Source organism: Pan troglodytes, chromosome 1, assembly GCF_028858775.2.
Source record: "Pan troglodytes isolate AG18354 chromosome 1, NHGRI_mPanTro3-v2.0_pri, whole genome shotgun sequence".
Classification (NCBI taxonomy): domain Eukaryota; kingdom Metazoa; phylum Chordata; class Mammalia; order Primates; family Hominidae; genus Pan; species Pan troglodytes.
In genome coordinates, this window is record NC_072398.2 from 22,958,332 (window position 1) to 23,102,510 (window position 144,179).

The 144,179-nt window shown below is 42.2% G+C and overlaps 2 protein-coding genes, 2 non-coding genes and 1 pseudogene across 7 annotated transcripts; 3 read left to right on the forward strand and 2 right to left on the reverse strand.

Annotated features, from left to right (window-relative positions):
- The first annotated feature begins 11,450 nt into the window (after nucleotides 1-11,450).
- LOC100612240 (Y-box-binding protein 1-like) lies at nucleotides 11,451-19,434 on the forward strand (annotated as a pseudogene).
- Nucleotides 19,435-20,720: 1,286 nt separating this feature from the next.
- LOC112207426 (small nucleolar RNA U13) lies at nucleotides 20,721-20,824 on the forward strand. Its single transcript, XR_002941869.1, has one exon. It is a non-coding gene; the product is annotated as a small nucleolar RNA U13 (small nucleolar RNA).
- Nucleotides 20,825-26,899: 6,075 nt separating this feature from the next.
- LIN9 (lin-9 DREAM MuvB core complex component) lies at nucleotides 26,900-106,229 on the forward strand. Of its 4 annotated transcripts, none has more exons than XM_054674661.2 (15): nucleotides 26,900-27,236; nucleotides 35,679-35,711; nucleotides 39,077-39,171; nucleotides 40,946-41,050; nucleotides 49,113-49,246; nucleotides 50,452-50,577; nucleotides 58,953-59,110; nucleotides 68,770-68,903; nucleotides 70,527-70,646; nucleotides 71,221-71,322; nucleotides 85,896-85,976; nucleotides 98,283-98,408; nucleotides 103,864-104,043; nucleotides 104,194-104,291; nucleotides 104,778-106,229. In XM_054674661.2, the coding sequence occupies exons 1-15, from the start codon at nucleotides 26,999-27,001 to the stop codon at nucleotides 104,881-104,883; spliced, it is 1,836 nt and encodes a 611-aa protein (XP_054530636.2). In that variant the 5' UTR covers nucleotides 26,900-26,998; the 3' UTR covers nucleotides 104,884-106,229. The 4 variants fall into 4 exon arrangements, with proteins under 4 accessions (XP_054530636.2, XP_024207964.2, XP_024207966.2 ...); XM_024352196.3 differs by having other exon boundaries at nucleotides 26,957-27,753; XM_024352198.3 differs by lacking the exon at nucleotides 71,221-71,322 and having other exon boundaries at nucleotides 26,957-27,753.
- LOC112207524 (small nucleolar RNA U13) lies at nucleotides 32,498-32,599 on the reverse strand. Its single transcript, XR_002941962.2, has one exon. It is a non-coding gene; the product is annotated as a small nucleolar RNA U13 (small nucleolar RNA).
- A 3,738-nt stretch (nucleotides 106,230-109,967) lies between the features above and the next one.
- Nucleotides 109,968-113,724, reverse strand: MIXL1 (Mix paired-like homeobox). Its single transcript, XM_016939878.4, has 2 exons — nucleotides 113,297-113,724; nucleotides 109,968-111,861 (listed from the first exon to the last, which is right to left on the reverse strand). Exons 1-2 carry the CDS (start codon nucleotides 113,687-113,689, stop codon nucleotides 111,556-111,558), a joined length of 699 nt encoding a protein of 232 aa, XP_016795367.2. The 5' UTR covers nucleotides 113,690-113,724; the 3' UTR covers nucleotides 109,968-111,555.
- Between the last annotated feature and the right edge of the window lie 30,455 nt (nucleotides 113,725-144,179).

Here is a 144,179-nt window from a genome sequence, read left to right on the forward strand (position 1 = left end):
AAGTGTGAACTAGTGACTGGTGTGTGGTGGGTAGTCTGTAAATGTTAACTACTACTATTATCGTCTTCATCCGTCTGGACTGCTATAACAGAATACCGTGGACTTGGTAGCTGATAAACAACAGACCTTTATTTCTCACAGTTCTGGAGCTGGGAAGACCAAGATTAAGATGCAGCGGGTTCAGTATCTAGTGAGGGCCTGTCTCCTGGTTCATAGATGCCACCTTCTTGTTATGTCCTCAAACGGTGGAAGGGGATAGGGGTCTATCTCAATCTGAAGTCTGTCTTTTATTTTATTTATTTTTATTTTATTTTATTTTATTTTTTTGAGACAGGCTCTCGCTGTCACCCAGCCTGGAGTGCAGTGGCATGATCATGGCTCAACGCAGCCCCCACCTCCTGGGCTCAACTGATCTTCCCAGTTCAGCGTCCCAAGTAGCTGGGACTACAGGTACAAACACCATCCCTGGCTAATTTTTGTAGAGACAAAGTCTCACTTTGTTGCCCAGGCTGGTCTCAAACTTCTGGATGCGAGTGATCCTCTTGCCTCAGCCTCCTAAAGTGCTGGGATTACAGGTGGGAGCCATCACACCTGGCTAATCATTTTCCTGGCCCATCATTTTCCTATATCAATGAACAGAGGACCATTCTGCTTACCTCTAATTTGAAATGCAAGTGTATCTGCCTTGGGTACAGCGAATAATGGATATGGTCAGTATTTACCCAAGGATGAATGTGATTGCCCAAAAGCAAAATAGAGATCTGACGCATTTTAGAAAACGTAATCTCAAAGAAAACAAAGTAGCATTTACTCAAAATGTCTTTCTTGGCCTACTCAGTAATTATGTGTTTAGAAAAGATAAGTAGTAAAGAGTGACAGGAAGGAAGACCAACATCAACAGGGCATGTTAGTAGATGAAATGTTTAAAAATGTAATTATTGAGGGAGACTTCTGTTTCTAGCCCTGACAGAGTAACAAGTACCAAACATGCCCTCCTGCTATAAGGAAACTGGGCAAAGTATATGAAACAAATGTTCATACACGTACTATAAATGTGCATACATGTACTATAGGCAATTCAAGACTGTGAGAAGGAAAATAAATGGAATGAGTCCAAAAATGACCTAGGCTGTCTGCCTGGAGATACTTCCCAGACTGCTGTGGTGCAAGAAGAGGGAACCTAAACAGAATATAGTCGTTTCACCAAGTTGAAGGACAGAGATTGGTTTCAGGAGGCTAAGGTGGCTGGAATTTGCAAGGCAAAGTAACACAGAGAAAAGAGTCCAGAAAAGAGCCCAGGAAATCTGCATAACAGTGCCCTGGAGTCTTGTGCTAAATATTAAGCTGTATCTCTAACAGGAAACTCCACAAAGCCAAGCAAAAAATCACTATGGGGAAATGTAAGTTGGACAGTTCCCAGAGCCCACACACTACTGGGGTATGTTTGAGTTCCAACTCTGAGTGAAGAGACCTGATTAAACACTCAGGATATGTGGTAAAGATCCGTGAAGGGTTACACCTTAGGAGTAGAACTGAAATAGACCTAGAACAGCAGTTCTCAACCAGGGGTAAGTTTACTCCCCAGAGGATATTTTGCTATATCTGGAGACAATTTATATTGTCATGACTGGGAAGATGCTACCATTGTCTAGAAGGTAGAGGCCAGGTGTCTTAGTCCATTTGTGTGGCTATAACAAAACACTGGGTGGTTTATAAATAACAGAAATGTATTTCTCACAGTTCTGGAGGCTGGGAGGACCTAGATCAAGGCACTGGCAGATTTGGTGTCTGATGAGAGCCCGCTTCCTGGTTTAGAGAATGTGTCCTCGCTGCTTTCTCACATGGCGAAAGGGGACAAGGCAGCTCTCTGGGGCCTCTTTCATAAGGACACCAATCCCAAATGCCCCACCTCCTCTAATACTATTAGTGTTAGACTTCAACATATTAATTTGGGAGAGACACAAACATTCAGACCATAGCAGCAGGGATGCTGTTAAACATCCTACAGTGCACAGGAAAGGCCTCCACAACAAGGACATGTCAACAAGTGCCAAGCCTTTGTCAATCCAAATGTCAAAAGTTGCGACCTGAGTCTGTGAGTGTGAAGGAAAAAAAAAGGACAAATATCAAAAGTACCAATGTTGTGGCCAGGTGCAGTGGCTCACGCCTGTAATCCCAGCACTTTTGGAGGCCAAGGTGGGCGGATTGCTTGAGGTCAGGAGTTTGAGACCGGCCTGGCCAACAATGGTGAAACCCTGTCTCTACTAAAAATACAAAAATTAGCCAGGCATGGTGGCATGCGCCTGTAATCCCAGCTACTGGGGAGGCTGAGGCAGGAGAATAGAATCACTTGAACCTGGGAGGCAGAGGTTGCGGTGAGTTGAGATCATGCCACTGCACTCCAGCCTGGATGACAGAGCAAGACTCCATCTCAAAAAAAAAAAAGAAGAAAAGAAAGACATTTTCAGATAAATAAAAGCTGTGAGGTCATTTCCAGAGAATGGCATTATAAGAAATATTTTTTTGGCTGGGCACGGTGGCTCATGCATGTAATCCCAGCACTTTGGGCTTTTTGTTGTTGCCTTGTTTTTTCAATATTTTTTATATTAATAGAGATGGGGTTTCGCCATGTTGGCCAGGCTGGTCTTGAACTCCTGACCTCAAGTGATCTGCCCCCGTCGGCCTTCCAAAGTGCTGGGATTACAGGCATGAGCCACTGCACCCAGCCAATCCCAGCATTTTGGGAGGCAGTAGGGAGAGGATTGCCTCAGGCCAGGAGTTCAAGACAAGCCTGGGCAACTAGCGAGACACAATCTCTACCAAAAATAGAGAAAAATTAGCTGGTTATGATGGCACACACCTTTAGTCCCAGCTACTCAGGAGGCTAAAGATAGAGGGATTGCTTGAGCCCAGGAGTTTGGGGTTTCAGTGAGCCGTGATTGTGTCACTGCACTCCAGCATGGGTGACAGATAGAAAAATGAGATCTACACAAAGAAATAACGAGATGTGGCCTGGCGCAGTGGCTCATGCCTGTAATCCCAGCACTTTGGGAGGCCAAAGCGGGCGGATCACGAGATCAGGAGATCGAGACCATCCTGGCTAACACAGTGAAACCCCATCTCTACTATAAATACAAAAAATTAGCTGGGTGTGGTGGCGGGCGCCTGTAGTCCCAGCTACCCGGGAGGCTGAGGCAGGAGAATGGCATGAACCCAGGAGGCAGAGCTTGCAGTGAGCCGAGATTGTGCCACTGCACTCCAGCCTGGGCGACAGAGCAAGACTCCAACTCAAAAAAAAAAAAAAAGAAAAAGAAAGAAAGAGATGTAAATACATTGTAAATATAAAATACTTTTTTCATTTAAAAGAATTTCTCTAAAAAGATAATTGACCATTTAAAGCAAATATAAAAATATATTTTGGACTTTCTAATGGAAATGGAAATGAAATGTCTTAAAACAATAGCACAAAGGTTCCAAAGGGAAAATGGAGTTGCATTATTAAAAGGTTCTCACATGATATGTAAAGTAGCATAACAATATTTAAAGATATGTGATACACTCCTGAAACAGGAGCCCAAGCGTGCATGTGGACACAGGGTCGTGGGAGATGAATGCGGTGGTGTCGCAGGTGAACTCTCTGCCGCTTCTCAGCCTGATGGTGGCGCTCATATTTAGCTGCTTTCACCATCACCACTGCCTTCAAAGACGGAAGCATCCCGGTGTGGTGGCAATGACTCGCCGATCAAGCTGAAAAACGTAGATGACTTCAACGGACCGAGAGAAAGAAGTGATTTGGGATTCATTACATTTGATGTAACTGCTGATTAACTCAGCTCGTTTCCCAGTAGTGGCACCAGTCTTGTAGTTAATTGTGAGAATACATTTGATTGGAATGTTAAGCAGTTGTTTATTTATCAGCAGAATATTCAACAAAAGATAATCTACGATTAGAGACCTAATGGCAATATATTTGCAACAAAATTTGAGACCTGTGATTAAAATTATCATTATGAAGATATGTAATCAAAAGCTGTAAAGATTATTAATAATTTTTCTATTTTCTGAGATTATTTTAAAATCCATCTCAGTACAGCTTTTTTTTTCTCATATTTTTTTTCTGTTTTTAAGAGATAGTATCTCACTCTGTCACCCAGGCTGGGGCAATCACAGCTCACTGCAGCCGCAATCTCCTTGCCTCAGGCATGTTTTGTTTTTGTTTTTGTTTTTAAATACATGGCATGAGCTGTTTTAGTAGTCTTACTAAGCCATGTATCTGCAGTTAATTATATTGAAAATAATTTTCCTTTGTTTTGGCGTTGTATGGGATTCATCAACGTAAGTACTTGAACTAGTCTTTTTAACTGTAAATTACATGCCAGGTGCAGTGGCTAATGCCCGTAACACCAGCACTTTGGGAGACTGAGGTGGGAGGATCACTTGAGCCCAGAAGTTCAAGGCCAGCCTGGGCAACATAGTGAGACCTTGTCTCTACAAAAAAATTTAAAAAATTAGTCAGGTATGATGACATACAATTGTAGTCTCAGCTACTGGCGAGGCTGAGGTGGGAGAATTGATTGAGCCCAGGAGGTTGAGGCTGCAGTAAGTTGTGATGGTGCCATTGCACTCCAACCTGGGTGACAGAGCAAGACCCTGTCTCAAAAAAAAATTAAATTTAAAAAATTATAAATTATAATTGAGAATAAGTTTTATAATTAAAAGCTGTTTATTAGATTAAAAATCTATTAAAGTTATCAGTTATTATAATTGAAAGCAAATTAATCTAGTCTGATTGCAAGTGGGGTAGAGGTGGAGATACTTATATAGAATGTTGCTCAAACAGAAATCTTCTTAGGTTCTATTTTAATGTTGATGCTGAAGGTATAAAGTGATAGACTTAAAATATGAAAGTGAAATCCATAGAACTGAAATGTGCCTATATGTTATTTACCTTATGTTGGTCGTCAGTGTCGCCTGGAAATTATTTGCAGTTAAAGGCTCTAAACCAAGTTGGCCTTTAGGACGAGATTGTTCTGAGAGGTATTAATCTGAAGCTACTCTTGAAATATATGAAAACAAATTTTTTTTTGACAATGAAAATGGTTGCAAGAGGAAAGTCACTTTGACTCTATCTGGGAACCGTGTACCAGTTGCTGGAACGCTGCCTCGGGACAGGATGAGAACAGGTATCTATTCCATTTCCAGATACATGTGAAATAATAAAGAGAATATTAAATTATTCTAAGTTTGAAACGATGTATTTTTATTGATTATTATTATTATTTTTTTGTTGAGGCAGAATCTCGCTCTGTCACCCAGGCTGGATGCAGTGCCCTCTTGGCTCTCTGCAGCCTCTACTTCCCAGGTTCGAGCGGTTCTCCTGCCTCAGTCTCCCGAGTAGCTGGGATTACAGGCACAGGCCACCACACTGGCTAATTTTTTTTTTTTTTGAAACTGTGTCTTGCTGTGTCACCCAGGCTGGAGTGCAGTGGCGCAATCTCGACTCACTGCAACCTCCGCCTCCCAGGCTTAAGCGATTCTCGTGCCTCAGCCTCCTGAGTAGCTGGGACTACAGGCATGCACCACCACACCCAGCTAATTTTTGTATTTTTAGTAGAGATGGGGTTTCCCCATGTTGGGCAGGCTGGTCTCAAACTCCTGGATTCAAATGATGCACCACCTCGGCCTCCCAAAGTGCCAAGATTACAGGCATGAGCCACTGCACCTGGTGAAACAATATATTTTTATTCTTAACGAATTGTATCTCATTGACCTTTAAAAAAAAATGAGTCTGGGCACGGTGGCTAACGCCTGTAATCCCAGCACTTTGGGAGACTGAGGCAGGCGTATCACGAGGTCAAGAGATTGAGACCATCCTGACCAACATGGTGAAACCCATCTCTACTAAAAAATACAAAAATTAGCCGGGTGTGGTGGCACATGCCTGTAATCCCAGCTACTCGGGAGGCTGAGGCATGAGAATCAATTGAACCCGGGAGGCGGAGGTTGCAGTGAGCCAAGATCACATCACTGCACTCCAGCCTGGGCGACACAGGAAGACCCTTAAAAAAAAAAAGAGACAAAACTATATACTCTATAAAGAAATCTAATTTGAATATAAAGACAACAGATTAAGAATAAATGGACCAGGCAAGGTGGCTCACACCTGTAATCCCAGCACTTTGGGAGGCCGAGGCGGGCAGATCACCAGAAGTCAGGAGTTCGAGACCAGCCTGACCAACATGGAGAAACCCCATCTCTACTAAAAATACAAAATTAGCCGGACATGGTGGCACATGCCTGTTACCCCAGCTACTTAGGATGCTTAGGCAGGAGAATCACTTGAACCCAGGAGGTGGAGGTTGCGATGAGCCGAGATGGCGCCATTGCACTCCAGCCCGGGCAACAAGAGCAAAACTCCTTCTCAAAAAAAAAAAAAAAAAAAAAAAAAGAATAAATGGATGGAAGCCTGGGCAACATGGAGAAACCCCATCTCTACAAAACAAAACAAAACAAAAACAAAAAATTAGCCAAGCATGGCAGCACATGCCATAGTCCCAGCTACTCAGGAGGCTGAGGCAGGAGAATCACTTGAACCTGGGAGGCGGAGGTTGCATTGAGCCGAGATCGTGCCACTGCACTCCAGCCTGGGCAACAGAGTGAGAATCCGTCTCAAAAAAAAAAAAAAGGCAAAAACACATTTTTTTTTCAAGTGCAAATGTAACATTCACCAAGACAGTCCATGTCCTGGGCATGAAACAATCTTACAGTGAAAAAGACTGTCACAATATAGCGTTCTGTTTTGTTTTTGTTTTGGTTTTGGTTTTTGAGATGGAGTCTTGCTCTGTTGCCTAGGCTGGAATGCAGTGGCGCGATCTCAGCTCACTGCAACCTTAGCCTCCCGGCTCAAGTGATTCTCCTGCCTCAGACTCCCAAGTAGTTGGGACTACAGGTGTGCATCACAACGCCCAGCTAATTTCTTTGTATTTTTAGTAGAGAGGAAGTTTCACCATGTTGGTCAGGCTGGTCTCAAACTCCTGACCTCAAATCATCTGCCCGCCTCAGCCTTGCAAAGTGCTGGGATTATAGCTGTGAACCACTTCTCCTGGCCCACAATATAGAATATTTTATTTGACCACAAAAGAATCTAGAAATCAATATCATTACATACCTATCAGAAGGGCACACACATTTAAAAAAGTCAAAAATCTGACATTACCAACCGCTGAAGAGAATATAGAGCGGCCAGAATTGATAGGGATGTCAAATGGCACAGCCACCTTGGAAATCCATTTGGCAGGTTCTTATAAAGTTAAATATGTACCCACCATATGACCCAACCATTCCATTCCTAGGTATTTACCCAAGAGAATGAAATCCCATGAGCCCCAAAAGACTTGTACATGCATACTCATGGCAGCTTTATTAATAATAGTTTTATTAATAATAGCTGCCATGAATATTTGTGGATGGGTATTAAAACCAAATACACATCTAGCCGGGCAAGGTGGCTCATGCCTGTAATTCCAGCACTTTGGGAAGCTAAGGTGGGCGGATCACCTGAGGTTGGGGGTTCAAGACCAGCCTGGCCAACATGGTGAAACCCCGTCTCTACTAAAAATACAAAAATTAGCTGGGCATGGTGGTGGGCACCTGTAATGTCAGCTACTTGGGAGGCTGAGGCAGCAGAATCCCTTGAACCCTGGAGGCAGAGGTTGCAGTGAGCCAAGATCATGCCAATGCACTCCAGCCTGGGCGACAAGAATGAAACTCCATCTCAAAAAATATATATCCATCTATAGGCAAATAGATAAGCAAATTGGTTTGTCCATACAAGGGAATACTACTCAGCAATAAAAAGGAGCAAACTTCTGATAGACACAGTACACAACAACATGAATGGATCTTGAAAACTTTATTGATGAGCTAAAGAATCCAGATCCGAAAAAGTGTGTGTGTGTGTGTGTGTGTATAATACATGTATATAGTAGGATTTTTTAATATAAAGTCCTAGAACAGGAAAAAGTACTATATAGTGACAAAAAGCAGACCAGTGTTTGCCTAGTACTGGGAGGGGTAGGACTGACTACAAAGGAGTATGAGGAAAATTTTGTTGGTGATGGAGATGTTATATATCTTAATTATGATGATATATACATAGATGTCAAAATTCATCAAACCATACACTAAAAATAGGTACATTTTATTATATATAACCTTTATCTCAATAATAGTTGATTTTAAAAAGAAACAAATTGTCAAGATGTTATACACTAAAGATTTGTGCACTTTACTGAATTGTATGTTTCAATTTTTTTGTTTGTTTTTTTTTTGAGACGGAGTCTCTGTCTCCCAGGCTGGAGTGCAGTGGCACGATCTCGGCTCACTGCAAGCTCCGCCTTCCGGATTCACGCCATTCTCCTGCCTCAGCCTCCCCAGTAGCTGGGACTACAGGTGCCCGCCACTACGCCCGGCTAATTTTTTGTATTTTTCATAGAGACGGGGCTTCACCGTGTTAGCCAGGATGGTCTCGATCTCCTGACCTTGTGATCCACCCGCCTCGGCCTCCCAAAGTGCTGGGATTACAGTGTGAGCCAGCGCGCCGGGCCGGGGAGGAGGCTGGATACCTCTGTATGTGACCTTTGAGTCTGCAGAGACGAATCCTTTAGGGCACATCCCAGATGTCTCCATCCTGTGTGTCTGGGTCCCAGGCTTCCTCAACCAGGGCTCTGAGGTTGTGTAAACAACTTGTCTTGGCTAAGCATTTATTTTTTATTCTTATTTACTTATTTTTTTTTTGAGATGGAATCTCGCTCTGTTGCCCAGGTTGGAGTGCAGTGGTGTGATCTCAGCTCAGTGCAACTTCTGCCTCCCCAGTTTAAGTGATTCTCGTGCCTCAGCCTGCCCAGTAGCTAGGATTACAGGCACGCACCACCACGCCCAGCTAATTTTTGTATTTTTTATAGAGACTGGGTTTTACCATGTTGGCCAGGCTGGTCTCGAACTCCTGACCTCAAGTGATCTGCCTGCCTTGGCCTCCCAAAGTGCTGGGATTACAGGTGTGAGCCACCGTGCCCAGCCTTGGCTGACCATTTAAATGCCTCTGGAACTCAATGACTTTAACTATTAATGAGAGGGAGCAGGGACCCCCCCCTTTTTGAGCCTTCAGGCACCTCGAGCATGGAAATAAAGGAAAATGGTGAATTCCTTCAAGGGAAATTCCAGGCTCCTAGCTACTCCTGAGAAGTAAATAAGCAACTTGATAAGCAAGAAGGTAATGGTAGTTTAAAACAGTAGTTAGAATCACAGGATGTTTGGTTCCCCTACAGAAACTAAAGATAACATCTTAACATATGTCACTGGGTTATTTTTCAGGAACTCAAACCCCTATCAAATGGATCTGCTGGCACTTTAGACCTCAGAGAACAGGGAGCTGAGGACTGGACTTCTTTGTTCTCAATTTCTTCCTGAGGGGCCTGGAGGAGGTCATGCCCACAAGCCAGAGCTAACATTCTTTGCTGCTGACCCCAAATTTTTAAACAAAACTTCTCATCCTCAACCAATTGCAAATCAGAAAATCTTGAGTCTATCAGTGACCTGTAAGCCCCCACTTCAAGATATCCCACCCTTTTAGGCCAAAACAGTGTATAATCTCCATGTATTGATTTATGATTTTGCCTGTAACTTCTGCTTTCCTAAAATCTACCCCTGCCTTTAAAAATTCTTTCTTTCAGGCCAGGCACAGTGGCTCATGTCTGTAATCCCAGCACCTTGGGAGGCTGAGGCAGGAGGATTTCTTGAGGCCAAGTGTTCGAGATCAGCCTGGGCAAAATAGCAAGACCCCACCCCGCTACACACCTGCCCCGGATCTCTACAAAAAATTTTAAACTAGCCAGTTATAGTGGCACATGCCTATAGCCCTAGCTACTTGGGAAGCTGAGATGGGAGGATCGCTTGACCCTGGGAGTTTGAGGTTGCAGTGAGCTATGATTGCACCACCACACTCCAGTGTGGGTGACAGAGCGAGATCCTGTCTCAAAGAACAAAACAAAACGTCCTTACTTTCAACCCATCAGGGAGGTCAAGATTTAAGCAAGAGCTGCTTGATTCTCACTTGGCACCCTGCAAATAAACTCCCTCCTTTCTCCTGCTGCAAACCTCAGTGTGGTTGTTTTGGCCTTATTGCACCAGGTAAGCGGACCCCAATTCTGTTCAGTAACATTAAGACCTGAGTTTGCTTCTTAGCTGTGTTCACTCTTCGTAAAGGCAATGATGGCCTCTTTGTAAGCTACCAATGAGGGCTCTGGCTCTCCACTTAGCTGGTATGTGTTTAACTCTCGCTTTTCATTATTCCTATACAGGGCACTAATAACCAGCCAACTCCACTGTGTTTTTAAGCAGTGTCTTTCCCCTGTCTTTCAATGCCTGAATCATCTCACCAGCAAAGGTGTTCCCCTCCACTCGGATATTTTGGGCCACCTTGAATCAGGCATTATCCGTGCCCCACATTCCACTTGGGATGGGATACTCCTTGCCAGCCAGGTGAGAAATTAGTCAATCCTAAACTGTGTGCTTTTCCAGCCACTCTTGATACCCTGTTCCTGTTCAAGTTTTCTGAGAAACAGAGGCTAGGACACAATCAGATGTATAGATTTATTTATTTGGGGAAATGCTTTTGAGGGATAAAGCAGAGAGACAGCTAGGCCAATGGGAGGCTGTGTTCATCATGCTCTGATTACCTTCCATGTTTGCTTGCTGAAAGGACTCACAGGACTCCAACAGTTTCTATACTCATACAGACCAGTTTTGTTTTGTTTTGTTTTGTTTTTTGAGACAGTCTCACTCTGTCACCCGGGCTGGAGTGCAGTGGCAGATCTCGACTCACCCCAATCTCTACCTCTCGGGTTCAAGCAATTCTCCCACCTCAGCCTCTCGAGTAGCTGGGATTACAGGTGTGCACCACCATGCCCAGCTAATTTTTGTATTTTTAGTAGAGACAGGGTTTCACCATCTTGGCCAGGCTGGTCTTGAACTCCAGACTTCACATGATCCACCTTCCTCAGCCTCCCAAAGTGCTGGGATTACAGGCGTGAGCCACCCAGCCCAGCCCTCACATATCAGTTTTTAACAGGCAAAGGATACAGTATGGTAATAGCAGGCAACGTTATGCAAAGAAGGGGCTAGAGATCTCAGGCACAGGCTTCTTTGTTCTGTCTCTGCTGACTCCCACTGCCTGTGCTACACGTTCAGGTCTTGAACCGTCATGTGTGTACATACCAGGAAGTCCAAAGCTCGCTCATGGTGGGATCTCTTGGAGTGAACTGGTCACATAGGCATGTTTTAGCTCCATGACCAGCCTTAATATTGAAATCCTCCAGGCTCCATCAAAGAAACAATTATTAAACAGTGCTGATGGGCTGGTATGTCCTGTTCCCCAAACAATCCACAGACCGATGGTTACAGAACATCATTTGATATATTCCATAGTGTTGGCCAAGGGTCACCATCAGGCTCCAGGCAGCTCTACAGGTAAGCGTGCGGCCTATCCTGACCAGACCACACAGGAGCCCCCGCAGCCAAGAAAGCCCATTAGAGGAGGCATGGAATGGCCTGGTTTGAGCAGCTCTGCCATGCGCAGTTATTGGCTAGGAGCAGCTTGGGGAGAGCATGGTGTTGATATGAATACTGTGGCAGAGCTTAGCGACAGCAGTTGGAGGCTGGAGATCTCAGTGGCTGTGATGGTTAAGGTAAGGTGTCAACTGGATTGGATTAAGGAACACCTACAGAGACAGTAAAACATTCCTTCTGGGTGTGTCTGTCTGGGTTTCCAGAGCAGACTGGCGTGTGAGTCAGTGGACTAAGAGGGGAAGATCTTCCCTCAATGTGGCTGGGCACCAACCAATTGGCTGGGGGCCAAGATAGAACAAAAAAAGAAGAGAAAAGGATTTCCTCTCTCTCCTGGAGCTGGGACCTACTCTTCTCCTCCTGTCCTTGGATATCAGGACCCCAGGCTCTCCAGCCTTGAGACTCTAGGGCTTACATGAGCACCACCCACCCCACCAGGTTCTCAGGCTTTGGGGCTTGGGCTGAGAATTACACCATTGGCATCCCTGGTTCTAAGACTTTTTGACTTGGATTGAGCCACAATACCAGCATCCCAGGGTCTCCAGCTTGCAGATGGCCTGTCATGGGACTTCTCAGCTTCCAGAATCATGTGAGCCAATTCCCTAATAAATTCCTTCTCCTCTGTCTGTATATGTATCTATCTGTCTATCTAATCATCCCCTGTTGGTTCTCTCTCTAGAGAACCCTGACTAGCAGTGGTGCACCTCCATAGGTATCAAAACCCACTTCAGGAAAGGTTTCAAAAGCCCTCTACACTTGTGAGGCCCCTGTTTATCTCTTGAGTCTTAGCTTTTGCCACATCTAATTTTAGACTCTTCAACTATCCTCAACTACTTAAAGTTCCTGGGATAAAAGCTCTGTTCTTTCTTTCCCCTGGGCCTTTGCACATGACTTTCTGCCAATCACAGTACTTTCTTCTTCCACTTCCTCTCTCTAACTTCTACTCAGCCTTCAGGTCTCAGTTCAAAGACTGGGAAACATTTCCTACCTCACCCCCTATCAACCTCTGATTGAGTTCAGGACATGCTACCCACAAATACAGCACTTTGGTATTTGAGAAAACAGCAGAAGCAGGTAGGTCATTCTCATCTTCCTCTCAGCCTTCTCCCTTGAAGCAGGTCATGAGACCTCATTGGAGAGGTCCCTCCCTATACCTAGAGGAAAGGGACATCCTTATCTCTGAACACACAGAGACACAAAGACAAATCGGAACAAATAGGTCTTGCTAAGTGGTCCCCTCACACTTTATTAACATTAGAGCATACTTTTTATCCAATTATATTTTTCCAGGACCCTCCACTTCTCCATCAAACCTAGCATAAAATATACACAGATTTACCTGTTTCTTTGGGCCATTTCCTTTTTTTGTTTTTTTGAGACGGAGGTTTGCTCTGTTGTCTGGGCTGGAGTGCAGTGGCTTGCTCTTGAATCACTGCAAGCTCTGCCTCCCGGGTTCAAGTGATTCTCCTACCTCAGCCTCCCAAGTAGCTGGGATTACAGGCGCATGCCACCACAGCCGGCTAATTTTTGTAATTTTAGTAGAGACTGGGTTTCGCCATCTTGGCCAGGCTGGTCTCAAACTCCTGGCCTCAGGTGATCAGCCCACTTCAGTCTCCCTAGGCATTACAGGCGCGAGCCACTGCACCCGGCCATTTCCTTTTAAAGTCTCCCATGTCACATGAAACTTAAATAAATAAATGTGTATACTTTTCTTGTTAAACTACCTTTTGTTATAGGGGCTTCAGCCACAAACCCTGTGATGATCAAGGAAAAAATATTTCTTTTCCTCCCCTACATCCCGCACTCCACTATGCTCCTACAGTATCTTGACTTCAGCCCTAGGACAGCTACTGTCAAACTATTACAATTGCTTATGGAATGTATCTGTGTCTTCCCTTAGACTGAAAGCTCTGCAAGGCACTATGTCACATTGAATTTTGCAACCTTAGTTCCTGCCACATAGTAGGTGCTTAATTAATAAGTATTTGCTGGCCAATTACTGGATAATCGTACCCTATTAAATTGCCTAGAATACTAGGGGTTATGAAAAGACAGCAGAATTGATGACTATAAACCTTTTTCTTTTCTTTTCTTTTCTTTTTTTTTGAGACAGGGTCTTGCTCTGTTTCCCAGGCTGGACTGCAGTGGTGCAAATCATAGCTCACTGGAGCTTCAACCTCCCCAGCCCAACTGATACTCACACCTCAGCCTCCTGTGTAGCTGGACTACAGGGGCACACCACCTCACCCAGCTAATTTTTGTGGAGGCAGAGTTTGACTATGTTGCCCAGGCTATTAAACTCGTAATGTTTCCTTGGACACATACAGGTCCTGAAGGGGCAATCTTTCTGGGTTAGAATTCACAAATCTGCACTGTGTTGAGTCATCCAATCTTTCTGGTTTGGGCAGTTCTGATGACAAGGTATTCCTCCTTGGGTAGCCTGGGCTGGTGGGCTCCTCTAGCTTATATGTGCTAATTCATTTAAGAAATTCTGAACAGGCCAAGTGCCGGTAATCCCATCACTTTGGGAGACTGAGGGCGGATTGCTTGAGCTCAGGAGTTCTAGACCAGCCTGGGCAACATGGCAAAACCCTGTCTCTACAAAAAATAGTGTGCCCCTGTAGTAGCGTGCCTCTGCAGTCCCAGCTATTTGGCAGTCCGAGGTGGGAGGATGTGGCTTGAGCCTGGGAGGTTGAGGCTGCAGGAGCTGTGATTGCGCCACTGCAGTCCAGCCTGAGCAACAGAGTGAGACCCCGTCTCAAAAAATAAATAAATAAATAAATAAATAAAATTGCCTAGTAGAGTGCCTCTTTGACTTCACATCTTCATTAAGTGCCTAGGAATGGGTCTAGCACAAAAAGACTACCAAAGATTTTAAGACTGGGATAAAACCTAGTCTGAAAACAAGATTTTCCTTGTAACACATTTATTGAGTTATACTTCACAGACCACAATTCACCTATTTAAAATACACAATTCTATAGTTTTTAGTATATACTAGTTCACACTTAACCCTGGGGGATACATTCCAGGACCCCCATTGGATGCCTGAAACTGACGATAGTACTGAATCCTATATATACTGTTTTCTCTATACATACATACCTACGATAAAGTTTAATTTGTAAATTAGCAGAGTAAGAGATTAACAACAATAACTAATAATAAAATAGAACAGGCTGGGCACAGTGGCTTACGCATGTAACCCCAGCACTTTGGGAGGCCAGGGCAAGCAGACTGCTTGAGCCCAGGAGTTCAAGACCAGCCTGGGCAACATGGCAAAACCCCATCTCTATAAAATATACAAAAATTGCTGGGTGTGGTGATGCATGCCTGTGGTCCCAGCTACTATGGAGGCTGAGGTAGCAAAATCACCCGAGCCTGGGGAGGTCCAGGCTATGGTGAGCCGTCATTGCACCCCTGCACTCCAGCCTGGATGACAGACCTTGTCTCAAAAATAATAATAAAACAGAGCAATCACAGCAATATACTGTAACAAATGTATACTGTAATAAAAGTTACTGTATATTGTAACTGTGTCTCTAAATATCTTATACTGTACTCATCTCTTTTCGGACCTCAGTTGTTCATGGGTAAATGAAACCACGGCAAGAGAAACTCTGGAGAAGTGGGGACTACTGTATGCACAGAGTTGTGCAACCACCACGGTTGATTTCAGGACTTTTTTTTTGAGACGGAGTCTTGCTGTCACCCGGGCTGGAATGCAGTGGCACGATCTCAACTCACTGAGCCTCTGCCTCCCAGGTTCAAGTGATTCTCCAGCCTCAGCCTCCCGAGTATCTGAATTACCGCTGCCCACCACCACACCCAGTTAATTTTTGTATTTTTAAAACAGACAGGGTTTCACCGTATTGGTCAGGCCGGTCTTGAACTCCTCTCCCCAAGTGATCTACCCTCCTCAGCCTCCCAGAGTGCTGGGATCACAGGCGTGAGCCACCACACCCGGCCAATTACAAGACATTTTCATCACCCCAAAATGAAACCCTGTACAGTGGACTGAACATGGTGGCTCCAGCACTTTGGGAGACTGAGGCAGAAGGATCCCTTGAGGCCAGCGGGTCCGGAGTCAGTTCTTTCCGGTGGGTTCTTGGTCTCACTGACTTCAAGAATGAAGCTGCGGACGTTGGTGTTGAGTGTTAAAAAGTCACAAAAACGGTGTGTCCAGAGTTTGTTCCTTCAGATATATCCACAGTGTCTTCCTTCCGGTGGGTTCGTGGTCTTGCTGACTTCAAGAACGAACCCACAGACCTCTGTAGCGAGTGTTACAGCTCTTAAAAGTAGGGCAGACCCAAACAGTAAGCAACAGCAAGAATCATTCTGAAGAGCAAAATAACAAGGCAGAACACACGTTACCACTTCTGACTCGGGTGGCCAGCTTTTATTCCCTTATTTGGCCCCTCCCATGTCCTGTTGATTGGTCTATTTCACAGAGTGCTGATTGGTCCATTTTACAGAGTGCTGATTGGTCAATTTTTATGGAACGTTGATTGGTGCATTTACAATCCTCTAGCTAGACACAGAGTGCTGATTGGTGCATTTACAATCCTCTAGCTAGATAGAAAGGTTCTCCAAGTGCCCACCCCATCCGGAAGGCGTGCTGGCTTCACCTCTCGCCAGGAATTTAAGACCAGCGTAAGCAACATGATGAGATCCCTGTCTCTACAAAAAAAAAAATTTAGCCAGGCATGGTGGCACACACTAGTCCCAGCCACTCCAGAGGCTGAGGCAGGAGGATTTCTTGAGCTCCAAGAGTTCTAGGCTGCAGTGAGCTATGATAAGGCCACTATACTTCAGCTTGGGCAACAGCAAGCAAGACCTTGTCTCTAAAAAAGAAAGAGAGAAGAAGAGAGAAAGAAACCCTGTACTCATTAGTAGTCACTCCCCATCCCCCACCCCTGCCCCTATTCCCATCAGCCCTAAGCAATCACTAATCTGTCCTTTATCTCCATGGATTTACCTATTCTGCACATTTCACATGAGTGGAATCATACAATATGTGATCTTCTATGACTGGCTTCTTTCACTTAGCATATGATGTTTTCAAGGTTCATTCATGTTGTAACATTTACTGGTACTTCATTCCTTTTTATGGCTGAATAATATTTCATTGTATGGTATACCACTTTTTTCTTTTTGTTTAACTTTTATTTTAGGTTCGGGGTACATGTGCAGGTTGTTATATAGGTAAACTCATGTCATGGGGGTTTGTTGTACAGATTATTTCATCACCCAGTTACTAAGCCTAATAGCCAACAGTTATTTTTTCTGATCTGCTCCCTCCTCCCACTCTCCACCCTCAAGTGTCTGTTGTTTCCCTCTTTTACCACATTTTTCAATGCCTGCTTTTATTATAAAAGTAATACAAGGCCAGGCACGGTGGCTCACGCCTGTAATACCAGCACTTTGGGAGGCCAAGGTGAGCGGATCACCTGAGGTCAGGAGTTGGAGACCAGCCTGTCCAACATGGCGAAATCCTATGTCTACCAAAGATATAAAAATTAGCCAGTGTGGTGGCAGGTGCCTATAATCCCAGCTACTCGGGAGGCTGAAGTGAAATTGCTTGAACCTTGAATCTGGGAGGCAGAGGTTGCAGTGAGCCAAGATTGTGCCATTGCAATACAGCCTGGGTGACAAGAGAGAAACTCTGTCTCAAAAAAAAAAAAAAAAAAGATAATACAAAATATTTTGGACTTGCAATACTGGCAAAAGTAATAAAAAACATTTTACTGCTCATAATTTTATATAATTTACTACTTATAATTTCTCTATTATAAATACAGATTCAGAGAAAATTAAAAGCACCCATAACCCTATCACTCAGAGATAACCACCATAAACATTGGATATCTTTTGTTCTGAGCTTAATCTATGCAAATATATTTAGTAATTGGAATCATACTTGTAATGTTTGTGTAATATGAATTTTTTTCTTGTGGTAAAATGCACATAATATCATATTTACCATTTTAGCCATTTTAAAGCGTACAGTTCAGTGGCACTAAGTACACTAAGTACATTCACATTGTTGTGAAACCATCACCACCATCCACCTCCAGAACTTTTTTATCATCCAAAACTGAAACTCTGTACCCATTAAACAATAACTCCTCACTCCTCTCCCCTTCAACCCCTGGCAAGCACCATTCTGCTTTTTCTCTATGAATTCGAGAACTCCAGGTTCCTCACCTAAGTGGAATCCTACAGTATTTCTCCTTATGTGTTATTTCGCTGGCTTATTCGGCTAAGCATAAAGTCTTCAAGATTGATCTATGCTGTAGTACGAGCGGACTTCAAGAAGTTAGTGGAAAAATTGAATTAAATGATTTTTTTTAGGACTGGGTGCAGTGACTTACACCTGTAATCGCAGCACTTTGGGAGGCCAAGGTAGGAGGATCACTTGAGCTCAGGAGTTTGATTCCAGCCTGGCCAACATGGTGAAACCCCATGTCTACTAAAAATACAAAAATTAGCTGGGTGTGGTGGCACGTGCCTGTAATTCCAGCTACTCGGGAGGCTGAGGCAGGAGAATCGCTTGAACCTGGTAAGTGGAGGTTGCAGTGAACCAAAATTGTGCCATTGCTCTCCAACCTGGGCGTCACAGCAAGACTTTGTCTCAAAAAATAAAAAATTAGCTGGGTGTGGTGGTGCGTATCTGTATTCCCAGCTACTTGGGAGGCTGAAGTGGGAGGATTCCTTGAGCCAGGGAGGTTGAGGCTGCAGTAAGCTATGATTGTACCACTGCACTTCAGCTTAAGCAACAGAGTGAGACCCTGTCTCAAAAAATAAAAATAAAAAAATAAAGTTTGATCAGGAGCTGAGATACCCCAGAAAGCCCTGAAAGTAGCCACACCTCTACCACCAGCTTTGGCTGCCCAGGGAGTAGTGGCCTCGGCGGCCTCACATCCATGGTTCTGTGGGTAGGGACAAGAAGGTCATGGCGAAGATTTTTGGGAAAAGGAAAATGATTCAATGTAAGAAACAGATCTGCCATTAAAAAAGAACCCCAGGGAGTACCTTGGCTGTGTAGGAACTGGAGAGACTGTGGAGTCTGACGCTGAAGGAGAAAAGGGTGCGGAAGCAGCAGATGTCACAGCCCTGGTTGAATTCCACTGCAAGGCAGTAAACGTGGAGCAGGCCGTAACCATTATGGAAGCAATCCACGTCCTGGGGGTCCTCCACACAATTACCAGCAGAATTACCAGAATAGTGAGCGTGGGGAAAAGGAGGAAGGATAGGAGAGTGCTCCCAAAGGCCAGGCCCAACAAGACTGGCCCTTCCTCAGGAGAAGGTTCCTGGAGAAGGTTCCTGCCCTACTACCTGAAGAGACCCTATGGGCGTGGACCACAGTGTTCCAGCCCTCCAGCGCAGGGAGCGGAGATGGAGGATGCTGACAGCCAGGGTGCAGGAGCACCAGGTAGACCAGTGAGGCAAGATGTGTATGTGGCTATAGGCCATGATTCCGCTGGGGCCCTCTTAGCCAAAGACAGCCTAGAGAGGATGGTGATGAAGAGGATAAAAAGAAATCAAGGAGATGAGACCCCAGGTCAGCAGCAAGGTCGGTGCCCAGGTGGAGACCCAGAAAATATGGCAAAGAGACAAAAGCAGCTGAAAATTTGCCCATGGCCAAGGCTGAGCAGGGTAGGGCTGAGTAAATACCAGCTTACCATCTCTACCATCATCCCCTTTAGTCGTACAACAAGAAGAAATGAATGTGAAACTGCAGCAATAAGAAATGAACAAAAGATTGGCACTGAAGACATTGTTTGCTCTTTGCTGCTGACCAATTATTAGAACTATCTGCATTATCTGTGCAGCATGGGTTTTTAAAATCACTTTTTTCCTAAAGACAACTCTTTTTGGTGATAACAAATGTGGTTTTCTTAAAAAAAAAAAAAAGTCTGGCTTTTCTCAATATGCCTCTAAAGATTTTTAAATTGTTTCATATCTGTCAAGTTGAGACTTAAGAACTTCATTTTAAATTTGTAATAAAAGTTTACAACTTGGTGTTTTTTCAAAATAGTCAATGAACTGCAAGCACTTGTCAATAAAGATCTTAAATAATTGTCAAAAAAGTTAAAATAAAAAATATAAACTTTATTTCTCAACATAGACTTCACCAAGTTCGGGACACTTTCTTTTGTAAGCAATGATACCAGCCATTTAGTCCATCCCTAAAGAACTGAGGGTCCTGGGAATGTAACCATGTCAGTGCAGTCTCTTTTATGATACTAACTGAAGAAAAATAGGTGTAGTTTTATGGGTTTTTTTAAAGATTAGGAAATGAAGGCAGAAGGAGGCAAATCAGGACTGTAAGGTGGATGCCTAATGATTTCCTTTTGAAACTCTATTTATTTATTTATTTGTTTGTTTGTTTGTTTTTTGAGGCAGGGCCTCACTCTGTAGCCCAGACTGGAGTGGAGTGACACAATCACGGCTTACCACAACCTCTACCTCCTGGGCCCAAGCAATTCTCCCACCTCAGCCTTCCGAGCAGCTGGGACTACAGGCATGCACAACCACGCCTGGCTAATTTTTGTATTTTTTGTAGAGACAGGGTTTCACCATGTTGCCCAGGCTGGTCTCTAATTCCTGGGCTCAAGCAATTCACGTGCCTTGGCCTCCCAAAGTGCTGGATTACAGGCATGAGCCACCGTGTCCAGCCTGGTGAAACTCTTGCTTGCACCCATTTTGATGAGAGGAATGAACAGTAGCATTGGCGTGGCAGAGAAAGACTCCCTAGTGAAGATTTCTTAGGGATTTTCTGCTAAAGCTTTGACTAACTTTCTCAAAACACTCCTGTAATAAGCAGATGTTATCATTCTTTGGCCCTCCGGACAGTTAACAAGTAAAATACCTCAAGCATCCCAAAAAGCTATTGCCATGACCTTTGCTCTTGACTGGTCCACTTTTGCTGTGACTGGACCACTTCCACCTCTTGGTTGCCATTGTTTAGATTGTGCTTTGTCTTCAGGATCATACTGGTAAAGCCACGTCTCATCTCCTGTTATAATTCTTCAAGGAAGTGCTTCAGGATCCTGACCCCACTCGTTTAAAATTTCCATTGAAAGCTCTGCTCAATCCTTTTGTAGCTCCTGAGCACGATGATTGTGTGTTCATGCTCATGTGTGAGATGTCCCACCCTTGAACCTTGTTACAACATCGGCACATTACCTGTCTGACATGGAAGGAAAAAAAAATGCTGTACTCTCTGCTTTTGTCTGCAGCTGATCTGAATGCAACTGTTTTGGCATCCATCAAATGAAAAGTTTGCTCACCTTTAATTTTTCTATTAGAATTGTGTAAACTGAGCCAATTGAGATATCTATGGTGTTGGGTATTGTTTCTGCTGTTAATAATCAGTCTTCTTCAATTAGGGTACAAATAAGGTTAACTTTTTCCTTGAAAATTGAAGTGGATGCTCTGTTGCTTCAGGTTTCATCTTCAATATCGTCTTGTCCTCTCTTAAAATGAGTTATCTATTTGTAAACTGCTGAATTCTTTGGTGCATCATCCTCATAAACTTTTTGCAAAGCATTGTTAAAAGAAAAACTTCAGCCTAATTAAAGGAGTTTAATTGAGCAATGGACAATTCCCAAATTGGGCAGCCCCTAGAATTACAGCAGATTCAGAGAGACTCCAGGGGTGCCTCATGGTCAGAACAAATTTATAGGCAAAAAAAGTAAAGTGATGTACAGAAATCAGAAGTGAGGTACAGAAACAGCTGGATTGGTTACAGGTTGACATTTGCCTTATTTGAACACAGTTTGAACACTCAGCAGTCTAAGAGTGCTTGAAGTATGGCTGCTGGGATTGGCCAAGACTCAGTAATTTTTAGTTATAGGCACATACTCCTAAGTTAAGTTTTTAATCTTGTCTGCCTATTACACTAGGTTACAGTTAGTCCACAAGGACTCAAATACAGAAGTATGGACTTTCTTCTCAGGCTATATTTAGTTTGCTTTAAGAGCATCAATAATTTCATCATTCTTTCACCCAAGCTTCACCGTAAAGCTTCCATTTGTCCACCATCAAGCTTCACCATTGATTTTTGTTCTTGCTTCAATTTTAGCAGAATTTATGTTGCTCTGAAAGGTACTCTGTTCAAACTGATGTCTTATCCTTCTTAGTGTTTCAGACTAGATCCCATTCAGGCATGTTATAACAAGTAAGTACAAGTTTATTTTGGTGCAAAAAATTTTGAAATCCATGCATACCTTTTTTCTTTTTTCCGTTTTTTTGAGACGGAATCTCACTCTGTTGCCCAGGCTGGAGTGCAGTGGTGCGATCTCGGCTCACTGCAACCTCCACCACCCGGGTTCAAGCAATTTTCCTGCCTCAGCCTCCCGAATAGCTGGGATTACAGGTGCCCACCACCACGCCCGGCTAATTTTTGTATTTTCAATAGAGACAGGGTTTTGCCATTTTGGCCAGTCTGGTCTCGAACTCCCGACCTCAGGTGATCTGCTTGCCTTGGCCTCCCAAAGTGCTGGGGTTACAGACACGAGCCACCATGCATGACCAGTTTTTTCATAATATGCATTTTCCATGAACTTTCTTAAGACCCCTCATATATGACAGAATTTTCTTCCTTTTTTAGACTAAATAATTTTCTATTGTATTTATGTACCACATTTTCTTTTTCCATTCATCCATCAATAAATACTTAGGTTGCATCCAACTCTTGGCTATTGTGAAGTAATACTGCTAAGAACATGGGTGTACAAATATTTGTTTGAGTCCTTGCTTTTCATTATTTTGGGTATTTATATTCAGAGTAGAATTGCTGGATCATATAGCATAGTACTTTTATGTATAAATCTTTGAAGAACCACCATATTGTTTTCCATAGCAGCTGCACCATTTTACATTCCCAATAGCAGTACACAGTGTTCTGATTTCTTCACATCCTTGCCAACACTTGTTATTATCTGTCTTTTTTATCATAGCTATCCCAGTGGGTGTGAATTGGTATCTCATTGTGGTTTTGATTTGTAGCTCCCCAATGATAATGATCTTGAACAGCCTTTTGTGTGCTTATTGACTTATCTACTGTGGAGAAATGTCTATTCAGATCCTTCGCACATTTTTGAATTGGGTTGTCTTTTTATTACCAAGTTATAAGTGTTTAAATGTTTTGGATACAAGTGCTTTATCAGATATAAGATTTGCAAATATTTTCTCCCATTCTAAGGGTTGTCTTTTCACTTTCTTGATAGTGCCCTTTGAAACACACAAATTTTTAATTTTGATGAGGTCCAATTTATACTTTCTTTGGTTGATTGTGCTTTTGTGTCATAGCTGAGAAACTGTTGCTTAATCTAAGGTCATGAAGATTTACACCTATGTTTTCTTTTAGGAATTTTTATGGTTTAGCTTTTACATTTAGGTCTTTGGTTCATTATGAGTTTCACATTTGTATTGTATATGATTTTTTAAAAAGCTTTGTTATAGTTTTCATTAGAGTAGTGTAACATACTAAACTCCACTAAACTTGGATGTTATCCATAATATCTAGCACATGTAGAGAATTTTATCTTTTATTATCTCAATTTTATGGACATGCATCCTCACATTGTGATCTAGGTAGGGCAGTGTAGTTATATTCACTCCCCAAATGGGAAAGACGAAGGCAGAAAGGTTCAATGACTTGTCCGAGATCATGGTGCTCACAAGAGGTAAAGCAAGGCTTAGAACCCATGTCTTCTGCTCTCACTCCTCATGCCTGTTTCCACTGCTCTGAACATGTTCAGGGAGAGGATTCTGAAGGGAATTACCAGGATGGCCACTGGGCACATTTTTGAGAATATTTATGTTGTAAAAGAGGGATTCTCATCAAGGAAGGATACCAACAGTCACTGGAGATCTTGGTAGGCACTTAATTTACAATATGTAATTTAATCTTCATGATAACCCTTCAAGAAAGGGAGAAGAAAACTAAAAACTACTACTGAGAGTAATTTGTTCAAGAATACACACAAGGGAAGTAGGTGAACTGCAATTTGAACCTAGATCCTGGGGCCATCAGTACTCCTGGTGTACTTGGATGCTGGAAGAGGAAATGCTGAGTGTGGAGTCCTACCAGCAACATAACTTAAAAATATATATATTTATAGGCTGGAGAGCCTTTTTACCTCATTACGGCTGAGATACTCAAGCAAGGCAAACTGAATTGGCTTTGTTTTTTCATTACTAACTCAAATTCCCAACTTTATCAAAAGTATTTATAAAAACATTCACACACATACTATACACACACACACTTTTTTTTTTTTTTTTTTTTTGAGACGGAGTCTCACCCTGTCACCCAGGCTGGAGTGCAGTGGTGTGATCTCAGCTCACTGCAGTCTTCACCTCCTAGGTTCAAGCAATTCTCCTGCCTCAGCCTTCCAAGTAGCTTGAATTACAGGCGCAAGCCACCACGCCTGGCTAGTTTTGTATTTTTAGTAGAGACTGGGTTTCACCATGTTGGTCAGGCTGGTCTCAAACCCCTGATCTCAGGTGCTCAGGCGATCCACCTGCCTCAGCCTCCCAAAGTGCTGGGATTACAGGTGTGAGCCACTGCACCAGGCCCCCAACACACACGTTTTATCTTTAGTCATTGCAACTGTTTTCACAAAAATAATCCAACCCAATAATTGATAAATAGGCCACAGGACTAGAAATGGTCAAACCTGGTATTTCTAAAACGTGGCCATGTTTATTTTTCTTATGGTATTTTTAAAATTTTTTAGAATTTTTGTGGGTACATAGTAGGTGGATATATTTATGAGGTACATGAGATGTTTCTTATGGTGTATTTTTATTTAGGTTTTTCATGACTTAATGACCTTATCCATACCGTGGTTTGTTTTTTTTAAAAAGCAAACACCACACACAGTCATGTCATTTAAAATTGGAATAAGTGATTGCAGGAATTTAATACCCCTGTGTTGCATGTTGCTATGGTTTGAATGATGGTATTCCCTCCAAAATTCAGTTGTAACATAATCCCCAATGCAACAGTATTAAGTGGTGTGGCCTCTGGGAGGTGATTAAGTCATGAGGGTTCTGCTCTCGTGAATGGGGTTAGCACCCTTATGAAAGGGCTCAAGACTGAAGGAGGTGTTCTCTTGCCTTTCTGTCCCTTCTACCATGTGAGGACACAGCATGCATCCCCTCCAGAGGATGGAGCAACGAGCCACCATCTTGGAAACAGAGAGCTGCCCTCACCAGACACCAACGTTGGCACCTTGATCTTGGACTTCCCAGCGTTTGAAACTGTGAGAAATAAATTCTTGTTGTCGGCTGGGCACGGTGGCTCATGCCTGTAATCCCAGCACTTTGGGAGGCTGAGGCAGGTAGATCACTTGAGATCAGGAGTTCAAGACCAGCCTGGCCAACCTGGTGAAACCCTGTCTCTACTAAGAACACAAAAATTAGCCAGGAGTGGTGGCAGGCGCCTGTAATCCCAGCTACTCTGGAGGCAGAGGCAGGAGAATCGCTTGAACCCAGGAGGCAGAGGTTGCAGTGAGCCGAGATCACACCATTGTACTCCAGCGTGGGTGACAAGAGCTAAACTCCGTCTCAAAAAAAAAAAAAAAAAAAAAATTCTTGTTGTCTATAAATTACCCAGTCTCAGATGTTTTGTTATAGCAGCACAAATGGACAAAGGCATACGTGTAATCCTCCCATCACAGAGGGAGTCACTGAGGCACCAAAAAGTGGGCTAGATTCCTGATTCCAGCACTTGCTTGCCATTGTCTTTGGACAAATTACCAGGTTGTTGGGAGAATCAAGTAAGCCAATCATTGTAAAACCTGTCATAAATATTCAATAACGAAACTTATTGAAGAGTTAGGTGTGCCTTGGCTTCGATCACACAGCTAAGCGCTAGATCTGGGGCTAGGATACAGCTTCAGGCTTTGGATTTATGAGAAGAGTCAAAGTTTTTGTTTAAAATGCAGATTATCAGGCAAGGGCCTAAAAACATTGATTTAAACAGTAGTTGTGTTGTTGCGTGTACATGAAAACTGCCTCAGAATAAAACCAGGTTTGCCTTGGTCTAATGACACCTTGACTATCATGACATTCACAAAGCTTTTGCTTCTCCCACTCTGGTAACCTCTCATGTTTTTTAAATTTCTATTCTTCCATTCTTAAAGGGCTGACCTTTTCTTGATCTCATCTCCAAATTGATACTGAAGTGCAAGCTGCTGAAGCACCCCCCAGGTGCTGACAACAAGGACCAGTGTTTTAATCTTCTTAGGGAGCAGATCAGAGTGTGTTTAGAAGGCAAAGGAGAGGTTAAGCTAGCTCTGAAGGAAGGATTACTTTGTAAAATTGAACTTTCACCCTCCCTGCTCACTCCCTGCTCTCCCTCCTACCTTAGCATGGCAGCACCCAGTTACCCAAGGCACAAAGCTGGCATCAGCAATGAGACTTCCTTCTCCTCACACCCAGTGACTCACCCAATTCTTTATTTCCCACGTCTTGAAAGGTGGAGTGCATGCTGCCACCTCTCTCTAATACTGCCTATGCTGTGGTGATGGTGGTAATAGTAGCTAGCTGATGGGTGCTAGCAGCTAGTATAAGGTCCTTACATCTATCAAATCATTTAGCCCTCAGAATAACCCTGTTATTTGCATTTTACAGATAAGAAACTGAGGCACAGAGAATTGGGTTAAGAAACCAACGTGCCTGAGATTATACAACTAGCAGCCCATCTGGATTCTTCCCATCGAGGCCCTGGGGCTCCAGAGCCCACCCGCTGCACCTCTCTAGCTACCAGTGCAGGCATCTCTCTTCTGTCCTTTGCATGCCCCAAATAAGCTTCTTCCTGACTGGTTTCTAGGCTCTCATCTTGTCCCCCACCAATCCATTTCCCATATTTTTGTTCTAAAACACAAATAGAAACATGCCCCTCTTACACCCGACTTTTCCACTGCTCCAGTGGACTAAGCAAGTTCAACTCCTTAGCCTGGGCGGGCCTCTGTGTACCACTCTGTCATCTTAGTCTACTGCCTTTTAACTTTGTAGTTCCTGGAATTCACCCATGTTGTCTTTTGACTGCTTAACGGTCTCATTCCTCCAACCCCCATAAATTCCTGGAGAAAAGGATTGGAGCTCAATGACATTTGTTAAATGAATTTTTGAAAAGCAACAGTGTTTTATTACTGGAAAGTGTTACAGACAGATATTGTGAAATTTTTCCTTGGGCTTCTTTCAATTTCGTTCAATTCTCGTCCAGTATTCTCATAACATTTGGATCAGGTACTTTATCACCTTGTAGTGTCACTGTTCCTTTCTGTATCCTCTCGAAGCCTCCTGTTACTCGTTTTCTAATTCTCTTCCAGCCCACTGCACGATCTAGTGTCGAATGGATGAAACAGCTGAGCAGAACAGTTCTTTAGCTGTCGGCCTAAATGACCAACTTCATGACCTCTCAAGGTCTCGCTCCCCGGCTGCACGCAGCTCAGCTTCCAACATTCGGGAAAGGCGTGCCCGGATCGCGAGGGGCCGCTGGGACCGAGTCCCGGACGTCGCGACGCGCAGGGGGCTGCTGCGGCCGGCGGTCTCGGGACGGAGGCGCCCAAGCAACGTGGGTTTCGGGAACTGTGAATATTTCACTTTGCGTAGAGCCCCCTCGGGCAATGCGACCCAGAACCGAGGGCTTCTTTCCCCCCGCCGGGGCCTCCCTCCCGTTCTCCACTCGGAACAAACAGCCTGCAGTTCCCGCAGCTGCAGCGCGGGCCGCGGAACATGCGCCGGGAGCGGGGCCCGGGCGGGACTCCGGAGCTGGTACTGCTCCCCCCGCGCTCCGGCGCCGGGCCTCGCCGCGCGGCCTCCTTCCTCCCTTCCTCCCGCCCGGCTCGGCCGGAGGCGGCGGCGGAGGGGCGAGGCGCGGCCCCCCCTCGGCGGCACCTCCTCCCCGGGCAGGCGCGGGCGGAGCCGGGCCCGCCTCAGCCAGCCGCGGCGGGAGCAGCGCAGCGCGGCGCCGCGGGCATCGAGCTCCGCATTCGAACCTCCCTCGCAAAGACAGTCTCCGCCCCACAATGCACCGCGGCGGGCAGCCTTTGAAAAAGCGGCGCGGCTCGTTCAAGATGGCGGAGCTCGACCAGTTGCCTGACGAGAGTGAGTAGCACCTCAAAGCACCCCCCCTTTTCCCGCCTGCCGCTTGCCCAGCGGTTGCACCGGCCGGGACGGACGGCCGTGCCCTCCGCTGGGCAGGTGGGCTGACTGCCAGCCCCACTGTGGTCCCCTAGTCCTCCCACTCCGGTGTTGCCGCCGCGTCGCCGCCTTTGTTATGGTGTCTGTGTGTTGGTTTCTGGGGTTGTGTGAGCGCCAGGGCCGGAAACCGAGAGCCCGGGAGTCCAGCCTGTGCCAGGCGGAGGCGGTGGCTGCTCCCCTGGCGCCACTCCGGCCCCCAGCCGAGGTTGGGGGAAGAGCGGCCCCCAGGCGCGGGGGCTGTCCTCGCCGCCTGCACCACTCGCCCGGCGCCGAGAGACGCCCGCCGGGGTTATGTAACTCGCCTGTCCCGGGGCCGGGGGAGGGCTCGGGCTGGGCACGGGGTGGTCCACGGCCCCTTCTTCTTGCCCCAGCCTCTGATCTTGTCCTGTCACAGCTCCTGCCTCTACGGGCACTTGTGATCTTCACTGTCCTCCCCACCCCCCACCGGTGTGTCCACCCCTGGAAGTGTTTCCGTGTCAGAGGGTTGGCCCCTTCCCCTGGGACCACAGGTGGCTGTGGACCTTTCCTGAGATCATCCAGCCCGGATACTCAGTGTTCAGGTAGACCCCGTCCCGCAGACTTTATTCTATATGTGTCTTAAGAGCCATAAAGGTACCTTTATGCATGGATGTGACCAACACAGCGTAAGTGTGCAGTACCCTGCCTGACACCCACCCTAGGGCATTGCCTCCCCTAACCATGTTTACTCACCCTGACATCTAAGACATGTATGCTCACTTGTGTTGAGTAAGTAAAAGCACCAATTCCATAGTTTAAGGGCAATGGAACTTAATTTTGTAATTTACAATATTGCATAAATTATATGAAAAGACAAATATGTTAATTACAAAAAAAAAGTCCTGAATCCACATTCACTATTCAGTTTATACATATTTGTGAAAGGCTCAACTACTATTGAATCTATCTATGCACAAGGCAAATGGACTTAAAAATGAGGACTCAACATACTACCGATTCCATTTTCTTTGTGAGGTCATGTGTTCTTAGTAAGTTATAAAGTTAAAAATTCAAGTTGCCAAGCTGGTGAAAAGTCGTATTAAAAGTGTGTTTTAAATTTGATAGAGAGCAGCACTAAGTCCCCAAGGAACTTTGTCCATGATGGAACTGTTCTCTTTTGTGATGTCCAGTAGGGTAGCCAAGCTACTAGCCATATGTGGCCATGGAACATTTCAAATGTGGCTAGAGTGATGGAGGAACTGAATTTTGAATTTTATTTAATTTTAACTTGCATAGTCACATGTAGCTAGTAGTCACTGTATTGGGTAGGGCACAGCTATTGACCAGTCATGAGCTGTATTGTTTATTTGTAGAATACAATTGATTGTGATTTATTTTATTTATTTATTTATTTTGAGATGGAGTTTCACTCATTGCCCAGGCTGGGGTGCAATGGTACTATCTCGGCTCATTGCAACCTCTGCCTCCCAGGTTCAAGCGATTCTCCTACCTCAGCCTCCCGAGTAGCTGGGGTTACAGGCATGTGCCTCCACGCCTGCCTAATTTTTTTGTATTTTTAGTAGAGACGGGGTTTCTCCATGTTGGTCAGGCTGGTCTCGAACTCCCGACCTCCGGTGATCCACCCGCCTCGGCCTCCCAAAGTGCTGGGATTACAGGCGTGAGCCACTGCAGCTGGCCTTGATTGTGACTTAGAATGCTCCCAAATGAGTGTGGACCTACTAAGCACAGTGTATTTGTCATCCGAAAATGTTTTTCATCATCCTTGGTATCTTTATCATAAACATGTCTTATCACCTCTTGGATGTCACAATCACTGGAGCTAGTGTTTTGGTTACTGTAGTCATTCTGTTGTAATGAGAGGCGTTTTAAGTGGCTTTCTTACAACTGCCATTAGGAATATTTGCTTCATATCATCCAGCATTTATTGAGAATTTACTGTGGTTCTTTGTAGGGACTTGGGATTTATATTAGGGTTCAAATTCCAGCTCCACTTTCAAATTATATAACCTAATCATTTATATTACTTTGTGACATCTCTGGTGCATTGGTGTGTATTTGTGAAGCGTATGTCTTGTTTAGGCAGACTTCAGCTTTGTTGAAACCAGGGATTTTCTTTCTTTCTTTGTCATACAGTGCCACAAATCAAGTATACATAAATAATTTTTATGGAATTTAGTGCAAAGTAACAGGTATTATTACTGAAACTAGAGCAGGGTCTTGAAAAGGAAAAGCGATTTCAATTTGATACTGGAAATAGCGGTATGTTTTTTGGCCACATTTAGTCAAGGAGGTTAGCTAATATATTGTTCAGGAGTCGATATAACATTATCAATAATGTAAGCTACCATTTATTGAGTATTTACTATGAACCAGATGCCATGCAAAGGATATTACACGTATTTGCTCATTTAATCTTCATTTCAGTTGATGTAAGTGCTCACATTTTATATAAGGAAATTAAGGCTATCTTCAGCCCAGATCTTTCCTGAGCTCCCTTTCTTGATATCTCTTGCCTGTTTCACATTTCTTCTTAGATGCTTCAAAGGCCCCTCAAACTGCACAGGTTTAAAATCCACCTCAGTCCTACCCCAGGACAGATACTTCTAGTGATTCGAATGGTTCCGCTGTGCATTCAGCTGGCAGGGCAGAAACCTAGAGATTTTCTTTGGCACTTCCCTCTCTTTCTTTTCTTTTGTTTTTTTTTTTGAGACAGAGTCTTGCTGTGTCACCTAGGCTGGAGTGCAGTGTGCAATCTCAGCCCACTGCAGCCTCCGCCTCCTGGGTTCAAGCCATTCTCCTGCCTCGGCCTCCTGAGTAGCTGGGTTTACAGGCGCCCGCCACCACACCTGGCTAATTCTTGTATTTTTAGTAGAGGCTGGGTTTCACCATGTTGGCTAGGCTGGTCTCAAACTCCTGACCTCAGGTGATGCACCCGCCTCAACCTCCCAAAGTGCTGGGATTACAGGGGTGAGCCACCGCGCCCCCAGCCACTTTCCTCTCTTTCACTTCCCATATTTAAGCCTTTACTAAGTCTGTAAATTTTACCTTCTAAATATCTATCAATTCTACCCATTTCTTACCATCACCAGAGCCCAAACTGTTACCATTTCTTCTCTTTACCAATTACCTCAGCCTCTCATTAATTCAGCCCCCTTCCCACAAACACACAGCGAGAGGGATCCTTTCAAAATGAGTTTATGTCATCCTCCTGTTACAAACCCTTTAGTAGCTATAAGACCCTTTGTGGTCTGGCTGCTCCCTACCTCTCAGCTTTATGTTTTACCACTTGTCCCCTCATTCTATCCCTTGGGGTAAATTGGACCTTTTTCATTCCCTATACTCGCCAGTCTCCCCTTTTCTCCAGGGTCTTTGCACATGCTGTTCTCTCAACCTGGAATGCTACCCCCCACACCCCCCTTACTTTCAGTTAACTTCTAATTGTCTTTTAGATCCCATTTTATGCTTCTTCAGAGAGCCATTTCCCATCCTCCCTGACTAAATTATGTCTTCTTTAAATCTGTTTTTTGTTTTTTAAAGAGACAGGGTCTCCCTCTGTTGTGTAGACTGGAGTGCAGAGGCATGATCGTGGCTCACTGCAGCCTTGATCTTCTGGGCTAAGGAGATCCTCCGGCATCAGTCTCCCCAGTAGCTGGGACCACAGGCATGTACCACCATGCCCAACTAAGGTTTTTTTTTTTTTTTTTTTTTTTTTTCTATTTTTTGTAGAGACGAGGTCTCCCTATGTTGCTCAGGCTGGTCTCAAACTCCTGGCCTCAGGTGATCCTCCTGCCTTAGCCTTCCAAAGTGCTGGGATTACAGGCTTCAGCCACCATGCAGGGCCTATCTTTATTTTTTTTTAAAGATGGAGTCTTGCTCTGTCACCCAGGCTGGAGTGCAGCGGTGCAGTCTTTGCTCACTGCAACCTCCGCCTCTAGAGTTCAAGCAATTCTCCTGCCTCAGCCTCCTGAGTAGCTGTGATTACAGATGTGTGCCACCAAGCCTGGCTAATTTTTGTATTTTTAGTAGAACCTGGCTGGTCTCGAACTCCTGCCCTCAAGTCATTTAGCCCCCCCAAAGTGCTGGGATTACAGGTGTGAGCCACTGTGCCAGGCCAGGCCCATATTCTTTAAATCTTTTTGTATTACTATGTAACTTCCTAGTGGCAGCTATTACAGTTGCAGTTTTGTATTTGTTTATGTGATTGGTTAGTAGCCCCATCAGAGCAGGTACTGTCTTCTTAATTGCATTCCCAGTTCCATGCATAACACCTGGCTTACCTCTGTCCTTTCATACCATTCTTCCCTATGCAAGCACAGTCACCCCTCCTCCCTTCTTAGGACTTAACCTGTTTCTTCTGCCCAGACTCATTGCTTTGATTTCCTGCTCTCTCACAGCTAGTTTTTTAGATGTTACCTCCTCAGAGAAACCGTCTGTACTCAAAAGTAAGGTAGCTAGTACTTAGAGTAATTCCCCCGTCCCCACCAATATCACCCTGTTTATTTCCTTTATCATGAGCTATAATTATTATGTACGTGTTTTATATATATATGTCTCTTTCCACTAGAGTTTAAGCTTCCTGAGAGCAGAGGCTTTGTTTGTCTTGTTCTTTGGGGTAACCCTCGCCCCTAACAGTGCTTATGGTAGGCATTCAATACAATTTTTTTTTCCACATCAGATGGGTCATGTGCTGACTTTTCACAAAGTTTGAGAGAGACACATCTCACACATGAGTATGAAAACCCAATCATCATGCTTATGAACTAAGAAGGGTAGAATCTTTGGATTAATGAACACCTCGTTAGAGCAAGATTCTAATTTAATCAGATTCGCCTGACTGAAAAATCCATGTTCTTAACCTATTATTTTTTGATTGCTCAAAATAATACTAACAGCATTATATCAAAATTAACAGTGTAATATATGCATTGTTCTATGCACTTTTACATGTATTAACTCATTTAATCCTCATTTTACACATGAAGAAACAATAGCACAGAGAGGTAAAGTAACTTGCTTAAGGTAGCATGCAAGAAAGTGTCAGGACCAAGATTCAAACATAGCTAGTCTCAATCTAGAACCTGTTTTCTTAACCACTATGGTATCCTGCATCTAGAAAAAGGAAAAAAGGACCGGTTGCGGTGGCTCACGCCTGTAAAGCGGTTGCGGTGGCTCACGCCTGTAATCCCAGCACTTTGGGAGGCCGAGCCGGGTGGTCACCTGAGGTCAGGAGTTCGAGACCAGCCTGGCCAACATGGCGAAACCCTGTCTCTACTAAAAATACAAAAATTAGCTGCGTATGGTGGCATGCATCTGTAATCCTAGCTACCTGGAAGGCTGAGGTGGGGAGAATTTCTTGAACCCGGGAGGTGGAGGTTGCAGTGAGCTGAGATTGCGCCACCACACTCCAACCTGGGTGACAGAGTGAGACTCCATTTCAAAAAAAGAAAGAAAGAAAGAAAGAAAACGAAAAAGGAAAAAAAAGGTTAAAGGTGATTGGTCAGAATCCCCAAGATATGGTTCCTGCCTTCGTGGAGCAGGATATTCTTATGGCCTGTACCTCTTCCTTCAGATCTCTGCTTAAGCATCACCTTTCATAGAAGCTCATCATGAACACCTTATATACAAATAGTTTTCCTTCCCTCCATCCCCACCCTGCGTATTCTTCTTATTCTGCTTTATTTTTTTCCAGAGTGCTTATCATTAGTCGATAGCTGTTTTTGTTTGCCTCCCATCACTAGAATGTACATTCCATGAGAGCAGGGACTTTGACTATTTTGCTTGCTGTTGTATTCCCATTGCCTAGAGCAGGTACGGACTGGCATGCCATCAGTACTCTACATATTCAGTGAGTGAATGGTTACTACTTTTTCTCAAATGCACTGCATATCTTTTGGTACACAGATGTGTGTATTGTCTACTATTGCTGCTTTACAGTTGTGTTTCATTGTTTGAGACTTTTTAGCAAGATTTTATGTCATTCACCCCCATGACTTTACTGCCTTTTGTCACTAAGCTTCATTTGCCATGCAGAAGCTTTTATGGTGTCCTGTTAACTATTCTTCACATCTGGGCAAGAGAGTAGAGTGAAAGTAAGTGTCTTTAATGCTAATAGGTGTCTGTTTCACAAGTCTCTTACACAGACCTGTGGAGGAAAAAGTCAGTTGAGGTTTAGTGATCAGAGATGCATAGTGTTTAAGGATCTGAGATGAAGTGTTTCATAACTGCCATACTTTATCTGTTGCTTCTCATTTTAAGTCTGTTATCCATTTATATGAGATGTAAATCATAGCTGCTTTTGTTAAATAGCAAGGAGGATTAATCCGTCCTCTCTGATTTTTGTTCCTAGTTCATGTTCTTTTTTATTTAATCCCCTGAGATCATCCTTAATTATTATTTTTCAGATGACTTGGACTTTGCAATGTATACATCCAAGTCTGAGATTTTTAAATTTAGTGCTTTCTCACTCTCAAAAAGCTTCTTTCTCTATTTTTTTTTTTTTTTTTTTTTTTGACATGGAGTCTCACTCTGTCACCCAGGCTGGATGGAGTGCAGTGGTGCGATCTTTGCTCACTGCAAGCTCTGCCTTGCGGGCTCACGCCATTCTCCCACCTCAGCCTCCCGAGTAGCTGGGACTACAGGTGCTCGCCACCACACCCAGTTAATTTTTTGTGTTTTTAGTAGAGACGGGTTTTCACCGTGTTAGCCAAGATGGTCTTGATCTCCTGACCTTGTGATCTGCCCACCTCGGCCTCCCAAAGTGCTGGGATTACAGGCGTGAGCCACCGCGCCCGGCCTCTCTGTTGATTTTTCTACTTTCCCTACCCATAGATCCTATAATTCATTCACACCGGAACCTGTAGCCTGATGTTTCTCAGAGTGGGTTACCTGCAACAGAATCCCCTGTTGTTTATTAATAATATAGATTCAGTCTAGATTTTGCATGTATGAGGAGCTTCCTTGTTATTCTAATGTCTTTTTTATTTTTTTGAGGCAGAGTCTTACTCTGTCTGTCAGGCTGAAGTGCAGTGGCACGGTCACAGCTCACTGCCACCTCAACCTCCCAGGCTCCAGCAGGCCTCTCACATCAGCCCCCTGAGTAGCTGAGACTGGAGGCACGTGCCCCCATACCCAGTGAATTAAAAAAATTTTTTTAGAGACAGGATCTCCCTATGTTGCCCAGGCTGGTCTCAGACTCCTGGCCTCAAGCTATCCTTCCCACCTTGGCCTTCCAAAGCACTGGGATTACAGGTGTCAGCCATCATACCTGGCCTCTAGTGTACACTGGAGTTTGTTTTATCCAGTGGACCCCTCCAACTTTATTCTAGCCCCTCTTGGTCATTCTGTATTCCCTTTTCCAGCTTAGATCTTGAAGTATCACATATACCTGCATTCTAGACTTTCAAGGGACTTATTGCTTGCTCTGACAGTCCCTGAATCATTTCCATTGCCTGTTTTTTTCCACTCCATTACTACATCAGTCTTTGCCTCAATGGATGTCAGTTCCCTTTCTCTTTTCTTCCAGCACCACAGCACGCCTGGATGAGGATCCAAAATTACCTCTGTCCCCACTCTTCCTCTTTCTTCTGTTTCTTTACTTTCTTCTCCTGGAATGGTCTCCAGTTCTCACAACTTCAGCAAGACTCTCATATGTCTCTCTCCAGTTCTTTCTTTATCTGAGTTCTGGTTTATAGTTTGAATTGTCTGCCAGATATTTCGAATTGCACATTCCACCATCTCTTCAAACTCAACATTACTAAAACTAAATGGATCACTTTTACCCCCAAACCAAGGTCTTTTTCTCTCACTTTGGTTATGAAATAATTATTTATTTGTTTTATTTTTAATTGCAGGCTCTTCAGCAAAAGCCCTTGTCAGTTTAAAAGGTAAGAAGTATAGCATTTTTAGGTATACCATAGCTAAAAGTCTAATTCGTTAAATTAATCTGGATATAGTGTTTCCATTTTCCTTCTAAGTTATGATTCATTGTAGCTTTTCAGTATTGGTTTTCACTGATGACCTTAAATTAATATGCTTTTATAGGAGACTTGATCCTCAGTTGTTAGAAATTATTTTTTAAAATTTCTAAAATTATTGATTAAAAACCTTTCTAATTAAACATTCCATAAATATTTAGATTAAAAGCATTTGTTAAACGACTGTGCCGAGCTATATGTTAGCATAATTGTTTGTTTGTTTGTTTTTGAGACAGTCTCTCTCTTGCCCAGGCTGGAGTACAACGGTGCAATCTTGGCTCACTGCAACCTCTGCCTCCCAGGCTCAAGCGATTCTCCTGCCTCAGCCCCCTGAGTAGCTGGGATTACAGGCATGTGCCACCATGCCTGGCTAATTTTTGTAATTTCAGTAGAGATGAGATTTCACCATGTTGGCCAGGCTGGCCTCAAACTCCTGGCCTCAAGTGATCTACCCACCTTGGCCTCCCAAAGTGCTGGGATTACAGGCGTGAGCCACTGCGCCCAGCAGATTTTTTGTTTATTTATTTTTTGAGACAGGGTCTCGCTTTGTCACACAGGCTAGAGTGTGGTGACGTGATTACAGTTCACTATAGCCTCGACCTCCTGGGCTCAAGTGATCCTCTTGCCTCAGCCTCCCATGTAGCTGGGACCACAGGCACATGCTACCGTGCCCAGCTAATTTCTTTATTTTTTGTAGAGAGGAGGCCTCACTTTGTTGCCCAGGCTGGTCTCGAACTCCTGGGCTCAAGGGATCCTGCTGCCTCAGCTTTGCAAAGTGCTGAGATTACAGGCGTGAGCCACCACACCTGGCCCGTAATAGCTTATTTTTAAGAGTCTTGCTTTCACTGGGCACGGTGGCTCACGCCTGTAATCCCGGCACTTTGGGAGGCTGAGGCAAGCGGACCACTTGAGCTCAGGAGTTTGTGATCAGCCTGGCTAACAAGGTGAAACCCCATCTCTATTAAAAATACAAAATTATCCGGGAGTGGTGGCAGGTGCCTATAATCCCAGCTACTTGAGAGGCTGAGGCAGGAGAATTGTTTGAACCTGGGAGGCGGAGATTGCCGTAAGCCAAGATCGCGCCACCACACTCCAGTCTGGGAGTCTGGGTGACAGAGTAAGACTCTGTCTCAAATTCCAAAAAAAAAAAAAAAAAAGAATCTTGCTTTCTAAGTAATAATGCCCTGAAATAAAAATAAAAGAATAATAGTACTTTTCTCATTCTAAGAAAAAGTTTGACATGTTCCTTGGTCTCACTATTTCTTTTGGCAGGTACATTAGACTAACCTTTTTAACATAGTTTCTTTAAAATTTTACCTCTTGATTAAGATTCTGGTAGGTCAATAAATTTGGAACCAAGCTAAATATTCTCAAAGTACTTTTAGTCTTTAAAGCTACTATATTGTGCTTTGGATTGGTGATTTACCAAATTAAATCCTTCTAGCTTGAGAAGACAATTTGTCTTCCAGAACACCCCAGTTTGTTTGTCTTTTGTGATTCTTAAAAAGTATTCCATTATTCTTTTTCTCCCAATATTAAACTCATTTCTCTCCCCCCGGCTTTTTTTTTTTTTTTTTTTTTTTGAGACTGAGTCTCGGTTTGTCGCCCAGGCTGGAGTGCAGTGGCACAATATCTTGGCTCACTGCAACCTCTGCCTCCTGGGTCAAGTGATTCTTGTGCCTCAGCCTCCTGAGTAGCTGGGACTGCAGGCATGCATCACCACACCTGGCTAATTTTTGTATTTTTAATAGAGATGGGTTTTCATCATGTTGGCCAGGCTGGTTTTGAACTCCTGACCTCAGGTGATCCTCCCACTTTGGCCTCCCAATGTGCTGGGATTACAGATGTGAGCCACTGCACCCGGCACTCATTCGTCTTGATAAATCATTTATATAAGTAATGTACATTTCTTATGGAAAAAATGAGAAAATGCTGATGAGCCACTAGAAGAAAATAAAAATAACCAGCTTGTTTATTCATCCCAGTTTTCTATGCCTCTATATAAACATCTTTTTTACAAAAATTAAACTTACCCCTCTTTATTTTCACAATATGTCTAATCATTATAATATGTGTAAATCATAATATGTCTATTCGATAGAATTTTTTTCTGGTTGTGTACAACTCTGAAGACATTTCTCTGAATTAAGGAAAACAGAAATAACCACGCTGATTTACTTTTTCTTTTTTTGTGAGGGGACAGAGACTTGCCATGTTGCCCAGACTGAAGTGCAGTGGTGCTATCTCGGCTTGCTTCGACCCTGGCTCGCTTTGACCCTGGCTCACTTCGACCTTCGCCTCCCAGGTTCCAGCGATTCTCTGCCTCAGCCTCCTGAATAGCTGGGACTACAGGTGCGCGCCACCATGCCCAGCTAATTTTTGTATTTTTTGTAGAGGTGGCATTTCACCATGTTGGGCAGGTTGGTCTCGAACTCATGGCCTCAAATGATCCACCCGCCTCGGCCTCCCAAAGTCCTGGAATTATAGGCATGAGCCATTGCACCTGGCCTAATTTCCTTTTTATATATCAAGTGATTCACATATTAAAGCAGAAAACATTTAGAAATGTGCTCTAAATACAGGCTGGCCTGGTGGCTCATGCCTGTAATCTCAACACTTCGAGACACTGAGGCGGGTAGATCACCTGAAGTCAGGAGTTTGAGACCAGCCTGGCCAACATGGAGAAACCCTGTCTCTACTAAAAATACAAAAATTAGCTAGGCGTGGTGGCACACACCTGTAATCCCACTACTGGGGAGGCTGAGGCAGGAGAACCACTTTAACCTGGGAGGCAGAGGTTGTAGTGAGCCAAGATTGTGCCACTGCACTCCAGCCTGGGCGATGGAGCAAGTACTCTGTCTCACACACAAAGAAAAAGTAAAAAAAGAAATGTGCTCTAAATTCAAGGTTAGAAAAGGCTTTTTCCATTTTTGATTCCCCTGCTTTCAGAATTGTACCAAAAGTTATGAGATAGTTCTTGGCAAGTTGGAATGGAGAAATTATTAAAAATCCAAAAACAAAGAAAAAGAAGCACATGTTTCAGTATGGACATTTAATACTTTCAAGATGCATTGCTTTATCAAATTATTTAGAGAGTTTGACAGAAAAATACGGAAGAGCTTTTTCATTTATAATAATCTAAAATTATTATAGTCAGTATATTTTTTCCATATTAAATATTTTAGATATATGGCTGTTATGAAAAAGGCAGTATTCATGGTATGAAATCCTTTGAACTAAGCCAAAATTCCATTAGTATTAACTATTTATTACAGAAGGAAGCTTATCTAACACGTGGAATGAAAAGTACAGTTCTTTACAGAAAACACCTGTTTGGAAAGGCAGGAATACAAGCTCTGCTGTGGAAATGGTAAGGAGTGAGTTTTTCTTACATTTTAGAATAATTCTAGCTAAGTTGTCTGTATTATTGTCATGTGTAAATTCTTGCAGCACAGTAAAAAATTTACAAGTTTTTTTCCCAACCTCAAGTGTCATTAAGCACTGTTTGATCTTATTTAGGTAAATTAACCTGTACCCAGTGATAATCTGGTCATCAGTAAGCATTTGTTCAGTAATTGTGTAATAGTTTCTTTAAATAGGAAAAACAAAAAAACTACAACTTATACTTTTATTAGATACGCAAAAAATTTTACATGGCTTTGATACCTGCAAAAATATATATATGTGGTAAGGTATTAAAATCTTGTATAGACAAAAAGAAAAAAAAAGAAATCATTGTGTAGCTCAAAGGTAAGTGCATTTAGAGGTGGGAAGTAGAGATGAGCATATAATTGACATGACTAACAGTTTTAGGAACTCTCTTTCTCTCCTGCCCTGCCAGGTAGCCAGGAGGTTTTAAGGGTCTGTCATGAAACAATCCTGGAGTTGGGATAGACAGCAGCAGTCACAGTAGCCTGGGCAGCTGACCACAGTGAATGTGAGGGGCTTTCCTCACTGTGTCAATTCCATCATCTTCATTCCCTTCCTCTTCTCTGCTTGTGGTCAGGGAAGGGGGGCAGTGTAGAATGGAATTCCTGTCAGGGCTATAGAGTATCAAGACTCTGAGTGGGTTTAATTTCTTTTTGTTTTTCTTTTTTTGAGACGAGGTCTCGCTCTGTCGCCCAGGCTGGTCAGGAACTCCCAGGCTCAAGCGATCCTGCCCGCTCAGCCTCCCTAGTAGCTGGGACTACAGGTGTGTGCCACCACGCCCAGCTAATAAAAAAATTTTTTTTTGTAGAGATGGGGTCTCCTTGTGTTGCCCAGGCTGGTTTCCAGCTCCTGGGCTCAAGTGATCCTCCTGCCTCGGCCTTCCAAAGTGCTGGGATTATAGGCATGAGCCACTGTGCCCAGCCAGAGTGGGTTTAATTTCAAGGGTTCATAGACCCGAGTGGATGTTGCCCATATGTTGTTAGCCGCCTGCACCTGTTTCTCTTCCAAATAGCCATGAGGGGTGGGAGAAGGCTTTGAAAAGGATGTAGGTCTTATTGGGATATTATTTCTTTTTCTCTCTGTTAATGAAACCTCTGAACCTAGGGTGAACTGTAAAATCTTTACTATTACAGACCCTTAAGTGTATGATGTACTTTTGGTACTTAAACAATTTTTTTAGTTCTATGGGTAATTATCAGATATCTATCATGTGTATCTTTTATTTACAAGTGAAAATTCAGTTAACAATTTTTGACAGCAGATATAGTATAATAGTATACACATTTAGGCTTACTCTTCTAGAGTGATTTAGAACCTTTGGCCCAGCCCAGCCCTATGCAGCAGACATATCATGTCACACACCCAATTGGTATTAACCCAAGCAACAACATAATTTGAACTGGAATTTCTGGAACTTATTTTCCTATCATCACTGTCGAAGGCTGCCAGTGTACTAAGGAGACTTGGGGTTCAAGTTTTACTTTATTCATCAGCTAGGTATTTCATTCATAAGCACCTTGTATAAATACATCTTACTGCTTTCTAAATCTGAGATTATTTATATTTGGCTTTGTGTGCTTTGTGTTGCCCATACTTTATCCTTCCATACTGCTGATAATCCAGAGTTAGCTCAGTTTTCCAACTATAGAATTGTATTTTGGAACAAAAATGGGAGGGTTCAGCTTTTTCATTAAATGAAAACATTTCTATCATAGCCTTTCAGAAATTCAAAACGAAGTCGACTTTTTTCTGATGAAGATGATAGGCAAATAAATACAAGGTCACCTAAAAGAAACCAGAGGGTTGCAATGGTTCCACAGGTATGTGTGTGCTAAAATTTTGTTTCATTGGAAAGGAAGTAAGCAAATGCTCAGCCTAATAAAGTTTATATTTCTGTTACATTTTGAGTAACAAGTTCTTTTCTTTAAATTCGTACGGCTACTCTGGTCCTGTTTTAGTTACCTAGAAAATGTTATTTTTTTGATCAACTTTAAAACAGGATAGAAAGCCAGTCATTAGTCCTACAAATGCACACTTTTCTTTTGAGCATGGAGATAGTGGAAGAATTTGGCAACATGGCATCAATTTGTAGGTTTGCACAGATATAAGAGGGAAAAAATGTTTTACTTGATCACCAAGAGAAGTACATTGAAGACTTCCTTTATCCAAGAGAGGAAAAAAAAAATATATATATATATATGTTTATTTATATATATATATTTTGAGACGGAGTCTCACTCTGTCGCCCAGGCTGGAGTACAGTGGCGTGATCTCAGCTTACTGCTACTTTTGCCTCCCGGGTTCAAATGATTCTCCTGCCTCAGCCTCCCGAGTACCTGGGATTACAGGATCACACCACCACGCCCAGCTGATTTTTATATTTTAGTAGAGACGGGGTTTCACCATGTTGGCCAGGCTGGTCTTGAACTCCTGACCTCAAGTGATCTACCCGCCTCGGCCTCCCAAAGTGCTGGGATTACAGTCGTGAGCCACTGCACCCTGCTGAGAGGAAAATATTTAGCATGAAATCGTATCTCCTTATTTATTTTTGGCATTTAAAAACTCATAGTGGGCTGGGCATGGTGGCTCATGACTATAATCACAGCACTTTGGAAAGCCAAGGTGAGTGCATCACTTGAGGCCAGGAGTTCGAGATCAGCCTGGCCAACATGGCGAAACCCTGTCTCTACTAAACATACAAAAAAACTAGCTAGCATAGTGGCACACGCCTGTAATCTCAGCTACTTGAGAGGCTGAGGCATGAGAATTGTTTGAACCCAGGAGGCTGAGGTTGCAGTGAGCCGAGATCATGCCACTGCACTCCAGCCTGGGCAAAAGAGCAAGGCTCTATCTCAAAAAAAAAAAAGTAGACATGTAAAAATTAAAGGAATGAAAATTAGATACAGAAATATTAACTTTAAGGGTAATGTAATTTTTGTCTTATTCAATTTAAAACTTCTGATATAATCATTCCCTATTTCTCTTTCATTATTTTCCAAAGCCTTATAAAACAAGATTTTCTAGTATAATGGATGGTAGAGGTGATATTCTCAACCAAGAATTTAGCATTAGGTTTTTTTTTTTTTTTTTTTTTTTGAGACAGAGTTTTGCTCTTGTTGCCCAGGTGGAGTGCAGTGGTGTGATCTCAGCTCACTGCAATCTCCAGCTCCTTGGTTCAAGTGATTCTCCTGCCTTAGCCTCCCGAGTAGCTGGGATTACAGGCATGCGCCACCACGCCTGGCTAATTTTGTATTTTTAGTAGAGATGGGGTTTCTGCATGTTAGGCCGATCTTGAACTCCCGACCTCAGGTGATCTGCCCACCTCGGCCTCCCAAAGTGCTGGGATTACAGGCGTGAGCCACTGCGCCCAGCCAGGTTTTTTTTTTTTTTTTTTTTTTGGACTGCATTGGCACGATCTTGGCTCACTGCAATCTCTGCATCCCATACTGAAGTGATTCTTGTCCCTCAGCCTCCCAAGTAGCTGGGACTATAGGCACGCACCACCAGACCTGGCTAATTTTTGTATTTTCAGTAGAGACAGGGTTTTGCCACGTTGGCCAGGCTGGTCTCAAACTCCTGACCTCAAGCGATCCACTCACCTCAGCCTCCTAAACTGCTGGGATTACAGGCGTGAGCCACCACACCCGACCCAAGGACTTAGCATTAAATAAATTAAAAGCATGACCAGCAATCTACCCTACCAATAAAAACTCTTAAATGCCTTATGATAAATTTAAACAGGAAAATATGTTCATGTTCTGTAGAATGAAAAATGTATCTTGAACTTCAAAAAAAAAAGTTGTCAAGGACAAGTGCACATAAGCATCTAATAATTTGATCTTGTAATCCCAGCACTTTGGGAGGCCAAGGCAGGCAGATCACTTGATGTCAGGAGTTTGAGACGAGTCTGGCCAACATGGCAAAATGCCATCTCTACAGTAAATACAAAAATTAGTTGGGCGTGGTGGCACACACCTGTAATCCCAGCTACTTATTTGAACCTGGGAGGCAGAGGTTGCAGTGAGCCGAGATCACAGCTGTACACTCCAGCAAGGGTGACAGAACAAGAGTCTGTCTCAAAAAATAAAATAAATTTAAAAATAATAATAGTTTGATCTTGTTGAAACTAAAATGCAGTGTGCATTTCTTGGCTAAGTTAGCGGTTGTATACAAGGTTGAATGAACAAGAAATAGTTAAATAACAATTTTGTTAGCTAGACTTTGGAATAGCTATGTTACTAGGATAATCTAGATGATTCACAAACATACAGAAAACTGATCTTTATGACTGTGACACTGTCCTGTCGCAACTCTATCCACTGCCTTCCTTCCTGAGCACATCACTCCTTCTGGACTATTTTACAGAGCCCTTTTTAGCAATACAGAGAATTCTGAGCAATACAGAACAAATATAATGTAGGATAAACATGATATGAGACTTCTTCAAGTATGTGAAAAGTTTTTATATCCTCTGAGTTTTCTCTTTACTAGTTGTAGCATCTCTAGTTCTTTCCATCTTCATTTACCTGACATGGCTTGTTCCCTTACCCTCCTTAGTCATATCTTCTAAATCTCTTGTATTTTGTCTGTATGTTTATTTAAAGAACACCACCCAGAGCTGAAAAATTATGAAAACTAACTTTTACTGATTACTTATGTGTTGAGTCCTGTTCTAAGCACTTCATAGGTATTACTTTGATTTAATCTTCAACAACTCCTATGAGATAGGTTACTGTTACATTATTTCCCATTTTGTAGATGAGAAAACAGACACAGATAAGTATCTTGCCCAAGAACTCAAAGCTAGGAAGTAAAGGCTAGTAACAGTCAGGCAGCCTGTCTCCAGAGTCCTACTTTAAAAAGAAAAAAAAACCAGCTTTGTTGAGATAGACTTTACATATACAAATCATATATTTAAAGCATTTAGTTTGGCTGGGCAGTGGCTCATTTTGAGAGGCCAAGGTGGGAGGATCGCTTGAGCTCAGGAGTTTGAGACCAGCTTGGGCAACAGAGTGAGACCCTGTCTCTACAAAAAAAATTTTTTTAAAAATTAGCCAGGCATGGTGGTGGGCACCTGTGGTACCAGCTCTTTGGGAGGCCAAAGTAGGATCACTTCAGCCCAGGAGATTGAGGCTGTAGTGAGCTATGATCAGACCACTGCAGTCCAGCCTGGGCAATAGAACAGAGACCCTGTCAGTTTTAATAATTTATGTTTCTGGTCTGGTGCAGTGGTGCCCGCCTGTAGCACTTTGGGAGGCTAAGGCAGGTGGATGGCTTAAGCTCAGGAGTTCCAGACTGGCCTGGGCAACATGGTGAAACCCCGTCTCTACCAAAAATACAAAAATTAGCTGGGTGTGGTGCACACGCCTGTAGTCCCAGCTACTCAGGAGGCTGAGACAGGAGAATCACTTGAATCTGGGAGGTGGAAGCTGCAGTGAGCCGAAATTGCGCCACTACACTCCAGCCTGGGTGACAGAGTGAGACCCTGTCTCAATCAGTCAATAGAAGATTCCATATAACAATTTGAATCTATTTTCCCATACCCAACAGGCGGGTCCTTAATATAGTTTTATATTCGATGAGCTGCTAATACCCTATATACCCTATTTAAAAATCTGGGTCAATAATGTAGTAGAAAGAAATAACACTTTTTGTGATAAGAATATTTTATAGTAATTTGGTTATTTATGCTAAACATCTCCTCACTTATAAATTTTTTCTTTTTTCTTCTTTTTACATTTAATTTTTTTTTTCTCCTGAGAATGGTCACTGAGGGAAAACAAAGAAAAACAAAGTTATTTTTCTAAATGCAGTGTGGTATCCTGAATTGGTTTCTGGAACAGAAAAAGGATGTTAGTGAAAAAACTGGTAAAATCCAAATAAAGCCTGTAGTTTAGTTAATAGTATTGCACTAGTTTTGACAAATATACCAAAGTTACTATAAGATATTGATGTTAGGGAAAGCCAGGTGAAGGGCATGTGGGAATATGTACTATCTTTGCAACTTGCCTGTAAATCTACAACTTTTCCAAAATACAAAGTTTATAATAAAAATTTTAAAATTTTGACCCTAACTTACCATTCCAATATGTACTTCCCTCATACAGTGGCAGCCACTATAATTAGATTATCCTTTTGAGACCTTTTAAATATACTTTTAATGTATTCATAGAAAATATTTAATATTGTTAAATATATGTATATTTTTTCTTTTTCTAAATGTATTCTAAAAATTACATTTGTAGTATCATTTTCATGGTATTGTGCCATGTGTCATTCTGTAATTTTTTCACTGTCTTTTTTTGAGATCTGGCCATGTTGATTGATTGAGATAGATAAATCGGATTCAGTGTTTCATTTCTTTTTACTGTTGAATAGTATTCAATTTTATATCATTATTTATTAATTCTCCCATTTGGGAGCATTTAAATTGTTTGTAAATTTTTACTTTGACAAATAATGCTGCAGTGAACATCCTGAGCATGTTTATATAAATTTGCAAGTTTTTTTCTAGGACAGATGCCTAAGATGTGGAATTGCTGGATCATAAATTATGTACATTTAAAGTTTTTAAAGCAGTAACAAATACTCTCCGAATAAATTGAACTGGGACCATGCACAGTGGCTCACACCTGTAATAGCAGCACTTTGGGAGGCCGAGGTGGGCAGATCACCTGAGGTCAGGAGTTCAAGACCAGCCTGGCCAACATGGCAAAACTGCATCTCTACTAAAAATAGAAAAATTAGCCAGGTGTGGTGGCACGTGCCTGTAGTCCCAGCTACTCCGGAGGCTGAGGCATGAGAATAGGTTGAACCTGGGAGGCGAAGGCTGCAGTGAGCCACGATCGTGTCAGTATGCTGCAGCCTAGGTGACAGAGCAAGATGCTGTGTTAAAAAATTTTTTTAAAAAAAGGAAAGAAATTGTACTAGTTTATATATGTTAGAGTTCCTATTTTCCAAATGCCTCCAACTCAGTACAGAACCAAGCATCTAGATTTTTGCTAATCTGATATATAGAAATAGCCTTGGCCGGGTGCGGTGGCTTATGCCTGTAATCCCAGCACTTTGGGAGGCCGAGGTGGGCGGATCACGAGGTCAGGAGATCAAGACCACCCTGGCTAACACGGTGAAACCCCGTCTCTACAAAAAATACAAAAAATTAGCTGGGCGTGGTGGCGGGCGCCTGTAGTCCCAGCTACTCGGGAGGCTGAGACAGGAGAATGGCATGAACCCGGGAGGTGGAGCTTGCAGTGAGCCAAGATCGTGCCACTGCACTCCAGCTTGGGCAACAGAGTGAGACTCCATCTCAAAAAGAAGAAAAAAAAAAAAAAAAAGAAATAGCCTCTCACTTGTTTTAGTTGGCATTTTATATAAGAGCAAAGTTGAGACACTTTTCATATGTTTAAAAATTATTTCTTTTCTGTAAACTGTTTATGCCTTTTTCCTATTTTTCTATTGGATTGTGGGTCATTGTGTTACTAGTTTATAAGAATTTTGTATATATTAAAAATATTGGCCCTTTGGATGTTTATAATGGCTGTAATTTTTTTTAGAGTTTATAGTTTGTCTTTTGATTTGTTTCTGTATTTTTTAACATATGGGATTTTAAAATATTTTAAGGATCAAAAGTAACTTTCTTACCTTTTAATGACTTCTTGAGTTTGTCATGCTCAGAAAGACCTTTTCTACACTAAAATTTATCGTTTTAGAATTCTCTCATATTATTTCATTTTTTTGGTTTGAATCTTCAGTACATCTGGAATTTATTTTGCAGTAAGGGATGAAGTAAAATTGCAACCTAGCTTTTTTTTTCCCACCCCGGAGGACTACTTAGTTATCCTAGTAACATTTATTGGGTAATCCATCTTTTTAAACATTGATTTAAAATGCTGCCTTCATCAAAGCTAAATTCGTATAAGTATTTGGGATTACTTTTAGGCTTTCTATCTCTACATCTAGCATATCTCTATATGTGCTAGTATCAAATTACTTTGGCTGGGCATGGCAGCTCATACCTGTAATCCTAGCTCTTTGGGAGGCTGAGGCAGGAAGATCGCTTGAGCCCAGGAGTTTGGGACCAACCTGGTAACATAGCGAGAGCCCGTCTCCACAAAAAATGCATGAATTAGCCCAGTGTGGTGGCACATGCCTGCAGTCCCAGCTACTTGGGAGGTTCAGGTGGGAGGATGGCTTGAGCCCAGGAGGTCAAGGCTGTAGTGAGCAATGTTTGCACCACTGCACTTCAGCCTAAGTGACAGAGAGAGAGACCCTGTCTCAAAAGAACAAACAAAACCAAAACACACACACACACACACACACACACACACACACACACACACACAATTGGTTTAACATGACTTTATACTGTGTTTTAATGCCTGGTAAGATATTATCACATATTCTTTTTTTAAGATTTTTTTCCTTTTCTTTTTTTTTTTTTTTGACACGGAGTCTCACTCTGTCGCCCAGGCTGGAGTGCAGTGGTGCGATCTCTGCTCACTGCAACCTCCGCCTCCCAGGTTCAAGCTAGTCTTCTGCCTCAGCCTCCCGAGTAGCTGGGACTACAGGCACAGCCACCACGCCCGGCTAATTTTTGTATTTTTAGTAGAGATGGGGTTTCACTATATTGGCCAGGCTGTCTGGAACTCCTGACCTTGTGATCCGCCCGTCTCGGTCTCCCAAAGTGCTGGGATTACAGGCGTGAGCCACTGCGCCCAGCCTAATATTTTTTCCTAAATATTTTTGTGCATTTATTTTTCCATGTAGACTTTAGAATCAACTTGACTAGGAAAAAAAAATCCTGTTGGCATTTTGACTGGGATTGGACTAATATTATAATTTATGGGAAATGATATATATAGGTAACATTGATACTACCTAAGAACTGATTGTAGTTCCACTTAGTTCTTAGTATTCCACAGTAGACTTAAACATTTTTTTCCATATCAGTCTTGCATGTTTCTTGAGTATATTCCTACATATTTAATTTTTTTGTTTATGTCCATTTTTGTGCTGTTATAAACAGGATATAAACTCTTATGGCCTGTCCAGTTATTATTTACATATAGTGATTTTTTTGAATCATGGTTTTTGTATATCAACTTTGTATTTACCCATTTCATTAAATTTTCTTACTGTTTTTAATTGTTACAGTTGATTTTCTTGAGTTTTCACCTACAAGGAAATGGTAGTTTTATCTTTCTAAATTTTATTCTTCTTACCTGATTGGCCAACTCCTTCAAAACAGTGTTATGAAATAGTGGTGGTAGTTGAAATCTTTGTCATACTAGGTTAGTGGTGGTAGTTGAAATATTTGTCATTCTCATCGTCTTTTAATATTACGATACTGGTTTTTGGGTTGGAGTGGGGAGAAATATTTTATTAGGTTTAAAAAGTATCCATCTAAGCTGGGCGCTGTGGCTCACACCTGTAATCCCAGCACTTTGGGAGGCTGAGGCAGGCGGATTACCTGAGGTCAGGAGTTTGAGACCAGCCTGGCCAACATGGTGAAACCCCATCTCTACTAAAAATACAAAAATTAGCTGGGTGTGGTGGCGTGCGCCTGTAGTCCCAGCTACTTGGGAGGTTGAGGCAAGAGAATAGCTTGAACCCGGGAGGCAGAGGTTGCAGTGAGCCGAGATTGTGCCACTGCATTCCAGCCTGGGCAACAGAGCAAGACTGTCAAAAAAAAAAAAAAAAAAAAAAGGCAATAATCAAAAATAATCAGAGTGTTTAAAACAGCAACAAAATTCCATGCTGAATATCAGTGAATCTTTTTGAGTACTTAAACATAATTTACCTTTTGCAAATTTATTCAGGGTTATAAATGTTCATTTTTACTTAATGGAGCCATAAATTAATCTCTTTTTTTTTATTGTATAGAAATTTACAGCAACAATGTCAACACCAGATAAGAAAGCTTCACAGAAGATTGGTTTTCGATTACGTAATCTGCTCAAGCTTCCTAAAGCACATAAATGGTGTATATACGAATGGTTCTATTCAAATATAGATAAGTATGTATCATGGCTTATATTATGAATATTACTTGAATCAGAAATTTAAGGTTTTCAAGTGTTTTAAGCTACAACATTTTCTATAGGTCTACTTTGATCTTATTTTTCCCTAAATTCATTTTTCTATTCCACATTCCAGTTGGATCTATTCTATTTGTCATAGTTTTCTTCCCTGTTATCCTTTTTGGGGAAGAAAACTGTATATTTTTGTGAAGAATTGATTACAGTATAATTTCTGTGTTAGAATTCTTAAAGACTATGGAGTAGAGATACCTCAAAACACCATTATTTGCAGTGAATGAGATTCATTTTATAATTGAGATGTTAAGTGCTGGTATAATCATAGAGAAACCATTACTAATGGTAAAAATGGCTTAAGATTTTTAGAAGGGTAGTCTTTCTAGTTTGGATGTGGTACTTAAGCACGCTAGGTATACACATATGCTTAAGTATGACGTAGTATGAGATTTGGCTGAAATACAATTATTCAACAATGGAATTTACTGAGGAAAAGTTCTTATTTATAATCCTTCCTCATATGCCAGTCATTGCTGCTTGCTCTGCTGGATATTTATATTTACTTCCCTTCTCTGTTTTCTATACCAATTGCCTACTCTGGAGCTTGTGAATCTCATGAATGTTCATATTTGAGCCCAAGGCATTTATGTATCATTGCCAACACTGGTTCCTGGTTTCCCAGACTCATGAATAGAATTGTTTTATTTTTGTCCATAGGCTTAAGAGAGTTTTCAGGGTGTCTCAGTGTGATCCGAGTTCTTCTGGGATCCCCCAAGCTGATCTAACCCTCTGGAGTCCTCCAGTGTCCCAAGACTGGTTTAATTCCAAAGAGGACTCCTTGGTGATGGTATTCCTTTGGGACAAAGATACTTTGTAGCTAACTTGGTTTATCTTCACCTGATACAAGGCCAGGGCCACGATAGCCTCCCAAAGGATATACCTGTATAAGAGATTGAACAAAAATCAGTGTCTCTTGGAATCACAACACAAATAATATTTCCTGAGCAACTTTTACACGACATTAGATGTTTCACAAATGCCAAGGATTTAGTTTTAGCACTTTGAATTTGTGCCAGTTTATATATATATATGGGGTAGAAGTGAAAGTTTAGCATTTTGTGATTTTATGTGTTTTAAGAAAGTAACACATTGTATGTAACCATTAAAATACTATATCTGTTTTACAGACCACTTTTTGAAGGTGATAATGACTTCTGTGTATGTCTAAAGGAATCTTTTCCTAATTTGAAAACAAGAAAGTTAACAAGAGTAGAATGGGGAAAAATTCGGCGGCTTATGGGAAAACCACGGAGGTAAAAATAATGTTTTTGTTTTTGTTTAAAATAAAATCAAGCCAGGAGCAGTGCATGTACTTATAATCCCAGTTACTTGGAAGGCTAAGATGGGGTATTTGCTTAAGACCAGGGGTTCAGGGCTGTAGTATGCTGTGATTACACCTGTGAATAGTCACTGCACTCTAGCCTGGGCAACACAGTGAGACCGTTCCTCTAAAAAAGAATTAAAAAATAAAATCAATAAATAATAGTTGTTAGTATCATTAGTACATTGATTTTTTTAATCTTTAAAATGACTAGTACCAAAACATAACTTTTCAGAATAATTGATTATATGTTAAATATATCCTGTTAACCAACTTTAATGTAGGTGCTGTTTATACGTATGCATCTTATAATTAAATGCACAATTTCATTTTTGTTAGGATCACAGGTTTTCAACATAATTTTTTAGTTTTACATTATCTATGTCCCTCTGTGTTCCAAAAAATATTTAAGAATGTCCTAAAAAGTATTTAAGGATGCTGTAAAGTTTTGTGTACATTTTTGTTATCTTTTGTGAAATCCTTTATAATCTCAGGAGCCTTCCCAGAAGTGCCTATTTTATTTTATATAAAAGTAGAAAACAAATTAATCTATCTAATATGTTACTTCCTGAGAATTGCTCTTCATGTGAAATGATTTTTTCTTTTCCAGTGTTATCCTGGTAACACATTGGAAAACCTTATATTACTTTTGAGTGAAAATTGGAAATATGTTAGAAGAATAATTAGATCATTAGTTCTCACATTATGTCTATCTGCCTGGTAAAAAGTATGTGCAAGACTTTTTCATTTTAAATGGTGGGAAAGTTCAAGGAAGGTCTGTAAATATAAAGTGATTTGGACAAATAGAAATGGAATTTAGATTTAATGATTTCTTTAGATGGTGATGAAATACAGAGAGAACTTTTAATTAAACTGCCAATTTTTTTGTATTAAAAGATGACCTTGATGATGATGTTTTTAATATTTCTTATAATAACAATTAAAATTTGATATGTTATTTAGTGTGTTTCATACTCATAATTTATGGCCTTTGGTAATTACAGTAGCCATTTGGTGACTTTTTGCTATCATTTTGCGTGTTTGAGCAAATTGAGTTACACTGTTTCTAATTATTGTCCATCAGAGTGGGATATTGGTCACTATTTACTGTTTTGTCATAGTTCTGTAGTTTGAGTGTCATAATATTTCTTGTTAATTGATCTTCTATTCTCTTACCATAACATTATTTAATCTTATAGTCCTTTAATTCATCAAGGTTAATTAATAGTTGAAGTCTTTTTCAATAAAATGTGTAGTTTTTCTTTCTTTGAGGAAGTCCAGGTATAATACAAATTATTGATACAATAAACCTTAAAATATCTTAATTTTAAAAATCAATTGGTGAAACTCCATCCACTTGGAAGATAAAAAGGAAGAAACAAAGAAAGATAAACTACCAGGAAAGAACCTAAGAGGAAATATGCAAGATACATATGAAGAAATGTTAAGACATACAGGATCTTGGAAAAGAAGACTCAACATCCTAAATTAGTCTATAAGTTAAAATCAGTCCCAATAAAAATATTAACAGGCCTTTTTTGTTGTTTTGTTGAGACAGAGTCTTGCTCTGTCACCCAGGCTGGAGTGCAGTGGCATGATCTCGGCTTACTGCAGCCTCTGCCTCCTGGGTTCAAGTGATTCTCCTGCCTCAGCCTCCTGAGTAGCTGGGATTATAGGTGCTCGCCACCATGCCCAGCTAATTTTTGTATTTTTAGTAGAGACAAGGTTTTGCCATGTTGGCCAGGCTGGTTTTGAACTCCTGACCTCAGGTGATCCACCCGCCTCAGCCTCCCAAAGTGCTAGGATTACAGGTGTGAGCCACTACACCTGGCCTCTTTTTTTAATTAGATGAGTTAATTCTAAAATTCACATATAAGAGGGGAGAAATCAAGCAGGAAAATTCTGAAAAAGCAAAGTAATGAAGAGAGATTCCACTTTAAAGAGCACTTTAAAATAGATTATAAAGTGATCATAATTAAAGCAGAGTGGTAGTGGTGCATAAATAGAAAAATGAATGAAAAAGAAAAGAAAATCTAGATACAGTCACAGATGTCTCTGGGAGTTTAGTATAATAGTTGCAATGGTTGACTCTCAAGTACATGGTGAAGAAGAGGGTGGATTGTTTGTTTAATGGAAACTGAGACTACTGTTTAGTAGTCTATAGAAAAAAACAAGTTGTTCTCATGCCTTACAACTAGGAAATATTTGAAAAGGATTGAAGATTTAAATATTTTTTTAAATGAAAGAATAAAACCACAAGAGGAAAACATAGGAGAGTTTTACTTAATCTTGAATTGGAAAAGGCCTTTCTCTCTTTTTTTTTTTTTTGAGATGGGAGTCTTGCTCTGTCACCCAGGCTGACATGTGGTTGCACAATCTCAGCTCACTGCAACCTCTGCCTCCTAAGCTCCTACCTCAGCCTCCTGAGTAGAGTAGCTGGGACTACAGGTGCCCGCCACCATGCCTGGCTAACTTTTGTATTTTTAGTAGAGACGGGGTTTCACCATGTTGGTCAGACTGGTCTCAAACATCTGACCTCAGGCAATCCGCCTGCCCCGGCCTCCCAGAGTGCTGGGATTATGGGTATGAGCTACCATGCCTGGCCTGGAAAAGCAGGCTTCAAACCTAGGAGCCATAAAAGAAAACATTAATAAATTTGACTATACAAAAATAAGAACATTTTACATGGCCAAAAACAAAAGCCTGTAAACAGAGTTGAAAGATAGTACAGAAATATCCATCACATCTTATTACAGAGAGCTAATTCCCTACTATATAAAGAACTCCTATCAATAAGAAAATGTCAGGTAACGCATAATAAAAATGATTATAAGTAGATGATTCAGGCTGGGTGTGGTGGCTCACACCTGTAATCCCAGCACTTTGGGAGGCTCAGGCAGGAAGATCACTTGAGCTCAGGAACTCAAGACCAGCCTGGGCACCATGGTGAGACCCCATCTCCACCAAAAAAAAAAAAAAAAAAAAAAAAAATTCAAAAATTACCCAGGCATGCTACTCAGGAGGCTGAGGTGGGAGTATCGCTTGAGCTCTGGATGTTGAGGCTGCAGTGAGCCATGCTCACGCCACTGCACTCAAGCCTGGGCAACAGAACAAGACCCTGCCTCAAAAATAAGTAAATAAAATAAACTTAGCCAGTTGAGTGACACATGACTGTGATCCTAGCTACTCACAAGGCCAAGGTGGGAGGATCACTTGAACCCAGGACTTGAGACTGCAGTGAGCTGTGATTGCCCCCTTGCACTCCAGCCTGGGCAACAAAGGGAGACCCTGTCTGTTTAAAAGCAAGAACAACAACAGGTAATTGATAGGAAAAGAAAAAGAAATGGCTCTTGTAAACATGAAAAAAATTCCATTTTACTCATAATGGGAAATGCAAAATCAAAGTATGCTGAGATACAGTTTTTTTTGTTTTTTGTTTTTTGTTTTTTGAGACAGAGTCTCACTCTGTTGCCCAGGCTGGAGTGCAGTGGCACGATCTTGGCTCACTGCAACCTCTGCCTCCCAGGTTCAAGTGATTCTCCTGCCTCAGGCTCCTGAGTAGCTGGGATTACAGGCGCCTGCCACCACGCCTGGCTAATTTTTGTATTTTTAGTAGAGATGGGGTTTCACCCTCTTGGCCAGGCTGGTCTTGAACTCCTGACCTCAGGTGATCTGCCCGCCTCGGCCTCCCAAAGTGCTGGGATCACAGGCGTGAGCCACCGTGCCCGGCCGAGATACTGCTTTTAACTATCAGATGGGCAGAGTTCATAAAGGTTTTAATGTATTGGGTTGGTAATGGCATGGTTAGTCATTCATACATATTACTGGTGAGAGACTAATTTTATATAATCTCTGTGGAGGACAATTTGGTAATATCTATAAAATTTACAAATTTCCATTGCCTTCATGTAGCACTTTCAAGAATGTACAACACAGAGCTACTTGCACACAGATGAAATTACATGTACAAAGGTATTTATTGCAGTATTGTTTGTAGTAGTAAAAGATTGGCAACAGCCTAAAAGTCCATAAATGGGGGAATGATTATAGTATTGGCACTCCATATAATAGAAAACCCTGAAACCATTTAACATAAAACAAAAACAGAAGATGGTTTCTATGTACTAATATGGAAATGATTGCTATGCTGTGTCAAGAAAAGAAAGCAAAATACACAACAGTGCATACTGTAGCTATTTGAGAAAAATAGAGGAACATATGCATTTTTTGATTGTATATGTCTAAGGTGTCAACAAAGGATCTGTAAGAAAAGTATAATGGCTGGGCACCAGTGGCTAACACTATAATCCCAGCACTTTGGGAGGCCAGGGCAGGTGAATCATGAGGTCAGGAGTTCGAGAGCAGCCTGGCCAATATGGTGAAACCCCGTCTCTACTAAAAACACAAAAATTAGCTGGGCGTGGTGGCACATACCTGTAGTCCCAGCTACTCAGGGGGCTGAGGCAGGAGAATTGCTTGAGCCCGGGTAGTGGAGGTTGCAGTGAGCTGAGATCACACCACTGCACTCTAGCCTGGGCAACAGAGCGAGACTCCATCTCAAAAAAAAAAAAAAGAAAAAGAAAAAAAATTGTCAACTATAGGGAAATAGTATGGGTCCTGGGTTCTTATGTCAAGAATACTTTTTTTGGTATATTTTTTAAATTGATATATAATAGTTGTACATATTTTGGGAGTACATGTGTACAGTGTGTAATGATCAAATCAGGGTAATTGGGATATCCATTACCTCAAACATTTTTCTTTGTGTTGGGAACATTATAATTTTCCTCTTCTAATTATGTGGAAATAGTCAATAAAAAACAAAGTAAAAACAAAAAATAGTCAATAAATTATTCACTATAATTTTCCTACCATACTGTCAAATACTAGAACTTATTCCTTCTATCTCACTATATTTTTGTACCCCTTAGCTAACTTCTCTTCATCCTCCCCTCCCTTTTCCCTTCCCAGCCTCTGGTAACCACCATTCTATTAATAATTTCTACCTCCATGAGATCCACATTTTTAGTTTCCATGTATGAATGAGAACATCTTATACTTGTTTTTCTGTGCCTGGCGTATTACACTTAGCATAATGACTTCCAATATCATCTATGTTGCTGCAAATGACAGGATTTCATTATATTTTGTGGCTGAATAAGATTCCATTGTGCATATATACCATATTTTAAAATTCCATTCATCTGTTGATGGACGCTTAGGGTGATTCCATATCTTGGCTATTGTAAATAGTGCTACAATAAACATGGGAGTACAGATATCTCTTTGATATACTGATTTCCTTTTTTTGAATATACACCTAACCATGGGATTGCTGGATTTTTAGTTTTTTTGAGGAACCTCCATACTAATTTCCATAATGGTTATATACCAGGAAGATTTCTAAAAGATGTTGTTTACACCAGAAGCAAGTCTGGTTTTTTTGTTTATGTGTTTGTTTTTGAGATGGAGTCTCGCTCTGTTGCCAGGCTGGAGTGCAGTGGTGTGATTTCGGCTCACTGCAATCTCTGTCTCCCAGGTTCAAGCGATTCTCCTGCCTCAGCCTCTCAAGTAGCTGGGATTACAGGCACACACTGCCACGCCTAGCTAATTTTTGTGTTTTTGGTAGAGATGGGTTTCACCATATTGGCCAGGATGGTCTCGATCTCCTGACCTCATGATCCGCCCACCTCGGCCTCCCAAAGTGCTGGGATTACAGGTGTGAGCCACTGCGCCCGGCCGCAAGTCTGTTTTTATAGTACTACTTAGCTTACTAGTAACTCATTATCCTTTGCTTTATCTTCTCATATTCTTCCCATATATACTGCTTGAATCAATATTCAACAAGTTCAGAAATCATAACAAAAAAATCATTATTATCAGCTAAGCTCTTTCTGTGTATTTCCAGTCCTTATTCATCATTGCTTACAACAATTCACTTTATACAGTGCTGGTCTTTATATCCTTTTTTCTCATTGTTTTTATTTAGTTTTTGAGACAAATGACAATAGAGCTCATAATGTACCTTTGAAAGTGAAAGCCATAACATGGCATGAAAGTGATGTTTAAATACTTTGCTTCATCCTGGGATTTGAAAACGGAAGGAAGATAGGCTCTAGAAATAAGAGGGAATTCAGCATTTATACTTTTAAGGCAAAAATTATGATTAAAAGTTTACATAGTAGGAAGTCTCATCTTTAACTGCTATATTGGTGTGTTTACTGGGTCACAGAGAAAATGTCATGTTCTTTTGGGTAGAATATTGAAATTGAACTTGGTCCCTATGAGATCTAGATTCCAGGCACAATTTCATCAAAGGATGGTGAAAAAATTATTTTGCTTTGTAGGAAGGAATAACCTGCAAAATCTTTGAGTCTTGGAAGGTCCTGTTTTTTAAAAAATGAAAGGTAATTTACTGTGAAAAGAAACAGTTCCTTTTTCTTTCCTTTCTTTTTTTTTTTTTTTTTGAGACTGGGTCTTGCTCTGTTGCCCAGGCTGGAGTGGTGCAATCTCGGCTCACTACAACTTCTGTCTCCCAGGCTCAAACAATCCTCCCACCTCAGCCTCCCGACTAGCTGGGACTACAGGCTCATTCTGCCACACCCAGCTTTTTTTTTTTTTTTTTTTTTTTTTTGTATTTTTGGCAGAAATGGAGTTTCACCATGTTGCCCAGGCTGGTCTCAAACTCCTGAGCTCAGGCAGTCCATCCGCCTCAGCCTCCCAAAGTGCTGAGATTACCAGTTTGCCCAGCTCTTTTTTTTGGGGGGGGGGCGGGAACAGTCTCCCTCTGTTGTGCAGGCTGGAGTGCAGTGGTACAATCACAGCTTAGCTCATTGCAGCCTCAACTTCCTGGGCTCAAATGATCCTCTGGCCTCAGCCTCCCAAGTAGCTGGATGCACACCATTATGCCTAGCTAATTTTTTTATTTTTAGCAGAAACAAAGTCTCACTATGTTGCCCAGGCTGGTCTCAAACTCCTGGGCTCAAGCAATTCTTCCACCTCGGACTACAAAGTGCCAGGATTAAAACATGAGCCACCATGCTTGGCCAAAAAGAAACAATTTTTTTTTTGCCCCCAAGACGGAGTCTCGCTCTGTTGCCCAGGCTGGAGCGCAGTGGCACGATCTCGGCTCACTGCAAGCTCAGCCTCCCGGGTTCACGCCATTCTCCTGCCTCAGCCTCCCAAGTACCAGGGACTACAGGCGCCCGCCGCCATGCCCTGCTAATTTTTTGTGTTTTTTTTGTTTGTTTGTTTGTTTTTTGTTTTTTTGTTTTTTTTAGTAGAGACGGGGTTTCACCGTGTTAGCCAGGATGGTCTGGATCTCCTGACCTCGATATCCACCCACCTCGGCCTCCCAAAGTGCTGGGATTACAGGCGTGAGCCACCGCGCCCGGCCTTTCTTTTTTTTTTTTTTGAGACGGAGTTTTACTCTGTCACCCAGGCTGGAGTGAAGTGGCTCAATCTTGGCCCACTGTAGCCTCTGCCCTCTGGGTTCAAGCGATTCCCCTGCCTCAGCCTCCTGAGTAGCTGGGATTATAGGCGCCTGCCACCACGCCTGTCTAATTTTTGCATTTTTAGTAGAGACGGGGTTTTGCCACGTTGGCCAGGTTAGTCTCGAACTCCTGACCTCAGGTGATCCACCCGCCTTGGCCTCCCATACTGCTAGGATTACAGGCATGAGCCACCACGCCCGGCCAGAAACAATCTAAGAACCTATTTTTGAATACAGTATACTTAATGAGAAGAAAAAAAGGAGTGGTGAGATGAATAGATGTTAAGGTTTTTTTGTTTTTGTTTTTGTTTTTTTTAAGATGGAGTCTCACTCTTGTCGCCCAGGCTGGAGTGCAGTGGCGCAATCTCGGCTCACTGCAACCTCCGCCTCCCAGATTCAAGCGATTCTCCTGCCTCAGCCCCCTGAGTAGCTGGGATTACAGGCACCTGCCACCACGCCCGGCTAATTTTTGTAGTTTTAGTAGAGACGGGGTTTGGCCATGTTGGCCAGGCTGGTCTCAAACTCCTGACCTCAATTGATCTGTCCGCCTCGGCCTCCCAAAGTGCTGGGATAACAGGCGTGAGCCACCACGTCCAGCTGATTTTAAGTTTTTAATCTCAGCACTTGAGTCCAGGAGGTGGAGCCCAGAATCGCTTGAGCCGGAGATGGAGGTTGCAGTGAGCCAAGATTGTGCCACTGCACTCCAGCCTGGATGACAGAGCCAGACTCTATCTCAAAAAAAGAAAAAAAAAAAAGATTTTAAGTTTTTATATGGGGTAGTTATCAGTTTGTATGTTTTTTATAATTTATTCTAGATGTTCTTCTGCATTTTTTGAGGAAGAGAGATCAGCATTAAAACAGAAACGGCAGAAAATAAGGCTCTTACAACAAAGGAAAGTTGCAGATGTTTCACAATTCAAAGATCTCCCAGATGAAATTCCTTTGCCTCTGGTTATTGGAACGAAAGTTACAGGTAAGTGAAAACAAGCTAATTACTCTTTTGACTTGTAATTTTTAATCAAGGTAATCTTTTTTGTTTCTTTGGTTCTTATTTTATTTCATTTTTAATTACCAAGAAATATTTACAATAGACATCGTTAACCCTCACCCTATCCCTATCCCTCAACTCTCTCTGAGCCTGGTTGATGCTCAGGGATGGAGTAGGGGTTCTGTAGTACACATCACTTGATATTTTTTTTCCTTAGTGACTTTGATTTTTCACTAGAATGTGTTTACACATACACATGGGACAAAATTCTGAAGGTGTAAATAACCCAGATAATCTCTATTCGAGAAATGGCTTTTAAATTTAGAAAGCTTAAACTGTAGCTCTGTGCAGTTTACTATAGAAGTTACTCTTTCTTCATGCATGAAATCTATTTTTTAAAGTAATTGGGAAAAAGTGTATTGGTTCAAAGTAACATCTACTACAATATAAACTAAAGCCAACTGCTACAAAGATGAAATTTAATAATCTATTGGAGTAAGTATAGCTATGTATTATTTTAAAGTTTTTTTTTTTTTTTTTCTTTTTGAGACTGAGTCTCCCTCTGTCACCTAGGCTGGAGTGCACCTAGGCTGGATCTTGGCTCACTGTGGCCTCGACCTCCCGGGCTCAAGCAATCCTCCTGCCTCAGTTTCCCAAAGTGCGGGATTACAGGCATGAATCACCACACCTGGCCGTAAATTTTTTTTATTTTTAATTATTCTATATTTTCCTTCTACATTATTTGTTTTCCTTTCCTAACTAGCCTTGTCTGGTTAGTTCACAAATACCATTGTTCTCGTGGACTTTGGGTCTAGAAATAGTCCATTTCTAATGATGGAATAAAACTAAATTATTCACTAGTCTGCTCAACATTTTATAGGGGTGTAAATTTTGTCCATTTTATAGATGTGATTCTGTGTACTCATGGAGAGAAAGTGCAAAATCTCAGGTTTAAGTTAATCCTTAATTACTTGGTGAAGGCAAATTACAATATATGTAATACAAGAAATAAGGTGTTAAGTGGATAGAATAGGCTAGTAATTGTACTGAGTAATTGTAATTGTACTTCAACCATTGAAAAATGGTTGGAGTAATTCGAGAATAGTTTTTGGAGGGAAGGGAACCTGGAGTTATATATTTATATCATTTTTCCTGGCTATAAAAATGGTACTTGTTTCCATTATATTGTAAAAACGATTAAGATGAAAGGTAGAAAATAGAGAAGAGACTGAATCATGCATATGAAATGCAAACACAGTTTATCTAGGAGAGACTAGATTTGGTAATAAATGAGTGTATATTGACAACTCACTGTAATCAACAGATTATAGATGATATGATCTCTGTCTTAAAACTAGTCTGGAAGTAGAGGTGGAAATGGGATGAGATGGGTAGACAGCATATTTGAAAAATATTTAGTTGTAAAAACTCCATATAAATAACTACAGCAATAAAGTCTAGTATAAGTACTAATGCTGACATACTGATTTATGCCAGAGAAATGCTGACATGAAGAGTGACTCTCAGACTCATTAGGAAATCCTTAGAAATTCATTGTTTTAGAATTTTAAGAACTGGTGATATTATTTGACAAGACTGAAAATCTTAGATAGTGTTTTTATATAAGTACTCTTGTTACAGTGGAGAATAGGTTAGACAGGCTATAGCAAAATGTGAGAAAACTACTAGAGCTGTTTTGTGTGTTGTGTTTTTTATTTTTGTTTTTGTTTTTTGAGACAAAGTCTTGCTCTGTTGCCCAGGCTGGAGTGCAGTGGTGTGATCTCGGCTCACTACAACCTCCACCTCCAGGGTTCAAGCAATTCTCCTGCCTCAGCTTCCTGAGTAACTGGGATTACCGGCACCCGCCACCACGCCTGGCTAATTTTTGTAATTTTTTTAGTAGAGATGAGATTCCACCAAGTTGGCCAGGCTGGTTGGTCTCAAACTCCCAACCTCAAGTGATCTTCTGTCCACCTCGGCCTCCCAAAGTGTTGGGATTACAGGCGTGAGCCGCTGCACCCAGCCTAGAGCTATTTTTTCTTTTTTCTTTTTTTTTTTTTTTTTTTTGAGACGGAGTCTTGCTCTGTCGCCAGGCTGGAGTGCAGTGCCTCAGTCTCGGCTCACTGCAGCCTCTGCCTCCCAGGTTCAAGCGATTCTCCTGCCTCAGCCTCCCGAGTAGCTGTGACTGCAGGTGCACGCCACCACACCCGACATATTTTGTATTTTTAGTAGAGACGGGGTTTCACCATATTGGTCAGGCTGGTCTCGAACTCCTGACCTCGTAATCCACCCGCCTCGGCCTCCCAAAGTGCTGGGATTACAGGTGTGAGCCACCGCACCCAGCCTAGCCTAGAGCTTTTGTAAAGCAATGTTTTACATTTTCTCTTTGGGCTAGTGCAGGGGTCAGCAAACTTACGGCCTATAGGCCAAATCTAGGCTGCCACCTATTTATGCATAGTTTGTGAGCTAAGAATACTTTTTATATTTGTAAGTCGTTGAAAAAAATCAAAAGAATAATGATATGTTGTGACTTATGGAAATTATATCAAGTTCACAGGGCCTCCTTAAGGAGTAAACATGCTCTAAATAAGTTCATAACTGAAACAGACCAGCCCCTACAAAATATAAAAGCAAGTGTGATGGGATCAAAAAGATCTGCCAGTAATTTTTTTTTGTCTGCAAGAAAAAAATTCAACACCCTGTGTAGCATACAATAAAAAAGTTGCTGTACTTGTGGGGAAAAAAAGACTATTCCATAGTCAATAAAAAAGCCATCAATAGAGATAGACTCTGAGATGACTCAGATGTTGGGATTAGCAGACAGTGACTTCAAAATAGCTATCATAAGACATGTTCATGAACTTAAATGTAAATATAAATATAATGAACAGAGGAAATCTGAGTGAATAAATGGACATTTTTTCAGATAAAGAAAATGAATTTAGAACTGAAAAGTATAATATTTGAAAAGAAAAACTTCTGAATGAACTTAAAAGCAAATTGGAAACACTAAAAGAATGGGTCGGTGAACTTGAGAATGTTATCAGTAGAAATTATCCAAGTATGAAAACAGGTAGGAAAAAAATGAAAAAAAAAAAATAGACCCTCAGATCCCTCTGAGACAATATTAAGCAAGATAACATATGTGCAATTGTAGTCCCCGTAAAAACAGGAGAGAGGGGACATTATTTTATGTGCCGATGCACATAAAAAATATTAGACGAAACAAAAGCGGAAATTTTTCCAAAAATATAGATCTAAGGTACTCTGAACCCCAAGCAGGATACCCACATATACACAAAACCCATCATTAGACACAATACAGAAAATCTTCAGAGAAACTCTTAAAAGCCGTCACAGAAAAACAGCATATTATGTAAGAGGAGCACTGATATGGATGGCAGCCAACTTCATATCAGAAAAAATGCTAGAAGTAATGCCAAAAAAGTTCTTCATACTGAAAGGAACTTTTTTGCATTACGTGATATCATATGTAAACTGGAATCTACGGAAAGGACCATAGAGCACCAGAAATGAATAAATGAATAAAATGAAATTATTGTGTTGCCAAGTTCTTAAATTTTATGTAAGAACACACAGTATTAATTTAGTAGAAAGTAATGTTAAGGCCAGGCGTAGTGGGTCATGCCTGTAATCCCAGCATTTTGGGAGGCCAAGGCAAGTGGATCACTTGAGGCCAGGAGTTGCAGCCTGACCAACATGGTGAAACCCTGTCTCTACTAAAAATACAAAAATTAGCTGGGAATAGTGATGTATGCCTGTAATCCTAGCTACTTGGGAGGCTGAGGCATGAGAATCACTTGAACCCAGGAGGCGGAGGTTGCAGTGAGCCGAGATTGCGCCACTGCACTCCAGCCTGGGTGACAGAGTGAGACTCCGTCTCAAAGAAAAAAAAAAAAAAAAAAAAAGTAATGTTGAGAGGGAGCATTGTAGTTCCTAGCCCATTGTGGCTCAAAAACTTTAGTATGCATCAGAATTACCTGGAGGGCTTGATAAACCATATTGTTGGGCTCTACCTCTGAGTTTCTGATTCAGAAGGTCTGGGATAGGGCCTGGGAATTTGCATGTCTGACAAGTTTCAAAGTAATGCTGCTGGTTTGGGAACTGCCTTTTTTAAAAAAAGAAAAAAGAAAAAAACAAATGCAAAGAGGTATAGTTAAAAAGTCAAAAGAGAATTTGGTTTTTTAAATATTGAATTTGGCCAGGTGCAGTGGCTCATGCCTATAATCCCAGCACTTTGGGAGGCTGAGGCAAGCCACTCACCTGAGCCCAGGAGTTTGAGACCAGCCTGGCAACGTGGTGAAACACTGTTTCTACAAAAAATACAAAAATTGGTCAGGTGTGGTGGTGTGCTCCTGTAGTTCCAGTTCCTTGGAAGGCTGAGATGGGAGGATTACCTTAGTCTCAACTGCAGTGAGCAGTGATTATACCACAGCACTCCAGCCTGGACAGAGTGAGACCTTGTCTCAAAAAAAAAAAAAAAAAAAAAAAAAAAAAAAATTACCTAATTAAAAAAAAAGATGGCAAGAAAGAAGGGACAGAGAACAACAAAAAACCCAAATGGGATAAATAGAAAATAGCAAGGTGGTGGACTTAAGTCTGGCCATCCTATTGTTGTATTAAATGCCAATGAACTATAAACACTTCTGCCAAGCACACTGGCTCACACCTCTAATCCCAGCACTTTGGGGAGGCCAAGGCACGAGGATCACTTAAGCACAGGAGTTTGAGACTAGCCTGGGCTACATAGTGTGTTGGGGTGATCAGACCCAACACCAGGTCGTCGGGGTGATGATGTCCAGCTGAATCAAAGGATTGAGAAAAAGACAGTTTGAGAAAGAAAGTGGGACCAGGGACCCATCGCGATTGTGGAGGCTGTGAAGGCCCCAAGCTCTGGGACCCTACGCTGTTTATTGGTAATCCAACAAAGAAACAGGTGGTGAGAATGTGGGGGTCAAAAAGGCAGGCACATGATCTACAGCTGTGACGGCTTAGCCTTTATATAGAACATGTTCTGCTACTTGAGATAATGGGAATACAATCAATCTAGGAGCCTAGGAGGGCTAGAAGCAAGGAGCCAGCAAGTCTAACACATTCCAGGGGACATTATATCAGACATGCAAGCCCTGCCTCAGCTTTTTCCCAACATAGTGAGACCCTGTCTCTACAAAAATTTAAAAAAAAAAAAAAAAAAAAAAAGGTCAAGCATGGTAGTGGGCACCTGTAGTCCCAGCTACTCAGGACGCTGAGAGGATCGCTTGAGCACAGGAGTTCAAGGCTACAGTGAGCTATGATCATGCCACTGCACTCCAGTTTGGGTGACACAGCTAGACTCTGTCTCAAAAAAAAAAAAAAAAAAAGCCACTTCAATTAAAAAGTAATGATTGGCTGGGCATGGTGGCTCATGCCTGTAATCCCAGCACTTTGGGAGGCCGAGGCAGGCAGATCACTTGAGGTCAGGAGTTCAAGACCAGCCTGGCCAACATGGTGAAACCCTGTCTCCACTAAAAACACAAAACTAGCCAGACATGGTGGCACGTGCCTGTAATCCCAGCTACTCAGGAGGCTGAGGCAGGAGAATCACTTGAACCTGGGAGGTAGAAGTTGCAGCGAGCCAAGATCGCACCCACTGCACTCTGCACTCTAGTCTGTGCAACAGTGAGACTCTGTCTCAAAAAAAAAAAAAGATAATGAGACCGGATTAAAAAAAAGTAAGACTCATCTATATGCTGTCTTCAAGAGTTATACTTAAATATAAAATCATAGACAGGTTGAAAGCAAAAAGATGAAAAAGATATGCAGTGCAAATAGTAACTGTAAGAAAGCTAAAGTGGCTATTTTAACATCAGAGAAAAATAGGCATCAAGACAGTATTGTCAGAGAGAAGTATTTCATAATGATAAAAATGGCCAGTTCAGAAAGGTATACCAATCCTAATATTATGTATGTATATTACTATATACTTAACGATAGAGCTTCAAAATACATGAAAGCAACAGTTGAGATAACTAAAGAAAGAAATAGACAAATCCACAATCATAGTTGTAGATTTTAACACCTCACTTCCAGTAATTAATAGGTAGAAGAAGCCAAAAAATGTTAATACACATATAGAGGATCTCAACAACACTATCAGTCATCTTGATCTAAATAATATGTTTAGAACAATACACTCAACTGCAGAATACATATTATTTACATAGGCAAATGGCTTGTTTATTGACATATACCATATACTGGCCCATTAAAAATGTCAATAAATTTTGAAAGATTGAAATCATATAGAGAATTTCTCTGACCACAATAGAATTTAATTAAACATATTCCTTCTTTAGAAAATATTTTAGTAAACAAAGAGTAGTAGATTTTTCCTCAAAAACAAGAGCAAAAAGAATTAAAAAGTCACTCTATTAGGGATTTTGCTGTAGGAACAAAGAATCTGGCAGGTAAAAAGTGACTGGACTTTGTGATTGTCAGATACAGAGTTAGAAGCACAAGAGTTTTGACAGATGCACTGGGTATTCAAAGTAATGGAAAATTTGAATAGTAGAGAAGTTTGGAAAAATGTCTAGACATGATACTTTAGCTACAGTATATAGAAAGTTGTTTGAGACGTGATACTTAAGCCACAGTTGTTTACCCCTGGAGAAATGAGAGTGTTAAAAAAGATATTAAAATCATTGATTTGTTAAGAAATTATAAGAATCTGAACTATCCTAAAAGTAATCTTTGTAAAATGAACGATAATTCCAGGTTATCTGGGATTTTCTGTAGGCTATCTAAAGGAGTAAATGGAAAAGAAATAAAAAAGATTTTATTTATCAAATAAATTTTTCAAAAAACAAATGAAGAGAATAGGAAAAAAGTACATACATACACAAACTTTTTTTTTTTTTTTTTTTTGAGACAGTCTTGCTCTGTCTTCCAGGCTGGAGTGCAGTGGTACTATCCTGGCTCACTGCAATCTCTACCTCTTGGGCTCAAGCAGTCCTCCCACCTCAGCCTCCAGGGACTACAGGCACATGCCACCATGCCTGGCTAATTTTTTTGTATGTTTTTGTAGAGATGGGGTTTCACCATGTTGCACAGACTGGTCTTGAACTCCTGAGCTCCAGCGATCCACCCTCTTGGGCCTCCCAAAGTGAGCCACCACGCCCAGCCTACTTTAATTCTTTGCACATATTTATAACAGCTGCTTTTTTAAGTCTTTGCTAAATATCTCTCAATTTCTTACTGTACTTTTAGAGCCATGCTTTCCTACTTCTTTACATGTCTAGTAATTTTTGGTGGAAAACTTGATATTTCAGATAATATATTGCAGCAACTATGTATTCTAATTTTTTGGAGAGTTGTTGGATTTGCTTTAATAACTTGGCCATGCAAATACTGATGTCTCTGCTTCATTTTTTTATTCTTATATTTATTATTATTATTAAACTTGGTTTCCAAAGAGTTACCCGTGTCTGCATATAATTTAGTGGTCAGGGCTGGGTGCGGTGGCTCACGCCTGTAATCCCAACACTTTGGGAGTCTGAGGCGGGCGGATCACCTGATGTCAGGAGTTTGTGACCAGCCTGGCCAGCATGTGAAACCCTGTCTCTACTAAAAATACAAAAAAAAATTAGCCGGGTGTGGTGGCGGGCACTTGTAATCCCAGCTACTCAGGAGGCTGAGGCAGGAGAATCACTTGAACCCAGGAGGTGGAGGTTGCAGTGAGCCGAGATCGTGCCACTGCATTCCATCCTGGGCAACGGAGCAAGACTCCCATCTCAAAATAATAATAATAATTTAGTGGTCACCTAATGATTTGAACAGAGTTTATGCTCAAACATCTTGATCGGGAAAAGCCTCACATTGATTTATATGTGAGTTGGGGAATGTAAATACAAAGTTGCTGCTAGTTTTCAAGTCATCCTTAGCTTTTACTTTTTGCCAGACTATTGGATCTTCCCCGTCCATTTGCATAGTAACCCAGTTAGCCAGGGATGGTAGAGAGCTTATTTCCGCCCTTTTATGGCTCTCTAGTTTCCATGATCTCCCTGTTAAATTTCTGGCTGTCTTTCATGACCAGTCAAAATTCTGGCTGGTTTTCGTGACCAACCCTGAACTAATAAAACCATTCTCATCGACCACGTTGGTGGTAGTAGTGGGTGTGTGAATAACCTCGTGCAAAGAGGCCACTGAGTCCCCCTGCCCTAACCTGAAGCTCTAGCACTTCTTCAACAATAAACGTTTCTTGTTTTCTACATTTGATCCATTTCCAGTACCCTGGAATGGTTGTTTTTCACAATCTCTTTCAGGTTTGTACTTGTTTTTTATGGAGAGGAATTACCAGCCTCTTCATGCCACCATAACTAGTAGTCCTTTTCTATGCTTATATTTGTTTATTCAGCTTCATTATTTACATCTTCTGTATCCATGTTTACTTTTCCCTTAAAGGATCTGTCAGAAACTGAGAGAGATTTTAGTCCTCTACAGTTGTGTTTTTATCAATTGATCCTTTTATTTTAAACAGTCTTGCATTGTGTATTTCTGTGTTCTATTAAAATGTTGTGTATTATACTTTTTGGTTAGTATAAAATGTATTACTTTGCCCAGTTTAAAAAGCCATCAATGCTGTTGTTCTTAAATTTTTTACTCATGCTGGATGTTTGTTTGGATTTCTCTGATGTTATTTTAGGCTGGACTTAAATAATAGTGACACAGTTCATCTGTGTCATCAGTTCCAAGACTACTAGTTTTGGTGATTCACTAGAAAGACTCAGAATACTCAGCACATGTACTCATGGGTAAGATTTGTTACAGTGAAGGACACAAAACAAAATTGGCAAAAGAATAAGGTGCCTGGGGCAAAGTCCAGAGGAAACCACGTGCAAGTTTTCAAAAGTCCTCTCCCAATAGAGTCATGCAAGACTTTTAATTCTCCCAGAAACAAGTTGTCACAATGCTTATAAGTGTTGTCTACCAGGGAAGCTCATTAGAGACTCAGTGACCAGAGTTCTACTGGGGGCTGAGTATGTAGGCGTCTTTTGCCTAGTACATACTAAAATTTCAGTCTTCCAGAGGGAAAGCAGGTGTCCAGCATTAACCACATCGTTTGCACAATCTAGACACAGTAAAACCACCATTATTAATTAGGGAACAGTGGGAACACTTCCGAAATCCAAGTTCCCAGATACCAGACAAAGGCCAACCTTGCAAGGAGGTTTTCCTAAGTATAGCAGCATCAGGCCTGCAGTATTAACTTCCTTAATTATTTTCTACACAACATCTTTGTCTTTTTTTTAAAATTGAACTACTCCTGGTGCTTCACTCATGAGTATAATGACCAAAGTTCTTTTGTTGGTTTTTTTGCAGTTAAATGATTTAAAATATTTTTCTCTTAATTTGGGAGTAATATAATTTTATTCAAATATGAAAGTAGGGATCATCATTTATAGTTTTTGTTTTTGTTTCAAAAATTCTTTGTTGTTTCTCTAAGCCAAAAATAAAGTGTGTGCTTGTTTTGAAACTCTAATAGACAAAATACTGTACTATGATTTAAATTACATGCTTGGAACAGTTTTATATTTGACTATTCTTTGTATCTCCCACACATCATAATGCCTTTGTTCTTTTCTCAGCACGATTACGTGGTGTTCATGATGGTTTGTTCACTGGACAAATAGATGCTGTGGATACTCTTAATGCTACTTATAGAGTAACTTTTGATAGGACAGGGCTTGGAACCCATACCATCCCTGACTATGAAGTTCTCGTAAGTAGTATTTCATAATACATTTGTGTTTTATGCCTGTTAAATGTGTTATATAGAGTTTTTTTAGAAATCGTATTTTATGATAGAATCAAGACTTTATCTCACAGAGGAAGAGATCCTTAGGGGACCCCAGTCCTATCTGCTAGACCCCTGGTTCGGATCTATACTTAAGTCTTCCATTTTCCAGGAACTAGAATTTCTCTGTTGGACCTTAACGACACAGCACTTTAGTATAACCAAACTGATGAGTCCTGACTAAACAACCTTGGAGAAGAAGCTACATAACATTTTCATTGCAGCTGTTAGGTTAAAGTATAGTCCTCTTGCAAAATTGTTTTTAAAGTATAGTAACATCTTGTACTTATTTGTTCTCCTTTTTTATCTTCAGAGGCATGCAGGGTGGGTGTTAATTACCTTCACTTTTGCATGATGAAACTCAGACATAAGTACAGTTGTGTAATTTATTCAAGGCTCTAGATCTGGTTTCCTATTAGGCTGAGACCAGAATTGAGATCTTTTTTTTTTTTTTTTGAGACGGAGTCTTGCTCTGTCGCCCAGGCTGGAGTGCAGTGGTGTGATCTCGGCTCACTGCAACCTCTGCCTAGAATATACATACATACATACATACATACATACATACATACATACATACATAATATATATACACACATATATGTATGTCTTTGTAAATGTATTTCTTAAAAGAAATATATATATATATATATATCCTTAGTGCAGAAATACAATATTGCTTGATATCTCTCCGCAATAGGAGAGAAAGAAAATTAGAACTAAATGTAGAATAGAGTACACTGCTCTTAAGTTTTTACATTAAAGGATGAAAGCTTTAAACTCTCCTTTCAAAAAAAGTAAATTGGCCGGGCGCGGTTGCTCACACCTATAATCCCAGCACTTTGGGAGGCTGAGATGGGCGGATCACCTGAGGTCAGGAGTTCAAGACCAGCCTGGCCAACATGGTGAAACCCCATCTCTACTAAAAATACAAAAATTAGCTGGGTGGGGTAGCACATGTCTGTAATCCCAGCTACTTGGGAGGCTGAGGCAGGAGAATTGCTTGAACCCAGGAGGTGGAGGCTGCAGTGAGCCGAGATCGCGCCATTGCACTCCAGTTTGGTCAACAAGAGTAAAACTCGGTCTCAAAAAAAACAAAAAGTAAATTGCTTCTCTGTTTCATTAATTTAACTGTTTTTATGAGATCACCCAAATATTTCTCCCTGGCTAAATAAGAGTTGATTTTTAATTGTAGGGTATATTCAGACAGTCTAAATGCAGATAACCAAATGTGGCCATAGAAAACTTTAATATTAATCTTTGATTCTCTGAACTATTTTGACCCCCCCCCTTTTTTTTTATTTCTTTTTTTCTTCTGGAGGTTCATCCTTTTGGCAGCAAAGTAGTGTTTTCATACTCTGTTTCAAGTTCTAGCCTTTGATCTGTATAGACTAATATGCTACTCTATAAATAATTAAATATATAAGTAATAAATTCTATATGAATCATAGAATATGCGTGAATATATATCTCAAGCTGAAATACAATGATTATAAAGCTTAAATGATTGGTAACTTTCTTTAAGTTTTGTGAATTATTCTGTTTTCTCAGAGTAATGAACCTCATGAGACAATGCCAATTGCTGCCTTTGGACAAAAACAGCGGCCTTCTCGATTTTTTATGACCCCACCACGGTTACATTATACTCCTCCTCTCCAGTCACCAATTATAGTAAGTATATTTTAGAAATATCAATAATTTAATTGATTATTATGAAGGTGAACTATGTTCTTAAGAAATACACATCTATTACAGCAACTTCAAAGTATGCACACTATTTTGAATTGAAAATATTAAATAAAATAGTTGCTTCATCTCCAGAAATAATTTCCTTTTTATTGGATTTTAATATAATATTAATTATAACAGAATTTCCTCTTTTTCTAAAAATAAGATACTTCCTGGCCGGGCGCAGTGGCTCACGCCTGTAATCCCAGCACTTTGGGAGGCCGAGGCAGGCGGATCACGAGGTCAGGAGTTCGAGACCAACCTGACCAACATGGTGAAACGCCGTCTCTGCTAAAAATACAAAAATTAGCTGGGCGTGGTGGCGCGCGCCTGTAATCCCAGCTGCTCGGGAGGCTGAGGCAGGAGAATCGCTTGAACCCAGGAGTCAGAGATTGCAGTGAGCCGAGATCACAAGTGGCAACAGAGTGAGACTCCGTCTAAAAAAAAATAAAAATAAAAAAATAAGATACTTCCTCTGAATAGTCAATGATTAAATAATTCCTTTTTATTCCCATAGGATAATGATCCTTTATTAGGACAGTCGCCGTGGAGAAGTAAAATTTCTGGCTCTGACACTGAAACATTAGGTGGTTTTCCAGTAGAATTTCTTATCCAAGTGGTAAGAATTGTTCTGAATATCTTGGCTGTTTGTTTAAAAACTCAATGCCTTTTATGTTATTAAAGTTGAAAATTTTTCTAGGGCCATGTAGGTTTATCACCATGTAGGTTTTAAGAGCTGCTATTTCCAACAAAGCCTGAAAATAAAAGTTATAAAAACCAAAAAAGACTTAAAGATCTTTCTTCTTGAGCTTTGTCTTGTGTCTGAGTTCTTATTATTCTGCTATTTTAAGGGCTCAAACATTCTTGCATATGTTCTGTGAAATTCTGAATGTTTGGCTGTTAATAACTTGGGTAACTATGAAGGCTTTTATTTAGTAACCTCAGCATATTCTGCCATCATCAGTCAGTTCAACAGTTATGATGTCCTGGCTAGCTTATATGGTTAGAAGAAATTTTATTTCTTTTCAGAGACTAGAAACAGGTATTCACCTGCTAAGTACTTAGTGATTAGACACTAAGAAATCTAAGCCTAAACTGAACTAAGTGTAGAAGTATTATATTGGAAATTTTCCTTATAGCTGGACTCTTAAAAATGTAGTGAGTTTGAAAATTAGATTAAATAAATTTTTTAGTTTGAATCATAGTCTAATAATGTTTCATTTCATTTTTGGAAAATGAAAACTACTTTGTCTTGGGATAGAAATGATCTTTATTTTCATTTGTTTATTTATTTATTCATTTTGAGACTGAGTCTTGCTCTGTTGCCCAGGCTGGAGTGCAGTGGGTCAGTCTTGGCTCACTGCAACCTCCACCTCCCGGATTCAAGCTTTTCTCCTGCTTCAGCCTCCTGAGTAGCTGGGATTACAGGCATGCACCACTATGCCCGGCTAATTTTTTTTGTAATTTTAATAGAGATGGGGTTTCACTGTGCTGGCCAGGCTGGTCTCCAGTTCCTAACTTCAAGTGATCCCCCAACCTTGGCCTCCCAAAGTGCTGGGATTAGAGGCGTGAGCTACCGCACCTGGCTGATATGATCTTTATAAATAAAAATGTTTATAACATAATCCATGAAAATATTCACAGTGTTCTTTTGCAGTTGATGTTATTTTGAGGAAAAGTCTTGTCAGTTGTGTGTCTGTATATAGCATTCTGTGTTCCTCAATCACATTTTTTTATTTAATATTTATTTATTTATTTATTTATTTGTTTATTTATTTTATTTGAGACAGAGTCTCACTCTGTCTCCCAGGCTGGAGTGCAGTGGCACGATCTCAGCTCACTGTAGCCTCTACCTCCCGGGTTCCAGTGGAATCACCTCAGCCTCCCAAGTTGCTGGGATTACAGGCGCATGCCACCACACCCAGCTAATTTTTTGTATTTTTAGTAGAGACGGGGTTTCACCATGTTGGCCAGGCTGGTCTCAAACTCCTGACCTCACATGATTGCCCTCGGCCTCCCAAAGTGCTGGAATTGCAGGCATGAGCGACTGCACCTGGCCTATTTATTTATTTGTTTGTTTGAGACAAAGTCTTGCTCTATTGTCCAGGCTGGAGTACAGGGGTGCCATTATGGCTCACTGCAGCCTTAACCTCCAATCTCAGGCAGTCCTCCCACCTCAGCCTCCCAAGTAGCTGAGACTGCAGGCATGTACCACCACTCCCAGCTAATATATTTTTTATTGGTTTTGTAGAGATGGAGTCTCACTATGTTACCTAGGCTGGTCTTGAACTCCTGGGCTCAAATGTTCCTCCCACCTTGGCTTTCCAAAGTGCTAAGATTACAGGCTTGAGTCACCATGCCCAGCCAATGATATATTGTTAGTTATCCTTGCAATATAAAATTTCTTATACCTTTGGCTTCTCAAGGCAGATGGATATTTTATATGAAAGATTGAAAATGTGATAAGAGCAAAGACTTATTCTTTTCACAAAGAAGACACTTGTTTTTAATTCTTTCTTTTAAATAGTAGAAGTAAAAACAAAGCTAATATGTTATATTTGAACAGGTGTTGTGTGTGTGAGAGAGTTTGAGAGAGATCAATAAGCAAAGGGAGCCAGAAGCTAAGTACTACTACACTATGTCTAAATATCACTATGTGATATTTTTATCGATCCTTGTTATATTTGATTTTTAATTCAATACACTTTATTTTTTTAGACCAATTTTAGGTTCATAGCAAAATTGAGAAGAAGATACAGATATTTCCCATATACTTCCTGACCCCACACCTGTGTAGTCTCCCCCTATTATCTCCCAGCAGATGGTACATTTGTTACAGTCAGTGAACTTTCATTAACACATCATTTCACCTAAAGACCATAGTTCACATTAATGTATTTAAAGATGTGGAACATTTTAAGAGTTTTGACAAATGTATAATATCATGTATCCACCATTATGTATCATATAGAGTAGTTTTGCTGCCCTAAAAATCTTCTGTGTTTCACCTTTTTATCTCTTCCCCTGAGCCCCTGGAAATCACTGATCTTTTTACTGTTTCCATAGTTTTATCTTTTGCAGACTGTCATATATTTGAAGTCATACAGTATATAGCCTTTTTATATTGGTTTCTTTCACTTACTAGTATACATTTAAGTTTCTTTCATGTCTATTCGTGGCTTGATAGCTCATTTCTTTTTAGCATTGAGTAATATTACATTGTCGGGATGTACCACAGTTTATTTACTCATTGACAAACTGAAAGACATCTTGGTTGCTTTCAAATTTTGGCAATTATGAATAAAGGTGCCATAAACATCTGTGTGCAGGTTTTTGTGTAGCCGTAAGTTTTCAGCTCCTTTGGGTAAATACCAAGGAGTGTAATTGCTGGTTCATATGGTAAGAGTATGCTTAGTTATATAAGAAACTGACAAGCTGTGTTCTAAAGTGGCTGTACCATTTTGCATTCCCAGCAGCAGTGAATAGGATTTCCTGTTGCTCCACATCCTCGTTAGCATTTGGTGTTGTCAGTGTTCTGGATTTTGGCCATTCTAATAGGTTTGTTGTGGTATCTTATTATTTAAATTTGCATTTCCCTGATGACATATACATTTCCTCATTGACCATCTTTTCATATGCTTATCTGCCATCTGTATATCTTCTTTGGTGAGGTGTCTGTTAAGTTCTTTGGCTCATTTTTTAATCCAATTGTTTGTTTTCTTATTGTTGGGTTTTAAGAGTTCTTTGTATATTTTGGAAAGCAGTTCCTTATCGGATGTATATTTTACAAATATTTTCTCCCAGTCTGTGGCTTGTCTTTTCATTCTCTTTACAATGTCTTTAACCAAACAGAAGTTTTTAATTTTAATGAAGTTCAGCTCATCATTTCATTCTTACATGGATCATGCCTTTGATGTCATATCTAAAGTTGGTTGTCACAAAACCAAAGTCATCTAGATTTTTTTTCCTGTGTTACTTTCTAGGAGTTTTATAGTTTTGGATTTTACATCTATGTTTGTGATTCCCTTTGTGAAAGGTGTAAAGTTTTTGTCTAGATTCATTTTTTTGTTGTTTGTGGATGTCCAGTTGTTGCAGCACCATTTGTTGAAGACTGACTTTTCTCCACTGTTGCCCATTTGTTGGGCAACTGCCTTTGCCCATTTGTTGAAGATAATTGACTATGTGGATTTATTTCTGGGCTCTCTATTCTGTTTCATTGATCTATTTTATTTTATTCTTTGCCACTACCACACTGTCTTGATTACTGTAGGTTTATAGTATGTTTTGAAGTTGAATAGTGTCAGTCCTTCAGCTTTGTTCTTCTACTTCAATATTGTGTTGGCTATAGTAGGTCTTTTGCCTTTCAATATAGACTTTAGAATCATTTTGTCAATATCCATAAAACAACTCGCTGGGATTTTGACTTGTATTGCATTGAATTTATAGATCAAGTTGAGAAGAACTGGTATCTTGACAGTGTTGTGTCTTCTTATCCATGAACATGAAATATCTCTTATTTATTTAGTTCTTTGATTTCTTTCATCAGAGTTTTGCTCACATAGGTCTTGTACATATTTGTTGGATTTATACTTAAGTATTTCATTTTGGGGGGTGTTAAGGTAAATGATACTGTGTTTTTAATTTCACATCATAATTGTTTATTGTTTGACAAAGCAATTGACTTTTGTATGTTAACTTTGTATCCTGCAACTTTGCTGTAGTCACTTATTAGTTCCAGGGATTTTTTTTTTTCTCATTTCTTTCAGATTGTCTACGTAGACAGTCATGTCACCCGCCTAAAACAGATAGTTGTTTTTTTCCTCCCCAATTCTACCTTTTATTTCTCTTTCTTATCTTATTGCATTAGCTAGGACTTCCAGTATGATGTTGAAAAGAGTGATAAGAGAGGACATTGTTGCCTTTGTCCTGATCTTAGTGGGAAAACTTCTAGTTTCTCACCATTAAGTATGATATTAAACATGCGGTTTTTTTGTAGATTTTTTTTTTTTATCAGGTTGGGGACGTTGTCTATTCCTAGTTTACTGAGAGTTTTTATCATGAATGAGTGTTGAATTTTGTCAAATACTTTGCCTCTATCAATCTGATCATATTTTTCTTCTTTAGCCTACTGATGTGATGGATTATATTAATTAATTTTCAAACATTGAATCAGCCTTGCATACTTCAGGTAAATCTCACTTGGGGCTGGGTGTGGTGGCTCACGCCTGTAATCCCAGCACTTTGGGAGGCCGAGGCAGGCAGATCACGAGGTCAGGAGATCGAGACCATCCTGGCTAACATGGTGAAACCCCGTCTCTACTAAAAATACAAAAAAATTAGCCAGGCATGGTGGCCAGTGCCTGTAGTCCCAGTTACTCGGGAGGCTGAGACAGGAGACTGGCGTGAACCTGGGAGGCAGAGCTTGCAGTGAGCCGAGTTCGCACCACTGCACTCCAGCCTGGGTGACAGAGCAAGACTCTGTCTCAAAACAAAACAAAAAACAAAAAACTCACTTGGCTGTGATCTTAAATTCTTTTATACATCATTGGATTCAATTTGCTAATATTTTATTGAGGATTTTTGCATCTGTGTTTATGAAAGATACTGCTCTATAGTTTTTTTCTTTTCATGTTTGGACAGGGGATCTATGTTGCCCAGGCTAGGCGCAAACTCCTGGGTTCAAGTGATCCTCCCACTTCAGCCTCCCAGTAGCTAGGACTATGAGTACATTCCATTGTGCCTGGCTTATAGTTTTCTTTCACCGTGTCTTTGTCAGATTTTGGTATTAAGGTAATGCTAACCTTGGAGAATGAGTTAGGAAGTATTTCCTCTGCTTCTATCCTCTAAAACATAACAGAGGTTGGGTATAATTTCTTCCTCAAATGTTTAGTAGAATTCCTTAGTGAACCCATCTGGGCCTGGTGCTATCTGTTTTGGAAGGTTAATTATTGACTCAATTTATTTAGTAGATATAAGCCTATTCAGAGCCTTCCATTTTTTTCTTGTGCAAATTTAGAAATTTCAAGGAGTTTATCTTTTTAAAGTCCATAGGATCTGTAGTGATGCCCCTTTTTCATTTCTGAAATTAATAATTTGTGTCCTCTCTCTTTTTTCTTAGCCTAGCTAGAGGCTTATCAGTATCATTGATCTTTTTAAAGAACCAGCTTTTGGTTTTGTTGATTTTTTTCTATTAATTTCCTGTTTTCAATTTTATTGATTTCTGCTCTAGTTTATATTATTCTGATTACTTTGTATTTAATTTCCTATTTTTTTTTTTAGTTTCCTAAGGTGGAAGCTTAAATTACTGATTTTAAGTCTTCTTTACTAATATATGCATTTGATACTACAAGTTTCCCACTAAGCACTGCTTTGGCTGCATCACACAAATTTTGACAAGTTGTCTTTTTATTTTTATCTAGTTCAGAATATTTTTTCATTTCTTCTTTTAGATTGCTTTTTTGACTCGTATTATTTAGACATATCTTCGGATTTTACAGCTTTCTTTGTTATTGATTTCTAGTAGAAGTTCATTGTGGTGTAAGAGCATATATTGTATGATTTCTATTGTTTTAATTTTGTTAAGGTATGTTTTGTGGCCCAGAATGAGATCTTCATGAATTTTCCACACGACCTTGAGTAGAAAGTATATTCTGTGGTTGTTGGATGAAGTAGTCTATAGATACCAATTATATCCAGTTAATTGATGGTATTGTTGAGTTTATGTCCTTGCTGATTTTCTGCCCATTGAATCTGTTCATTTCTGATAGAGGGGTATCAAAATCTCCAACTCTAATGGTGGATTGATCTATTTGTCAATAGTTAATCATTTTGCCTCATGTTTTGATGTTCTGTTATTAGGCATATAAATATTAAGTATTGTTGGCCGGGTGTGGTGGCTCACCCCTGTAATCCCAGCCCTTTGGGAAGCTTAGGCGGGCAGATCACTTGAGGTCAGGAATTCGAGACCAGCCTGGCCAACGTGGTGAAACCCTGTCTCTACTAAAAATACAAAATTAGCTAGGTGTGGTGGCAGACACCTGTAATCCCAGCTACTTGGGAGGCTGAGACAGGAGAATTGCTTGAACCCAGGAGGCGTGAGCTGACATTGCAACACTGCCCTCTGGCCTGGGTGACAGAGCAAGACTCTGTCTCAAAAAAAAAAAAAAAAAAAATTATTATGTCTTCTTGGAACATTGACCCCTTTCTCATTATGTAATGCCTTTTTTTTTTTTTTTTTTTTTTTTGAGACAGAGTCTTGCTCTGTCACCCTTGGCTGGAGTGCAGTGGCGTGATCTCGGCTCACTGCAAGCTCCGCGTCCCAGGTTCATGCCATTCTCCTGCCTCAGTCTCCTGAGTAGCTGGGACTACAGGTGCCCGCCACCATGCCCGGCTAATTTTTTTGTATTTTTAGTAGAGACGGGGTTTCACCGTGTTAGCCAGGACAGTCTCGCATCAGCCTCCCAAAGTGCTGGGATTACAGGCGTGAGCCACCACACCCGGCCATAATGCCCCTTTTTATTCCTGACACCTTTTCTTGCTCTGGAGTCAGCTTTGTCTGAAATTGATATAACTGCTCCTGCTTTCTTTTGATTAGTGTTAGCATGGCATATTCTTTATCCATTTACTTTTTTTTTTTTTTTTTTTGAGACAAAGTGTTGCTCTGTCACCCAGGCAGCCTCTGCCTCATGGGTTCAAATGATTCTCATGCCTCAGCCTCCCAAGTAGCTAGGATTACATGTGTCCTCCACCACATCTGGCTAATATTTGTATTTTTAGTAGAGACAGGTTTTCACCATGTTGGCCAGGCTGGTCTGGAACTCCTGACCACAAGAAATCTGCCTGCCTCAGCCTCCCAAAGTGCTGGAATTACAAGTGTCAGCCACTGAGACTAGCCCGGTTTTTTTTGTTTGTTTGTTTGTTTGTTTGTTTGTTTTTGAGAACAGGGTCTCCCTCTGTAGCCTAGGCTGGAGTGCGGTGGCTCACTACAGCCTCAACCTCCTGGACTTAAGCAATCCTCCCACCTCAGCCTCCCAAGTAGCTGGGAGTACAGGCACAAGACACCACACCTGCTAATTTTTGTATTTTTTGTATAGACATGGGGTGTCAGTGTACCCCAGGCTGGTCTTGAACTCCTTGGCTCAAGCGATGGGACCCACCTCGGCCTCCCAAAGTACTGGGATTATAGGCATGAGCCACCACACCTGGCCTTCATGCATTTACTTTTAATCTATCTGTGTCTTTATGTTTAAAGTAGATTTCAAAGTGATTGTTGATGTAGTTGGATTATCATATAGTAATAAATATCTACCGTGTTTATTACTATGTTCTATTTGTTGCTCATATTCTTTATTTCTATTTTTATATTCCACTCTTTTTTTGTGTTTTATGATTTACTTTATATAATTCCATTTTTCTCTGCTTTCTTAGCATATAGGTTATACTTTTTTTCTTTTAGCTTTCTTTAATGGTTGCCCTAGAGTTTACATTATATACTTTTACAACTAATCCATATCCACTTTCAAATAACACTGTACAGCTTCATGGGTAGTGCTAGTACCTGATAATAACAAAATAATCCTAATTCATCCCTCCTTTCCTTTGTATCATTGCTGTCATTATTTTATTTATACCTAAGCATGCATAAGCATATATACACATAATCATATATAATCAAATATGCTGTTGCTGTTATTATTTTGAACAAACTGTTATCTGTTGGAACAATTAGGAATAAGGAAAATAAAAGTTTGTATTTTACCTTCAACGTATTCTTTCTTTGATACATTTCCTTTATTTATATCTGAGTTTCTGACATGTAAAATTTTCTTTTTCTTTAAAGAACATCATTTAACATTTCTGGCCGGGTGTGGTGGCTCACGCCTGTGATCCTAGCACTTTGGGAGGCTGAGGTGGGTAGATCACTTGAGGTCAGGAGTTCGAGACCAGCCTGGCCAACATGGTGAAACCCCGTCTCTACTAAAAATACAAAAATTAGCCGGGCCTGGTGGCACTTATAGTCCCAGCTACTTGGGAGGCTGAGGCACGAGAATCGCTTGGACCTGGGAGGTGGAGGCTGCAGGGAGCCAAAATCGCTCCACTGCACTCCAGCCTGGGCAACAGAGCAAGATTCCGTCTCAAAAAAAAAGAAAAAAATCATTTCTTACAAGGCAGTCCTACTGGCGACAGATTTTCTCAAGTTTTTTTCTCTGAGAAAGTATTTTTCTTTCACTTAAAAAAAATTTTATTTTATTGGCCGGGTGCGGTGGCTCATGCCTGTAATCCCAGCACTTTGGGAGGCCAGGCGGGCGGATCACGAGGTCAGGAGATCCAGACCATCCTGACTAACATGGTGAAACCCCGTCTCTACTAAAAATACAAAAAATTAGCTGGGCATGGTGGTGGGCGCCTGTAGTCCTAGCTACTCAGGAGGCTGAGGCAGGAGACTGGTGTGAACCCAGGAGGCGGAGCTTGCAGTGAGCCAAGATCGCACCACTGCACTCCAGCCTGGGCGACAGAGCGAGACTCTGTCTCAAAAAATATATATGTATATATTTATTTTATTTATTATTGTAGAGATAAGGTCTGGCGGTGTTTCTCAGGCTGCTGCACAACTCCTGGGCTTAAGCAGTCCTCCCTCTTGGCCTTCCAAAGTGCTGAGATTAGAGGCGTGAGCTATGATGCCCAGTCCTGTTTTACTTTTGAATGATAATTTCATAGGGTGCAGAGGTTTAGATTGCCAGATTTTTTTTCTCAACGCAAGATATTTCACTCCAGTCTCCTCTTGCTTGCCTGGTTTCTAAGAAGAAGTCAGATGAAATTCTTATCTTTGCTCCTCTATCGGTAAAGTGTTTTCTTTCAGGATTTTTTTTTCCTTTTTTTTAGTATGTAGAGATGGGGTTTTGCCATGTTGTCCAGGCTGGTCTCGAGCTGCTAGGCTCAAGCAGTCTGCCCGCCTTAGCCTCCCAAAGTGCTGGGATTAGAGGTGTGAGCCACCATAGCTGGACCAGAATTTTTCTTTATCTTGGATTTTCTGTAGTTTGAATATGATATGTGTAAATCTAGAGGTTTTTGTGGTGTTTCTTCTGCTTGGTATTCTCTGAGATTCTTAGATCTTTGGTTTGGTATTTGACATTAAATTGGGGAAATTCTCATTCATTATATTTCAGATAGTTCTTCCTTTTTTTCTCTCTTTCCTCTCCTTCTTGTATTTCCATTAATGCATAAGTTATACCTTTTGTAGTTGTCCCACAATCCTTGGACATTCTGTGCTGATTTTTTCAGTCTTTGTTCTCTTTGTTTTTTAGTTTTGGAAGTTCCTATTAATATATCCTCTTCTGAGATAACTGTTGTGGAAGAAAAAAAAGAAAAATAAATAATATATCCTCAAGCTCGAGAAATTTTCATCTCTCTGCTTGCATTGCCCATCTGTTCTTGCATGCTATTTTATCCATTAGAGGCCTTAGCTTATTACTCATAGTTCTTTCAAATTTCAACATCCCTGCCATATCTAAGGCTGGTTTTTATGCTTGCTTTGTCTCTTCAAACTGTTTTTTTTGCCTCCTGGCGTACCTTGTAATTTTTTCTTAATTGCCAAACATGATGTACTATGTAAAAGGAACTGTGTCCGCCTGAGCCTCTGGACTGTGAACTTCACAAATGCACCTCAGTTTTTCCTCCTCTTATGTGGTACAGGGTGGCTAGAGTGGGCTGGGGTTGGGTTTTTCTCTTCCCCCAGGTCAGTAAGCCTCTGATAAAACCCTAGCATGTTAGCTTCTGGTTAAATAGTTTTTCCTGAGGGCAGGCCTTGCTAAGAACAGAATGCTCCATCTTAATTCAAAATCGTTAGTTTTCCTTCCCCTTGCAGGAAGCAAGAGGGAGTATTTCTGCAGTATTCACAAAGAACCAGATTAAGCCCCTGGAAGTAAAACTCACAAAGTATGCTTTTCAAAAAAAGCCTCCTAACTGGGTCCCGTAGAGTAAATGCTTAATGCACCTACCACATAAATTACAGTTCAGTTTTCCCTACCCCAGCACTGGTTCCTAGAGGTTTTTGCTCATGGGTTTCTGCTCCAGTAAATTGTGATTCTACATACTTGCCTTTCATTCTTTCCAATTTTGTGAACAGTTTGCCTTGGCCCTCAATTTTCTTAGAGATCTAAGAAGTGTCGTTGACTTTTTTTTTTTTTTTTTTTTTTTTTTTGAGACAGAGTCTCGCTTTGTTGCCCAGGCAAGAGTGTAGTGGCACGATCTCAGCTCACTGCAAGCTCCGCCTTCTGGGTTCACGCCATTCTTCTGCCTCAGCCTCCCGAGTAGCTGGGACTACAGTCACCCTCCACTACGCCCGGCTAATTTTTTGTATTTTTAGTAGAGATGGGGTTTCACCGTGTTAGCCAGGATGGTCTCGATCTCCTGACCTCGTGGTCCGCCCGTCTCGTCCTCCCAAAGTGCTGGGATTACAGGCGTGAGCCACCGCGCCCGGCCAAGTGTCATTGATTTTTTTAAGTATGTCAGCTTTTTACCTGGTGTTAGGATGGAGTAGCACCTTCCAAGCTTCTTATATCCCAGACTGTAAACTGAAAGTCTATGTATTTGATTTTAGTACTTAATTTAAAATTTATAATCTATATGTAAAGCCTAGTTAAAATACTACTTCCACTATTATTTTAAGATATTTAAGAGGTAAAAATAAAAGTTATTTTATGTCCCTACCTTTTATAGTATGTGAGGTTTTATAAAACTCTCAGTTTTGCTCTTAAGTGAAGTTGATATTTTGATTTTTTTGCTATTCCAAATGTATTTTTTCTTATGACAAAATAAACATTAAAAATGTTTTGCCGCCAGGCACAGTGGTTCACACCTACAATCCCAGCACTTTAGGTGGCCAAGCTGGGAGGATTGGAAGTCTAGGAGTTCAAGACAACCCTGGGCAACATAGACAAGGATTGAGTCTAGGAGTTGAAGACAAGCCTGGGCAACATAGTGAGACCCCATCTGTACAAAAAAATACAAAAATTAGCCAGGTGTGGTGATACGCCCCTGTAGTCCCAACTACTCAGGAGTCTGAGGTGGGAAGATTACTTGAGCCCAGGAGGTTGAGGCTGCAGTGAGCCATGATCACGCTACTACACTCAGCCTGGGTAGCTATAAGCTACCACACCCGGCCTTATTATTTCTTTCTTTCTTTTTTTTTCTTTTTTGAAACAGAATCTTACTCTGTTGCCCAGGCTGGAGTGCAGTGGCGTGATCTTGGCTCATTGCAGACTCCGCTTCCTGGGTTCATGTGATTCTCCTGCCTCAGCCTTCTGAGTAGCCAGGATTACAGGTGCCTGCCATCATGCCGGCTAAATTTTGTATTTTTAGTAGAGATGGGGTTTTACCATGTTGGCCAGGTTGGTCTCAAACTCCTGACCTCAGGTGATCCACCCACCTTGGCCTCCCAAAGTGCTGGGATTACAGGCGTGAGCCACCGTACCCGGCCCTTTTTATTTATTTCTAAGAGATAACCCTTTTTTTGGCCAGGCATGATGGCTTATGCCTGTATGTAATCCCAGCACTTTGGGAGGCTGAGGCTAACGGATCACCTGAGGTCAGGAAGTTCAAGACCAGCCTGGCCAACATGGTAAAACCTCATCTCTACTAAAAATACAAAAATTATCCAGGCGTGGTGGTGCGAGCCTGTAGTCCCAGCTACTCGGGAGCCTGAGCCATGAGGATTCCTTGAACCTGGGAGGTGAAGCCAAGATCATGCAGTTGCGTTCTAGCCTGGGCGACAGAGCAAGATTCCATCTCCAAAAAAAAAGAGAGAGAAATTTTTTTCTTTCTTTCTTTCTCTTTTTTTTTTTTTTTTTTGAGACAGGGTTTCAGTCACTTTGTCACCCAGGCTGAGTGCAGTGGCATGATCACAGATCACTACAGCCTCAAACCCCTGGGCTCAAGCAATCCTCCCGCCTCAGCCTCCTGAGTAGCTGGGACTACAGGTGGGCGCCACCACACCTGGCTAATTTTTTACTTTTTCATAGAGATGGGGTCTTGCTATGTTGCCCAGGCTGGTCTCAAACTCCTGGACTCAAGTGATCCTCCCACCTCTGCCTCCCAAAGTCCTGGGATTATAGGTGTGAGCCACTGTGCCCAGCTGGGATTTCTTTTTTGAGAGGGTGTTTCGCTCTTGTCCCCCAGGCTGGAGTTCAGTGGCGCCACTTTGCTCACTGCAGCCTCTGCCTCCCGGGTTCAAGCGATTCTCCTGCCTCAGCCTCCCGAGTAGCTGGAACTACAGGTGTCCACCACCACGCACTGCTAATTTTTGTATTTTTAGTAGAGACGGGGTTTTACTATGTTGGCCAGGTTGGTCTCAAACCCCTGACCTCAGGTGATCCACCCGCCTCCCAAAGTGCTGGGATTATAGGCGTGAGCTACCACACCTGGCCTGGATTTCTTTTTTTTAAGCAACGTAACTACAATACCATCATTACATCTATAAAAATTTAAATGTCAATATCAAATATTCAGTTGGTATTCAGATTTTTCAGTTGTTTTTTAAATGTTGAGTGCCTTTTTTCTCCATTCAACTTATTGAAGAAACTGGATTATTTATCCATACGGTCTCCCACAGTCTCGATTTTTTGACTAAATCCTTGTGGGATTATTTAACATGTTCTTTGTATCTTACGTAAATTGAAAATTATTTCTAGAGGTTTGACTGGATTTAGGTTTTTTGGTTGGCTGATTATTTGTTTTTATGTGACTACTTTTACGGGTGGTTTTGTGTTCTTTTGATAGGAGACATTTATTTATTTATTTATTTATTTATTTATTTATTTATTTATTTATTATGAGATGGGGTCTTGCTCTGTTGCCCAGGCTGGAGTGCGGTGGCATGATTTCAGCTCACTGCATCCTCCACCTCCCAGGCTCAAAGTTCTCCCACCTCAGCCTCCTGAGTAACTGGGACTACAGATGCAAGCCACCAAACCCAGCTAATTTTGTTTATTTTTTGTGGAGATGAGGTCTCAAACTCCTAGACTCACGATCCCAGCTACTTGGGAAGCTGAGGCTGGTCACAAACTCTTGGGCTTAAGTGATCTTCCCGCCTTGGCCTCCCAAAGTACTGGGATTACAGGTGTGAGCCACTGCATCTCTGACCTAATTATTTTTTAATGTTAGCTGCCATTGATTATCAATGCTTAGATCCATTCATTCAATAAGATTTCAGACTTGCTCTCACTGTGTCATTTCTTCTTCCTAAGTATCACTGTAACTCATGGATTTTAACATTTGGCTTTAGTTCATTTCAGTTATTGTTCTTACTGGTCTGCAAATTGCCCTATTTTGGACCAGTGAAAGCTTGTTCAGATTGACTCCTTAGTCCTTTTGACATGTCCTAGTTACAATGGATTTTTAAAATAATAGTTGCTTGTCGGTTTAATCAGATATATAAAATACAGTGCTATGACGCTGAGCGTGGTGACTCATGTCTGTAATCCCAGCAGTTTGGGAGGCCAAGGTGGGCAGATCACTTGAGGTCAGGAGTTCGAGACCAGTCTGGCCAGCATGGTGAAACCCTGTCTCTACTAAAAATATAAAAATGGTTGGGTGCCCTGGCTCATACCTGTAATCCCAGCACTTTGGGAGGCCAAGGTGAGTGGATCATCTGAGGTCAGGAGTTCAAGACCAGCCTGGCCAACATGGCAAAACCCCATCTCTACTAAAGATACAAAAATTAGTCGGGCATGGTGGCAGGTGCCTGTAATCCCAGCTACTTGGGAGGCTGAGGCAGGAGAATTGCTTGAGCCTGGGAGGCGGAGGTTGCAGTGAGCCAAGATCACGCCATTGCACTCCAGCCTGGGCAGCAGAGCAAGACTCCGTCTCCAAAAAAAAAAAAAAAGTTACAAAAATTAGCCAGGCATGGTTGCGTGTGCCTGTAATCCCTGCTACTTGGGAGGCTGAGTTGAGAATTGCTTGAACTGGGAGGCAGAGGTTGCAGTGAGCCAAGACTGTGCCACTGCACTCCAGCCTGGGTGACAGAGTGAGACTCTGTCTCAGAAAAACAAAACAAAACAATGCTATGCTATATATATATGTTGAAACACTAAAATCTGTTGCTGAAATATCTTACTAAAATATTGGAAATTTAATGTCTAACCAATATACCTAAATGCCTCTGTTTATTCTAAAATATTTCTTCTTTGTCTGTAGACCAGATTATCAAAAATTCTCATGATTAAAAAGGAACATATCAAGAAATTAAGGGAAATGAACACAGAAGCAGAAAAATTGGTAAGAATTTCTTTTTTTTTCTTCATTTGCTTGTCTAATTTTAAAATAGTGAGACCATCTATATCTAATGATTTAAAAATATCTATGGGAGGAAACCTTCAGATAAATATTATTTTTAAATCCTCATTTGCATGAGGTCCACACCTGTAGTCCACCTTCTTGGGAGGCTGAAGCAAAAGGATTGCTTGAGTCTAGAGTCAGAGACTGCAGTGAGCTATGATTCTACCACTACAGTCTAGCCTGGGTGATAGCGAGACCCTGTCTCAGTAAATGAATGAATACAGGAATACATACATACATACATACATACATACATACATACATACATACAACAGTAAATCTTCATTGCTATCACTATCTCTTGTTATACAGAACATATGCTAAGTAAATTGGCAGTGCATTGCCCCAGACCTCATTATGCCATTGACTGTACAGTTGAATAGGATTAATGGATATATTAGGTTCTTTCAGCAGTTTGCATGAGTCTAGAATTGCTCAGATACCTGTGACCAAGGAAGTTGTAATGTCAGGTTATAAAAAATGTTTCAGAATAAGTAAGTCAGGAAATATCTATGTTGTCATCTTTAGGTTATCTTGACAACGTTTATATCCTAATTTATTATCTAATGAGTTCAAAAAATGAGAGCCAATTTTATTCATAAGATAATTACCAGAAGTCTTTTTTTTTTTTTTTTCTAAGATGGAATTTTGCTCATCGCCCAGGCTGGAGTGCAATGGTGCAATCTTGGCTCACTGCAACCTCCACCTCCCGGGTTCAAGTGATTCGCCTGCCTCAGCCTCTCAAGTAGCTAGGATTACAGGCGCACACCACCACGACCAGCTAATTTTTGTATTTTTAGTAGAGACAGGGTTTCGCCATGTTGGCCAGGCTGCTCTGGAACTCCTGACCTCAGGTGATCCACCCACCTCGGGATTACAGGTGTGAGCCACAGCACCCAGCCAGCCACAGCACCCGGCCCAGAGTTTTTTAAAAAGCTGTTTATGTAGACACTATTCACTAAGAAAGTCTTTGAATTGTAATGAAATTCACATCTTGCTTAAGGATATGTAGGATGGCAAATAGGTTTTATCTCATGTACTATCTCCAGTTTATTGAAAATGACTGTATAGAAGTCTGAAAGGGAGGGCTCTGACTGTGCTCAGGGGGCAAAGTGCTGTGACTGATGATCAGTGTCTGTTGTAAGTGCAGGAATGGGAATAGTAGCACTGGGAATCTCTGGAATGAAATGTTATAAGGGTATAGGTGTGGATACAGTTAGGTATCTACAGCTGCAAAAGTAGATACCTAAGTGAACAAAGAACAATCCTTTTTTAGGATTATAGAATTTTTTTTATCCGAAAATTACTGAATTTTTAAGACCAAAAATGTCAGGTGATTTCAGCGTAAGATCATACTGCTCTCTTTAGCAGTACAGGTATTAAAACTTGGGTTTATTTCCCAGTTTAACTCATTTAAGCATAACATGAAATTAGTATTATCAGATACACAAGCCATCCGAAAATGAAAAGGATTAGCTATAGCATATTGCCATTACATATCTTAAACATAGAAATGTATGTGCGTGCTTCTTTCCTACTGGACTCTAATTCTTGGTTTCCATCAGTTCTACTTCTGCCCTTTATATTCGATGCCTTTTCAGTGCTCCTCCACCCCACTTCTGTTTTTCTCTGGTCACCTTATCATCTCTTCTATCTTTATGTATAAATGAATTATTTCCCTTTAATATCACTAGTTAGGACTGTTTTCTTCTAAGTTCCATGCTTTAAAGCAGTGGGCTTGCCTTTGCCCAGTTAATCTTATCTGCTTTCAAATAGAGACCTATTTTGGGTTGTTTCGCAAACCAAGGAGATGTAGGCTTCAGTGTAAAACGAATTTGTATTCCCAGAGACCGTTTTGATGTTGGCTTGGCTTCTTAGCATATGAGAACTCTGTAGAAGTAATCTAGTTGGCTTGATATGTTTTATTATTTGTTTTATTTATGTAAAAATGGTTTCCCTATAAAAATTCAAATATTACGAAATGATTTAATGAGTCAAACTGTAGTTCTTTATAATGCCTTCTCCATAAATAGTATTAAGTTAGCATATGTTATAAATATGTTTATTTATATGTTTACCATATGGATTTCTTTTTCTGTGCATATACTAAAAATTATTTTCATGCAAAATGGAATTAAATTATGATATATTGGCTTATCTTTTAAAATGATTGTATTGTACCATAATTTAAACAACTTCCTGTTAACATATTTATTTCCAGCATTTTATTAATATAATGCTAATATTTTTGTGCATTTGTTTGTGTCTATCTGTAGGATAAATTTTAGAAAGTAAAATGAAAGATTTAATGAAAGTTTAAAGATGGTAGGCTGAACATATTTTTTTCATATCCTTTATAATTGCACATAGAATATGAAGTACAAAAAGAAGTAAACAGAAAAAATGAAGCAGTCTGCTTAACAATGTCTATGAGATTTCAAAATTTTTTCTGGCATGTTTTTAAATGAAACAGAAACCATAGCTACAAGAGGCCCTAGATCCAGAGTTGGCAAATATGATGAAGTGCAGAAGTGAGATTAGTATTTTAAGAGGCAATTAATTCAAGGTCTTTCTCCTTGTTCCCCTTCTTCATCTCAGTGACAGAACTCAAACGTGGCATTTACTCAAGTTAAATGGAGAGAAAGAAGCACTTCTCTAAAGAATTTGAATGTACTATTTGGGGAAAGTTAAGGTTTTTTTCTGCTTTTGGTAAGAGTAGACTAGGTAATTTGGATTAACCTTCCTGCTGTAAATAACTGTTTCCTCTGGAATAAAATATTAAAATAACCTGCTTGAAGAACACTGGAGCATTAACAAGGCATTAAGGAGGCCGGGTGCAGTGGCTCATACCTGTAATCCCAGCACTTTGGGAGGCCAAGGCGAGTGGATCACTTGAGGTCACGAGTTCAAGACAAGCCTGGCCAACATGGCAAAACCCTGTCTCTACTGAAAATAAAAAAATTAGCTGGGTGTGATAGGTGTGCACCTGTAATCCCAGCTACTTGGGAGGCTGAGGCAGGAGAGTCACTTGAACCCACGAAGCAGACATTGCAGTGAGCCAAGATTGTGCCACTGTACTCTAGCCTGGGCAACAGAGCGAGACTCTGTCTCAAAAAAAAAAAAAAAAAAGAAAGAAAACAAACAACAAGGCATTAAGGAATTATAGGATCTGGGAAAAGAAGGAAAGAAGTAAGGGGGAACCTGATGTTCAGGGTTGCTTTTTCCTTGGGGACTTCTGCAACTTCCAGAAAAGCTAGCTGAGAAGCTAAGTGGCATTCTTGAAAGGCTTAAGTGGGTTGGAGGCCAAAATTAGAGTCCAGAGACCCACCAAGGGTTGGGGGAAGTTGGCAAACTTTAAGTCCTCTTTGGAGGAATATAGCATTTTTATAGGCCTCAAATTATTTCTATAAATTTTTATATATAGTATCTAAAACTCAATTTAAATTCAAGACACAATAGGAGACACAATAACCCTAAGGAAAAAAGAAAATCAACTGTAGACAGTAGGTAGACCAGACAATGGAGTTTTTAGAAATATATTTTAAATGCTTAATTTGTTAAAAGAGATGAGACAAAATTGAGAATTTTAGAAGAGAACTGGAAACAACAATAAAAAAGACCAAATGAAAACTATAAACTCTAGCAATCAAAATTAAGAACTCGGTGGATACAACCACAGCAGATTAGAAACAGCTAAAGAGAGAGCTAGTAATTTAAAATAGATCAGAAGAAAATATCCCGAATGAAACATGAAGATAAAAATGAGTGGAAAATTTAGAAGAGAAGAGTCGATAAATAGGAAATACAGTGAGGAAGGTCTAATGTGTAACGGAGTAGCAGAAGGAAAAAGAAAGAATGGGACAAAAGCAGTATTTTAAAAGATAATGACTAAAGGCGTTCCAAAACCGTCAAAAGGCAACAAGCCACAGATAAATTCCTATCAACCCCAATGAGATAAGTAAATTGATAGTGACTTTTAGACACATTATCTTTTTTTTTTTTTTTTTTTTTTTTGAGACAGAGTCTCGCTCTGTCGCCCAGGCTGGAGTGCAGTGGCACAATCTCAGCTCACTGCAAGCTCCGACTCCCAGATTCATGCCATTCTCCTGCCTTAGCCTCCCAAGTAGCTGGGACTACAGGCGCCTGCCACCACACCCAGCTAATTTTTTGTATTTTTTTTTTTTTTTAGTAGAGATGGGGTTTCACCATGTTGGCCAGGATGGTCTCGATCTCCTGACCTCATGATCCACCAGCCTTGGCCTCCCAAAGTGCTGGGATTACAGGCGTGAGCCACCGCGCCCGACCTAGGCACATTATCTTAAAACTGCTGAAACTAAACACAAAGTGAAAAAATGTTAGAGTACCCAGGGCAGGATGGGAGTGGGGAGTATGTACAAACGAGCAACCAACAATTTGTCTGAGAGCTACCATCTCCACAGAAACAATAGAAGACAGAAGATAATGGAATGACATCTTCACAGGGTTGAAACAAAGTAACTACCAACCTAGATTTCCATAACCAGTGAAAATGCCTTCAAGGATAAAGTTACAAGGACAGTTGTAGGCAAATTTATGGACTTTCCTACCAGAATACCTACATTAAAGGAAATACTAAAGTTTTTGTTTAAGCAGAAGAAAAAACTTGAAGTTTGTAAAAGAAACATGAAGATTCAGGGAATGAAGAAACAACAAAAAGAGTAAATATGTGGATTAATCTAAGTGACACATTAAATAACTCTTGTGGCACTTAAAGTATAGAGAGAATTATACAATTGTCTGTTGGTCAGGGTAGGGGTGTATATACATATAGGCCTAGATAAATCAAAGATGGATGACATTTTAATCTCTAACCTATTAAAATAATAGTAAAAGATGAATATTTATCAAGCTAATTAGGGGGAAGTAGGTGGGAAATGGAACAATAAAAATGTTTAATTGGGGCTGGGTATAATGGCTCATGCCATTGGATTGCTTGAGGCCAGGAGTTTGAGACTAGCCTGGCCAACGTAGCCAAACCCCGTTTCTAGTAAAAATACAAAAATTAGCCAGGCGTGGTGGCACACAGCTATAATCCCAGCTACGCAGGAGGCTGAGGCAGGAGAATCACTTGAACCCAGGAAGCAGAGGTTGCAGTGAGAGCCAAGACCACGCCACTGCACTCCAGCCTGGCCAGCAGAGCAAGACTGAGTCTCAAAAAAAAAAAAAAAAAAATTTGTTTTTTAGAAAAATTAGCCAGGCATGGTATAGTTCCAGCTACTCAGGAGACTGATGGGGGAGGATTGCTTGAGCCCAGAAGTTTGAGGCTGTGGTGAGCTAGGATGGTACCACTGAACTCCAGTCTGGGTGACAGAGTGAGACCCTGTTTCTTGTGGGGGAAAAAAAGACAAGTATGTGACTGGCAGAACTAAGAAACTTTAACAAAACACTGTATTGGTGAGGATGTAGACAAGTAGGCATTCTTACCCATAAATTAGTACATCTTTTATGAAGGGTGTACAGGGTCTCAGAAAATGATACCCCGAAATGAAGGCCTCAGAAGCAGCTCTCTCTGACCTTTTTCTGCCCATCTATCTTTGATCTCTCATTTTCTTCTGAGGCTAACCATAGAAACCAGAATCCCTCTTCCCCAAAGCAAGTCATAGAAACCAGAACTCCTTTTCCCAGAAGCCAGCCTTATATAAAACCTGAGAATATTACTCCAGCTTGCCCGTCACATTTCTGTGTAAAAATTGGTCATAAAGAAATGATTTGACCTACTTTGACTATAGGTCATAAGACCCCCATTCCAGACAGGATTCTGCCTCATACCCGTAGGAAGGATTGCCGCAGAGACAGGCCAAGCGACATCTAGATAGGCCTTGCTGGATTTCCCTACTTTGTCTGTTAGCATTAGATCATACCGTTTGTCCAGTCATATTTCTTTTTTGTTTTTTCTTTTCTTTTTTTCTTTTTTTTTTTTTTTTTTGGAGACAGAGTCTTACTCTGTTGCCTAGGCTGGAGTGCAGTGGTATAACCTTGGCTCACTGCAGCCTCCGCCTCCTGGGCTCAAGCAATTCTTATGCCTCAGTCTCCTGTGTCCAATCATATTTCTATACCACTGTCCATATGCTTTGTGAACCTAAGCACAAAAATTGACAGTTTATTTTGTATTCTTCATTCTGAAGACTCTGGCGTCACATAAAATTATAACCAAATAAATGTGTATGCCTTTTTTCCTATTAATCTCTCTTTTGTCAGTGATTTTCAGTGAGCCTTCAGATGGTGAAGGGGAGTTCCCTCTGGCCTCTACAGGTGCTTTGGCAATATCTATCAAGATTTAAAATGCTCAAATCCTTTGATTTAGCAGTTGCACTCCTGGAAACTTCTACACTTATGTTTGCCTTTGTCCAAAATGACTACATGTTCATTGCAGCATGTTTGCAAGATCCGAAGGTTAGAAACAACCTGAATGTTCATCAAGAAGGAGCATGTTTATACACTTTAGGTGGGAATATAAGTTAATTGAAGTCTTTTTGGAAGGTAGCTTGGCCATACTGATGGGCCAGAAATTTTACTTCTAGAGTATCATTCAGAAGATGCGCATACAAGGATGTTCATCACAGCATTGTTGTAATAGCAAAAAATTGTAAATGGTTAAATGAATATCTGTAGAGGACTAGTCAAATAAATCCATACCCTTGATCATGAACTGCTAAATCTGGTATTTTCCATCTTGTCCCTTATAAGCTCATATTTTTACAGACTGTTTGCCTTCAACATGAACCTGTAAGCCACACAAGAAAATCTTTCATTACTTTGTGATCATACCTGGTTTTTTATCAGAATGTATTAGTTATTTCTAATGGTTCAAATGCCTCACCTTATTCATACAAGCCTAATTGAATGTCATATTTTTGACTTGTTTTTATTTTATTTATTTATTTTTTGAGACGGAGTCTTGCTTTGTCACCCAGGCTGGAGTGGAGAGGCACGATCTGGGCTCACTGCAACGTCTGCCTCCCAGGTTCAAGCGATTCTCCTGCCTCAGCCTCCCGAGTAGCTGGGATTACAGGCATGCGCCACCGCGCCCGGCTAATTTTTTATATTTTTGGTAGAGACGGGGTTTCACCATGCTGGCCAGGCTAGTCTTTAACTCCTGGCCTCAAGTAATCTACCCTCCTCAACCTCCAAAAGTAATTTTTAGGCCAGGCACGGTGGCTCACGCCTGTAATCCCAGCACTTTGGGAGGCTGAGGTGGGTGGATCACTTGAGGTCAGGAGTTCGAGATCTGCCTGGCCAACATGGTGAAACCCCACCTCTAGTAAAAATACAAAACTCAGCCCGGCGCAGGTAGCCCGCACCTGTAATCCCAGCTATTCGGGAGGCTGAGGCAGGAGAATCACTTGAACCTTGGAGGTGGAGGTTGCAGTAAGCCGAGATTGTGCCACTGCACTCCAGCCTGGGCGACAGAGCAAGACTCCATCTCAAAAAATAATAATAATAATTTTTAATTGTATGTGTATATGTGTAAAATGAATATACTTTTCTTAAAAAAATTACCATTCTTATTGAGTTTCATGTGTGTTTTTCTTTCTTTGTATTTATTTTTTAATGTATAAATACCTATACAATATATACTATTGGGTTTTTTTGAGGAGGGGACCTTTTTTTTTTTTTTGAGACGGAGTCTCGCTCTGTTGCCCAGGCTGGAGTGCAGTGCTGTAATCTTGGCTTACTGCAATCTCTACCTCCTGGGTTTAAGCGATTCTCCTGCCTCAACCTCCCAAGTAGCTGGGATTACAGGCACGCACCACCACGCCCAGCTAATTTTGTGTATTTTTAGTAGAGATGGGGTTTCACCATGTTGGCCAGGCTGGTCTCGAACTCCTGACCTCAAGTGATCTGCCTGCCTTGGCCTCCCAAAGTGCAGGGATTACAGGCCTGAACCACCATGCCCGGCCAAGGGCAGACATTTTTAAATAAATTTTATACTATGTAACACTCTGCTTTTCACTGTATAATATCAGTAAATATAGATCACTGTCTTCAATCCTAGTGTTAGAAGATCTTTAAATTGTTAGCAGTCTGATAGGTGAAATATAAATCTCATTGTTTTATTTTGTATTTCTAAGGCTACTAGTGGAATTAAGCATCTTTTTGTATTTTAATTGGCCATTTATATTAACAAAATTATTTGTTTCGCATGTTACCATAGTACAGAAAATTTAAATTTTGATGTAGTCAAATACAGTTGACCCTCAAACAACATGGGGGTTAGGGGTGCAACCCCCGCCAGCAGTCAAAAATCCGCATACAGCTTTTAACTCCCCTAAAACTTAACTACTAATAGCCTACTGTTGACCAGGAGCTTTACTGATAACCTAAATAGTAGATGAACACATATCTTCTATATGCATTATATACTGTATCCTTACATAAAGTAAGCTAGAGAAAAGGAAATGTTATTAAGAAAATCATAAGGTAAAGAAAACATATTCATTATTCATTAAGCGGGAGTAGATCATAAAGGTTTTCATCCTTGTCATCTTCACGTTGAGTAGGCTGAGGAGAAGGAGGAAGTGGAGCGGTTGGTTTTGCTGTCTCAGGTGGCAGAGGCAGAAGAGGTAGAGGAGATGGAAGGGAAGGCAGGAGAAGCAGGCACACTGGTGTAACTTTTGAAAAAGTCTGCATCTATACGATCTGGTAGGCTGTTGCAAAAATTAATTTTAAAAAAAGTCTGCATATAAGTAATGTAAGTGGACCTGCACCATTCAAACCTGTGTTGTCTGAGGGTCAGCTCTATATCAGCCTGTTCCTTTTTCTGGTATTTGTAACTTGTTTAAAATAGCTTCTTTACCTCTTATTCATAAACATATTCTCCTGTCTTCTCATGATACTTTTATAGTTTCTTTTAATATTTAGACCTTCAGTACATCCTAAAATTTTGTGAATGATTTGAGTACAGAGAGCTTTTTTCCTCAAATAGATAATTGTTCCAATTTATTAATAGTTCATCCTTTCCCACTGATTTGAAAGGCCAGCTTTACTATATACAAAATTTCCAAACAATATACATATATTCATACACACACAAACATATGTGCCAGGCATACATATACATATGTGTTGGAATTTAGTATAGACTGGCCACCATTCTCTCCCATTGGTGTATTTGTCTCCCATGTCAATACCATACTGTTTGATAACTACCAGTACAAGTCCCTCCATTTGTCTTTCTCTTTCAAAATTGGTTTGGTCATTCTTGTACATTTATTCTTCTATATTAACCCTTTATTATTTAGATGTTTAAGAAGATAAGGGAAATTTTTTCCATCATTGGGAGATACTCAAAAAGATAAAGACTTTGAGAACAGCTTCAAAAAAGGGGGCTCAAAATATTTTTAGAAGTTGGAGATATAACCAGATGATAATTTTGACAGGAAGTATATATCTGTTTAGTGTTGGAATTTTTTTTATGGTTCATTAGTTACATCACCCCCTTTTTTTTTTTTTTTTTGAAACAGAGTCTCGCTCTGTCGCCCAGGCTGGAGTGCAGTGGCGCGATCTCAGTTCACTGCAAGCTCCGCCTCCCGGGTTCACGCCATTCTCCTGCCTCAGCCTCCTGAGTAGCTGGGACTGCAGGCACCTGCCACCACACCCAGCTAATTTTTTGTATTTTTAGTAGAGACGGGGTTTCACCGTGTTAGCCAGGATGGTCTCGATCTCCTGACCTTGTGATCCACCCGCCTCAGCCTCCCAAAGTGCTGGGATTACAGGCGTGAGCCACCGCACCCGGCCTATATCACCCCATTTTGTAATGCATTAGCCATCTCCCAATTTCATACATTTTGATGTATACTGTATATGTAAATCCTTTGTACATCTTTAATTCATTAAAATGTTGAACACAAAAGATGAAGATAGAGACTTTTGACACCCTCAAATTCGCTGTAAGAGATAGAACTTTTAATGATTTTGATTTTGATTAACTAGTTCTGAGTCTGCAAAAGTATACACTTTTCCCCGAGAAGAGGCTTGATCAAATACTTAGTTATAATTTATGTTACACTATATCCTCAGTAATCCCCAATTCCCAACAAGGAAATGAAATTAAATTCAGCATGTCCTGCATTATCCCTGCATTCTTATAGAAAATCTTTCGGATGATCCAATGGTTTTAACTTCACAAAAACTGAGGTTTACGAATAGGAAGCAATTCAGGAAGCACCAATGGTAAACTAAAAGTAGGATGTCCTGGATATGATTCCAGGCCTATGTGGAAATTATCCCTTCCCTACTCCCACTGTGGCATTCCCTCCCCTCTTTCTCTTTCACTGCTTCAGATCTATAGTAGCAGAGGAATTCTGATGCAAACTGGCTTCACATCCCACAAGGTTACCACTTACTGGCTGCAGTACATGGGCCTCATATGTAAAATGGAGACAAGCAATAATATCTTCTTTCTCATGGGGTTATTGTGAGGATTCAATGAAATCCTTTAAAAACACTTAGAACATTAGCCAGGCATAGTGGCACATGCCTGTAGTCCAAGCTACTTGGGAGGCTGAGACAGGGGATCCTTTGAGTCCAGGAGTTTGAGGCTGCACTGAGTTATGATCATGCCACTGCAGTCCTGCCTGGGCAACAGAGTGAGACCCTGTCTCTAAAAAACAAAACAGGCCAGGCGCGGTGGCTCACACCTGTAATCCCAGCACTTAGGGAGGCCAAGGCAGGCGGATCACTTGAGGTCAGGAGTTTGAGACCAGCCTGGCCAACATGATGAAACCCCATCTCCACTAAAAATACAAAAATTAGCCAGGTGTGATGGCACGCACCTGTAGTCCCACCTACTTGAGAGGCTGAGGCAGAAGGATTGCTTGAGCTTAGGAGGCAGAGGTTGTAGTGAGCGGAGATCACGTCATTGCACTCCAGCCTGGGTGACGGGAGTGAAACCCTGTCTCAAAAAAAAAAAAAAAAAACTTAGAACAAGCTGGGTGTGGTGGCACATGCTATAGTCACAGCTACTTGGGAGGCTGAGGCAGGAGGATGGCTTCAGGCCGGGAGTTCGAGTCTAGCCTGGGCAACATAGCAAGACGCCATCCCAAAAACAACAACAACAAAACCACTCTTAGTGCATGGCACGTTAGTCAGCTCTATTTAGTACATCTGTTGTCATCATTAAGTAATCAGCACATCATTAATAGTGTGTGCTGTTAAGTCATTTAACTTTTCTAGGCCTCAGTTTTCTCCTCTGTAAAATGGTATGGCTTAACTAGATGACCTCTGAGGTTTCTGTTAGCTCAGTCTATAATTCCGTGATTTGGAACCTATATAAGTAGTTCCTCCCTAGGTCTAGGAAAGTTTTCTTTCCCTACCTATACTTACTAGAAGGAGCGATTTTGCTTCCTTAGTGCATAACAACGTGCTTTCTCAGAAATCCTCTGAAAAAAGAAATGTTAAATTTTCCTTGACTAGAGAGGTTTCATTGCCAGCATTTTTAGCAGGAATGAAATGGAGAGTATAATTTATTGGAAGTACTGTGAAGAGAGGGAAGGAAATGGCATCAAAGTCCATTAACACTTGTTGGTAAGGAGCATATATGGAATGATGACACAATAAAAAGTTAATATCCATTGAGCATCTTCTATGTGGGAAGCACTGTGCTAGCATGTATTATCTCATTTAATCTTTGCAACAACCCTACTAGATAGATATTCTTATAATCCCCATTTTGCAGTTGAGGAACATGAGGCACAGAGAGATTAAGAAACTTCCTTAACATCACACAGCTAGATGGTGATAGAGGTGGAATTTGAACATATATAATCTGATTCTAATACCCACGCTCTTAAACCATTATGCTATACTGAATTGATTCCAGGTACAGCGTCAATTGATTTAAATAACTAGAATGCTTTAAATGAGAACATACGGTTTAACAACTAACAATCCTATGAAAAAGTTGAAAGACGAATATAACAAACATTGCTTACACATTTATCAATTAACATTTTGCTCCATTTAATTTATCTCTATAGAAGATCTCCTTTTCAAAAAAGCAAATGGCAGACATCATGATGCTCCAATAAACAAGGACAATCTCCTAAATAACAATGCCATTATCACAGACAAGACTATAACAATTAAGAGACAAATTTAATAACCTTTAGTTTGCTTTTTAGATAAGTCAAATCTCCTTTTAGATCATTGAAATTGCATTGCTAAAAAACAAACTCTTACCAAGATCTGATTTTTTTCTCTTCTCAGAAATCATATTCCATGCCCATCAGCATTGAATTTCAGCGGAGATATGCAACAATTGTTCTGGAGCTTGAACAGCTGAACAAGGACCTAAACAAAGTTTTGCATAAAGTTCAACAGTATTGCTATGAGGTAAGTGATATGTATAGATTTCCCTCCATATTTGTATTTGAAGCTTAATCCTTTTACTTTCACACTTTAGAAAATCCATACCAAGCCAATATCTTCATAAAGTCCTTTAGCAGAACTGTATTATATAAAGTTTCTTACTCCTCCCAGCGTCAGTGTTGAAGAGTGCTTTATACACAGAAAGCTGTCAATTCTGAGTTTTTTGGTTCAAGATACAAATGATAAGGCCCTCCAAAAAAATTTGGAAAAATCCAGAAAACTAATTACTCTTAATTCTACTACCCCAGAAACCAAATTTTGTTGTTGTCATTGTTTTTTCTTCTTATTTATTTATTTATTTATTTATTTATTTTGAGACAGGGTCTAGCTCTGTTGACCAGGCTGGAGTACAGTGATACAATCTTGCAATCTTGGCGAACTACAGCCTCAACTTCCCAGGCTCAAGCTATCCCCCAACCTCAGCCTCCTGAGTAGCTGGAACCACAGGTGCACGACATGCCCAGTTTATTTTTTATAGAGATGAAGTCTCGCTATGTTGCTCAGGCTGGTCTCAAACTCGTGGGCTCAAGCGATCCTCCTACCTTGGCCTTCCAAAGTACTGAGATATAGGCGTGAGCCACTGTGCCCAGCCCCAAAGACCAAATTTTGCTTTATTTCTTCTTAGTCTTTTTTGGGTTTTTTTTTGTTTTTGTTTTTTAAACAATACCTGCTTTTTCTCATAAAGTTCTGATCATGCTGGCCATACAATTTTGTTGCCTTCTCTTTTAAACCTTAAATTAGCATTAGAACTATGAATTCTTGAATTTCAAATACATAGATAACAGGGTTATTTGTGAATTTTCATTCACATGTGATCATATGAGAGTGGTTCAACAGTTTCATCCAAAATTTGAGTTTCCTACTACAGGGTAAGAATTAAAATGATTCAGTTGAGTTTAAAATGCTCCTGAATTTGCATACTTTGAGGTTGTGTGTTTCCAGGAAAGCCACCTCTATTTGTGATATCAGATTTTTTTTTTTTTTTGAGACAGAGTCTTGCTCTGTTGCCCAGGCTGGAGTGCAATGGCACAATCTCGGCTCACTGGAACCTCTGCCTCCCAGGTTCAAGCAATTCTTCTGCCTCAGCCTTCTGAGTAGCTAGGATTACAGCTGTGCACCACCATGCCCGGCTAATTTTTTTGTATTTTTAGTAGAGATGGGGTTTCACCATATTATAGGCCAGGCTGGTCTCGAACTCCTGACCTCAAGTGATCCGCCCTCCTCGGCCTCCCAAAGTGCTTGGATTAGAGACATGAGCCACTGTGCCCAGCCGTGATACCAGATTTTTTTTTTTTTTTTTTGAGACAGAGTTTCGCCCTTGTTGCCCAGGCTGGAGTGCAGTGGCATCATCTCGGCCCACTGCAACCTCTCCCTCCCAGGTTCAAGTGATTCTCCTGCCTCAGCCTCCCGAGTAGCTGGGATTACAGGCATGCATTACCACGCCCAGCTAATTTTGTATTTTTAGTAGAGACGGGGTTTCTCCATGTTGATGAGGCTGGTCTCAAACTCCCGACCTCAGGTGATCCGCCTGCCTCAGCCTCCCAAAGTGCTGGGATTACAGGCATGAGTCACCACGCCCAGCAATATCAGATTTTTAAACAGTTGGCTTATTTTCCTGATAGTTGTCAGTCATCCACATAACAATATGCATTGTATTAGTAAATAGATTTTCTCCCCTGGACTAGCAATTATTCACAAGACATGCAGACTATGCAGTCCAGGATGACACATAACAAAGCTGATGGTACATGCAGAAACGGGTTGCTCATCAATCTTTTTGTAGTACCCAAGGCCATTTGTGATAGGCTCCTTTCCTAATGAAGTAAAGTGATTTAATCTTCTCAAAGCTCTTATGGAACTACAATATAGATTTTAAAATAAGAACATATCAGAGAGAACACCATGACTAAGCAATTCTACTTCTCAATATATACCAAAAAGATACATCAACATGTATTTACCAAAATACATATACTAGAATGTTCATAGCATCACTGTTCCTTATAGCCAGAAATCACAAAGTACCCAAATACCCATCAGTACTACAATCAACTAATAAACATGGTATAATTACACAATGGAAATGCTACCCAGCAATGAGAATGAATGAACTCGACTACAACTCAGTGCCATAGATGGATCTCACAAATACAATGTTGAACAAATAAAGTCAGACACGCCGGGTGCGGTGGCTCACGCCTGTAATCCCAGCACTTTGGGAGGCCAAGGCAGGCGGATCACGAGGTCAGGAGATCGAGACCATCCTGGCTAACATGGTGAAAACCTGTCTCTACTAAAAATACAAAAAAAATTAGCTGGGCGTGGTGGCGGGCGCCTGTAGTCCCAGCTACTCGGGAGGCTGAGGCAGGAGAATGGCGTGAACCCAGGAGGTGGAGCTTGCAGTGAGCCGAGATCGCGCCACTGCACTCCAGCCTGGGCAACAGAGCGAGACTCAGTCTCAAGAAAAAATAAATAAATAAATAAATAAATAAAGTCAGACACAAGAGAATATATAATGTATGATTACATTTTTATAAAGCTCAAAAGCTAACCTCTGATGCTAGAAGTCAGGATGGTGATTACCCTGAGGGAGGTGGTACTGGAAGATGGCATTATCAGGGGGTCTGGGGCATTGGTAATATTCTGGTTCTTAATCTAGTTGCTGACTTCTCAGGCATGTTTGATTTGTGAAAACTCATTAACCTGTACACTTTACGATTTGTGTACTTTTATGTATTTATGTATGCTTCAATTTAAATTTTAGAAAAGTATTAAAGGATACAGTTATTCATTGAAGCATTATTGGTAATTAAAAAATATTAGAAATAAACATAAATGCCCACACATAGGGAACTGACTATTTATGGTACATCCACACAGTTGAATACTATGCTGCTGTAAGAGAGGAAGTTCTCTATTTACTGACACGGAGTGATTTCCAGGATATGTTATTAGATGCAAAAAGCAAATACAAAAATACACATACATATTCCAAAGTATATTACGAGTAGGAAATAAGTGGAAATACAATGTATATGTATCAGCTTAATTTTTCAAAAGGAAACAGAAAGGATACATTAGAAACTAATTTGGGAATGGGGTAGGAGTTGGTGAGCAAGAAGGAATGACATTTTTCTGAGTGTTTGTTTCCCCAACAAATACAAGTAAATGCAAACAGAAATAAATGAACCTAACTATATTTCAAAGGAGTGACATAAACTTACTGAAGGGGATAAAAACTGATTCAGATAGCTTGAACATAGCATAGGTTGAGCATCCCAAGTCTGAAATGCTCCAAAGTCCAAAATTTTTTGAGTGCCAAAGTGAAACTCAAAGGAAATGCTCCCTGGAGCAGTTTGGATTTTGGAGTTTTGTATTTGGGATTCTCAACCGGTAAGTATAATGCAAATATTCTAAAATTTTAAAAAATCCTAAATCCAAAACACTTCCGGTCCCAAGCATTTTGGATAAGGGATACTCAACTTGTATTTTGACTGTATACCTTTAGTCTGAACCAAAATTTAAATAAACATTGAACTCTAGTTAGTAGAATTTTTTCTCTTGGTGGCATGCATAGCAGTCCTGAAACTCTTTTTTTTTTTTTTTTTTTTTTTTTTGAGACGGATTTTCGCTCTTGTCCACCAGGCTGGAGTACAGTGGCGCAATCTCGGTTCACTGCAACCTCTGCCTCCGGGGTTCAAGCGATTCTCCTGCCTCAGCCTCCCCAGTAGCTATGATTACAGGCATGTACCACCATGCCCAGCTAATTTTTATATTTTTAGTAGAGACATGTTGGCCAGGCTGATCTTGAACTCCTGACCTCAGGTGATCCACCCACCTCGGCCTCCCAAAGTACTGGGATTACAGGCATGAGCCACCACACCTGGCAGCAGTTCTGAAACTCTTACTGTGTACTCTAGGACTGAGCAAAGAAGCAAATAAGTATATTGAACCTGGGAGGCAGAGGTTGCAGTGAGCTGAGATCGCACCACTGCACTCCAGCCTGGGCAACAGAGTGAGACTGTCTCAAAAAAAAAAAAAAAATTTAGGATAACGCAAGCCAGGTTTCTCACTGTTGAAGAAGGCAGTTATGAAGAGGGGGAAGACTAGAGTGAACCCTGTGGCATTAGATGGGAATAGGGGGAATCAGTATGAATTCATGGTTTATTTTATCTTTATGCTATATGTATAAGTGAGTGTATATGTCTGCTGAGAGATCCAAAAGCAAAGACACCCTAATAGCAAAGAACACACTAGACCCAGATCTTGGTCTCTTAACTCTGTTCTCCAATTTAAAAAAGCAGGACTCCTTGAAAAAGAGACTGATTCCAGACCTGAGGCAGAGAAAGAAGATGAGCCCAGCCCACCTTATTATGCCAAGGAAGTAAAATGTGCCCCCAAATTACGGGGACGTGTCAAAAAGGGCCAGCTTGACAGGGTTCCCACTGGCCAAATCTGGGACAATTTGAGCTTCAGAATAAATAAATATAGTAAGAGATTATAACCCATAGAATAAAAGTCATGTCAGTATGGGTTCATACTGATACTAATTCATTTTTTAAGGGAAACTACTTTGTAGTAAAATGCCAACTAATAAATACAGAAGCAGTGTTAAGAGTGAGAAAAACACCGTTTTGCAACCATCATAGTAATAATTGATATAGACAAGAATCATCAACAGATGCTAAAATTGGTAGGTAAAAGTTTGATGACAAATAGGATGTTTACATAGCCTCAAAGTATCTCTTCACAACTACTTAGTACTTACAAAAAGGAAATCCTTTACTGTAGGGAAATCTGGCAGACACTTAACTTACCAATTGATCAAAGAGAACATCACCAGTAATGGGACAGGTCAACATCACGTGCCTTCTAATAAAGATGCCAGAGAACTCAGCACCACATTTGTAGTATTTCTGCCCAAAAATGCATAACTTCAGTCTAATCATAAGGAAACAGACAAACCCACATTGGGGGATATTACACAAAATAATTGGCTCGTACTCTTCAAAAATACCAAGGAAATACAAACTGGAATGATTAGAGGTAATGAGGCACAGTGTTTGCAACTTATTCTTAAATTAGTAACGGGAAGAATTATACATTCACAGAGATCAAATGGCAGATCAAATGTAGTAAAACATAAACAGTAAATCTGAGTAAATGTTACCAAGAGTTCTTTGTTTTATTCTTTTAACTTTTTTTAGAAGTTTGAAATTATATCAAAATTAAAAATTACAAAAAATAGAAAATAAATCAGAAACTGTTAAAGGAAAAAAAACTTCTAAGGTAAGAGTACCACTTTAGTTTTAAATGCTAGTTTTATAAAAATTAAAATCTGAAAAGAGGGCACAAACACATACAGAAATAATCATGGCTTCTCGAACATGCGTCTCATGCTTCAATCATCTGTATTCAGCTTGCTCCAGACCAGGGGCTCCAGCCTGCAGATCAGCCAACAGATATGAGACGCAGGTGTGAGGAAGAAGCACAGGAAATTGTTCGGCATGCAAATTCCTCAACAGGACAGCCCTGCGTTGAAAATGAAAATCTGACAGACTTAATTTCCAGGCTTACAGCTATTTTGTTACAAATTAAGGTAAATCTTAGAGAAAATATTTTCTTAATTTGACACAAAGCACCCCACGCTAATTTGTTGCTAAGAAATTAATTCATTGATTATATCAGGTATTTTATGACTATATTTGAGCTATAATACAATTAAATTTTGAAATTTTTTTCCCTTTAGTGTCTAGCAGAAGGAGGAGACCTGAATTCCTTTGAATTCAAATCACTTACAGACTCATTAAATGATATCAAGAGTACAATAGACGCTTCTAATATCAGGTAATTCGTTAGGTACACTCTAATCATTTTAATGTGAAGTTCATAGTAATTTTCAGTCCAAGTTTTAAGAATTATGCATATTTGTGAAGTACTCATATATTATTATCCGTTAAATATATTTGTAAGAGCTTTTCACTTATATCCAGCCTATGGACAGAATAGAAATTTCACATGGATTTTGTATATAAAGAAATCAGGACATATATTTAGGTTTGGGGTCAGCATGGAGGTTGAGCTTAGAGGTAGAGCTTCCCCAGTCAGTGAGAGACTCATCTTCTCTTTCCAGCCCCCCGTGTGGCTCCTTTACTTCTTTAGAGCATATTTGTTCAACTACTACTGAAGTAGAATTATGGCTATTAGAGGAGATTTATTCCTTCCCTAAGATTTATCATAGCTGTTTCCTAACTAAAATTCAGGTCTTCTTTTAAAAATTTTTTTCTTAATTTTTTGAAATAAAGTAGTTAACCATGTTTCTTCTTTCTTTAGTTGCTTTCAGAATAATGTAGAAATCCATGTTGCACATATTCAGAGTGGCCTGAGCCAGATGGGAAACTTACATGCCTTTGCAGCAAATAACACCAACAGAGACTGAGTAAAGATTTCATTATTCCAACTGCACGGGACATTGTTTTTGAGAAGTTCTTTTCCTTTATATAGGCTTCCAACACCAAATAACCTAACTGCTGGAAAACAAGGGAAATTTAAATCTCCAAATAAGGCATTTTAATAGACTGTACTGCTTCTTAAACCAGCATTGCTGACCAGCATTATATTTATTTTTCTTTTATTATTCAGATGCAGTAGCATTGCTTATGTTACATATGTTTATATTCACAAATATTTTTAAACTGAAATATCTGAACATAATATAATTTCGTGGAAGAATACATTGACCATTTTTTTTAATGTGCATGAATTCACCGAAACACATGCAGACAACTGCTGCAATGGAGAGTATGAAGAAACCTGGTCTTTTTATTCATGTCGGTGGCAGTGTGGAAATTCCATCCAGAAAATTACAACTCCACTTGATTTAGTTGATCACCATCTCAATCTTCAAAAGATAACATCATGAGGTGTGGGAAGTCCTAGTTTTAAGGAAACCACTGAAATATAGATGGGAAATGTGGACTTTACAAGTATATGTTATATATACTTGCAATGTGACATGGTTCTGTAGATCATTTTATAATAATAAATATTTTAATTTATCATAACTTATATAAAAGAAACCTTTGTTGTTTGTTGAAAGAAAATGAAGGAACGGGGGAAAAAAGGTGCAAAATGCTAAATTTCTAAAAATGGATTTGGCATGTCTTCCCATCAGTTCAGGTCAAAAGTGCATTGTTATGAGATTTATTTTAAAAAAAAATGATAACACACTATTTTCATATTTTTTTGTTTATTTGCACAACTTTTAAACCAGATTACTGGTTAAAATCCAACAGTACACAATTTATAAAGTAAAAAGATTTTATAAGGAAAACAAATATAATAACCAGTGCTGTGAAATGCAGAAGAAAGGCTTGTTTTGGTTGTTTTTCTTTTTTAGGAAAACCCTGCCTAAAATGTTAATCTTGTAAAAAGTATGTATTTGGAATTTTCTTCATTTTAATAGAATATTATAAAGTCAAAATATAAATTTTTTTCAAATTTGGAGTTTAAGATATAGCTGTAGAGGTGGTTTTAATTCCTTTAGATGTCTCATAAAATGAGACTTTTTATATGTTAATGTATAATAAAACTGAAACAAGATTATTTTCCATTTGAAATTTTTGTATAGTTTAAAAAGGCTTCCGTATTCTTTGTTGGTATTGTGCCACTGCAGAACTTTAGTGCAGAGTTTATATTTAGCTAAACTGTTATGTTAATTAAGAAATGCATAAATCTTCTATTCTTAATATTTGTAATTCTAAATAAATTGATCTATGAAAATTATTATTTTCTATATTTTCATTTAATTCAAGTCAATATGCATTCCTTCTGTTTAAAAAGTTTTGAAGAATTGTAATTTCCATTAAGTTATATTTTTTAGGGGAAACAGTACAGATTACCGAGTCTCTCTGAAGTACCATACCATCCAATGGTATGGATTTTATTTATTACCATACCATACCATCCAGTGATACGGATTTTATTTATTACCATACCATCCAGTGGTATGGTATTAAGCAGGTAAGTTATTTGGCCTGGTATAGACCTAGTGAAAGGTTGATTTTAATATATTCTGCCTAGAATTGGGTATTTTGTGCATTTTTTCTATTTCTTTTTTTTTTTTTTCTCTGTCGCCCAGGCTGGAATGCAGTGATGCAATCTCAGCTCACCACAACCTCCAGGTCTTGGGTTCAAGGGATTCTTCCACCTCAGCCTCCTGAGTAGCTGGGATTACAGGCACGCGCCACCACGCCTGGCTAATTTTTGTATTTTTAGTAGAAACAGAGTTTCACCGTATTGGTCAGGCTGGTCTCAAACTCCCAACCTCAAGTGATCCACCTGCCTCAGCCTCCCAAAGTGCTGGGATTACAGGTGTGAGCCACCATACCCGGCCTGTCTTACATTTCTTAAGGCTTACTTGTCACACTTAAATAGTGCCTCATTTTACACATATTTAATTGAGCACTGTTTATCTTTCAGTGCCTTAATGGGTTGACAGCAGGGACTGTGCTGGAGAATACAGTTGAATTTTATTTCTGTTTTGGGAGGAAGAAATCTATATTTCCAAGTAGTCATGTTGGGTCAGCCATACATTGATTTGAATGATATGCCACTGCTTAACACACTTTCGGAGCTCTAAAGAAAGCTATCAAAGCCAGATTGAGCAAACATGCAAGCACATACATGGCTTTTATTTATATAGATTTGGTTCTGAGTTACTTTAAGCTAGTTCCAAAAGTCACATTCACTCGTAACCATTGAGAATCTACAAAAATATTTGCCCATTAGCATTTTTGAATCAATGCACCTCTCTCCATCTTCATTATCACCACTACTTGCAGCCCAGCTGCCATCATCACTGGCCTGGAACACTGCACTTGTCTCCTAACTTACCTCCCAGCATCTACTCAGCCCTCTTCAAATGCAGTCAGAGGGATCATCTTAAAATGCAGAATGGATCATGTTATCCCTCTGTCTATAAATGCTTTTAAAGTCTTCATTTGGCTTTCAGGACAAATTCAAAACTCTTTTACAAGACCTATAAAGCCATGCATGATCTGGCCCCCCCCCCCCTTCTTTATCTGCTCGTTACTTCACAGGGTCTTTGCACATGCAGTGTGTTCCCTCTCCTCTCCTTGTAACTCTTGATCATCTTCCAGATCTCACCTTCAGCATCACTTTTTCAAGGAAGCTTTGATTAACCACAGCACATCTATTACAATGTCTCCAGATCATATATCTCTCCTTCCAGCACTTGGCACATTTGCAATTTAATATTAATATTTCTTGGAGGTCTTTTGTCTCCTACTAGCCTCTGCTCCATGAGGGGAGGGACTGTTTCTGTTTTTGTTCACCATTTATTTCCAGGTCCTGGTAAAGGGCCTGTTCATGGGCAACAAATAAATATTTGTGTAATGAGTGGGCAAATGAGAGTTTCAAAAAAGCTCTAAGCAACATTAATGTCATCAGAATAAGAGTATGGTCTTCCATGGTGATTTCCTTGAAAGATGAGACAGTAATGACTGGCATGTAGAAATTCTGACTTGGTGATTGCTTTTAAACCTATCACATTACTTTATCATTAGTCCTGACTAACAAGACCACTGCAATATAGGAGGCACTGTATGGTGGTAGACTAATGGGTAGGCTGAGTTTGAGTCCTGGCCATGCCATTTATAAGCTGTATAATTGTGAGACACTACTTAGATTCAGTTTCTTGATCTTTAAAGTAGGAAGATTAGTCCCTGTCTTACATGGTAGGTGTGAGGATAAAATAGATAATGTCTGTAACACATTTAGCAGTTAGGGCCTCTTAGAGTTTGAGAGAGCTGCAGGCTGCTTCTTAGAGGATCCCACAATTTAAAATGTGACAACAGGATTTACATATTTATAGATTTTTACAGTTCACTGGGGAAACAACATGAGACAATATAAAAGCAATAATAAAATAATTACCAGATTTTTTCGTAAGTGCGATTCTTAGTGGACCATAATTTAAAGTGTTATATGTCTTTCAGTTTTGTGGATGTATTTGCAGTATCTCATTTGGCCATGTCACAAGTTTAAATGTAAGTCACAAGTTTAAATGTAAAGCTCTGTGATTGTGAGACCTCCTGAGCACCTCCAGGATGGGCCCTGAGCACAGTGTTAATAGCTAATGTTTATCAGCTCATTTTTGGTTTCAAACAGTTTTCAAAGAATTGGTAAGTACACTTTGCTGCTAAGGCCTCAACTATGTTCTCTTGGCTGCTTTTTGCTGGGGGAATGGCAGGGACAAGGTCTCACTCTGTCACTCAGGCTGAGTGCAGTGGCACGCTCATAGGTCACTGCAGCCTTGAACTCCTGAACTCAAGCAGTCCTCCCACATCAGCCTCCCAATTAGCTGGGACCACAGGCACATGCCACCATGCCCAGCTAATTTTTGTATTTTTAGTAGAGAGAGGGTTTCACCATGTTGGCCAGGCTGGTCTTGAACTCCTGACCTCAAGTGATCTGCCCGCCTTAGCCTCCCAAAGTCCTGGGATTACAGCGTGAGCCACCGTGCCTGGCTTTTTTTTTTTTTTTTTTTTTTCTTCAAGAGACAGGGTCTTGCTATGTTGTCCAGACTGGTCTCAAACTCCTGGGGTCAGGCAAACCTCCCACTTCAGCCTCCCAAACTGCTGGAATTACAGGCATGAGCTACTGTGCCCAACCTCCTGGTTGGTTGCTTGCTTGCTTGCTTTTTTCCTCAACTCCTAAGTGCTTGGAAACTCTTGGTTGGTTTTTGTTGTTTTTGTTTTTTGAGATGGATTCTTGCTCTGTTGCCCAGGCTGGAGTGCAGTGGCACGATCTTGGCTCACTGCAACCTCCACCTCCCAGGTTCAAGCAGTTCTCCTGCCTCCACCTCCTGAGTAGCTGGGATTACAGGCATGTGCCACCATGCCCAGCTAATTTTTGTATGTGGTGGTGTTTTTTGACACAGTCTTGCTCTGTTGCCCAGCTCTTGGTTGCTTTAAATGGTGGATTTGCTACCCTGAAAAGTAAAGTAAAGGCCAGGCGTGGTGGCTCACACCTGTAATCCCAGCACTTTGGGAGGCCAAGGCAGGCAGATGACCTGAGGTCAGGAACTCGAGACCAGCCTGGCCAACATGGTGAAACCCTGTCTCTACTAAAAATACAAAATTAGCTGGGCGTGGTGACGGGCGCCTGTAATCCCAGCTACTCGGGAGGCTGAGGCAGGAGAATCGCTTGAACCCGGGAGGCAGAGGTTGCAGTGAGCCAAGATCATGCCACTACACTCCAGCCTGGGTGACAGAGCAAAACTCCATCTCAGAAAAAGAAAAGTACAAACCACTTGAATAACATCTCTGAAAATTAGGGCATCTGGCATGTATAATCTCATGCTCTTCTAGTAACCATCAAGACATGATGTCCTGGCCCTAGCCAGCTATGGCATCCCATGAGCCTACTTTAAAGCACAGTTTACAAGGAAACCTCACCTGTGGTTGCCTCATACACAGACCATTTCCTTTGACTCTAAAGGAGTTTGAAAACTCTCAAAATATCAAAATATTTTAATTGATCTTAGACTGACTTAGAAACGGTTATTTACATACATTTAGAATTATAAATTGCAAAGAGAAATTTCCCAAAACCAACATACTCATAAAATATTATTAAACATTCAAGCAAAAATGTTTTTAACCAAATTAAATTTCTCAGCTCAGTGGCCTGCTGATATAATATTGATTACTGGCTAAAAACTACATTTGCAGAAACTTTTAGAAATGTCTTTCATGGCCACATAGTATGTACTGAGCAATTGTGGAGTGAAGCACTGTACTAGGAGTTATCTAGAAGAATTCATTTAAATAGAAATTACATTGGAACATTTGTGAAAGACATTTAATCACAAAACTTGCACAGGAAGTACAATAACAAGTGCTAAGGGTAATGGAGTGATCGAAGTAACAGGTGCAAAATCAGGATTACTTAGAGAAAATTTCAGACTTCAGAAGGCAGGTGGGGAGTCCTCGAGTGTTTTGAAAGCAAAAGGTATGAATTTGGTTCAAAACTGAAAGGAGTGACTTTAAGACCAAAGCATATATTGTGGATAGTTGACCTTCAGATTTGCATAGCTGTCCTGCAGGCTAAGGATGATATCAGTTATCTGGGAGGGTAACTGAAAGCTTTTTATAATTTGGTAGCAACTGGAGGCTACCACAGAACCATAGAGTTAATTTTTTTTTTTTTTTTTTTTTTTTTTTGAGAGCCTCCCTCTGTCTCCCAGGCTGAAGTGCAGTGGCACGATCTTAGATCACTGCAACCTCCACCTCCCAGGCTCAAGTGATTCTCCTGCCTCAGCCTCCTGAGTAGCTGGGACTACAGGCTCCCGCCACCGTGCCCAGCTAAGTTTTATATTTTTAGCAGAGATGGGGTTTCGCCATATTGGCCAGGCTGGTCTTGAACTCCTGACTTCAGGTGATCCACCCACTCGGCCTCCCAAAGTGCTGAGATTGCAGGAGTGAGCCACTGCACCTGGCCCACAGAGGGTAATTTTTTTTTAAGTAGTTGAGAAGCTAGAGGCAAGGGGGCTGTCGAAATAATCTGCATGCAGAGTCATTGGAGCTATGATTGAACGTGAAGATGACAGGCCCAATTTTAAAAAGTAATAAACCTAGGATGAGGGTTGAAGAGACGGGGTAGAGTGAGTTTAAGATTATAAGCCTTGGAGGGACCAGGAGAAAATGGCAGCTGTCAAACACAAGGGGAAACTGAGTCAAGCTGAGGCATTCTTGTGAAGAAAATAATGAGTTCTGAACAACCAGTCCAAAAACTAAAAACAGGCCTGGCAAGAAGGCATAGGGATGCAGACCAATGGAATGTGCAGGCTTGGAGAGAACACAGGTAAAAACGAATGAGGGAACTCTGGGGTGGGAGTGTGGGCTTAAAACATCATTGACAAAGTGGCGGGGTACCTTCAAATGTGAGAGGTGCTGTCAAAACCATCATCAAGGTTAACAAGGACATGTCCTTAGCATGGAAGTCAGAAAGGACAGTATGCTGATGTGTCTCTCCCAGGCTGTCAGTCATGGCTCCTCAGAGCTTATCCCGAATTCTCCCAGAATCCTCAAAAGTTACCAAAGGCAGAAAAGATGTGTTCCTCCCATGAGTCCAGCTTTGAACCAATGTCTTCAGAGAGAGGGGAACAGGTTTCAAAATTCTGACCTTGGGAGCTAGAGTCAGAGATGCCCCCTCCAACCCCGTTTGGTTCGGGCAGGCAGTTCACATCTACCTCAGGAGGCAGCTGGGGCTTCAGACATTTCGTTTCAGTTCCAGGAGCACAGTGGTTGAGGATAATCCCCGGCCTAGCCAAAGGTTGGAAGGATTTCCCACTCTGACGCCGAGACTTGGCACGCCTGTTCTGGAACCATACCTGGAAGAGGGGAGAAAATAAAAGCTGCTTTTGGTTGGAGTTTTTTATGCTAACATTATGTTCACAGTTCATACTAGTAAGTTCCAGTTTAACATCCCCTGGCTTCCTCTCCAGAGCCTTGTCTTCAGAAAGCACTTGGGTTGACGATTATAAGTTCAGAGCACCTGGCTTTCCTTGCCTCCCCATTCCCAGATGGAAACATTGGAATAATGCCTAGTTCTATCTACTCTTTAGTTAGAAAAATTTTCATGAAAAATGGGGTCACAAAAACGGAAGCACTTAGAATTCTTAGAAAAAAACTGCATTAAATTATGAAGAAAACCTGTTTTTTAAGGTCTGCACTCCCTTGTCAAACTAATCAAGGAGGTATTTTGCTCATGCCAGCTGTTGAGACTGACAGCTGTATGACCGCCAGGGGTGCAGAGAAAACAAGTCCACTCTCCCAGTGTTTAAATGAGGGCTGCTACTTAAAACTGCGCTTGGACACCGACCACGGGGCTACAGACAGACAAAAAGGCAGGCTTCTCCTTACCAACTCTAAGATTCTGATCTAAATTACTTTAGATAATAAACACGGCCGGGCGCGGTGGCTCACGCCTGTAATCCCAGCGCTTTGAGGCGGGTGGATCACCTGAGGTCAGGAGTTCGAAACCAGCCTGACCAACATGGTAAAACCCCGTCTCTACTAAAAATACAAAAATTAGCTGGGCGTGGTGGCTGGCGCCTGTAATCTCAGCTACTCGGGAGGCTGAGGCAGGAGAATCACTTGAACCTGGGAGGCGGAGGTTGCAGTGAGCCCAGATCGCGCCATTGCACTCCAGCCTGGGCAACAAGAGTAAAACTCCGTCTCAAATAAAAAATAAATAAATAAAAATAAACACACCTTGCACTAGATTTTTCAAACTGAAAACAAGCTCCAGGTGCTTCTCGCTTTACCTCAATTCGCTACATCCTTTCAAATCTAATCCCAAAACGTAACACTTGCCAAGAAAGTAGCATGGGGGTAACTTGGCGAGCCAGCCTTCCCCGCTTTCAGCTACCATTCTCACACTCAAAGCCAGAGGAAAACCCCAACTGCCCCTCATCTGTGTCTTCTTCCTGGATAAAGAAAAAGTGTAAAACTTCTTATCTTCCTGCTGGGAATTACTTTCTGGCCATTTCAGGGGACCGGCTAGCCTCCTAGGAGCCCTTATTATATTAAATAATGAGAGTTAGAAATCGTTCAGTGCAGGCCTAAATTATTTCACACAAGCCTCACAACCACCCTGTGCAGCAGGTGCCGATATCACCCCCTATTTCAGTCTAGTACACAGAGCCTCAGGGGAAGCACCGTGCCTGCAACGTCCCGGGTGTGGCCTCAGGAGCCCGCAGTCCAGACCTTGACTCCGCAGCGCCTCCGCTCCAGCGCGCACTTGCGAACGCAGCGGGCCCTCACCTGGATCCTGGACTCGGGGAGCAGGGTGAGCGCGGCCAGGCGCTCGCGCAAGTGGATGTCGGGGTACCGGGTCCGGCGGAAGACGAGCTCCAGCAGCTGCAGCTGTTCGGCGCTGAAAGACGTGCGCTTGCGGCGCTGCGACGCCGACGGGGCGGCCGCGCCTTTGGGGGGCGCAGGCGAGCCCAGGCTGGCGGGGGGCGGCGGGGCCGGCCCGGGGTCCCGGCCGAGGAAGCCCGCAAAGGTCGCTGGGCCGGGGCCCGCGGGCGGCGCAGGGAGCAGGGCTGCCGCAGGGCTCGGGGGCGGCAGGAGCGCCCCGCCGGCTTGGGGGGCCCGGTACGCTGGGAACGCGGCGCCCTCGGCAAACTGGAGCGCACGGGACTCGGCTGCGGCCATCGCTCCGGAGCCCAGCGCGCCGCTCGGAGGGGCGCGGGCCGCACTTATACCCTCCCGGGCCAGGGGCGGGGAAGGCGGGGCGGCGCGATCAAAGGTGGGCTCGGGGAGACCCGTGTCTCCTCCGGGTGCGAGCCCGCCCCCGGCCCCGCCAGACGCCGGGGAATAATCGCTTCCGCCGGCTGCGGGATGCAGGAGGGAGGCGTGAACTTGGGTCCCGGCCCCCTCCGTGTCCTTCCCCGCCCACCCGCCCGGACGGCGCAATCCACATCCCCGAAGGACTATTTGCCTGGGAGGGGCAGCCCGGAGGGGCCCGGGTGCGCGGGCCGCAGGCGACAGAACTCTCTTCTCCGGGTCAAATCCCCGTTAAGAGCGGCGGAAGCACCTTGCCTGGCCTGTGCCTTACATGGCCTGGGCCTTGAGCCTTGCCCTAGTCCCGTCTGTCCTCATCAAAGCTATTTATTTACCACCCCTGCTATGTGCTAGACCCTGTACCAGGTTGGTCAAACAGCCCGGCCCCTGTCTTCTGCAAGCCTCCCTAACACATCCTGAATCCAAGCGGGGAGGGGGGTGAAGATAAAGGATCCAGGGGGCAGCGCATTCCTCCTGATTAAATGGGTAGGGGGGGTGGGGGGGTCTGGCTGGAATGTCCATGGGCCCACCAATAAAGATACCCTAGGTAGGGCGGGGTTGGCAACGTGCCCCATTAGCAGAGGAGACGGCGCAGTTTGGCCTTTCTGGAGATACTCAACAATGCTTAAGACCCGTCTATTGGATGGGAGGAGATGAAAGCCACCTCATGAAGTTTCCACGCGCCCTGAATCATCATTCTTTCCTCTGCCCCTTGGGGCTCTGAAAGCTCCCATTTTCTCTACTTTGTGCTATGGTTATGGTTTCTCTATCTGCTAGATATAAAGTCTTAGCAAGCAGGAACCCACCTCTCCCTTTCTGAGTTTATTGAGTGTCTGCTTTGTACACCTATTCTGCGTGAGGCGCGGTGCTAGGCCCCTTAGTGAATGTCTGTCGAATTGGATGTCACTGAGCTCTCCTTATTGAAAGAGAAACCCATGGTCCACTATGGGAACTGCCCCACCACAGTGCAAGAACTCAAGAGAGGAACATAGAGGCCCAGGTCTTTTTGCTCCCAGCACCTGAGCGCTGATTTCACGGGGATCACTCACTGTGGTCGACTCAAAGGGAGATCTTTATTGGGAGGATCTTTCAGGGCACAATCCCCGTCCTGTCTCTGCATTCTAGAAGGTCAAAAGACAGTCTCAGAAGAGCTTGGATCTTTTTATCCTGGGTGGACATTCCAGGTGGCAAAGCGGAAAGTTTTCTTGGAGCTGCTGCAGAGAAGAATTTTGGGCTTGATTCTCTCCTGGCTGTGGTAAGGGGTGGGGTTGGCAGGGACTGTGTCCTGTGTAGCCCCTGAGGCTCTTCTGGGCAGCTGATATACTTACCGCCTGCCCTTCCATCTTCCTTCCACCCCTTCTCCTTTCTTTCCCCCTCTTCTCTTGGTTGCAGTGAGCCAAGATTGTGCCATTGCACTCCAGCCTGGGCAACAAGAGTGAAACTCTGACTCAGAAAAAAAAAAAAAAGTTAATTCCCCGGCATCTCCAAAACAGCCAACATCCGTTGGCCAGGTGCAGTGGCTCATGCCTGTAATCCCAGCACTTTGGGAGGCTGAGGCGGGCGGATCACCAGGTCAGGAGATCGAGACTATCCTGGCTAACACGGTGTAACCCCGTCTCTACTAAAAATACAAAAAAAAAATTAGCCGGGCATGGTGGTGGGCACCTGTAGTCCCAGCTACTCAGGAGGCTGAGGCAGGAGAATGGCGTGAACCTGGGAGGTGGAGTTTGCAGTGAGCTGAGATCACGCCACTGCACTCCAGCCTGGGTGACAGAGCGAGACTCCGTCTCAAAATAAATAAATAAATAAATAAACAATTATTAGCCGGGCGTGGTGGCACAAGCCTGTAATCCCAGCTACTCAGGAGGCTGAGGCAGGAGAATTGCTTGAACCCGGGAGGCAGAGGTTGCAGTGAGCCAAGATCACGCCACTGCACTCCAGCCTGGGTGACTGAGTGAGACTCCATCTCAAAAAAAAAAAAAAAAAAAAGAAAAGAAAAAGAAAAAAGAAATTACTTCTCCATGCGAGTGGATTTCCCATTTCACTTGGGATTTTCATTGACTAGGGTTGGAAAGATAGAAGTCATATTGAGTTTCTACAAAAGCACTTGAAATTAAAATGATTTGCTACTTCTCTTCTTTGACAGGCACTTATAAACATATAAATGGTTTTCACTATATCCAAGTTCTAGGTTCCCGACTCAGTTACCCTGCTGCAGGCATACAATGGATATGTATATCACATATCCATTTGCTAATTCTTCTATATTCAATTTTTCAATAGGAAAATGGGAAGAGCCCTATCCTTGACAATATAATTTTTAAAATAATTATTGCAAGTTATTTTCCCAAAACAGATACCCTGTGATGTATAAAGCTCCATAAAGTGCTTTTTTTCTACAGAAGCACATCAGCTGACCAGCTCCAGCATAGCAAACTTAAGTTCAGGGTTAGCTGAAGACAGCAGTCACTGAGATTAGGATCTGGATTCCTCCCTCTCCAGCACCTGGGCGAGCTCACCACTTGATTCGCTGAGAGATTTTGGCCATTATTTACATTTAGTCTGTCAGTAACTTGAAATAGACACAAGGGAAGGCAAGGTGAAATAGAAGACAATCCTCAAGGATGCTTCCTGTATAATGGGGGAAGACCAGTAAATACAAGAGGCAGTAGGGAAAAAAAAACCCAAGATTATCTGGATCCGGGGCCGGTTCTACAGCAGCCCAGTCTGGGCAGGATGGGGCCACTTGGGGTCACTGTCCCGTTCTGCGTCCTCAACATTTCCCACCACGGTTCCTGTCACTGAATCACCCAAATATCACAGAGGCCTGTCTTTCCTCCCCAAGTGCTAAGTACTCTCTTCCCCGGGCTCTCTTTGTTGTTCAAGTCAGGCCCTCCACTGCCTAAGACCTGGCCGAGATCCTGGGTATTTATTAAAGGGAAAACCAGGAAAAGACAGCCGAGGGGAGTCGACGGCTCTGCTTCCACCTTGAGATCCGCAGCGCTGTTTGCCCCTTTGATCCTGGCCTCACTTTGATTTCCTCTCCTCTGGCTGCCCAGGCCTCCACAATTCCTGAAGTTTATTTCAGAACCAGTGGTTACAACAGACTGAAAGACAACACCCCCCAAAAGGTATTAATGTGCCAGGAAAGTGATTAAATCCCCTCGTTAAGAAGCCTTGTTTGTTGTTGTGTATTTGGCACCATATACATTCAAAAACCAAGCACACAATAGATGCTGAACCCAACGTGTATTTTAAAATAGTGATTCCTTTTCTTCCTCCCACTATTTTTGCCTGAAGCCTCGTCTCACACAGAGGAGTCTTTTGCAACCCCAATCCACACAGTTAACCAATAAAGTTAAAATAACATTTCAACCTCAGAGAACAGAATCCAGAAGTTTTCCAAACTTATATCTGCATACTTGAAACGAAGAACTGAAACAACTAGCAGAATATTCTCAAACCTGACATTTGACTGATATTCCTTTCTTCAGTGTATGCACTGAGCACTTGAAATGGGGCTACTGTGACGGAAGAACTGAATTTTTCATTTCATTTTAGCAGATTTGAATTTACCCATAGGTGGCTAGTAGCTTCCATATCTATCAGCACAGCTCTAAACCGTCATCCAGCAAATCACCCTTTTTGTTTGTTTGTTTGTTTGTTTGTTTTGAGATGAAGTCTCTCTCTGTCACCCAGGCTGGAGTGCAGTGGTGCGATCTCAGCTCACTGCAAGCTCCACCCCCCAGATTCATGCCATTCTCCTGCCTCAGCCTCCTGAGTAGGTGGGACTACAGGCGCCTGCTACCATGCCCAGCTAATTTTTTGTATTTTTAGTAGAGACGGGGTTTCACCATGTTAGCCAGGATGGTCTCGATCTCCTGACCTCGTGATCCACCTGCCTCGGCCTCCCAAAGTGCTGGGATTACAGGCGTGAGCCACCGCACCCGGCCAATCACCCTTTTTTGATAATTTTATTTTATTTACTTTTTTCGAGACAGGGTCTTGCTCTGTCACCCAGGCTGGAGTGCAGTGGATCACAGCTCACCGCAGCCTCTACCTCCTCAGGCTCAGGTGATTCTCCCACCTCAGCCTCCCAAATAGCTGGGACTACAAGTGCGCACCACTATGCCCAGCTAATTTTTGTATTTTTTGTAGAGATGAGGGTTTCGCCATGTTGCTCAGACTGGTCTGAAACTTCTGGGTTCAAGCGATCCACCCATCTTAGCCTCCCAAAGTGCTGGGATTACAGGTGTGAGCCACCGTGCCCGGCTCTGATAACCTTTTATGTGTATATACAGAGAGGTATCCAGTTGGTACAAAATAATACACTAGACTTGAATTCTAGACTCTCATTTTTATTGTTTAATCACAACTCTAGATCATCAAAGTTGTTATTTTATTATTTTATTTTATTGAGACAGAGTCTCACTCTGTTACCCAGGTGGGAATGCAGTGGCATGATCTCAGCTCACTGCAACCTCTGCCTCCCAGGTTCAAGCAATTCTCCTGCCTCAGCCTCCCAAGTAGCTGGGATTACAGACGTGTGCTACCCCGCCCAGCTAATTTTTGTATTTTTAGTAGAGATGGGGTTTCACCATGTTGGCCAGGCTGGTCTTGAACTCCTGACCTCTGGTGATCCGCCCATCTCAGCCTCCCAAAGTGCCGGGATTATAGGCGTTAGCCACCGCGCCCAGCCCGTTACTTCATTTTATACCTGACACACTCCTATAGATTTGGCAAAAAGCGTGTTAAATATTATTGTAATTAGTCGGGTATGGAGGTGCACACGTATAGTCCCAGCTACTCAGGAGGCTGAGGTGGGAAGATTGCTTGAGCCCAGGAGGAGTTTGAAGCTGCAGTGAGCTATAATTACACCACTGCACTCCAGCCTGGACACCAGAGCAAGACCCTGTCTTTAAAAAACAAAAACACGTTACTGTAGCATTCGTAAATTATCTTTCTTCAAAAGTGACAATTTGAGGTCACTTGCTGGCTAAAGAATTATGATACTACTAAGGAATAATAATATAAGTTTCTTTAACATTCTCATTTGACTTAAACCTCATTTAATTATTTTCTAACCATACAGTGAAACTCTGCTGTCATTCACTGACTCTGTGGGATATAACATGATATTGAATTCATGTGTATCACATATCTTGCATGAAGTCATACTGGACAAGGACAAGTAAAGAGAGAGGCATTAGGAGAACATAGAATCTGCCAATATTTGTCTTTTCTGCTCCCAAATAATTTATTTTTTTAATTTTTATTTATTCATTTTTTGAGACGGAGTTTTGCTCTTGTCGCCCAGACTCAAGTGCAATGGCACAATCTCGGCTCACTGCAACCTCTACTTCCCAGATTCAGGCAATTCTCCTGCCTCAGCCTCCCGAGTAGCTGGAATTACAGGTGCGCACCACCATGCCCAGCTATTTTTTTGTATTTTTAGTAGAGATGGGGTTTTGCCATGTTGGCCAGGCTGGTCTCAAACACCTGACCTCAAGTGATCTGCCCGCCTCAGCCTCCAGTGTTTTGGGATTACAGGCGTGAGCCACTGCACCCTGCCCCAAATAATTTATTAAAGTGTTAGCAGACACCCAGAGTAACCTAAGATCAATTCTGGACTCTGTCCCAGCCTGCACACATTGGGTGTGTATTTCCCAAACATTGTCTCTTTGGATTGCCTGTAATCGCTGGAAGACATCCTGCAGGTAAAATGCCACTCTGTTATCTAATCAAACACAGATTCTTGGAGGATCTGGGATATAATAAGACACTTTCAAATAGATCCTCATTCATTTCAGTGTGCACTAGGAAGATGTGGTTTGAAATCAACAGTTCTACTCTCTCAGGCGATTTGGCATTTAGCCTTCATAGTAACCTGCTTTCTGTACTCATGTAGATGGAAGAGGAAATAATTTTGACCTCTTCTTTTACATTGAACTCACGTGCTCCAAGCACCAACTCGTGTCAGGCCAGGCCCCGAGTTGCAGTACGTAAGAAGAATCTCTTCTGTTCAGCAGCCTGGCTGCTTGGGTGAGTGGCTGGCCTGCACTGAGGAAGTCCATCTGGCTCAGCCGACTCACCCCTCTCGGGAATCTCCCTTAGACCTACACTCAGCTCATTCTCATATATTGCCCCAAATCTGCATTCACTTTGGGTTTATCACTTGTACAAATAGTGCCAAAGAGAGCTGTGTTTATAACGTGGTTGCCCATTGTGCGATCATTGAAAGCCATTAGCACTCAGACTCTCGTCTCTCCATACCATTTCCCACAAGAGAAAAAAACACTCCACTGAGAAATGGCTCATTCTAGGCCTGGGAGAAAAAATACACAAACCTGGGCCAGGTGCAGTGGCTCATGCCTGTAATCCCAGCACTTTGGGAGGCCAAGGTGTGCTGATCGCTTGAGGTCAGGAGTTCGAGACCAGCCTGGCCAACATGGCAAAATCCTGTCTCTACCAAAAATACAAAAATTAGCTGGGCATGGTGGCGCACACCTATAGTCCCAGCTACTTGGGAGGCTAAGGCAGGAGGATCGCTTGAACCCGGGAGGCAGAGGTTACAGTGAGCTGAGATCGCACCACTGCACTCCAGCCTGGGCATCAGAGCAAGAATCTGCCTCAAAAACAAAAACAAAAACAAAAACAAAAAAAACACCACAGGCCTGGAATAGTCATAGCTGAAGACAAGAAAACTGTAACCATCTACCAAGGTAGCAAACACTCTCAATAAATAATATGAGGAGGCTCCCACTAGCCAAACATATGAGAGTGTGAGCATCAATAAGAAAAATAACAGCAGTAGACTGAAACACATTAAATGTGTTAAAATCTATTATTTTGTGATGATCCTGGGGAAACAAAACTGATCCCCTTGGAAGGTTCTAGGGAAAAAATGCTTAATTCTGCAAACTGGTTAGCCAAGAGAAGGAGGCAAGCATTTGTCCTGCCTTTTCTGTATTACTGCAACACAAGGTAAACAGACTGCTGACGAAGAAAAGTTCCTCCTTATGGAAGTATTCTGCTAGTAAATAAAGAAGGGATGCTACAGTTAGAATAGCCCCATTTGGCAACCTCTGATCCAATAATGGGCCTAAGCAATGACCTTCGTGGCTACTGATAACTATTTTCCTGTAGAAATACACACTACCACCTATGAATCATTCTTGCCAAAATATAAAACCAGAATAGAATCCAGCATTGGAACTCACTGCCTATTCGAAAGAACTGCGGGGAACAAGAACTCTCCCCACATCGCTACAGGAAGACAATCAACAAAAACCAGACTGCTGCGGGGTCTACAGGATAAACAGCCAGCTGCTTCATCAGATAATCAAAGCAACTGCAAAAGATAGAGATAGAAAAAGAACCTATAGATTCAAAGAGACCTAAAAGACATATGAACCAAATGCAATGATTGGATCCTGATTGAAGCAAACTATCTGTAAATATTTATTTCTAGGAAAAGTTGGGACATTTTAAGCATTAGATGTGAGATAATGGAATTGTGGTTAATTTTCTTTTAGTTTATACGGTGATTTTGGGGTCATATTTTTAAAAGCCTCCTCATCTTTTAGAGATATATGCAGAAATTTTGGCAGATGAAATAATAAAATGTCTGGGATTTGCTTCAAAATAATCTAGTTTGAGGCTAAGGGAAGGAGAGGGAAATGGAGAAGAAGCAAGGTTGCCGGCTGGAAACTGGTAACAGTTGAAGCTAGGTCATGAGGATTCATTCTACGACTCTCTCTACTTTTGTGTATATTTGAGATTTTCCAGAATAAAAAGCTTAAAAAAAAAGCGTCTTTGAGAGAGGTAGAAGATAGTGAGCATGAGAACAAAAGTACCATTTTGGGAAGGCAAGGTCTTCTGGTCTGAGGTGGCTCTCGCTTTGTGAACCCAGAGGAGACTCGACAGCCCCAGTCCCTCCCTGTGGAGCCAGGGGCTGGAGGAGTGCAGTGCCGGATGTGAGCATGACTTTTCCTCTGGGAAATCCTCCCCAGGGCAGGCTGCACAAGCCACAGCCACCAAGCCCTAGTTCCTACACCCCCCACAGAACACCTGGCTGTGCTCAGTGTCTGGGGAATATGGGCTTGGTGGAGAGGTAGGGGCGGGTTTGAGTGTGGGGAGGAGGCTTTCTGGATGAAGGGGGCCAGGGCCGAGCCTGAAAGGAGGCAGGGTTTAGGTAGGTCGTGAGAAGGACCCTGGGAGCAGAGGTGTGAACAAAAGTACAAATGCAGAATGTGCCAGGCCTGCAGAGAGCCAGCACAGCAGGCAGGCTGGGGCCCAGGCTTGGAAGACCGCACTCTACCCCCAGCACAGGCATGAGGCTGTGGGGCATGGACCCTGAGGACCCAGCGGCCCCAGAGGAAGATCTGGGACACACAGACAAGGAAAATCAAGGGGGATGCTTTTCCTTCCACCAACAACCCTTTACCCGGGAGGCCCATCTCTTCTCCCCTGTTGTCCTGTGCAAGTTTCTGGGGCCTCTGGGTTGAGTTCTGGATGTCTCCAGGAATTTTTTCTTATCTGTTAAATTTACTCCAAATGAGGCACTGGAGGCTATATCAGCACAGGTGGCAAGATGGCCACACAGTGGATCAGCTTACAACTGTTCATTTAGAAGTCTGGGAGAAGGGACTTCCCTAACCACAGCCCCTAACAGTGACCCTCAGTGAGGCATCAGAAACACACCCAGCATCGGGCCACACAGAGGGTGCATCCTTTCTGGTAGCTCTAGCAGGGATGGGGTGCATAGGCCCAGGCCTCATCTTGGGGAAGCAGCTGGGGATAGGGAGCCCACTCTGGAAGGCCACTCCCACCTCCTGCACACTCAGTCCTGGGTTCCTGGGCTGGAGGCACAGACTGGGGCAAGCAGGTACTTGTCTGGGCAGTGCTGAGCCCAGGAGCCCAGCCTGGGAAATTTCCAGTTGGGTAGCCCACTCTTGGTCCACTGTAGCAGGAGAACCTGCTTTAAATTCTCCACATTGCCGGCCGGGCGCGGTGGCTCACGCCTGTAATCCCAGCACTTTGGGAGGCCGAGACGGGCGGATCACGAGGTCAGGAGATCGAGATCATCCTGACTAACACGGTGAAACCCTGTCTCTACTAAAAATTCAAAAAAAAAAAAAAAAAAAAAATTAGCCGGGCATGGTGGTGGGCGCCTGTAGTCCCAGCTACTCGGGAGGCTGAGGCAGGAGAATGGCGTGAATGCGGGGGCGGAGCTTGCAGTGAGCCGAGATCGCACCACTGCACTCCAGCCTGGGCGATAGAGCAAGACTCCGTCTCAAAAAAATAATAAATAAATAAATAAATTAATTAATTAATTATCCACATTGCCTCCTGCAGGCCTAACGGAGGATTTGCCAGGCGCTGCCCAGCTTGGAAGTCCCTGAGTGGCTCTCAGAGGCAACAAAGACAGGCCTTTTATGTATGATTTCATAGATGTGGCCTTTCATCCCTGCACCCCATGGGGTGGAGGATGACCCAGGCGGAGGGAACGGGCTCAATAGGCACCAGGTTGTTGGAATGAGAACAAGGTGGACCAAATCCAGGGCCTAGCCATCTGGCCCTGCTTTAGGCCATCCTTCCTCACCTCGCATACCCCACTCTCCACTCCCTGTTCCTTCTCTAGCCTAAGACGGTTCCTCCTCCTGCTGCAAGTCCCACCCACCCACCTTGCTGCACAGCTGGTTCAAGTCCTCCTTCCCTTGGAAACCAAGGTTTCTCTGCCCGGAGCTGCCCACATCACAGTGTTTCTGTTAATTATGTGCTGTTCTCTATCACCTTATGCTAGTCCTATTTTTTGTAAAATTTTCTCTTATTATTATATATATAATATATATATTATATTAGTGTAATATTTTTATATATTATATGCTAGGCTAGGCTTGGTGGCTCACACCTGTGATCCCACACTTTGGGAGGCTGAGGCAAGAGGATCGCTTGAGTCCAGGAGTTCAAGACCGCCTGAGCAACAAAGGGAGACCCTGTCTCTACAAAGAACAAAGTATTCTATGCTTACTACAGATACATCAAACATAAACCATAAAAAAAAAACCATAAATAAATCTATGTTGGGGTAGCCATTATCAACCCTTTCAAATAAAGCCTTCTCTGTGTGTGCATATACATATGTAAATTTATGTAAATTTCATGTATAGTTTTTATGTAAACTAATCTTGTTCCCCTAAGCAGAATATAATTTCTTTGAGGGCACAAATATTTGGTATTACTGTGTCTGCTGTACAACTCGGATGCTACAAAATCTGTAATAATCTCTGCCTTGACCAGGGCCAGGCCTGCTCAGTCTGGGGGTGGGAGAGGAACATAGTTACATTTACTCCAGGAGGGCCTTGAGAGAGATCTGTCTTGAGCGAGGAACTTTGCGACAGCCTTTGTTTAGACTCAAAGATGTTTTGAAAGCCGCTAAGTCAGAAGATCAGGAACGTGAGCAGGCCTCTGCTTCCTAGAAAGAGAATGAGGCGTGGTGGAGAGCATGGTGTGAGGACAAGCTCGCGTCTCTTACTTGGGCCTCCATGAGGCACCCTAAGTCTGAGGGGTGAAGGGGTTGAGCCAGCCAGGGCCTGGGGAAGGAAGGGCTGGTGGAGGCTGTTGGGCGAGCATCCATCTCAGACCCTAAAATTAGTCTCCCTGGTTTAGCCCCACAGCTTTTCCTCGCAGCAGGCATCCATTCAGGCCTAATACTAAACTGTGGCTGGGTGTCATTCCACAGCCAGGATCCAGACAGGGGCACCCCCTCACACACAGCTCCGTCCAAGTGACTCCCCCTTCCACCCACACAGCCATCAAAGTTCCTGACCTGAGCTAGGTAGATGGCTTGAGGTCTGTCCCACGTAGAAATGTGGGTGAGGACACCCTAAAAGAGCCCAGACCCCAAGACCAGGTCAAGGTCTTCTGCAGGGCACCGTCAGCCCTCCCATGTGCACTCTTCATCTCCGTGGACCGGGATTCCCTGTGTGATGGGCTGTCATCCCTGGGAGACTGTCGGAAGCCGGGTCTGCCTTGTTCACCACACTTCCAACCCCAGCCCAGAATGTGGTACTGGATAATGCCCAATGAACACTTCAGAAATGAATAAATATGCAGGGGCGAAGGTGCCTCTGTTGCTGGCCTCCTGTATGAGCTCTGACAGGTCCTGCCCTTGCTGGGTCAAGACTCTAACACTACAAATAGTGCAGGTTCTTGAATTTGTCTTCGCCCTATTTTTTATTTTATTATTATTATTATTATTATTATTATTATTATTTTGAGATGGAGTCTTGCTCTGTTACCTAGGCTGGAGTGCAGTGGCGTGATCTCAGCCTCCCAAGTAGCTGGGACTACAGGAACCTGCCACCACACCCGGCTAATTTTTGTATTTTTAGTAGAGACAGGGTTTTGCCATGTTGCGCAGGCTGGTCTTGAACCCCTAACCTCAGGTGATCCACCCGCCTCGGCCTCCCAAAGTGCTGGGATTACAGGCATGAGCCACCATGCCCGACTGTCTTCACTTTAGTTCCTCATCAGTTGCTGGCCCTCAGGCAAGTCCCTTAACCTCTCTGAGCATCGGTTTTTTCTTTTGCAAAATGTGCCAGCAGTGAACACATGAGCTTACCTAGTTACTTTTTTTTTGAGACACTGTCTCACTCTATTGCCCAGGCTGGAGTGCAGTGGTGCAATCATAGCTCACTGCAGCCTCCAACTCCTGGGTTCAAGCTATCCTCACACCTCAGCCTCCCAAGTAGCTAGGACTATAGGTGGTGCATGCCACCATGCCTGATTAATTTTGAATTTTTTTTTTTTAATAGAGATGAGGTCTCGCTATATTGCCCAGGCTCGCCTCCAACTCCTGGCCTCAAGCGATCCTCCCAAGTGCTGGGATGACAAGTGTGAGCCACTGTGCCTGGCATATTTACATTTTTTAAGCTGTACAGCCCTGCCCATACAAGCCAAAACCAACGTGTGCATAGTAATGAACACATTACAAACCACTGCTCATGGAGTATCTTGGTGATTCTTCCTACACTAATGTTGGTGCTGATGTTATTGATGCTGCAGATTTCATGAGGTGGAGACACTCACTTTAGCTCAGTCGACAGCCCCTCCTGCCGTCCATGGCCTCCACCTGGCCAGGCCCCTGGCAGGCACTCACACTGCCAGTCTGTCACATCTCACCACACTGCTCTGCAAAGTCAGTGTTTTTTCAGGTGTGCTCATCTTGGATCCCATCTGGTCTGTGAGCTCCTGGTGGGCAGGACTCCATGTTAATGGCAAACTCAGTGACCAGCTCAAATGGTGGTCGCTCAGGCAGTGGTTGTAGGAAATGCTGGAACCCCAACTCCTGAGGGTGCAGAGGTAAGGAACCCATTCAAGTTGCTGAGATTCAAGAGGATAAGGACAAGGACAAGGGACAGTGTCCACCCAAGAGCAACTGTCTGGTTCACTATCTCTTTCTGGAAGACTCAGCAGGGGTTCTTTCAGCCCCTACAGGTTTCTGTCAACTGATTTATCTCAAAAACGAACCAGAGGGCAGAGCTGAAGATTTGCAGCTTTACAGCCTGGAGCAACTGTCAGCTTCTCCCAGAGCCTCAGTTTTGCCAGCATTGAAATGGGGAAGTGGTCCTTGCCTGCTGCCTTCTTCCTGGGGGTTCTTTGATAGTTGAAACTTTTCACGGCACTTTCAAAGGTTCAGATGAAAGGCAGCCATGGGATGAAAGGGTCTTGGGGCCATATTAAGTTTCTCCTGGGTTTTTGAAGCCTTGGAGGAGCAGCAAGAGGAAGTGGTCAGCTGACAGGTACTTGTGAAGCCCCCCAGAGGGTGATGCCGGTGGGGAATTAGCATGCCAATCAGTCACACCTAGGGCGTGAGGGGGGATGGGATGCAGGAGGACAGCGCTTATCAGGAATGAGAATCTGTGATTTCCCTGAGGAGGGGACTTGTGACAACATGCTGAGGAAACTGGGCCCAAGGGATGGAGGCCCACAAGGCTGCCTTGGTAACTTCAGGCGAGGCCTTTCCTCTCTGAGCCTCAGTTTCCAGATGTGTCAAAGGAGAAGATGGGGTGCTTCCCAAACTTAGCTGCATATCAGAATCTCCTGGGGGCATTTTTAAAATTTGGATACCGGGCTGCACCCCAGATGGAAGAAATCTGGGTCTCTTGGGGCGGGTGGGACCCCAATATTAGGAGTTTTTAAAGCTCCCCGGGTGATTCCAATATGCGGCCTGATTCGAAGACTGGAATAGAGGATTTCTAGAATTCTGTGACTCCATAATCATAACTCACTTTCCTACCACATGAGCAGGCTCTGGGGGCTTTGGTAGGGGATCTGGAAATTTAACTGCTCTGTCTGAGTCTTTGGAACACCCTATGTGTACAGTACTTAAGTATTAACTTATTTTCAACGATTTCTCAATTGTACATCAGAAGGTAAAATATGGCAGAATTGAAATCAACCTATAATCTTTCCAGTACTCTTTTTGGTCAGGTTTTATTCTCCCCATTGGCCAATTTTTTTTTTAAACTTAGAGTTGCAAGTAGATAATCTCATTAAACGATTTGGTATTTTTTATCTCTTTTCTTTTCTCCTGGCACTCTTTGGTAGAAACCTCAGTGAACAGTGAAATATGATCTGAAAGCCAGCAGCCGGGAGAGGGAAGCAGCACAAGGATTATTCACCAACCTCAAATCACCAGAAGGAGAAGGGTTTGGAAAGCCTGAGGCCTGGCTCCTCTCCCTCTCTCTGCCTCAGAGACTCCAATCAACTTTCCTCATCCCTGTCCAGAGTGGCCCCGGAAGAGCACCAGCTCCAGATTCTCACCAAGTCCCATGATGGGGCTCTGGACCTGTCCTGGGACCCTGGGTGCAGAGAGGGAACCTGCAGTGCCTGAGCATCAAGGACACTCTGAGAACAGAGTTGTCATCTCAGGAGAGGAAATGACTCCAGAGAGGAGATGACCTTGGGAGTCCGACCACTTCCCGCACGTAGCGCAGGTGCCTCCTGGCTCAGAGGGGCATTTCAGCCATCTGCCGGAGGCAGCTTCAGAGAACGGAAAAAGAGCGGTGCCGTGTTGAGTTGCAGGAACAGCGCGGACAGACGGAGACGGCCAAATGCCTGGTGGGCTTTTCACTGGTGCCACCTGGACCCTCCTGTGCTGGGATTGGATGTGTGTCCCCTCAATGATCCAGACTCTCCCCGCACCCCCAGTGTCTGAGGCTCTGTAGAAGGCCCTGGGGCAGGCCCTCACTGTCCATCATATCGCACCAGGTCTGGCAGACAGAAGGTGGCCCCAAACTGCCCAGGCAGCTCCCCTCGTTTCCCCGGCTCCGCTGGAGATGGAGTCGTGTGTTCATCTGACCACCGATAAAAACCCTTAGGAATGAATATGTTGGGCTTTTATTACAAGACCTTCTCGTGGACTCTGATCAACAGTGCGCTGCATGGAGGTTCCAGTTGCAAACCTGCTGAGGCTTTGCTCTCAAACACACCCACCTAGAAATGAGCAGTGACTCTACAATCCAGTGAAGCCCTACAGCCCACTGCGGCCTATGGCAAGAAGGAGAAAGCAGTGTCTGTGCTAGGCTCGGCACTTTTCTAGGTGTTCTGTGCATTATTACCTCGACAAATTCCCCGACAATCCACTCTTTATGCACTGTTTCTCCCATTTGACAGGTTGGGAAACTGAGGTTCTGAGAATGTAGATGAAGTGCCCAAGCTTCCATAGCTTGTATGTGGTATAGATGGGTCTGCTCACCCCCTCCAAACCCCACTGCATTTCTGCCACTACCCTGTGGACTCCTGGCACTCCATTGGAGACCATGGGAAAGCCAGAGTCACCTGTCTCAGAGCTTTCCTACTCCCTTCCAGCCATTGAGGAGCATCCAGGAATGAAGCTATTTCTTCCACGGGAACCCCAGAGGGACTGGACCTTGAGATGACAACTGTGTACTCAGACAATCCGTTTGGGGAAAAACAGTTATGCCCTGGCTCTGCTGGAACCTACCATCTGGTCAGTGTGCCCTCCTTCCCAACCTCTCTCAGAACAATCAGAAAATCAACCAGAAGTTTAGTATTTCTTTTTTTTTTTTTTTTGAGACAGAGTCACTCTGTCACCCAGGCTGGAGTGCAGTGGCATGATCTCGGCTCACTGCAAACTCTGCCTCCCAGGTTCAAGTGATTATCCTGCCTCAGCCTTCTGAGTAGCTAGGATTACAGGCAGGTACCACCAAGCCTGGCTAATTTTTGTATTTTTTGTGGAGACAGGGTTCCTGGCCTCAAGCGATCCGCCCATCTTGGCCTCCGAAAAAGCTGGGATTACAGGCATGAGCCACCACGCCTGGCCAGAAGTTTAGGATTTCTGAGCCCCTAAGGTCCCTCACTCAGCCCCAGACCTTCTCTCTGGCCCCGGCCCCTCCATTCCATGCATCTCCTGGAAGACGTCCTGGCCTCCGGGAACTGACACATTCACAAGGTATTCATGGAGCACCTCGCTTGAGCTTACCTGTTCTAGGCCCTGTGAACACAGCAGGGAACAAAACAGCAAAATCTCAGCCATCTTGGGGACAATAAACAAAATCAATACATGATTATACAATAATTTAGTGTGGTATAATTATGTTTTTTGTTAGAAGTGGTAGGGTCTTTTCCGTCAACTGGTGGTGACTTGGGCCAACACTTAACCCCTGATTTCTTGTCCATATAGTCTGGGAAGGAGGATAGGGAATAGGGTGGAGATTACACTTTTAAATAGGATGGTTAGAGTTGCACGCAGTGGCTCATGCCTGTAATCCCAGCACTTTGGGAGGCTGACACAGGAGAATCAGTTGAGCCCAGTAATTTGAGGCTGCAATGAGCTATGATGACACCATTGCACTCCAGCCTGGGTGAGAGAGAGAGACCCTGTCTCTTTTTTTTTCCCGAGACAGGGTCTTGCTCTGTCGCCCAGGCTGGAGTGCAGTGGCATGATCTTGGCTCACTGCAGCCTCCGCCTCCCAGGTTCAAGCGATTCTCATGCCTCAGCCTCCCGAATAGCTGGGACTATAGGCGTGTGCCACCACGCCCAGCTGTTTTGTATTTTTAGTAGAGACGGGGTTTCACCATGTTGCTCGGGCTAGTCTCCAACTACTGACCTCAAGTGATCCGCCCACCTCAGCCTCCCAAAGTGCTGGATTACAGGCGTGAGCCACCATGCCCAGCTGACCTTGTCTCTTAAAAAAATAAAACGGAGTCATACAAGATGTGATCTTTTGTGCCTGGTTTCTTTCACTTAGTGTAGTGTTTTTGAGGTTCATCTAATGTTATTGCATGTATCAGAACTTTACTCCTTTTTATGGCTGAATAATATTCCATTGTATAGATACCTCAATTTATTTTACAAATGAAGTTGCTGGGGCTTTGGGACAGGACCAAGTAACTTACCCAAAACCTGGTTACTCAAGTTGTTTGGCAGCCAAGCCTGGACTCAAACCCAGGTCTGCCTGATACCACAGTCTAACCTCACCACGGCAACCCTCCAATGCTCCATCACTCACTTCTTCAACTCCAGCACATTCATAACCTCCCAAGTTAGCAACACACAGTCTCGTGTCATTCCTGGAGCTGTGTTTGTGGATGGTTGGCTTCCTGAAGACAGGGCCGTGACCTGCCCTTCTCTCCTCCCCTCAGCACACACTGAACACAGAAGAGGTGCACAGGGAATACGTGTTGCTGGTCACTTGACCTCTCCACATCTGATCTGATAAAGCAGCACCAATAGAGGATTGCTTGGGTGAATTATGGTACATCCATAAGACAGAATGCTGTTCAACTATTAAAAATTGTGTTGTGGCCAAGCACGGTGGTCCACGCCTAGGTAATCCTAGCACTTTGGGAGGCAAGGTGGGCAGATTGCTTGTGGCCAGGAGTTCTAGACCAGCCTGGGCAACATGGAGAAACCCCATCTCTACAAAAAATACAAAAACTTAGCCAGGTGTGGTGGTGTGTACCTGTAGTCCCAGCTACTCAGGAGGCTGAGGCAGGAGGATCACTGGAGCCCAGAAAGTCAAGGCTGCAGTGAGCCAAGATCAAGCCACTGTACTCCAGCCTAAACATCAAAGTGAGATCCTGTCTCAAAAAAAAAAAAATTAATTAAAATTGTGTTGTGAAATAACACTGATTGTCATGGGATAATGATATATTGCTGAGGGGGGAGCAAGCTACACAATAAAACAATATGGAAAAGATACAGTTTCTTTTCTCTCTCTCTTTTTTTTTTGAGATGGAGTCTTGCTTTGTCACCCAGACTATATTGCAGTGGCACGATCTTGGCTCACTGCAACCTCTGCCTCCCGGGTTCAAGTGATTCTCCTGCCTCAGCCTCCCAAATAGCTGGGATTATAGGCATATGCCACCATGCCCAGCTAATTTTTGTATTTTCAGTAGAGACAGGATTTTCCCATGTTGGCCAGGCTAGTCTGGAACTCCTGCGCTCAGGTGATCCATCTGCCTTAGACTCCCAAAGTGTTGGGATTACAGGCGTGAGCCACCACACCCAGCCAAGATACCATTTTCTTTTTCTTTTTTTTTGAGATGGAGTCTCACTCTGTCACCCAGGCTGGAGTGCAATGGCTCGATTTTGGCTCACTGCAATCTCCACCTCCTGGGTTCAAGCGATTCTCCTGCCTCCTGAGTAACTGGGATTACAGGCATGTGCCACCACACCTGGCTAATTTTTTTTTTTTTTTTTTGAGACGGAGTCTCGCTCTGTCGCCCAGGCTGGAGTGCAGTGGCATGATCTCAGCTCACTGCAACCTCTGCCTCCTGGGTTCAAGCGATTCTGCTGCTCAGCCTCCTGAGTAGCTGGGAGGACAGACACACACCACCGCACCTGGATATTTTGTTTGTATTTTTAGTAGAGACAAGGTTTCACCATGTTGGTCAGGCTGGTCTCAAACTCCTGACCTCGTGCTCTGCCCATCTCAGCCTCCCAAAGTGCTGGGATTATAGGCATGAGCCACTGTGCTCGGCCTTTTTTTTTTTTTTTAAGACAGAAGCTTGCTCTGTTGCCCAGGCTGGAGTGCAATGGTGCAATTTCAGCTCACTGCAGCCTCCGCCTCCTGGATTCAAGCAATTTTCCTGCCTCAGCCTCCTGAGTTGCTGGGATTACAGGGACCCACCACCATGCCCAGATAGTTTTTGTATTTTTAGCAGAGACGGGGTTTCACCACGTCGGCCAGGCTGGTCTTGAACTCCTGACCTCAGGTGATCCACCCGCCTTGGCTTCCCAAAGTGCTGGGATTATAGGTGTGAGCCACCACGCCCAGCCGACTAATTTTTTTACTTTTTTTTGTAGAGATGGGGTCTCACTGTGTTGCCAGGCTGGTTGGGAGACCCTGTCTCTACAAAAAAAAAAAAAATTTTTTTATTAGCCAGGTGTGGTGGTACACCCCTGTAGTCCAGCTACTGGGGAGGCTGAGGCAGGAGGATTGCTTGAGCCTGGGAGGTTGAGGTGGCAGTGAGCCATGATCATGCCTGGGTGACAGAACAAGACCCTGCCTTGAAAAATAAATAAATACATAAATAAATAAATAAGTAGAAACTCAATCCTGGGAAGTGGGACTGGGAAGTTAGGGTAGGGAAGAGGAATTTTACTTTTCACCCTTATACCCTTCAGTGCTGTGTTAATCTTTTATTTTTTTCCCACAAATATCTATTATTTTGTGATAATTAAAAAGTAAATATATTATTAGAAAATAAGTTAATAAGAAATAAAGGATTTTTTTTTGAGACGGAGTCTCGCTCTGTCACCCAGGCTGGAGTGTAGTGGCATGATCTCGGCTTACTGCAACCTCTGCCTCCCAGGCTCAAGCGATCCTCTCACCTCAGCCTCTTGAGTAGCTGGAGCTAGAGACATGAGCCACCATAGCTGGCTAATTTTTGTATTTTTTTTTTTTTTTTGGTAAGGACAAGGTTTCACTATGTTGCCCAAGCTGGTTTCAAACTCCTGAGTTCAAGTGATCCTCCTTCCAACCTTCCAACATGCTGGGATTACAGGCATCAGCCACCAAGCCTGACTGGATATTTCTTTATTAATGATTAATATTAATCATTAATATTTATATGATTATATTATTTGATTATAGTTGTAGAATATATTTTATATTTATTAAAATACATGATATATTAAAATATATTGAGTATAAAATATACTAAGTATAATTAATATTAAGGATTAATAAATTACATAAGGAATAAAAATTATATAAGAAAATATTGCCTTATCCCCTGCCTGTCTGCCTTTTGACTGATGTGTGCTGTATGTACTATGAGCCTCTCACCTGTTCTGCACCTAATACAACAGCCACCATAGCCCTGCTTCCCAGACACCTTAAAAAGTTGTTTTGTTTTAAATAGATTGTAGCCTGGCACACATGCCTGTGTCATGAGGGAGAGCATGGCTGGCCTGCTCTCTTGGTACTTATTATAAGGTCCTTCTTACTGGGGGTTTTATTCGATTATCACCTTTATGTCTGCTCCAGCCAGAATCCTGCTGTGTGACACCTGGGAATCCATCACCCTAGTCCCTGCTCTGGGGTTTGCACACCACATTTTCCTGGGTGTCAGGACTTCCTGGTGCTTGAAGATATGCAGTGAGACAGGGCTGCTTCTGACTTTTCAGAGTTCCTGCCTCTGACGCCTCACATAGCAGCCCCTGGACCCAATGTTCTCAACAGTGGGGGATCTCTTCTCAGAGGAGAAAAGGCTCAGGCCTGGAGAGGAGGGGCCTGGTGATTGCTGGGTGGGGCAGGGGATGCCAGATGTCCTGCAATGCACAGGTCAGTTCACTCAACATCCCTCGTCCCTGGACAGTTATGGCGACAAAAACACAATCTATAATTATCTGAGCCTAGAACCTGCGTTTTTACAAATAAACACGGTGAATTTGTGCATGGTTTTAACATATGCTAAATTTTTCAAGAAAGCATCTATTATTGAAACTAATTTGTTTCTCAAGGGTTGTTTGAAATTGAAAAGATCACATCACCCACAGAGAAGCTGGTATCCATCTGCATTTGCAGCAGATGTATTCAGGGTGGTTCCATGGATAGGTTCAAACCTCTGACCACTTCATGATCATCCTAGGAGTCATGTACAAACATTCACAGTTTTGTTATTAGTCACTTTCCCTGTATGTCTCCTTTATATTACAATTAAGACATTTACAAATTCATTGGGTAGATATGTTGTTTTATTTATGAATTTCTTTCACATGGTAAAAGGGATATTAAAAACTGTCTGTTTAACAAAGAGGCTTTGGGTCTGATAGGGCTGAGATCCATGGTGCTCAGGCCTCAGGGTACATTAGAACAGAGACCACCCCAATCGTCCTGCGCCAGGAATATATGGTAGGTGCTCAATTAATGTTTGTTAAATGAATAACTTCACTAGGAAAATCTTTCCAAGAAATTAGCAGCAGCCCTTTGTTCTGTCCTTTGCAGTAAGTGACCAATACATATTTCTTTTTTTTTTTTTTTTTTTTTAAGACAGAGTCTCTCTCTGTCACCCAAGCTGAAGTGCAGTTGTGCGATCATGGTTCACTGCAGCCTCAACTTCCTGGACTCAAGCGATCCTCCCACCTCAGGCTCCTGAGTAGCTGAGACTACAGGTGCATGCCACCACGCGCAGCTCATTTTTTGTATTTTTTGTAGAGATAGGGTTTCACCATATTGCCCAGGTTGGTCTCAAATTCCTGGGCTCAAGTGATCCGCCCACCTCAGCCTCCCAAAGTGCTAGGATTACAGGTGTGAGCCATTGTGCCCAGCTACATAATTTTGCAATGAATGTGTCAGATGGTTGAGCTTTTGGCAGAAGAGGAAAGCTGCAAAAGGTGGGTTTAAGATAACCTTGTCACCTAACCTGCCCTTCAGGGACTGTAGGAACACTAGAGGGGAAGATGCAGTAAATTTAATTCAGGAAATATTCTCTGAAGGGAAATAAAGCTAAAAAGAAATGCTTCTGACCTTTATATTAGATTTATTCACCCATTGAACAAATGTTTGCTCAATATTTATTATGTGTCAGGCACTAGGAGGCATAGCAGCTATGGTAGCAACAGGTGCTGTAGCTCAAAAAAATCCTACAATAGGCTTTGAGAAAAAGATCATTTTTAAAAAATACAAGTATGGGCCAGGTGTGGTGGCCCAGGCCTGTAATCCCAGCACATTGGGAGGCTGAGGCAGGTGGATAAACTGAGGCGGGTGGATAAACTGAGGTGGGTGGATGACCTGAGGTCAGGAGTTCGAGGCCAGCTTGGCCAACATGGTGAAACCCCCGTCTCTACTGAAAATACAATAATTAGCTGGGCGTGGTGGTGGGCACCTACAGTCCCAGCTACCTGGGAGGCTGAGGCAGGAGAATTGCTTGAACCCAAGAGGCGGAGATTGCAGTGAGCCAAGATCGCGCCATTGCACTCCAGCCAGGGCAACAGAGCAAGACTCCGTCTAAAAAAAATACAAGTATGTACACAATAGAAAGATTTTTGAAATAAGCCATAATCTTCCTTCCCAGTTAATTCTCAGTGGCATTTAAAAAATAATGCATGTGGAAGATTGGAAAATTCAAACAGTACAGAAAGTAGGAAATGAAAGGTTAAATCTCACCCATATATATCCCATATATTTTTATTTTTTAATCTACATACATATTTCAATCCAAAAGAACCCTACTATATGGCTGGGCATGGTGTCTCATGTCTGTAATCTTAGCACTTTGGGAGGCTGAGTGGGGAGGATCTCTCAAGCCCAGGAGTTGGAGATCAACCTGAGTAACATAGTGAGACCTTGTCTCTACTAAAAATTTAAAAATTAGCCAGGCATGGTGGCGCACATCTATGGTCCCAGCTACTCCAAAGGCTGAAGGAGAAGGATTACTTGAGGCTGGGAGGTCAAGGCTGCAGTGAGCTGTGATTGCACCACTGCATATTAGCCTGGGTGACAGACAGAGAGAGAGCCTGTCTCAAACAAAAAAAAGAAAGAAAAAAGAACCATACTATAAACACGGTTCTGCACCTTGCTTTTGTAACATAGTAATATATTTTTGAGATCTTTCCATTTTAGGGCATGCTTGTTAACAACTACTAGAACTCCACTGAATGGATGTACCATAATGTATGTCACTTGTCCCTTATTGATGGGCACTCGACACTGTCTCTATCCTGTGCACACTTTTGAGAGCTCTCTGCACCCCTTGCCATGAGACTGGATTTAAATCTTGCTTTCCCCTGGCCAGCCCCAAGCAAAGAGATGGGAGGAGGGCTTTGTTTCTCAAACAGCAACCTCTGCTGGGCCAGGCCAGGAAAGCACCCCACTAGGAAACAATCGTGTTAACAGAACCTGTGTTAATAGAAGCTTTCTGGTGGCAGAATTCTATCTAAATTTTTCTCTTTATATTATTCTGTTAACAAAATTTTCTACAACAAACGTGTACTTTTACAGTAAAAAAGAAAAACACCTAGATTTTATCTTGAATAGTTTTCTGACAGCTGGGAATGCCTTTTCCTTCTTGTGTAGTGTTCCCTTGAGTGGTTTACCTACAGCAGCCTGGATGTGGAGTAGGAGCTGGGATTTCTGCCTGTGTTCTGGCATCTGGTGACAGGATCTTTCTTATCCCCTTGTTGACTCAGGACTCTGGGAGGGTTTTATAAAAATAGCAATAATTAAATAGCTGAAACTTATGGAGAATTAACTGTGCCAGTCACTATTCTAAGTGTGGTTATATGTGTTAACATACACAACATCCTGATTAGGTACTATTACTATTGTTCCATTTTGCAGACATAGCAACTGAGGCATGGGGTGGTTATGCAACATGCCCAAGATCACACAGCTAGGATAGTGTATAACTGGCTCCAAAATTGTGCAAACCAGCTCTAGAGTCTACTCTGCTTAGCACTGCCCTCTCTCACCTCTCTGTTGAGTAATGTTCTGTTATTATAGATCTCCCTGACCCTTTGTTTCCTCACCTATAAACATCTACTTCAAGAAAAATTTGAGAAATAATACCAAATAGATAAAGCGTGTAGGGCATAGTATATGTGAAATACATTAACTAACTTTGGGAGGCCAAGATGGGAGGATCGCTTGAGCCCAGAAGTTGGAGACCAGTCTGGGCATCATAGGGAGACCCCACCACTACAAAAAATTTAAAATTTTTCTGAGTATGGTGGCACATGCCTGTGGTCCCAGCTTCTTGGGAAGCTGAGGCAGGAAGATGGCTTGAACCCAGGAGATGGGGGCTGCAGTAAGCCATGATAGTGCCACTGCACTCCAGCCTGAACAATAAAACAAGACCCTGTCCGAGGAGAAGGAGAAGAATGAGAAGAAGGAGGAGAAGAAGGAGAGAGGAGAAGAAGGAGAAGGAGGAGGAGGAGGAAGAAGAAGAGGAAGAAGAGGAGGAGGAGGAAAGAAAAGAGGAAATAAAAAGAGGAAGGTGAAGAGGAAGCAGGAGAAGGAGAAAGAGGAAGAGGAGAAGAAAGAAGAAAGAAGAAGAACAAAGAAAAAAAGAAAAAATTAACTAACCGTTATTAATATCCTGGGAGATCCCACTGAGGGGGATGGGGGTTTGGGAGGTAAGCTGTATACGGACCTTGATCTTCCAAGGATATACGCTTGAGGAATGCTCTTGATCAGATCTGTGGAGGGAAAATGATGGATTTCACCCCACATGTGAGCAAGATGCATGAGGCAAAAACCAGCCAGGGCTGGAGGCACTGCTAGACCTTCAGGATGGGATTTGGACACACATCAGGTTCTAGAGGAATGAAATCATGTCTATGCAAAGATTTGTATCTAAATGTTCATAGCAGTTTAATTTGTATTAGCCCAGAATTTGAAGAAATCCAAAAGTCTATCTACAGGTAAATAGATAACATGCACCCTATGCACGTTGCTTAACCTCTGTAATTTATTTATTTATTTATTTATCTATCTATCTATTTTGAGACAGAGTCTCGCTCTGTCTCCCAGGCTGGAGTGCATTGGCACGATCTCTGCTCACTGCAAGCTCCGCCTCCCGGGTTCCAGCCATTCTCCTGCCTCAGCCTCCGAGTAGCTGGAACTACAGGCGCCTGCCACTGCGCCCGGCTAATTTATTTATTTATTTATTTTGTATTTTTTAGTAGAGATGGGATTTCATTGTGTTAGCCAGGATGGTCTCGATCTCCTGACCTCGTGATCCGCCTGCCTCGGCCTCCCAAAGTGCTGGGATTACAGGTGTGAGCCACCGCCCCCGGCCACCTCTGTAATTTAGTTTCCTTTTTTTTTTTTTGGTACAGACAAGGTTTCACTATGTTGCCCAAGCTGGTCTCGAACTCTTGGCCTCAAGCCATCATCCATCTCAGAACCCCAAGTGCTGAGATTACAGGTGTGAGCCACCATGCCTGGATAGTTTCCTAATTTTTCTTTTATATTTTAATTGAACTGAACCTGGAATTTCCTTATTTTTAAATGGGGACAAGCCGGGTACGGTGGCTCATGCCTGTAATCCCAACACTTTGGGAAGCTGAGGCAGGCAGATCACCAGAGGTCAGGAGTTCGAGACCAGCCTGGCCAACACAGTGAAACCTCATCTCTACTAAAAAAAATACAAAAATTAGCCGGGCGTGGTGGCAGACACCTGTAATTCCAGCTACTTGGGAGGTTGAGGCAGGAGAATCGCTTGAACCTGGGAGGTGGAGATTGCAGTGAGCCGAGACTACGCCACTGCACTCCAGGCTGGGCAACAGAGCAAGACTCCATCTCAAAATAAATAAATAAATAAATAGGGACAATGATTCTTCAACAGCTATTGCAAGCTAACATGAGACAATGTATATAAAGAGTTTAGCCTAGCTCCTGGCATTTTTGAGGCGTTTGGTAGCTATTACTGGCACTCTTTAATGGTCAGTTCTAATAGTTAGAAAGCTATTGAGATGATATTGGTCCCCTATAACTTCCTGGTATTGCCATGCCAGGAATTCTGCATACAGTTTCAGTTGTTCCGCAAACTTTTTTTTTTTTTGAGATGGAGTCTTGCTCTGTTGTCCAGGCTGGAGTGCAGTGGCATGATCTCAGCCCACTGCAACCTCCACTTCCTGAGTTGAAGTGATTCTCCTGCCTCAGCCTCCCTAGTAGCTGGGATTGCAGGCGCATGCCATCATACCCAGCTAATTTTTGTAATTTTTTTAGTAGAGATGAGGTTTTGCCATGTTGGCCACGGTGGTCTTGAACTCCTGACCTTAAATGATCCACCTGCCTCGGCCTCCTGAAGTGCTGGGATTACAGGTGTGAGCCCCCGTGCCCAGCCGGTTCAACAAACACTGATTGGGCATCTCCTGTGTGCCAGGAACTGGGCCAGGTTTGTGAGCACAACTGAATATAAAAGAAGACCAGCTTCTGTTTACATGAGAGTCACTGGGATAACGATAGTCATCATGGATTCCTTGACATATCTCATTCTTAGGTTCAACCTCCTTCTCCCAGATCCTTTTACTGCACCTCTCACATATTTTTGTTTGTTGATTTTAATTAAGTCTCAAAAATACCCCTCCTCCAGGAAGCCTTCGCAAACTGCACTAAGCAATTATTATGGCCCCTTTCTGATCATCCTTTCAGCACTTGGGGACCCAGTTCCCACTCTTCCTATTTGTTTGCACTTGCCAATTTTATTTTCTTTTTTGAGACAGAGTCTCACTCTGTTGCCCAGGCTAGAGTGTAGTGGCACAATCTTGGCTCACTGCAGCCTCCACCTCCCGGGTTCAAGCAATTCTCCTGCCTCGGCCTCCTGAGTAGCTGCGATTATAGGTGTGTGCCACCCCAACTGGCTAATTTTGTATTTTTAGTAGAGGTGGGGTTTCACCGTGTTGCCCAGGCTGGTCTCAAACTCCTGACCTCAAGTGATCTGCCTGCCTTGGCCTCCCAAAGTGCTGGGATTACAGGTGTGAGCCACCGCGCCTGGCCTATTATATTATTATTGCTAGTATTATTTAACTTCGTGACACAGCTCTGTACTCATTTTTCTTGCATTTTTTGACTGCATACTCCTTGGTCTCCATATGGTAAGTTCATAATTTGTCTATAGAGAGAATAGAAAGATAATTCAGTCTTTCCTTCAGCACAGCTGACTCCACTTTGGCTTTTTTATTGATCATTTAGAAAAGTTTCATTCTCCACAGTATACTGCCTGGGGCAGACCTGCCCAGAGCCCCAGGTTTGCCCCAGCTCTGCAGCTCCCAGGCGGGGCCTCAGCGACCTCCTCTTCCCAGCCAGCCCCATCCCATCCCTCTGCCAGCCCCATAAGCACTGAGCGGCTGGGGCAGCGCTACCGACTCCGGCCAGCAGGTGGGGCCGAGGTGCCCTGAAGCTTAAGCCTCGGTCTCAGCATCTTTTGAACGAGTCCTTGGAATCAGAGGTCTCCTTTCCCAACCTTTCACGTCTTCTTGCTGTAACTGGAGGATATTATTTCATAATAATTATCATTATTATTACTATGTGAATGTTAGTTTGCAAGACAAGTGGAAGAACGTTCCCAACATTGTCAATGTTATGGGATTTGGGGAGACTTGTTTTTTAAAAAACAAATTTCTGGCTGGGCGCGGTGGCTCATGCCTGTAATCCCAGCACTTTGGGAGGCCGAGATGGGCAGATCACAAGGTCAGGAGATCGAGACCATCCTGGCTAACACGGTGAAACCTCGTCTCTACCAAAAATACAAAAAAATTAGCCGGGCGTGGTGGCGAGTGCCTGTAGTCCCAGCTACTTGGGAGGCTGAGACGGAGAATGGCGTGAACCCGGGAGGCGGAGCTTGCAGTGAGCCGAGATCACGCCACTGCACTCCAGCCTGGGCGACAGAGCAAGACTCTGTCTCAAAAAAAAAAAAAAAAAAAAAAAAAATCTGTAAGTGTTTGATTTCTCTTTTTTTGAGACGGAGACTTGCTCTGTCGCCCAGGCTGGAGTGCAGTGGCATGATCTCGGCTCACTGCAACCTCCGCCTCCCGGGTTCAAGCAATTCTCCTGCCTCAGCCACCCGAGTAGCTGGGACTACAAGCGTGTACCACCACGCCAGGCTAATTTTTGTATTTTTAGTAGAGACAGGGTTTCGCCATGTTGGCCAGGCTGGTCTCGAACTCCTGACCTCAAGTGATCTGCCCACCGGTATTTGATTTTTTTTTGTTAGAATCATCTTTACTTTTGAATCTGAAAAAAAATATGTATAATTTCATAATGGACAGTGGCCCTTAAGAGTGTTTTGGGGCTGTGCACAGTGGCTCATGCCTGTAATCCCAGCACTTTGGGAGTCCGAGGTGGGTGGATTGCTTGAGCCCAGGAGTTCGAGCCCAGCCTGAGCGACATAGCAAAATCCTGTCTCTACAAAAAATACAAAAAAATTTAGCCAGGCATGTATGCCTGTGATCCCAGTTACTTAGAAGGCTGAGGTGGGAGAATCACCTGAGCCCAGGGAGGTCGAGGTTGCAATGAGCTGTGATTGCACCACTGTACTCCAGCCTGGGCAACAGAATGAGACCTTGTCTCAAAGCAAAAAAAAAAAAAAAAAAAAAAAAAAAAAAAGAGTGTTTTGGACATGAAGTCCAGAGAGAAATGATTACAGCGACTATAAAAACCATATCTTATCTATTTATCATATTTTAAAGTTTCTAGAGCACTTTCACAGAGATAAGTTAACTTAGACCTATCAACATCATGTGATGAAACCAGGGCAGAAACAGTTTCTACTTTTTACAGATAAAGAGACAGAGGTCCAAAAAGTGGGTCTCAGATTGCCACAGTTAAATGTAATGGACTCCCATTCCCTCACCTACTCTGGTTAGCTCTGCTGGCTCTATTGACTGTGCTACTAATCTCCTCTTTCTTGTCATCTCCCTACCCTGCTTCTCTTCCAGATCTCATTATTTTCACCTGGACTGTAAGGGGAACCTCCATTCTGAGCTCCCTGCTGCCAGCCTCTCCTGCAGCCTCTCCTTCATGACATTCCCTTGCATAAAATCCTTCACTGGCTCCCCACCACCTACAGGACCACCGCAGGCCAATCTTTCTAGGCCCTGCACACCTGGCCCCTGCTGGCCTCCCCAGGCTCATCTCCTATCTCTCCACCCTTGCAGTAAATGCTCCAGCCAGGGATAACTAAACATGCCAGGCTCTCTTAGCCCTCAGGGCATTAGCAGATGGTATTCCTTCTGCCTATCTGATTGTTTCCACATCCTTCAGATGTAAAGGAGCACAGGGACCAATCAGATAATTCTATCCTGTGTGGAAGCCATCCACAAACCTTCCAGACATTGTGTATTCCTCTTTCTTCTATCTTAGGGAGTTACGAATGCCTACAGTGGTGCTGTAGACAGAATGTTTACCTCTTCCTAAAATGTGTATGTTGAAACCTAATCCCCTAAGTGTTGGTATAGGAGGTGGGGCCCTTGGGAGGTTATGAGGTCATGAGGGGAGAGCCCTCATGAATGGGATTAGAGCCCTTATAAAAGAGACCCCAGGCCAGGTATGGTGGCTCACACCTGTAATCCCAACACTTTGGGAGGCTGAGGCAGGTGGATTACTTGAGTCCAGGAGTTCAAGACGAGCTTGAGAAACCCCATCTCTACAAAAAAAATACAAAAATTAGCCAGGTGTGGTGCAGTGTGTCTGTAGTCTCAGCTAATTGGGAGGTTGAGGTGGGAGGATCACCTGAGCCTGGGAGGCAGAGGTTGCAGTGAGATTACGCCACTGCACTCCAGCCTGGGTGACAGAGTGAGACCCTGTCTCAAAAATAAAATAAAAGAGACTCCAGAGAGCTCCCTTGTCCCTTCTACCATGTGAGGACTCAGCCAGAGGATGGCCATCTATAAACTAGGAAGCAGGACTTCACCAGACACTGAATCTGCTGGAGCCTTGATCTGGGACTTCTCAGCCTCTAGAATGGTGAGCAATAAATTTTTGTTGTTTTTAAGCTACCCAGTAAATGGTATTTTGTTATAGCAATTCAAGCAGACTAAGACAGTGGTCAGGCAAGTAACAATATAAATTGATAGAGAGCTGTATAAGATGATAAACCGATTTTTTTTTTTTTTTTTTGAGACAGAGCTTTGCTCTTGTCGCCCAGGTTGGAATGCGGTGGCGCGATCTCGGCTCACTCCAATCTCCACCTCCCATGTTCAAGTGATTCTCCTGCCTCAGCATCCTGAGTAGCTGGGACTACAGGCACACACCACCACGCCTGGCTAATTTTTGTATTTTTAGTAGAGACAGGATTTCGCCATGTTGGCCAGGCTGGTCTCGAACTCCTGATCTCAGGTGATCCACCCACCTTGGCCTCCCAAAGTGCTGGGATTATAGGTGTGAGCCACTGCGCCCAGCTGATAAACTGATTTTTATCATTTTCTACAAAACCAAATATAGGTCCATGATAGATAGCATGGACAGTGTCTGTCACCATGGGCTGGGGGACTGTTGAGAACTTGAGAGCACATGTCTCTCCTGAAGAAGGCATTCTCTACACAACTGCACCTCATTGTTGTCAAGCACCAATGTCAGGCCCATAGTTGCCAGATTTCTTAGTTTTTTAAGGTAAGTCATAAATCTGGATTTTTACATTAAAATTCCAGATTTAAAAATGCTAGCAACCAATTCAAATTTAAAGCATTATAGGGGCTAATTCTTCCAAGCCACATAAAAGATACTAGTGGGTAGGCTTTATCTTGGGAGCCCCGAGTGTGCAAACTCTCTTTTACATTGTAAGGGAGCATTGTATATAATAGTGGACAAAATTTACTAAAGGCCCAGTATGTGTCAGGCTAGTCCTTTTTGCTATGTTGCCCAGGCTGGAGTATAGTGGCACGATCATAGTTCACTATAACCTCAAATATCCGCTTACCTCAGCCTCCTGAATAGCTAGGACTACAGGTGTGCACCACCACACCTGGCCAATGTTTGAAATTTTTTGTAAAGACAGGGTCTCGCTGTGTTGCCCAGGCTGGTCTTGAACTCCTGGCCTCAAGTGATCCTCCCACCTTGGCCTCCCAAAGTGCTGGGTTTACAGGTGTGAGCCACTGTGCCTAGTCTCAAACAGGTCCTTTTCTATGTGCTTTACATGTACAGTATTCATAGATTCAGTCCTCTCAACAGCCTAAGAGGGGGATAGTACTATTATTCCCATTTTATAAAGGAGGAAACAGAAGTAAAGTAACTGACTCAACGTCACGAGTTGGTAAAATTCCAGCACTGGAAGCCTGGCCCTAATTTGGTGCTTTTGCCACAGTCTCACCTACTGGACCATAAACACCTTGGGTGTAGATACCACAGCACTCACCTTTGTATCCTAAAATACCTGGTAT

Bases quoted from the DNA above. Each gene is read 5' to 3' on its own strand.
- MIXL1 (XM_016939878.4), bottom strand. From the start codon at position 113,689: ATGGCCGCAGCCGAGTCCCGTGCGCTCCAGTTTGCCGAGGGCGCCGCG. The intron at 111,862-113,296 runs GTGAGGGCCCGC...CCCCTCTTCCAG, and splicing joins TCCCCGAGTCCAGGATCCAG to GTATGGTTCCAGAACAGGCG.
- LIN9 (XM_024352196.3), top strand. From the start codon at position 27,045: ATGACCAACTTCATGACCTCTCAAGGTCTCGCTCCCCGGCTGCACGCA. The intron at 39,172-40,945 runs GTAAGGAGTGAG...TTTCTATCATAG, and splicing joins CAAGCTCTGCTGTGGAAATG to CCTTTCAGAAATTCAAAACG. The intron at 41,051-49,112 runs GTATGTGTGTGC...TTTATTGTATAG, and splicing joins GGGTTGCAATGGTTCCACAG to AAATTTACAGCAACAATGTC.